General features: G+C 37.0%; 1 protein-coding gene across 4 annotated transcripts; it reads left to right on the top strand.

Annotated features, from left to right (window-relative positions):
• Positions 1-45,147: 45,147 nt before the first annotated feature.
• LEPR (leptin receptor) lies at positions 45,148-139,516 on the top strand. Of its 4 annotated transcripts, none has more exons than XM_082664576.1 (20): positions 45,148-45,280; positions 45,593-45,637; positions 71,779-71,838; positions 76,310-76,639; positions 79,011-79,134; positions 94,114-94,322; positions 98,502-98,647; positions 100,444-100,588; positions 104,863-105,153; positions 105,313-105,430; positions 107,966-108,165; positions 110,579-110,727; positions 111,754-111,913; positions 112,031-112,113; positions 115,170-115,386; positions 116,208-116,390; positions 117,814-117,909; positions 119,294-119,396; positions 120,336-120,411; positions 137,260-139,516. In XM_082664576.1, exons 3-20 carry the CDS (start codon positions 71,799-71,801, stop codon positions 137,275-137,277), a joined length of 2,688 nt encoding a protein of 895 aa, XP_082520702.1. In that variant the 5' UTR covers positions 45,148-45,280; positions 45,593-45,637; positions 71,779-71,798; the 3' UTR covers positions 137,278-139,516. The 4 variants fall into 4 exon arrangements, with proteins under 4 accessions (XP_082520702.1, XP_082520699.1, XP_082520700.1 ...); XM_082664573.1 differs by having other exon boundaries at positions 71,713-71,838; XM_082664574.1 differs by lacking the exons at positions 45,148-45,280; positions 45,593-45,637 and adding an exon at positions 45,847-45,875 and having other exon boundaries at positions 71,713-71,838.
• Positions 139,517-144,179: the final 4,663 nt, after the last annotated feature.

Here is a 144,179-nt window from a genome sequence, read left to right as displayed (position 1 = left end):
CCATCATGCACATTTTACAGGTGGGGAAACTGGTGCAAGGTCACCCAGCGAAGAGGGGTGGATCCAGTCTGGCTAACTCCAACACCTAGGCTCCTGCCTCAACACCGTGCATAATTCTGTTTCATATTTGTGTGTTTTAAGGCATCTCAAACTCTTTTTCTTCGTTTTCTCATTCATATCTTATATGCATGCTTTCCGACGCTCTCAGGATAAACTGTGACTGAATCTTTATAAAAGGTATATATAGATCAAAAAAGTTATTGATTCCCAGAAAAATGCGCTCAGTACTCCAATAGAAATGTGAGCATTGCAAAGAGACTTCTTCGAGTCTTTTATTAGTGGAATTTATTTTTCAACAATAACGGTAGCATATTAGTTAAGGCATGGATTTAGGTATGTTTAACTCCTGGTTTTGACACTGATAAGCTGTTGGACTCTGGAAATTGTATTTCCCAAATTATTAGTTTTCTCACCTATAACGTGGAGATTATGATAATGATGCTGTTGATGATAGAGCCCACTTTTTTCAGAATTATTGTGAGAATTGATATAATACATGTGAAGAACTTAGTATGATGCCAACTACTATGTTCAGTAAATATTAGTATTATTATTTCTTTATTTGCAGTAAACCAAAATCCCTATGACTGTTGTCAAGCCAGGCTTCCCCTGTACCATGATTGTAAATTTAAATCATAGATACACATATATAATTTTATAAATTCATGTTAACTTTCATCTAGCCAATAGTTCCACCTAGAATCTTATTCCTGTCATCTGACATGTTAGTAATACTTCCCATTTTGTGTCACCTGAAAATTGGCAAACATATTTTCAGTATTTCCTCCAAGTTGTTGCTAAGAGTCATTGCACAATGAAATCTATGTTTGTTTCCATTTAGTTAACTTAAGCTGTTCTATATTTGTTCCCATTTACTTATCAATACACTGGTCTCGGGATTTTGTGCTTGTTCTACATATGACATTTTCTCTGTGCTTTTCTGTCTGTACCGTACACTTACTTGTTCTATCCCTTAGTGATCCCTGAGTTTTAAGCTGCCTCTGACCTATGATGCTGTAGATCTCCTGATATTGACATAGCTGAATCTATTAACTAGAATGGAGACTGGGACACTTGGGGCCTAGCACTAGCCCCTTCCCATACATGTACTTCAAACTCTCTGTAGCTCCATTTGTATACTTGTCAAACTGAGAAAATATTTGCCCTTTCCTTCGTTTCAGTGCTATGACGAAGAAGAAATAAAAAATGATAAAAGAACATCGTGTCCTTTTAAAAAAATGGAAGCATACCATTTACAGAGAAATTCCTCATCTAGTTGCTATCAAATCAGCTAAACAAGTAAACATTAGCAAGATAAGTATCTGAGCAGCAATGTAGATGACGCCAAGTCTGTGTTTATCACCTGAATTTTACTCATAGACCTATACTCACTTATAGCCTCATTATACACATACATCTAATAAGCTTGTTTCTTTCATTTCCTAGTCCATAGCCAAGTAGAGGAGGAAAGTAAATTAAAAGTAGTGAAGGGCTTCCCTGGTGGCGCAGTGGTTGAGAGTCCACCTGCTGAGGCAGAGGACATAGGTTCGTGCCCTCGTCCGGGAAGATCCCACATGCCGCGGAGCGGCTGGGCCCATGAGCCATGGTCGCTGAGCCTGTGCATCCGGAACCTGTGCTCTGCAACGGGAGAGGCCACAACAGTGAGAGGCCCGCGTACCGCAAAAAAAAAAAAAAAAAAAAGTAGTGAAGTAGGTAAATTGAAAGTACCCAAAGGAGGCAAATTGAAAATAGTGAGAAAGAAATAATCATTTTAAAAGAAAAAGAGAGATAAAAGAATTATAAAAATTAGAACTCCCAGAAGTACAGAAGTCTGAGACCATTAAGTGAAGGGGAAAAGTAACCTTGAACAGATGACCAGGTTCCAAGAACATCACTGGATTATAAACTGGTGCTATAATTGATGTTCAAAATGATCACTAATTCTTGTGTTGGACCTCTGTGTTTTCAGGTGTCCAGCTTTCATTCTGCTCTCTTTTGGAAGCAGCACTGTGAGTTCCCTTTGGAAAACTACCCTTCCCAAGTTGTACTCAGTTCCAGTGGAACCATCACTTAAGGTGTCCTCTGTTCTCCTGGATAAGGTCGAGCATATCACCCAAGCCAGGTCAGCTGAGCTGTTTTCTTGCAGGAATATGGGTGTTGAGTAGAGTGACTCAAAGCTAGTGGAGCTGCTTTATCCTGGTGGTGGTACCCTGAAGAAATGCTTCATTCTTCCCTTGCACTTAGACCACAGCTTCCTGCATGGTCCCTGATCTCTTCCAGGTTGGTCGTCTAGTTTTCCTTTAACTTGGGGTACTACTCTAAAACATCCCAATAAAATACTTTGCTTGTTTAAGGTAGCCAAAGGTATTTTTTGGCTGTTCACAATTTGTGATCCGTGATCGACTCAGATTCATTAAAGGAAAGGCTCAATTTTGTTCTGTATGCCACAGTATTTGTAATAAAAATTTTAAATATTTCCATCCAACTTTGCTAAAATAAAATTTAAACATTTTACATTAAAGAGATATTTCCATTCTAAAGAATTTACTAATTTCCTAACCATGTCAGATAAATGAATTGTTATTGCATACAAATCCAACAAATGATTACATTTTATTTTATTATTATTATTATTTTTTGCAGTACACGGGCCTCTCACTGTTGTGGCCTCTCCCGTTGCGGAGCACAGGCTCCGGACGCGCAGGCTTAGCGGCCATGGCTCACGGGCCCAGCCGCTCAGCGGCATGTGGGATCTTCCTGGACCGGGGCGTGAACCCGCGTCCCCTGTATCGGCAGGCGGACTGTTAACCACTGCGCCACCAGGGAAGCCCTACATTTTATTTTTATAGCTTGAGGGTATCTTGGTTAACGCCTTTTCTTAGCATGGCTCTGGTTAGCACCTTATTTAAATGATGACTGATGTCATAGAATGACTTTAGGACACATCTAAAATGGACACATTTTTGTTGTGGTCAAAACACTTTGAGCACTCAAATAATATCTGTATCTCTTTTGTGTGCTGTGCTAAGTCCCGGGATAAAGCAGTGAACAAGGTGGATGCAGTCCCAGCACTTGTGGAAGCTTCTGGTCTAATAGCCCAGCAGTGTATACGGAATGAAAGGAAGAGTGTCTTTGCTCATGATCAGCTCATTGCCCATGTCTTTGGCCTTGCATTTCTCCTGCCTAGAAAATCCAATATCTGACCTTTAACCACATCTTTTACCCATCCTTATCCCATTCTTTTTTCAAGGTCTGGGTCAAATAGCTTATTCTCCATTAAGCCTCATACACTAATAACAACAGTGATGGTAGCTAAACATTTATTGAGCAGGATGCCAACCTCTTCACTTGAATTACATCATTTATTTGTCACAATGCACTATGAGGTATTTATGTATGACTCTTTAGAAAACTAATTGATGGGAATATTAGGAAGATTTAAATTATCTAACTCGATGTTTTGTGACAACCTAGAGGGATGGGGTAGGGAGAGTGGGAGGGAGACGCAAGAGGGAGGGGATACGGGGACATACGTATACATATAGCTGATTCACTTTGTTGTACAGTAGAAACTAACACAGCATTGTAAAGCATTTATACTCCAATAAAGATGTGGAAAAAGAATAAAATATTGAATTCAGTATGCTCAGAATTATTGAGATCTTTATTTAGAATTACCTAGAATCTAAAATATAGGGTGGGAAGGAAACAGTTTTATATCTGACTGTGCCATCAGAATTGCCTTGGGGGACCTTTCAAAAAATAGAGATGCCTGACATTCTCAAAAATTCCCGTTTATTAAAAACACACAAGCACACAGACATAGAATACAGCACACAAAAAATCACCACAAATCCCATCTTTTTAAGATAATCGCAAAGAGCACTTGGTATGTTTCCATTAGGTCTTTGTTTTTTGTAGCTATAAACTTTTAAACATAACTTTGGAGTAAATGTTACCTTATCCTTGAGATCTTCACTGAGCACCTTATTTAAAACTATAACCTACTTCCATTCCCTCCCCCATTATGCTTAAGTTTTTTTCATAGAATTTCTTACCTGTTACTTATTAAAGACATTTTAATTCATTTATTTTTCTCCCCCAGAGTATCTTATTTCCTCCTGCCCTTTCCACCCTTGCCACTAGAATGTGAGCTCCAAAAGGGCAGAGAGTTTTTGTCCGCTTTGTTCATTGCAGTATCTACAGCCTCTAGAAGAGTGCCTGGCATGGAAAGAGGGCTTAATACGTCTTTGTCGAATGATGGATAAATGGATGAATGAAATTGCCAAATTGTTCTTCAGAAACGCTGCACTATTTCCACTCCTACAAGAAGTGTAAGGCAGTGTCCACGTTAGAGAAATAGTTTTGCTCAGTAGGACTCTGAGGCCTTGCTTGAATGCTTCCTAGGATCTCTGTGGAGGACATCAGGAGTCAGGAACCCTGCAGTACTAAAGCAGCAGGCGGTGCCTGGGGCCGCTTGGCCGACAGCAGGGGCTACGCACGGGGCAATGCCATGCGGAAGATCACCCGCCCTCAAATGAGTTCAATAGGAATATTTTTAAAAACATGTTCAGCCAGTTATTGGTTTCAGCATTGGAGAACATAACTTGTCCACATTATAAATTTTGAGACTTGCTCAGGACTATGTCCTGATTCCTTTAGTTCACTTCTTTCTACCACCCAGATTGACTAATTTTTGAACTTTGGTGAGTAGAGTACTGCTTTCTGTGCTATTTAGTCATTTCCCACCACTCTCTGTCGCTTTAGAATAGCTTTTAAAGTCACTTGGGCCATTTCAGTAGAGTACATTGGATGACTATTTTTGTGCAACTAAATAAATGGGAGGCTTCTTGGTATTAGTAATGTTCAAAACATGCAACCCACACTCATATTATTCAACTGGAGGCTGTTTTGAGGGCATTCTTTAATTACAGAATTTCCAAATCAGGATCTATATCTGAAAATAGAAATTTGGAACTAATTACACAGAAAATCATGAAGGGCTTTTTATAAGAATTAAGAGGGGTAGCAGAGTTTAGTGGAAAATCAGCAGGGCTAGGACTCAGGAGATCTGAGTTCCACAGGCATCTCTGTCCATTATTAGCCCTGCAAGTCCCCCCATTTGGTTGGGAAATGGGGCTGCTTATCCTAACTCGTGAGCTTTGTTGTGGGGGACTTTATAGTTCCCCATCCACATATTTATATATGTGAAACACATGAAAACTGTAAAATTATGTTACATCTGAAAGGCTGCACAAATTTTCTTAAACACTGGAGAATGATGGTAGGATGGTAGAAAGAGGAATTTTGAAGGGTGTTAGAGTTCATTTTCTCAAACTGCTTTGCATGGCACACTACTTTAGGGAGACGTGTTCAGTCAGCTTTTGCTGACTGCCAGCCTCAATATCACAGTGGCTTATCCTCCATGCACATTTATTTTTATGCTTACGGTCGGCAGTTCAACAACAGTTAGGCTGATCTAGACCGGGCTCCAACAGGTGGCTCTACTTCAGAGTTCCAGTCACCAAGGCTTCATTCCAAGCTACTGACTGGTTGGGTTCTGATCTTCTCTGTGTATCTGTCATCATTCTGGACAAGTGTCTAACCAGGACAGGTTCTCAGAGCAAAGGGAGAAGTGCAAGAGGGAAACTGATCTATGCAAGAACCATCTAAGGTCTCTGTTCTAATCATATCCCTAACATTGCATTGACCAAAGCAAGTCACATTTCCAAGCCCAACATCAATGGGTTTGGAAAGTATACTTTAGCTACAGTAGATGCAGAGGGAGTGACTGTTTGCTAAATATTAATCCAAACTTTCACGGATGTCCTTTGGAAAAAATAATGGGAGCGTGTTTGGGAATTTCTTAAATATTCCCAGTATACAATGGCATATTAAGTTTCTGAGGACTCCTGATCTAAATAAACTTGTTTGCTTTTGCTTTGCATAGTGCTTCCCAAATTTATATGACCATAGTATCTTTCACCTGTACTTCACAAAGCCCATTTATATTTCATGGACTAGATGTTTGCTGAATCACTTTGGGAAATGCTTTTCCCAAGTATGCAATTAAACAATTATCGAGTAAGCTAGCTTTGGATCAACTAGACCTTCCTTTGACTCCTGGCTCTGAAATTATTTCAAGTATCTGGAATTCTTGCAGTAGACAGTAGGTTGTAGTAGAGTTGAAGGGTTTGTTTTTGTTTTTGTTTTGGAACAGAGAAAGGTTTATTGCAGGGTTATGCAAGGAGAATGGGTAGCTTGTGCTCAAAAATCCCCAAATGCTTTCAGCAAAGCAATTTTAAAGGCAAGGTGAGGGAGTAGAATTGAGTTTTGATTCTGGGAAGTGAAGATGGCTGTGTAACCTGTGCTAAAGCAATGAAAAAAAAAAAAAGAAGTTAGCTTTGGTAGTTTAGACCAGTGTTCTCATGATAGGTTCTGCACAACCCTAGTAAAAAATACTCTGCCATCATGGGGTTAGGTCCTAACTTAGGTAATATGGACGATAAAGCCTCATCTTGGTAGGAGAAATTATATATGTGTAACTTTTAAGATTATTTTGACCTCTTTCCATTCCCAAATTTCTTTCACACATATTTAATGATGCCTGAGATTCCTTTACCAGGAAGACAAAGCTCTAGATAGTCTAGTGAATAAGAAAAATTTGATTTCATAGTATGACTAAAGTATTCATACTATATACTAAAATATAATTAGTCAATGAATTAATTGGTACAGGAACTAGCTCAATTTTGAGAAGAAAGAGTAGTGAGATGATAAGGAAAAGGACCCAGGAATTTGAAATGGAAGGTGCTATGGAGTAAATGTTTATGTGCCCCTGAAATTCATAAGTTGAAACCCTATGCCTCCAGTGTGATGGTATTATGGGGGTGGGGCCTAGGTAGGTAATTCGGATTTGCTGAGATCACGAGGGTGGAAACCTCATGAATGGGTTCAGTGTCTTTATAAGAGTCAGGAGAGAGCTTGATTCCCCTCTCTGCTCTCCTCCATGTAAGGATACAAGGAGAAGTTGGCAGTCTGTCATCCAGAAGAGGGCACTTAACCAGAACCTGACTGTGCTGGCACCTGATCTCATACTTCCAGCCTCCAGAATTGTGAGAAATAAATTTCTGTTGTTTAAAAGCCACCCAGTTTATGCTATCTTGTTATAGTGCCCCAAGCTGACTAAGAGAGAGGGAAAGAACCTCAGAGAGGAGATAAGGAAGAAGTTGAAAAAGAAAGACGTACTGCAAAAGCATCATATGTTTGATCAGGGCCACTTGAAGACAAATAGGACTTTGTATTAAAGTACTTGTCCCAGGCCCAGTTCTGCTTCGTGGGATTTAAAGACAAGTTTGTTGAATACAGACTTCTTATAAAGGATCTCCGTTCCCAGAGGATGCATGAAACTAAGCGTTGCTATAGCTTCCACAGAATCTCAGTATGTCAGAGTAGGCAGGATTTTGAAGATTATGTATCCCAACACCATAATTTTACAAATGACAAAATTAAGGCACAGAGATGAAAATAAAGCTCAAAATAATAAGGTACAAACTTCCATTTATAAGATAAACAAGTACTAGGGATGTAATGTGCAACCTGACAAATGTAAGTATAATAACTTTAGACACATCCTTCAGGTATTTACTGCTACAAAAGAAAAACAAACAAACAGAAGGAAATAAACTAACAAGAAAAAGGGGAATGTAAGAATTATTAGGAAAGAGGGAAATTTTAATTATGAGGAATTTATAATTGGTACAGAATACAAATTCGTTACTAAAATTGACTACAAGTTTAGATAAGTTGTTGGATAAAAATTAATATACAAAAATCTGTTGTATTTCTGTACAATAGCAACAAAAACTTAGAAAAGGAGTTGAAATTAAAAGGTACGATTCTATGGGGCTTCCCTGGTGGCGCAGTGGTTGAGAGTCCGCCTGCCGATGCAGGGGACATGGGTTCGTGCCCCGGTCTGGGAAGATCCCACATGCCGTGGAGCGGCTGGGCCCGTGAGCCATGGCCGCTGAGCCTGCGCGTCGGAGCCTGTGCTCCGCAACGGGAGAGGCCACAACAGTGAGAGGCCCAGGTACCGCAAAAAAAAAAAAAAGGTACGATTCTATTTGCAATAGCAATTTTACGCACAAACATATCCCTGGGAACTTTATTTTAAACAACTAAATGCTTACAACATTTAATTCCTTTCATAATATGAAAGAATTGATACAAGATTATTTGTGTCATAAAAAGACCTGGGCTGCAAAAAATCACACTCACACACTGTTGTGGCAAATGTTGCATGTTTTATGTTATAGTAATGTGTAACTGCATGGTATGTATGTATATAGTTCATACACACATATATATATAGTTCATACATATATATGTTATGTTATGGTAATGTGTAACTGCGCTAGATATGTATGTATATAGTTCATACACAAACATATATATAGTTCATACATATATATGTTATGTTATGGTAATGTGTAACTGCACTATATATGTATGTATAGTTCACACACACATATATAGTTCATACATATATATGTTATGTTATAGTAATGTGTAACTGCGCTATATATGTATGTATGTAGTTCATACACACACATATATATAGTTCATACATATATATCACATGTATTTGTGTGTGTGTATCAGGCAATCAATTACATAATTAGCATTCTGTATTTCTACAGATCAATGAGAGAAAGACAAAACCATGAAAATGTACTCAAACTCATTAGTAATCTTGGGAATGCAAATTAAAACCACAATAAGATATTATTTCAAGCAGAAGCCTGGTGTTAAAGATGCCAGGCAGAGAGAATACGCTTGATGTGGAGCTGTATTCAGTAGTCAGAAACTAGTCAACTTTAAACTCCTGGTTTAAAACTTCTTGGGTTGAAATTCCAGTTCTGTCACTCCCCATATGACTTTGAACAATTTACTGAACACCTCTAAGTCTCAATTTTCTTATCTATAAAATAGAATAGAACAATAAGAAAATGTAGGCAAAGCTGTCAGCACATTGCCCTGCGCATAAAAAGAACACTCACTGCATGTTCACTATTATGTAAATTTTGTAACTAGAGTATGTTGAGTGCTTGCCATGGACCAGGCACTGCACTGGGCTAAGTGCCATAGATGTATTATTCTCTTTTAGTCATCTGTGATGTAATTATATCCATTCTACAGATGAGGAAACAGGCATAGAGTAGAGAAGAGGGAGCCAGAACTCAAACCCACATCTGGTGGCTCCGAAATCTGCGTGTAAAAATCTTGGCTTTTTGTGCCTTCCACTGTTGCCATAGAGAGCATTGCATCTTAGGGGTTACAGATGATCTCCAAGGTTGCTTACGTAAATCCTTTATTACCATCACATGCACGCTCGTGCACACACACACAGCCTATTTCCCTTTCTGGTTAGAAGTTGTGTCATTTTTCAGTATTGTTCTAAAAACAGATTACTGACAATAGATCCTATAGTGCTTCTATTACCAATTTGTACAGTCAGCCTACAACATTACTCATAAAAATGTTGTTTTGGAGCCACTGTGGGTCTCTTTGAGCATATCTGCAATGCCGTCTGTACAGAGAGTACATCTGAGAAGAATGAGGATGGGGAATAACATAATTAAGCCTGTTGGGAAGCCCTCTCTCTGAGGTAAACTGGAGGTTCAGATGTGGGTATTATGATTGTGAACTCCGTTCCCTGATGCTCCATTTTGGAATTTTAGAGTTATAAGGGACTTTAGCAAGTATCTTAGTGCAACTTTTCTCCTCTGCCAGAATCGCTTTGACAGTATTCCTGATAGTTATATCACCACTTGTGATAGCTGGGGAGGGAGGTGCAATCTCATGGGATTTTTCATTTCATTTCTGGATTCCTCTGATGGTTAGATAGTTCATTCTTCTATCTTCATTTCTATAACTCTCACTCTCTGATGAGTTTTGCCTTCTAAAGCAGCATAGAATAACTATGTATTTTATACATGACAAACCTTTAAAATTTGAAGAGAGCAATCAGGTTTTGATCGTGAGGCAGGTTTCCTACGTGAGAAAGTTGGGTCTCATTTTGTGCTCCATTATAACCACAGCAACTAGAACAGTGTGGGAAATAAAGTAGGTAGGTACTCGTGAAATTTCTTGATGAATGACTGAATGAGTTTTCTCTTTTCTACACTAACAGCCTCAGAGTCTTGAACAATTCTTCATGAGATATGGCTTCTAAATTTCTCATGGACTTAGTGATTCATTTATGAACATGGTCTACTTTCTTGACATCTATTTCTTTGAATGTGAAACATGAAATATGACCATTAACTCTTCTTAAATGTGAGCTCTATGTGGTGAGGGAAAAGGTGAATGAGTGGTTGAATGAATAAATGCTTATGGGCTCTAGGCAGTTATTGGGTAACTTTTAACCCTGCCATGCTTGGCCACAACTGGTTGAGATAATGGTAAATATCTAATTTTGTTTGGGCCAATTAGATTCCTTTCCTGGGAATTTGGAATAAAGACCTATCTCTAAGGAGAGGACCTGAAAGGTCTAGCATTGAGACTGAAGTAGAGACATGACTAGTTACAGCCTCATGGAGCAGAACCAAGAGCAACAGTGCAGTTCGACAGGGAGAAACACAGGAGAGACACAGCCCTATTGAGAAAAGACCACATAGCTGCCTACAGACCACGTGGCTCCCCAGTGCCTGGCTCCAGTTTCCATGAGGGTCAGCTCTCTCCACTTTGTGAGATCTCTGAATTCTTGCAGTAATCACTGTCCCACTCTGACAGAGGGATACACACACACACACACACACACACACACACACACACACACACACATGCATTTATTAAAGGTTGCTTAGGTTAATTCTATTCCTTCCAAACTAGCATGGAACAGTTTATTCAACCTAATATAACATGAATTCTTTTTTAAAAAATTTTTACTGGAGTATAGTTGATTTACAATGTTGTGTTAGTTTCAGGTGTACAGCAAAGAGAATCAGTTATACATATACATATGTCCACTCTTTTTTAGATTCTTTTCCCATATAGGCCACTGCAGAGTATTGAGTAGAGTTCCCTGTGCTATACTGTAGGTCCTTATTAGTTATCTGTTTTACATATAGTTGTGTGTACATGTCAATCCCAATCTCCCAATTTATCTCTCCCCTTCCTTTCCCCCCTGGTAAACATAAGTTTGTATAACACTAATTCTTGATTCACATTCTGAACACAGATAACTAAAAGGCCCAGGTTTTTTCACATGAATTGCTGCTAAAATAATTGTGTATTTGATTTTTTGGGAAAGTTTGCTCATTCATCCATTCTTTCAGCAGCAATATATTAAGCTATTTACTATATGCGAATGTACTCTTTATAGTTTAGCTATTTGCCTGTCAATTGTCACTTTTTGCCGCTGACAGGGACTGTTGCCTCTAATAATATTCCCTTTCTATTAACTTCTTATCGGCAGTGGAAAAACAAACAAACAGGTTACCAAATACCGAGGTCGTGAGCAGTAACGAGTAGGATAAGAGCTCTTAGTGTGGGCACATGCAGGGATGACACAGTGCTCAAAGCACCTGATGTTTACTCTATTTATTTTGGGTGCAAAGAGAACATTTTGCCTACTTCCTGTTTTCCTTTTAGATTTTGGATTGTTGAAAGTGTAGTAAATAAATAGTGGGTAACTGGAGTGTTATGTGAGATTTTATACATGCATATACATACACACATATTTCATATAAATGTCTACCTAAATGCATACACATAGTTAGGGAAAAACTGAGTAAGGTTTCTACCAGAATCCAACAGTGAGGAAGTTTCAATCACATTTAAATAAATTAAATTGGTTACATTTATGGACCAGCAGATGTACTTGGGACTTTTCCTCTTTTTTTTTTTTTTTTTGCGGTACGCGGGCCTCTCACTGTTGTGGCCTCTCCCGTTGCAGAGCACAGGCTCCGGACGCGCAGGCCCAACGGCCACGGCTCACGGGCCCAGCAGCTCCGCGGCACGTGGGATCTTCCCGGACCGGGGCACGAACACGCGTCCCCTGCATCGGCAGGCGGACTCTCAACCACTGCGCCACCAGGGAAGCCCACTTTTCCTCTTTGATTATGCATCTTGAATTAAACTGAAAATTAAACTTGGCCCTTCATACCATTCTTTACTTCAGTCGAATTAACCAACATTGAAACACCCATTTCCAAGCTGCTTTTCAGCAATTCCAATTTGTATGGGACCCTCCTGGCCCCCATCACTTGTAGGTTCAGTTTTAGGGGTGAGAGGGACATGAGGAAGAAGTCTTTTTTTTTTGTAGCCCAAATGGCAGTGCAGTAGTCAAGCTTGTACTTGGTCCATCCTTCATTTTCATAGCAATGAAAACAGTACCGTGCTGGGATAAGAGATGAATCCTAGCTCTGTTATCTCTTAGCCATACGGCATTTCTGCAGTTCTCTTAATTTCTTCGCACTTCAGTTTCTTTATATCTAAAATGGAGTTAACACTACCAACTTATAGGAATTGCTATGAGGGTTAAAAGACTTCATGTTTATAAAACACTTAACATACTACCTGGCACCAGCAAGTGTTCAATAGATGGTGAGAGTCTGCTGTCAGTGCCCCCAAAGATAAATATAGAAAACACCATGTGAGGTAGAGGACTAAGAGACACATTTTATAAGAGGATAGTACATTTTCTGATAGTCCTGATGTTAGTTTAGAAAATCTTAAAAATTTGTCAGTGGTAATACAATTTATTTAGAGGCCCGTCCTAGGGATAATGTGAATTCTCTTACGAGGACTGTCCCAGGCTTCTTCTTCTGTGAGAACAAATTCCCTTGTGCTTCTTAAATTTCTGTTTTTTGGTAGAGAGTCTGTTTTCCCTAATGCACCATGGGCTTTCTCAGTGTTTCTCTTTTCAATCTTAGTAGTTTCAGTCTGTGCTGTGGCAAGAATGATATTTAGAGGAAAGAGGAGAAATAGCAGCTCTTTACCATGAACACTGTCTTAAGACCCCACATCATTTTCTACTAATCTTTTATCCCTTCTTAGACATTTTGCAGGAAATGGCCTATCCTGTGTATTTTTAATCCTTGGATCTAAGAAAAAGTTCTTACCAGCTAATTGCTGTGCATTTCAAGGCTGAAGTGCTTGTATTTACGTTTGCACCCTCTTGGATGACTTGTGGAAGTATTTTCCAACCTCCTGACGGAGTGAGTTTCCTCAGACTTCAAATAAGAATCAGAAAGGACTGTGATGATGTAGTTGATTTCAGAAGTGTAAATAATTGATCAAGTTCTTGGAATATTGGACCAAACTTGTAGGGGAGGCTGAGGAATCTGGATGTCCCTCGACTTTTAATAATAGGATGGAACACTATTTGGAACGCAGGGCATTGGATAAGCCAGATGACTACAAAGTTACCACTACAAGATAAAAACTGTTGGTTGAGCAATATACAATCATATATATGGGTGTATCATGTGCTTCTGTTCCCTTACTCCAGACAAGTCCTTGCTGCTGGCAGGGAGATCAGCCTGGTCATCAAAATTTGCTGCTGCTAATTCAGATGTGAAGTGGTTAATATTTGTTATGCACTTAAAATCGCTTTATGGTAAATGGTACAGGGAATTAATTTCCTATATACACAGAATGTATCAAGGAGATCAAAGAACTTCAGAAGAGGTCCCATTTCCAGCTAACAGGTCTGTATCTGTTTGTGCTTAGATTGTAAAACTTCAGAGAAACCTCAAATTTCTCATGTTACTCTGAAGCAAGAAATGTGCTTTCTTCGTGAATATCTCACTAAGTAACTCACTTTTGCTAAATAACAGACTCTTAAGATAACCTTCACCTGCCCTTTAGTTTAAGACTTCAAAGAGAAGTGTCGTCAGATTTATCAATGTGATTCATTCTCTAACATTTTCTCTGCTAGGAGAGAGCCCCATTTTCCTCTGACTGACTGCCTAGGGGAATCTCTGGTATAAAGAGCAAACATCCTTTTTAGCAAATAGCCAGATATGACGGTAATGAGTATGTAGATCATCTTGCTTATTTTGTCATCCATCAGGGCAGAGATGGAAACATTGTGAGCTGGGAACGTTGCGTTTCAGTTTTTACCGGTATTCTTGCCTTTTAGAAGGTATCTGTTAGGAGTAGTTAAAGTAAAATGGATTGCTTCTAAAATTGTGAGATGAGCTATAGGGCAGCATTTCTATTTAATTAGCTTTTTTTCTTTTTGTATTTTCTGCTGAGAAAAATGGGGTGGGACCTAAGCTATCTATTCATTGAAGCATCCAGGTTGCTTAGAATCCTTTTAGGTTAAAAGGTTAGGTTCTTAAGTCAGCTAGGAACACTGTTTATGGGCACTCTAAAAAGTGTAGCTAGATAATTTGTAAATTCAATTTCATGTCAATTATAATCTACTTTTATGCTTCTTTCTGTGCTGTAGGTATTTACCAAGCTCAACCAGAGTTTCTACCTCTAATGAGAAAGATTAGAGGTAAAAAATCTTTTCTACCCACAGGTGGAGATGGAAGACAGCATCTTCTCCCTTCCTTCTCAAAGCATCCAAGCTCCTAATTTATTTATTTATTTATTTATTTATTTATGGCTGCCTTGGGTCTTCATTGCTGCGTGTGAGCTTTCTTTAGTTGTGGCGAGCAGGGGCTACTCTTTGTTGTAGTGCTCTGTCTTCTCATTGCGGTGCCTTCTCTTGTTGCGGAGCACGGACCCTAGGTGCACGGGCTTCAGTAGTTGTGGCACGTGGACTCAGTAGTTGTGGCTCGCGGGCTCTAGAGCACAGGCTCAGTAGTTGTGGCGCACGGGCTTAGTTGCTCTGCGGCATGTGGGATCTTCCTGGACCAGGGCTTGAACCCATGTCCCCTGCATTGGCAGGCAGATTCTTAACCACTGCACCACCTGGGAAGTCCCCAGGCTCCTAATTTCAAAATCATATATTCTTTCTCCACTTCTAATCTAATATTAAATTACATTGATTTTGTCAATATTTTTTCTATTTGTTCCCCCACTTTCCATTACTATTGTCATTATCTTAGCCCAAGCCCTCTTACTTCATCCATTAAATGTGTACTCTGCATTAATTTATTCATTCAACAAGTATTTATTATTTACATACTATGTACTAGGGATTAGAAACTGGAAATACCAGCAATAATCAAGATGAAACCTCATATCAGGTACAATCTTCTTAACTGAGTCACTGCAAAATCCTTCAGATAGGTCATTTATGTAGTCTCTCTCCCTACATTACATTAAAAATACTACTGCCAGTTTAATTTTGTGTAATGCTTCATTCTGGCTTGCAGGACCAAGAGTGTGTGGCCCTAGTGTTCTTTCCAGGGTAATCTGACATTATTCTCTTAATTTTCCTACATTTTGGGTAAATTCATCTGCTAGGTATGCCACCATGATCCGTGGCCTTTCCTGGTTTCAGCGGTTATGTTGTTCTTTTCATATGGATTTCCCCTCTCGCATCCCATACAACAAAATCCATCCACTTTTAAAGTTCACTTTAATGATCACTTTCTTCAGAAAGATTTTCCTGATCTCCTTCCTCCTTCCTCTTTGGCAGATCCTTGGGATTTGTTTTCCAGCATTGGTTTTTATTATCTAGCTACCTAAACTCTGTCCCGACACATTCTGAATTGCTTACGTAACAACCTAGAAAGGAAGCTAAACTTGCCCTAAGCAGTTGTCAGCGACTGCCCCAGCAGTTTTTCTCTTATTTCTGGAACACTCTTGTTCTCTGCCAGTTCTCCTCAGACTCTGCCAGTTCTTTGCCCATCTCTGTCCTCTTTTCTCTGCACCTCTGGTTTTTTTTCCTCTGGTTTTTAGGTATTTCTACTTGTTCTCTTGGCATTTGATAGTTGATTCCCCATACTGGATTTTGAACTAGTTTGTGTGTCATTTTTTTCTTAAAGTGGACACTCTTGGGTAAGATCCTCGTTGTATTCCAATCTCTTCAAATTCCAATCTTCCTTGGAGCCAAACCAATGCTAACCTTCCCCTCTGTATTCCCCCAAGGTGGGGAGGTGGTCAATCAATTATCTTTTTCTCACACTCTTTTCCCTCTTTTAAAATCAAAAAAATTAATTGTGGGAAAATGCATGTAACATAAAATTTACCATCTTTATCATTTTTAAGTGTACAGTTCAGCAGTGTTAAGTACACTAATATTGTTGTGCAACCAATGTTCAGAACTCTTTTCATCTTGCAAACTTACTTTGTATTTTTAAACAGCTATTTATTTGCTTGCTTTACCTCGCTTATTAGACTGGACATTTCTTGAGGACAAGGCTGTGTTACTGACTTTTGTATGCCTTATCAAACTGCCTGTTATAATCAATGAATAACTGCTTCATAAAGTTGAATTGACCCAAGCTTCCCCTGTGTTCTCATCTAATGTGCTCTCCACAGGAACGTTGCTTTGCTAACAGACCTAGATTCTGCCATCAGTGAAACAGAGTGCATCTTGAAAACATTTCCACTTATGTAAGAAAGGGAGATGAACGTCAACAGAGTTAGAAGTTGGCCTAAGCGGTATTGCCTCTGCTTAGGAGGTTTTGCTTTTTGGCTTAACTGTTACATGGCGCTGTTGTGTTTGTTCTGGAAGATGGGAAGGCTGTTTTATTTATTTTAAGAAGGCAGAAAGCCAGGAACACATAATTGAAAGGAAGTTTCTGTGCTGACATCTTATTATTGTAACTAAGATGGTTACAAATAAATTGAAACTTCCTTTTGTTTGAAGTGGTTGATGTGAACTGGAGTTTAATATTTTACACTCGTGAAGTTGCCAAGTGACAAATACTTTCATGATTCCTGTTTTTTAAAAAAGCCTCTAAATTTACACTCTACTAGTAATGTGTTTCTTTACATAACAGCCTCACAGAATTATACTGTACACGTCACCCCTGTTCTCCAGACTTAGGGGAAACCCGTTATCTCCCTGCTTCCTGTCCATATCTTTGAAGGTACTCAGAGGGCTTATGTCTCACATAGTCACCTCTAGTTCCGTATTACTGCTTCTGGAATTCTTTTTCTTTAAAAATAAATTTATTTATTTATTTTTGCTTGCATTGGGTCTTTGTTGTTGGGTCTTCATTGCTGCGTGAGGGCTTTCTCTAGTTGCGGTGAGTGGGGGCTACTCTTTGTTGCGGTGTGCGGGCTTCTCATTGCTTTGCCTTCTCTTGTTGCAGAGCCTGGGCTCTAGGCACACAGGTTTCAGTAGCTGTGGCACACAAGCTCAGTAGTTGTGGCTCGTGGGCTCTAGAGCGCAGGCTCAGTAGTTGTGGCACCCGGTCTTAGTTTCTCCACGGCATGTGGGATCTTCCCAGACCAGGGCTCGAACCCGTGTCCCCTGCATTGTCAGGTGGATTCTAAACCACTGTGCCACCAGGGAAGTCCCTGGAATTCTTTTTCTTGTCTGCATTTTGTCTCTTGTGGCTTTGTTCTCTTTCCTCTACCCAAAATGTGCCCCAAAGCATCCCATTTTCCTTGATTTCTCAAAAATACCAGGCAGCTGTCTAGAAGAGGTATTTAAATGGAGAAAGAGGTAGCACAGAGGTGGAGGTTACCTTACATAATGATGGTGCAAAACATTTTAAAATCAGATTTTAGGCACGATGTTCTTAAAATTCCTTAACCATTTTTACCACTGGAAATATTTTGGGGACTGACTTCACCCTTCAATTTGCAGGGTCTCTTGAAATATCACTGATTTCTGTCTACTTCCTTTTTTGCTCGCCTCTGGGCCCCTAATGTCCTTCTGCAAGTTGGTTCTTGGAATATCACTCCCTCCAAATTTTGTCCTCTGTTTATCTTGCCCAAATTTCTATCTATCATGCCCTGGGACTATCATTCCATAATTATAGTGGCAAATATTTTTTGTTTGTTTTTACTAAAAAGATAATTATCTTCCTGAAAGGAATTTACTTTTAAAAAACTTTTGTTTTAGAACAATTTTAGATCTAAAGAAAAATTGCAAAGATAGTACAGAGAGTTTCCGTGTACCTTGCACCCAGTTTCCCTTATTATTAAGATCTTACATTAATATGGTTCCTTTGTCACAATTGATGTGCTGCTATTGATACATGATCATAACTTAAGTCCATACTTTATTCAGATTTCCTTAATATTTTCCTAATGTCCCTTTCTGTTCCAGTATGCCATCCAGGATACCACATTACATTTAATTGTCACGTGTACTTAGACTCTTCATAGCTATGACAGTTTCTAAAACTTTATTTTTGATGACCTTGCCAGTTTTAAGAAGTACTGGTCAAGTATTTTGTAGAATGTCCCTCAGCTGAGATTGTGTGATGTTTTTCCTCATGATTACACTGGAGTTATGTGTTTTTTGGGGGAAGACCACAAAGGTAAAGCGTGATTTTCATCAATGTGACTTATCAGTGTGGATGTTGACCTTGATTACTTGGCTGAGGTAGTGTTTATTGGGTTTCTCCACAGTAAATGTACTCTTTTTTCCCCCTTTTCATATTGTACTCTTTGGAAGGAAGTCATTATGTGTAGCCTACACTTAAGAAGTGGGGAATTGTGCCCCACCTCTACAGAAATTATTTAGAGTCCTTCTGCATGGTAGATTTGTCTCTTCTCCCTCATTAATTTATTTATTCAATCATTTATTTATATCATTTGGACTCATGGATATTTATTTTATGCTCTGGGTTATAATCCAATGCTATTTTACTTATTTTATTTACAAAATTTTACTTATTTTGTTGCTTAAATTATTCCATTTTTAGCCATTGGGAGATTTTTCCATTGACTCCTGGGCTCCTGGTTCTCTTTGACATGCTCCTATCATTGTGGGGTTTTTGGTTTTTTATTTGTTTTAGGACTTCCTTACTTTCTGGTATTATAAGATGTTCTGCTACATCTTGTACATTTCCTGCTCCAGCTACAGAATCATTCATTTCTCCAAGGATTCTTGGTTCCTTTTATTGGATAATGGTATTAGAAACCCAGATCTAGGTGCTAGGTGAGTTCATTGCTACTGGGTTGTCATGGCTTCTAGGCCCTTTCAGCTGACAGAGCAAGGAAAAATATGTGTGTATACTAATACTTGTGTATACTTATATCTATAAATATTTATGTTTGTATCAACCTATATCTGTATTAAGCTAAACATGAGTTCATACTGATGTCTCCAGCTCTAATCCATTACCACATGGATCATTCTTGATCATAGATCATTCTTCTCCTCCCACTCTGATGGTGAGAAACCTGGCTCTTGCCATCTGCTGTACATTTACTTAATTGTTCATGTATAGTAGTTTCAGAATTGTTAATCTGTTCCCCCATGGAATGCAACTTTATTAGCTAGAGTGCAATGTTTATGTTCAATTTCTTTTGCCTTTAGTATTAAGCCTCCTCTCACTTCCAAAGATACTTAAGGCTGCACCTTTCTCCCTAACTCCCTTCAGTGAGGTAGTTTCATATATTTGTAATATAGTTAGATTGTTTTTTCACATTCTGAATTCCTTTCTGAGATCACCTAAATAATTTTCTAAAATTTGCACACATAGAAGTTCACTCATCATGCTTAAAGTTCCATGGATTTTGACAAATGCATAATCCAAATGATATCCATGAGTACTATCATAAAGGATAATTTTAATGTCCTAAAAAGGTCCTTGTGTTTCACCTATCCATTTCTTGTCGCCTGCCTCTGAACCCTAGAAACCACTGATTTTTTACCATTTTATACTTTTGCCTTTTCCAGATGTCATATAATTGGTATATAGTATATAAAATTTTCAGACTGACTTTTTTTACTGAGAAATATACATTTGACATTAGTCTATGTTTTTTTCATGACTTGATAGCTCATTTCTTTTTACTGTTGAGTAGTATTCCATTGAATGAGTGTATGTGTATCATTTCCCTTTCCCCCTGAAGAACTTGTTATAATATTTCTTGCATCTCTAGTTCTGCTGGAGATGAATTCATTCAGTTTTGTCCATTTGAAGTCTTTATTTCTCCTTCACTTTTGAAGTATAATTCCACTGGATATAGAATTCTAGGTTTTTGGTTTTTTTCTTTCAACACTGAAATATTTCATTCCACTTTTTTCTTGGTTGCATGATTTCTGATGAGAAGTCCTTTGTAATTCTTAACCTTGTTTCTCTGTACAGGTACATTGTTTTTTCTCTTTTGGCTTTTTAAAGATTTTGTCTTTGTCTTTGCTTGTCTGTAGTTTGAATATGATATGCTTATTTTTTAAAAAAATGTTTTCTGCTTGATACACTCTGAGCTTCCTATGTTTTGGTCTGGTGACCTTCATTAATTTTGGAAAATTTTTATCCTTTAGCAATTTCTTCTGTTCCATTATCTCTTTCTTCTCTCTCTGCCATTACAATTTCACAAATATTACCCTTTTGAAATTGTCTCACACGTCTCAAATGTTCTGCTCTGGTTTTTTATTCTTTTACCTCTTTGAATTTCAGTTTAGGGAGTTTCTATTGACCTGTATTCAAGCTCATTCTTTTCCTGGCTGTGTTAAGTCTGTTGATATGCCCTTGGAAGGCCTTCTTCATTTCTATTACAGTGTTTTTGATTTCTAGCCTTTAAAAAATTCTTTCTTAGATTTTCCATCTCCCTACTTATATTACCGACCTTTGCATGTTGTCTGCTTCTCTTTTTCCCATTATACCTCTTAATATATTGTTCATAGTTGTTTTAAATTTCTGGTCTGATAATTTTAACGTTTGTGTCATGTTTGAGTCTGTTCCTGATAATTGTTTTCTCTCTTTAGACTGTGTTTTTCTTGCTATTTGTCATGTCTTGTAATTTTTTGTTGAAAGCTGGACATGTTATATTGGGCAATAAGAACTGAAATAAATAGGCCTTCAGTGTGAGGATTTATATTAACCTGGCTAAGATTAGGACTGTTTTCAATATTTGCCATAGCAACATGTACCAGAAACTTCAAATTCCTCTAGTATTCTTGTTTTTGTCTCCACACTTGATTTAGGGCTTCCCTAACTGCTGCTTCTCATAAAGAGTGTGTTGTGCAGCCATGCCTCTGGAAGACCAATCAGAGACTTGAAGCAAGTTGATTATATTGTACTTCATTCATCCTGGAAGGAGAGCAATTACATATTTATTGTAATTGACACATAGTCCAGGTATTGTTCTGTCTTTCCTACCTATAGTGTGTCAGTCAGCACCACTCCATGAGGGCTTAGAGAATGTTTAATACACTGACATAACAGCTAATAAAATACTGCATTGGATTAATGGACGCACTTTACAGCAAAGAAGAGGTGGCAGTGGGCACATGACCATGGGACCATTGGCTCTTTCATATTCTGTACCATTCAGAAACTGCTGGCCTGATGGAGTGTTGCAATGACCTTTGAAGGGGCAGCTGTGGTGACAGCTTAGAGATGGTATCTTGCAACGATGGAGTGTTATCCTCCAGGATATCCTGGATATCCTCCAAAGTTCACTGATACACACCCTGCAGTAATTATTATTATATAGTGCTGTACTCTCAGTCAGTAGAATACGTGAGAAGCAAGGGGTAGAAGTAGGAATTTCCCTGTTTACCATCACTCCCAGTAATCCATTTGGTAAATTTATGCTTTTACAGGGCTAGAGTTCCTGGAGGTCACACAGGGAACAATTTCTCAGCAAGTCCCTTTAAATGTTATGCTTCAGTTTACTCTGGCCGCTTTAGGCTTCTCATACCAGGAGACAAGCAGCAAAAAAGAGACACCATCCTGGTAGGGATGATTAACTCCTGGAAGTGGTAGGACTGTTAATGGTGACGTTAGGGAAAAGTAAATTTAGCATCCAGATAAACCACTAGGTTTCCTCTTGATACTCTCCTGCCTAAGTTGATAGTAAATGTACAAGTGAAACAGCCATGGCCTGAGAAGGAGGTCACGGTAATCAGTGGCTCAGACATGTTAAGAATGCAAGTCTGGGTCACCCACGAGTTAAGTTACCTAGACTAACAGAGAGGCTAGCTGAGGAGAGGGAATTGAGAATGAGAAGTAGAGGAGGATAATGATAAGAATCAACTGTGGTCCAGAGACCACCTGCAGTAGTGGAAGCTAGAGTCTGTCTCACAACCCTTCATCTTGAAAGTTTTTCCAAGAGAAAAGACTAACCAGAATTCTGGAAGAGCTCTTCCCAGGTGACGTAAATTTATTACATGAAGCAAATGGATTCAAGCAGCACAAGATGTGGATTGTAGCAGATGCTGTGTTATGTTGTGCAGATTATACGCTGAGAAACGAGACTCTCATCTCTCCAGCTGCCAGGGGTGCTGACATCACACAGCTGAGTCCAACTCTAAGACTAGCCATTGGAGAGAGGAAGCCAACACATCCAAGATTACACCTCAGGAGCAACCGCATCCCATGGCTGATCAATGTGGACAGCATAAAGCCCTTTCCCCTCTCCTCTGTGAGGGACATCTCATATGGGTCACCCCAGCTTCAGAGTTCCTTTTTTTTTTTTTTTTGCGGTACGCGGGCCTCTCACTGTTGTGGCCTCTCCCGTTGCGGAGCACAGGCTCCGGACGTGCAGGCTCAGCGGCCATGGCTCACGGGCCCAGCCGCTCTGCGGCATGTGGTATCCTCCTGAACCAGGGCATGAACCCGTGTCCCCTGCATCGGCAGGCACTCTCAACCACTGCGCCACCAGGGAAGCCCCAGAGTTCCTTGTGAAGTTGTCTCAGGCATCTGTGGCAGCTGAGTTGCGCTTCTTTCCCAGCTGTCCAATCCTGTTTCCCTCATTCCCTTGCAGGCAGTGTTCTGTGGATCACTCCCCCGTAAATCACCTGCATATCAATCTCCATCTCTGGGTCTGTTTCCCAGGAAACCCAATCTTTGATACACAATGAGGGGACCTGAGAATATATAAAGATATTTCAGCTTATCTTAATCTTTTCTTTAATGAATGAGCTTAAATCTTATATGGTAGGAATGGTGGGTTGAAGGATAGAAAATAAAGATGATATAGGGAAATGACCAAAGTATTGGACCCTGTGGTAAGAATGAGACAAAATAAGAGGATATTAATCAAAAATGGGCCTAGTTGTACTGAGTCTAGAAACACAGATAAAATATGATGGAGATCATCCAGGGAATTATTGAAGGGATTGAAAAAGAATAATAGTGAGGTGCTGTACAGACCAGATTGTTGAAAAAAGAAATTTCTGGGTTAACTTTACACCAAAACTGAACACACAAGTGATATCAGCCTGCAGTGTCTTCCCCTGAGGTCTGTCTGCCTATTTTTGCTGTACGAAGGATTCTAAAGGGTCTAATGGGAAGTCTCTGTCCCATCTTACCAAGTGGGGGTGTGTGTGGAAAGGGTAGGTCAGCTGGTCAGGTAGTGAGTAGGTGGTGTTTTGAGAGTTTCTGTTTTGTTTGTAGACATTGGGGTGATTTAATCCTTGCTAATATCATACTTTCTTGGAGTGGGGTGAAAAGATAGCCTGTCAAAGTGTCAGGGTCATGCTGTCCATCCTAATAGAGCCAAAACTCCTTGGGAAATTCAGCAGTGCTCTTCTCTGTACTTGACACTTCAAATGATGGATAGTTTTCCCCACCTTCTCAATTTCACTGTCATTGTCATCAGTTTCTCCTGATCATAGAGTCTTTGTCTGATAACTCAATGGGCTAATAGAAAATGAGATTTATCACATGGGTGTGCTGTGTACTATTCAGCTCGACTGTAACCTTTGGAAAGCAGGAATCATGTCTGTTTTGTTCATTGCTGGTTGTCCAACCCTAGGCCAGACCTTGGTTATGAGTAAGTGCTCAATAAATTCATTGTAGGACAGTGAATTTTGGGCAAGTCATTTAATGTCTAAGATCTTCTGTTTCCACATCTATTGAAGTGGGAAGAAAAGACTCATTTTACTTTCTTCATTATCTATGTGCAGCATTTTAATATTTAAAAGAAACAACCACATGTAAATCAATTCTTTTATAAAAAGCCCTGAATCAAACCATTTAGATTTGAAAGGGAACATGTAGCCCACTCTCACATGTGGTGCAGAAATACTTTCTATTGTATTCCTGACAAATTGTTATTCAGCTTCTACTTAATAAATTGTTCCAGTAACTGGCAACCCAGTCTGTCCTAATGAGCTCCACTGTCAGAGAATTCTAGAGCAGTGATACATGAGATGTGGTCCTAGGACCAGCAACACCAGCACAACCTGGGATCTCATTAGAAATCAAGAATCTTGGGCCCTACCCCAGGGCTGAGTCAGAATCTGCATTTACCAGGATCACCTGGTGATTCATCTGCACATTAAAATTCGAAAAGTATTGCCCCAGAGTTTTTGTTTATAATATCGATCTGCAAGTTTATTCTTTGTAGTCTCCCCTCATTATCAGTCTCAATTTAGTTTCTCTTAACTTTATACAAATTGTCTATTCCTTATTCCACATGACAGCTGTTCAAATAATATTTGAAGGCAGAATTCAAATTGTTCTTGGGCTGGACTCTTCTCAGATTGTAAAGGCTGGAACCCTTCCTGTCCTGAGCTTTCCCATAGTACCTTTGTCCTGCAGGATTGTTTTAACAAGACTATCAGTCTGTAACTGAAGCATTTATGAAAGGAAAGGCAGGCTACCTCATCCCTTTGCCTTCAAGATTGGCGGAATGCAATGAACAAGAAAGAACATTTGAGCTGATTGTTTATACACTCAAGCTTCAGGGCATATAAACAGGATGAAACCACTTATCTCACCCTATCTCACCCGTACTGATTGTTTCCTACAGATTGTGGCATTTTCCTAAATTTACTATCTTTTCAGGGACAGTTGTTCGAGATCAGTCTTCTCTTTTCTAAACTAAAAACACCCTGTTTATTTAAGTACCTCTTGTATAGCAGGATTGGAATGGAAACTTTTTGAGAGAAGGGATAAAGTCTTACTCATATTTATATTTTAAATTTCAAGTTAGATCAGTGCACTTAGCACATAATATGCTATTAATAAATATTTTTTGAATACACAAATGAATTAATGAATAGGGGAATAAATGTAGTTGTAGGCCTTTGTTACCATCTTTCAAAAACATGTTAGTGTGTTATGGCCATGAAAAAATGTGGCATCATGAATTGGGCAGAATACTCCAATGTGTTGCATGATTATTTTAAAGTAGTGGTATTATTAATTCCCCTAATTTAGACTTTATGCTTTGATGAGCTCAGCCTAATAATGACGAAAGAGAATAACTGTGTTTAGAAAGCCCTAATAGACCGCTACAAAGTTGATTTAGCTTATCAACAAGGTGAAATTTGCTTTAAAGGGCATTTTTAGAGTTTTTTCCTTTCGGATCTGAGGGGGCTTTCCAAGATTAGGAATGCTTTTCTGGCTAAACAAACTGCTGAGATATTTCCCCTTACTTCCTTCTTTGCTTCCTGATTCCTCTGTCTGAAACCACTTCCTTCACCTGAGATCACTTCTTCACTAAGTATTAACTATGGAAAGAAACTGTGGGGAGAGTAGTAAGTGCAGAGCAGATGGGTAAATATAATGGTTCAAGAAAGGTGATGATGAAATATGACATTTTCTGGTGTTGGATATAATAAAGAGTAGAGACAGAGGAACGGGAAACAGACTGGCTCCTTTGCCATGGCAACAATAAGTGCATTTATTATATAAACAGAAGGAGGAAAGGCAATTATTTGGTCCCTATGTTTTTCTTTCCTAATCCTGTGTTTCTCTGGTTTTTGGTTTAGTTTAGATTCTCGAAAGATGGCAGCCAGTTACCTTGCAATGACATTGATCATTTCCTTAAATGCCCAAGATGTGCAGGTATACACTTGACTTTAATATTTTACTATTAAAAATAAATAAAGATTTCTTTAAAAGCTCATCAAAGAATAGCTTGTGTCCTTTGTTGTCAAGCACAGAAGAGTACCCTCTTTAAAAGTTTGTATCTTTATTTTGATACAATAAACTTACAAGCAGAAATCAAGGTACCTTTTTCTTTCCAATTCAACATCATTAGAAAATTGTCTGATTCATTCAAGTATGTCTCAAGGTTAAATGGTCATCAGTGAGTGTGCAACAGAGAAACACTAAGTGATTCTAGTTTAAAAGGAAAACCAATGTGCATTGAATAGCTGCACTTGATAGATAGTTCAAAAATGTACTTTCCTTTGCTATGTCAATATGCACCTGATGCTCTGTGGTACCAGTGGGAAAAGGAAAGCTATTAAATGTTTATGATAGTGAAACACTGTATTTTAGGAGATCGGATAAATGATGGGGACTGGGGGGTATACAGCAAACCAACTGCAATCCAAGAATACAGTACGTTTCCCAAAGAGAACTGGCATGTTTTCACAATATTCTTCCCTTCCTAGAAGGGGCTGTGCAAAATTGAAAAATGTAATAAGTTTTCTGAATAATTCAAAATTTGCAACATGAGCTGTAAGATAGATTGGGGTAAGTTTCTCACACAGCTAAATATAGTATTACCATATGATCCAGAAATTGTTTCCTAGGGATTTACCCAGCTAATTTGAAAATTTATGTCCACACAGAAACCTGCCTGTGAAAGTTTATAGCAGTTCTACTCATAATCATCAAAACTTGGAAATAACCAAGATGTCCTCCAATAGGTAAATGGATAAACAAACTGGTATGTACATACAATGAGGTACTATTTGGCAATAAAAAGGATGAGCTATCAAGTCACACAAGATATGGATGAATGGTAACTGTATATTTCTAGGTGAAAGAAGCCAGTCTGAAAGGGCTACATACTCCATGACTTTATATTCTGGAAAGGCAAAACTATATAGACAATAAATAGCTCAGTTATTACTGGAGTTTTGGGACGAGGGAAGGTTAAATAGGTGAAGTACAGAGAATAATGGTGGTGAAATCATTCTGTATGATACTGTAATTGCGGTACCTGACACAATGCATTTGTCAAAACTCATAGAACTCTACAGCACAAAGAGTGAGCCTTAATGTATGCAAATTTAAAAAAATATTTAGGAGGTCAAGGGATCTCAGGATGGAATTCAGACCATGACAAAATAATCTAACTATGTTATAAAAGTATGAATAAAACCTCAGTGTAAGGGGGTTAGGGGAAAAGTTGGCTGACCTAAAAAGCTTTGGAAAAGAGTGGAGTAGAAAAACCAATTGTGCATAAGCACTGTACTCCAGTTGATAAAGTCTTCCATGGGGGAATGGGTTGACAATTCTGAAACTACTATGATTGTATAATGGAATTAAAAAATTAAGTAAATGGATGTCAGCTAGTAGGGGCCAGGTTTCTTACTGTTGGAGTGAGAGTTTATGGGCAAGCAAGGGGAGGAGGAAGGAATGATCCCTGTGAATATGGCTTAGATTTGGAGACATAAGTATGAATTCATGGTTACCTTACCATTAACAGATATTTACATATACATGTGGGGATTTTATATATGTGGATTAGCTATATACACATATATTTTATTTTTTTGTTCTGTCAGCTGAAAGGGCCTAGAAGCAAGGTCACGTGTATCACCCATATATTTGATTCTAATACTATTCTCCAATAAAAGGAACCAGGAATTCTTGGAGAAATGGCTGATTATAAGGAAATATACAAGATGAGCCAGAAGCATCTTAGAGTGCCAGAATGTGTAGACATGCCAACAAAAAAAATACCAAGAGTAATGGGGCATATCAAGGGAGACAAGAGCCAATGGAAGCAATTCCTAATGGCCAAAGATGGAACAATTTGAGTAATAAAATAAAGTAGTATTGGATTATAATCCAGATTATTAAATAAATATCCATGAGTCCATGCTAATGTAAATAAATGATTGACTAAATAATTGTTAGAGAATAGATAAATCTCCCAGGCAGAATTCCAAATAATTTATATAGATCCTTTGTCCTTAAGGAGGTGGAACAAAGCTCCCTAGTTCTTAAGTGTGGGTTATGCATATTGACTTCCTCCCTAAGAATGCAGTATGGAAAGGGGGAAAAAGAGAAATTTTATAGTGGAGAAACCTGATCAACACTATGTCAACCAGGTGCTCAGGATGGTAATGTCATGTTGATAGTATGCACTCCTGATGTGATGTGATGAGAATAGCCCTTTACTTGTGATCTTCCCACATAACCTATAACCATGGTCTAAGCATGAGAAAAACATTAGACAGATCTAAGCATGAGAAAAACATTAAACAGAGGGATATTGTACAAAATAACTGACAAGTATTCCTCAGTATTGTCAAGGCCATCAAAAACAAGAAAATTTTGAGAATTTATCACAGCCAAGAGGAGCTTACAGAGATGTGGTGACTAATTGTAATGTCGTACCCTGGGTGGAATCCTGGAACAAAAGAAGAACATGAATTAAATACTAATGAAAGCTGAATGAAGTATGGACTTTAGTTAAAATTGTCTATCAATATTCATTCATTGATTGTGACAAATGCATTGTACTAATGTAAGATGTTAATAACAGGGAAGTCTGAGTATGAGGTATATGGGAACTCTACTATCTTTACAACTTTTCTTTAAAATCTAAAACAGAAATAGAACATTTATTTAAAAATTCCTATTCCAAGTTTCACCCCATAGTGTTAAATCAGAATGTCTGTGGTGTGAGCTAGGCATCAGTATTTTATTTTGTATGATCCCAAGTGATAACAGTGTGTAGCATAGTTTTGGAACCTCTGGGGTAGAAGTCTCTGAGGCATAGAGGCTGTATTTTGGCATTCCTTAATTTGCTCAAAATGTTCCAAACTAAATAAAAGTGTTGAGTGTTGCTTCTATTTTATACCTACATGAAATTGAATTTTTAATAATGAGTGTGGTAAAAATAAAGTACTGGAACAAGTTGCCCGTTTGAGCACCACTTGATGTCACACTATTGACTATGGAGCCACTAATAGACAAATGTATCAAGCATATAATTACAAACAATATTATATCTTAAAATAAAATTTCTCTTGTAATTTTCCTGCAATTGAAGTGAAAAAAGAAATTCACATGTATACCCTTTCCTCTGTCTGGCCCCAGTCCCCCTCACCAGAGTATTATCATTATGTTCTAGTGGACCCATTTCCCACCCTTTTTTGACTTGTTCTGTGCTCCCTGAGGCTGACTCTATCGGTTGCAATAGGCAGGGCCCCTTGCCCTCTGATTTCCAGTTGGGTTCATGCAGGATGGAGGAGACGGATAGGTTATTGTGAGCCCCACTCTTTCCCTTCCTCATCATGGTTCTGGCAGTGGCTGCGTTTGTCCTAAGTCCAGTTTCTGTCATCTCCAGCTCTCACTTGGCTCTGGGGACACTGTCTTCTTTCTTCAGCCCTTCAGGCCCCAAGGAAGTAATGGCTTCCTGCTGTGGCTAGTCTCTGGGTAACTCATCATCTTTTGCTGGCTTTTTAAAAATTTTTGCCTGCACCTCAGTAAATAGTCTCTTCACTGAAATATTTTTAGTTTAACCCTTAGAAGATGCCATCTGTTCCCTGTCAGAATTATGATGGAAACAGTGCACAGTTGTCTACTCTTTGTACTTGGAAATGATGACCACTGCCCCCTTTTTAAAAAAAAGTTGGTATAATGTCCTGCATACTACTTTGGCCTTAAAGTGTCCTTTATTTTGTGAAGGGATGTGAATAGGAGAGAACATTATTTTCCTTAAATCCTTACTTGGCAAAGAAAAAGTTGGCAAACCTATGCTGGTTCACCACACATTTTTGAAATTTCACTTTTGAAATCCAGAGTCTGGGAACCATTGATCTAAATGAGTATTTGACTTTGAAACATTCAGAGAATTCAGCTGTAACTCATCTTACCACAAGAATCTACAAATCTAGTGAAAGTTGCCAATGTGAAAGTTGTCATGGCAGGCACTCAAGTTACTGGGGTTCTGTTGTTTGCATATCTGATTGTCCCACTCCTGATAAAGAGGGAAACAGTATCAGGGGAAAATAGAAGGAACGATAAAAATTGAAGTGGTTATCTTCTGCATCTTTCAGTATCGCATGTCATTGGATATCTGATTGGGGAAGGGATAGAGGAAGAAGATATGGGTGCATCTGGAAGTTTTTGTGAGAAGTTGAAAATACTCTTCCATCAATTGTGGAGTTTTGGTGATAGTGACTTAGAACTTCTATCTTCACAGATCCAGAAATATTTGTATTTGTTTTATTATAAATAGTTACGGAAAAAACATGGCAGGTAATATATCAAACTATTCCTCCACAGAGGAATTTATAAACGACTCCATCACTAAGCAAAACGCATTGGACATTTGTGTTTATTGGTGTTTCAAATGGAGTATGTTTCATGATGTCAAGTACAGCCAGTATATAACTGAAACACGATCTTTGAAGTGCCCTGTGCTTGGGCTAAGTAGAGGAACATAGGGTATATATTTATCACAGTTCAGTCTCCTTGACTTTAAAATTATTCTATGTTGGGAGTGTGATATCCTTCTTTGTTGTATTTTATTACATTTAATTTGGACTGCGAAGGCATTAACATGTGATTGGGGTTTTGTTTGCTTGTTTGTTTTCATCCATTTAAAAACATTCTCTTGTTTTTATTCTCATTACTTTCTTTTTTCATTTAACATAAGAAAAGACACAAAGCAACTTTTAATATTCATTCTTTGCTTTATATACTTTTTAAAAATACATCTTTATTGGAGTATAATTGCTTCACAATGCTGTGTTAGTTTCTGTTGTACAACAAAGTGAATCAGCCATATGCATACATATATCCCCAAATCCCCTCCCTCTTGAGCCTGCCTCGCACCCTCCCTATCCCACCCCTCTAGGTCGTTGCAAAGCATCGAGCTGATCTCCCTGTGCTATGAGGCTGCTTCCCACTGCTTTATACACTTTTAAAAGGGAGCTTTAGAAGGGCTTTGTCATAGAGAAGAATTTTTTCTTCCCACACAGTTAAAATCCAAACACAAGCTATTGTTCACATAACATGAAAGAAGAATTGGTAAACTCAAGGATTTTCTTTCTCTTTACATTTCTACCACTGAAACAAATGAATAGAAACTTTAAACCTTGATATATTTCCTCCTTCATCTGGTGGCAAAGACCAATAGATGCAAAGCCTGGAAATGTCAGTAACTATATTTCCTACCTTGTAGAGAGATTTAGTCAGTAAGAGGGAGTGAAGCCCACACCTGTTGGGAAGCAGAGATAAGACATAGAGAAATTACTTGTGTTTTTAGGGTTCTTGAAGACCAGCCACGTGTCTGCTCTTTCTATTATTTGACTGTTCAATTCTACCTGATTCCATGAAATAAAAATTCCCCTTCTTGGCTAAGCTATTGTGTTGGATTAGCTGATTTAGATTGAATTCGTGTAAGTAAAAAGAGAGACTTAAGGAAAGATCCTGAGGAAGTTCACAGAATTAAAAGAAAAGTTGATCAGCGAGGCTTCAGGAAGACAGGAGCTGGCACTCATGGCGGGGACCCAGTGCCTAGGGCCAGGAGTTAGGTACCATCAAGACTCACTTTTCCCTCATGTGGCCTCTGTGGAGGAATAGTTTGATATATTACCTGCCATGTTTTTTCCCAGGTATTTACCCCTTAGCCCTCTTCCATTCATGGGCATTTTTGTGTCCATTGCCACAGAAGGAGATGTTATAGCAGGCTGTGTTTGAGTCTCAGAAACACCGACCAGGAGCCAATTCAAGCTCTGAACATTAAGAGAGCTTTCCCAAGTTAGGGGGAAAAGAAGAAGAGGGAAGCAGGGAGAGCTAAGTTGGAGTACCCCTGAGAAAGAGGCCCTGCACCCAGTAGATGACTCCATCACTAAGCAACACACAATGACAATTTGTGTTTATTGGTATTTTAAATCAAATATGTTTCATCCTATCAAGTACGGCCAATCTATAATTGAAACAAAAATTTTGAAGTACCCTATGAAGTTTATATCAGAGGATTGAACCCTAAGGAAGAGCAATAACAGACACTCCCAATGAATCTAGGGGGACTCCAAGAACGGAGGAATCACAGAGTAGGAAGAGCCATTGCCCTTTAACCTAGATAGAGCTGGGGGTGGAGAGAAGGCCATAGGGCTCTTGGCAACTTGGGGCAGCATGGGGTAGTACATAGGAATTGCTGTGTGATAAGGCAGTCAAATCTAAAGCAGCCTCGTAGAGTTCCAACTTGACTCACTTAAGGTATAGGAGCAGTAGAATAATTCCTGAGAGTAGCATAGATAATGGTTCTGGGCCTAGTAAAGCCTCATCTATAGCCCAGAGTGGTATTTGGTGAACACCTCTTAGTGTACTTCAGAAAGGCTTCAGGGGCAAAGCAAGGAGAGTCATTGATCCTGAAGTGACCTTTGGCATGGACCCACGTAGATCAACACCTGACAAACAGACAGGATGACGATTCAACAGATGCCAAATTCAACAGATGACAAAGATCAGGACCTTTGCTTATCCTGGGTCCAGTTTTCCTTCCCCTCTAATTGTCCCCTGCTTAGAAGTTAAGAAAAGGAAATAGGACCCGCAGTTTATTGGGGTTTAGCTTCTATTAGTTGGTAAAACAGGACTTCGTTGAAGAAATTAAGCTCACTGGCATAAAAAGAATGGACACACTTTCTCAACACCTGCTTATGTGGCTTCAAATTCAAATTCTGTCTTCTACTGTAGACTGTGTTCAGTCATGAGGCAGAGAACCTGGCTGCTGGCAGCCGCAGCTCACAACCACACAGATTCACCATCTGAGGCGAAAAAGCTCTCGAACACCCCTTTGACTCCCACCCCCTGGAACCCCCATCCCAGCTCCTGTTGCAAAGCCTTAGAGAACAACATTGACTGCCCTTTCTCTAGTCATGTTCCCACCCCACTGACCGATTACAGAGCCAGGAGTGTAAGAGTCTATGATAGATCCAGCTTGGATGACACGCTATGTAGCCTCTGAAGCCAGGATGCTATGACTGGCAGCCCCAACTAGATGCACGTGCCTGGAGTTGGGGAAGAGCAGTTCCTCTGCCAAAAGGAAATACTTTGACCAGAAGAAGAGAAGGGGAGCTTGCTGATAAAATAGTGTGTCCTCTATAATCTGTTTGTATTGGGTATCTCTCTGGTAGGACCAGGCTAATAAAGGTTTCCTTACTGTTACATTGATATAATCAAGGCAAGTAACTAAAATAATGAACAGGATACTATGTCTTTTACAACCTAGTAGCTCAGAACTAGAATCTGGGCTCTGAAAAAAACAAACAGAAAACCCCACAACACTTAGTCTTTTTCATTGTAAATCTGTAAACTTTGCAACAGCTTAACTATGAGACTTGGTTTATAGGCCAGCGAATACCCTGGTGCTGTTTGCTCTTAAATCCCATTATACTCCTGCAGAGGACAAAGTGCTTTGTGCTATGTGAAAATTGGCCTATAGAATGTGAGTACCAATCATCAGGATTACCACATATATTGATCATTTTCCTTTAAGGTCCATAGGGACTTAAACTGAAACGCAATTTTATGAAAACGTCATTTAGCTGCATGATTCTGAAATGATTCTAGTCAACTGTTCATTCATAGCAGCCTCCCTCAGGCAACTGTCGAGGAGTAATTTCTCCACGTTTATTCTCTTAACTTTACTTCTTATTGTATTCTTTCAGATGCAAGGAAATAATTACTTTGGCTTAAGCATAGAATTTGGAGAACTTTGTAATTTCTCTTACACCCTGATGCCCACTTCTGGTAAAGAGGTAAATAGATAATAAATATGAAGATATAGCATGAAACACTGAAAAAATGTAAAAGATAAATTCCTTGAGGAAAAGTCATATTTTAGTCCAGGTTCTGGTACTAATTTAAAGGTTGGCGTGAAATAAGTTTTATTCTTGGTAGTAAATTGTAAACAAATAATCCAATTGATTTGCCTTTCAACTCGTAATAGCTTTTAGGTCACAGTTTAAATAGCTGCTGTGAAACTATTGGGGTTTAGATAGGTGCAAGGATGTATTGTACAGCACAAGGAATATAGCCAATATTTTGTAATAACTGTAAATGTAAAGTAAATTTTAAAAACTGTATAAAAATTAAAAAAAATAAAAATAAATAGCTGCTGTGAGTTTCATTGGTGTTATATAGCTTTTTAGGTAGTTGGGGGTAATACAATTCTCCCTTATTTATGCTGGTAGCATTTTAAAGAGAAAAAAAAAATGTTCCAATAGATTAGGAGCCTAAAGGAGTTACAGATTGGGTCTGCTAGCCAGTGAACAGCACCTGACAGTAACTGGGCTACCCCAGGCCTTAAGGATCATCTGAATGGCTCTAGTTCTCAGGAATAGTTTTCAAAGAACACATGATCTTACATTTCCTCTGATCATATTATCCTTTTCAATAACTTGGAAAGGTACAAATAACTAAGAAAACAATCTCCTAAATTAGGTAATCTAAAGATAGCCACTGGAAACATTTCTGTGTATTTCTTGTCTTTTTTCCTATGCATATATAATTTAAAATCCATTGAGATTATGTTATATATATAATTCCTATAATATATATGCTTTGAAAATTTAGAATAAAAATCTCCCTCTGGTATGTGACTTTTAAACAGTGCAATAGGTCAATAATCATTGTAAAGTACTTATAAAAAATTTTTTTGTTTTTGTTCCTTTTAATTATGCAAATGAAAAACTACAAGATTTGCTTCTTATACTTCAGCCCAATGCATATTAATTGAGCAATTTCTACATCCAAGATAATGTGAAAAACACTTTGGGAGATTAAAAACAGAACAAAACGTTTATAAGACGCAACTTTTGCCCTCAAGGCATTTTATATAGATATATGCACAACTAACCATTAGATGAATCAGAGAGTGTTTCTTTATAAAATAGAGACTAAATACATTTCCAAATGATCATAGGCCATAGATAGAAGAGCTCCAGTTTGGGAGATTACAAAGATGGGTTAGTTGAGTTGGATCTTGGTATATGGCTAGGATTTCAACCCACAGATGGTATTGATGGGTAATGGTTGAAGGAAGGGTGATGTGGAATGAAGGAAACACGTTCAGGATGGGATAGCATGAACAAAAGCAAGAAGTGAAAAAAAATGAGTTGACCTCTGTAGTAGAAGAAAACACTGGTAAAGTAAATCTCAGATGATACACTAAAAACAAATTTGAATGCCAGACTGATTTTATATGTATGTTTTTCCTGTAGGCAGTGTAGAACCACAGATACTTTTGAAAAGGGGCATAAAATGATCAGGGCTATACCTTAAGAATATTATATGGGACATAAAATTCCTAGAAGGTATGATACGTCATTTGTGTGTAGGTTGGTGTTCATATAATGGTTTTCTAAATACCCTTTTAATTTTTTATTATAAATTGATATGTTTTTTTCTTTCTATACCCGAAAAAACCTTTTTAGAACTACTTAAAAGAGCATAAGAATTGCCTAAAATATTTTAATGTCTAAACTTCCTTGTCATTAGTATTTGTTTTTTATAATTTGCAACTTAACAATGAAGTGTTCATTTTTTCTGTATATATTTATTCCCATTGTCTCTCTTTCATGAAATGCTTCATTCACTCAAAAAGCATTTTTGGACAACTATATGAATAGAATATTGTGTTACATAATGAGTATTACAGGAGCTATGTGCCCTGGATAATTTGGGATAAATTCTGCCTGAAGATAGCATTTTAGTAAGGGGAATTTTGAATATCATTCATTTAAGGAAAATGCTAGCACTTGAGATAACCAAACCTTATTAGTTGATACTAATTATCCTGGTTATTAAATATTTGGAAATTTAGATTTCTCTTATTCTTTAATTTCCTTTCTAAATTTTTAAAATGTTTTCTTTCATTGCTTGTTAACCACTTATGATGCATACACATCATAAGTTGTCAAATTACTTAGTGGTTCTTTGAATGCTGGACTGAACTGGTTAAAGTCAAAGCCTGCATATGTATGTTTAAACAATCTGCATCAATTAATTTTCTTGTTTTAGGTTTACTGATTTACCCCAACTGGATTGAAAATAAGACAGATAGATAGATATATGGATAGACCTAGATACAATGAAGAACAGATGCTGGCAAAGTAAGTAAAGCAATCGTCACCTTTAGAGGGAAAAAATTGTTCATGCTTTGTGACTCAACTGTACTGTGGGTGGTAGGTAACACTTAAATTATGTAACATCATTTATACACAAAAACTTCTACATATAAGTACTCTGAAGTTGCAGCTCCAAATCATAGATCATCTGGTGTGCTGGGGGCCTTAATTACCATCACTCTAGTCTAACCTCTTTCCCACCCAGTGTTGTCTTATAATATTTCTGATGGACAGTCTTTTAGTCCCTATTTAAAAATATCTAGTGATGAAGGGCTTAATGTCCCACCAGGTTGAGGGGCCACTAGGAGTTGGTGCCCAAGCCTCTCCTATTTTCTCCCCAGGTGGCACTGGAACCTCTCCTTGCCCTCAGCCTGGGCCTTCCCCAGTGGTGTTAAAGATAAGCATGATTCCTTATCTTCAGCTCTTTTCAGAGGCATTCGGCCCACAGTGCCCAGTCCTCAAGGGGCTCCAGTCAGGTGGCCAAGATTATCACTCATGCAGTTCATGGGGAACCAAAAACTAGCACAAAATAAAGCTGAATGGTGGAAAAAAATTTTTTTTGAATGTTTGATGTTTTTATCATTCCTTTCATTACCATCCTGTTAAGCTCAGTTTACAACTGAAAAGAGAAAGATAAATATATATTATGCAGTTAACTTACTGAGCATTACCTACAGAATACGTATGTACCTGTATCTCACATAAGAAAAATGTGATTTCTCAGTATTCATATTGACAATTGTTCCATGTAGGAATAATAGTCAACATAAGTACAACTCTATTTTCAGGCCAATCATGCATATTTAGATCAGAGCACTCATGGGACATTGCCTCTTAATCTCTAAATTTGCAGTCAAAATGTTTTCAGAAATAAATACCATGAAATTGATAAGCTAAAATAAATTCTTAAGACAAATAGCTATGAAACCTGGACAGAAGTCTCCTTAGTTTCTCATCTTCTATAAACAGCTTCACAAATCACTAGGAAAATCAGCCTAGAGATAAACATAATAAACCACATTTCCCATCCCTTCTTGAAGTTGATCTTTCTTGAGATGTGATCAAACAGTACTGCTTGTTGAAAACAGCAAGGAGGCCGGACCCTGATACTCAAGCTCTGATTCTGGATCAGTTTGTTGGCCTGCACTCACCAGGAAGCCCCTTATCACTTCTAATGGCTGTGAGAGCTAGAAAGTTACTTCTTTGATTTGGTTTAAATCTAGCTACCTATGCTTTCTATTCACTGATTTTAGTTTGATTTACAGGAGCTATATACAGAAAAATCTACCACATCTTTTGATGATTGTCTTTCCAGTGTTTGAGGTAAACTGTAATTCTTGCTTGCTTCTAAAAGCAAATTTTCTCTAGTTTCATTTGGCGTGCCTATTAAAATACAGAGTTCTGGGGACTTCCATAGTGGTCCAGTGTTAAGATTTGCCTTCCAATTCAGGGAACGCGGGTCGATCCCTGGCTGGGGCGCTAAGATCCCACATGCTGCGGGGCAATTAAGCCCATGTGCCACAATTAGAGAGAGGCCTGGGCTGCAGTGACGATCCCACGTACTGCAACTAAGACCCAATGCAGCCAAAAATAAATAAATAGATATTAAAAAAAAAATACACAGTTCTGTTTCCCCATCTCCGGAGGCTTTTATTCATTAGGTCTGTGGTGGGCTCCAGGATTTTTGTAGGAGCCGTGTTTGCAACTGAGTAGTTTTATCAGCCTGTTTCCTGAATGTAGTAATTTGGAGGTCCAACAGCTTTCTTCCATTTTGTATGCTGTCTCTTTAATTCCAAGCTGGTAGCGTTTCTACTGGTATAAAATTGTCAAGAATCTATGAGGTCTCCTGCCTATGTTAAAGGAATTCACTCCAGAAGAACAGAGGCTTGTCTATAGATGTTCCCCAGATAATCCCATCTCTATATTGGAGCTTTGAGGGGAGCTATGAGTCAATTTCTCCAGAGAGATTTGTGGGACTGAATACTCTGATTTATTAATCTTTCTGAAGTATTAGCCAAAGGTTGACCAGCCACATTCTTGGCTTTTTCTCTGCAGAATGCTTTCCTGGTAGTGAATCTCTTAATTTTTGTGGTTTTTTTTGAAACTGGATAAGCTGAGAACTTCTCAAATCAAGTCTTGGTTCCATTTTTTTTTTTTTTTTGTGGTAGGTGGGCCTCTCACTGTTGTGGCCTCTCCCGTTGCGGAGCACAGGCTCCGGACGTGCAGGCTCAACAGCCATGGCTCACGGGCCCAGCCGCTCTGCGGCATGTGGGATCCTCCTGGACCGGGGCACAAACCCGTGTCCCCTGCATCGGCAGGTGGACTCTCAACCACTGCACCACGAGGGAAGTCCCCTGGTTCCTTTTTGTTTGAGTTCTTTCCTCAAGTTGGACAGCCACATGTAAATCAATGAAGTTAGAACACACCCTCACATCATACACAGAAATAAACTCAAGATGGCTTAAAGACTTAAACATAAGACATGACACCATAAAACTCCTAGAAGAGATCACAGGCAAAACATTCTCTGGCATAAATTGTACCAATGATTTCTTAGGTCAGTCTCCCAAGGCAATAGAAATAAAAACAAAAATAAACAAACGGGACCTAATCAAACTTAAAAGCTTTTGCACAGCAAAGGAAACCATAAACAAAATGAAAAGACAACCTACAGATTGGGAGAAAATATTTGTAAGCAATGTGACTGACAAGGGCCTAATTTCCAAAATATACAAACAGCTCATACGACTCAACAACAAAAAGGAAAACAAACAACCCAATCAAAAAATGGGAAAAAGGCCTAAATAGACATTTCTCAAAGAAGAAACACAAATGGCAAAGAGGCACATGAAAAGATCCTCCACATCACTAATTATTAGAGAAATGCAGATCAAAACTACAGTGAGGTATTACCTCACACCAGTCAGAATGGCTATCATTAAAAACTCTACAACTAGCAAATGCTGGAGAGGGTGTGGAGAAAAGGGGAACCTCCTACATTGTTGGTGGGAATGTAAGTTGGTGCAGCCATTATGGAAAACAGTAAGGAGGTTCCTCAGAAAACTAAAAATAGAATTATCATACGATCCAGCAATCCCACTCCTGGGCATATATCCAGACAAAACTGTAATCCGAAAAGATACATGCACCCCTATGTTCATAGCAACATTATTCACAATAGCCAAGACATGGAAACAATGTTAATGTCCATTAACAGATGAATGGATAAAGAAGATGTGGTACATATATACAACGGAATACTACCCAGCCATAAAAAAGAACAAAGTAATGCATTTGCAGCAACATGGATGCAGCTAGAGATTATCACACTAAGTGAAGTAAGTCAGAAAGAGAAAGACACATACCATGTGATATCCTTTATATGTGGAACCTAAAATATGACACAAATGAACCTACTTACGAAACAGAAACAGATTCACGGACATAGAGAACATTCTTGTGGTTACCAATGGGGAGGGGATTGGGGGAGGGTGGAGTGGGAGGTTGGCGTTAGTAGATGTAAGCTATTATATATGGAATGGATAAACAACAAGGTCCTACTTTATAGCATAGAGAACTATCTTCACTATCCTATGATAAACCATAATGGAAAAGAATGTTAAAAAAAGAAGGTATATAAATGTATAACTGAATCACTTTGCTGTACAGCAGAAATTAACACATTATAAATCAACTATACTTCAATAAAATAAAAAAAGAGTTCTTTTCTCAATTCAGCTCTTTCTTTCTGTAATTTACTATAGGCAGTAAGAAAAAGCCAGGATGCATATTCAACACTTTGCTTGGAAAGCTCCTCAGTTGTATGTCCAATTTCATTGTATACAAGTTCTATTTTCCACATAACTGCAGGACACAATTCTGCTAAGCTTTCAGCCACTGTGTAAAAAGGATCCCCCTTCTTCAAATTTCCAATTACAAATTCCTCACTTCCTTCTTAGTCTTTACCAGCAGTCACTTTAACGTCCATATTTCTACCAACAGTCTATAAGTGATGATTTAGCTACTCTCTAAGGTGATATATGTTTTTTTCTGTCATTTTCCTCACTTCCTTTTGAGTTATCGCTAGCAGAGTTGTTATCATTCATGTTTCTACTAACAGCTTTTTTAAGGCAAGATAGGTTTTTTCCATCATATTCCTTGAAATTCCTCCAGTTTCCGCCCACTGCCCAATTCCAAAGCCATGTCTACATTTTCAGTCTTTTTAATAGCAGCACACTGCTTCCAGTTACCAAAATTTGTTAGGGTTCAGCTAGAGAAGCAGAAACAGTAGAAGATACATAGTAAGATATTTATTGCAAAGCTCATGTGGTTGCAGGGCCTGGCTAGGCAAGTCCAAAATCCATAGAGCAGACTGCCAGGAACAGCAAGCTAGAACTCTTGGTCATGGTCTGAAGCTTCTGAAGCTTCTGTCCACAGGTGGAAGTTTTTCTTCAAAAGGGAAGCCTCAGCTCTGCTTTTATGGCCTTTCAACTGACTGAACCAGGACCATCTTGATTATTTAAGGTAACCTGTCTTACTTAAAGTCAACTGATTATGGACTTTAAACACATCTACAAAATATCTTCGTGGCAACACCTACATTAGAGTTTGATTGCGTAACTGGGGACTGTAGCCTTGCCAAGTTGACACATAAAGAAACCATTACAGTATACTGTATATACTGTATACACATACACCTAGTAATTTTCATTTGGATATTCATGCTTTAAAAGGATTTATTCTCAGAGATATTTTAAGGATAAAATAAAACAATTCTACCTTATTAGCTTGTTGTACGTAATAGTTCTTCAATTGGCAGTTGTATAAGCTGCCAATTATTTCTCTGTGAGGATTTAGAAGTTTGATGTCCATTACATATAAATTTCTTTTTGTTGGCAATGGCATTAGTGGTATTTAAGTAGTCTGTTGTCCTACTGGGGACTAGCAGTACTGACATCACCTGGATGCTTATTAGAAATATAGACTCCAGGGTCTCACCCCAGCACTCCTGCAGTAGAGTCTGTGTTTTAAATATCCCAGATTTGATTCGGTTGTACATTGAAGTTTGAGAAGCACTAGTCTACTGTGATGGCTTAGTTTCTTCACTGTCATTCCTGGCTCTAGGCTTATCTTCTACCTTTTCCGCCATACTTAACACACCCGGGATGTGCTTTCCTTCCTACAAAACTGAAAACATAATTCCTAAATCTAAAAGTTTCCAACATTTCATCATGCATAACAGTTAAAGTCCAGATGACCTTAAAAATCCACATGACCTTCAAAGTTCTTCCTATTAGACTTCTAAGTACTTTTCCAGGTATACTTTTCTGAACATACCCTGAGGTCTCACTATACTGCTTGAATTTCCCTAAGGTACCATGACTTTCCTCCTCTGTGCCTTTCTTTCCACACTCTGTTCCCCTGCCTGGAGTGCCCTATACCAACCTGGTTGAACTCTGGGAATCCTCACTTTACTCTTTTTGGGATTAAAGGACACATGCTCTTTATCTTGGTAATTGTACCTGATACACAATAGATATTGATTATCTATTAAGGGAAAAATAAATTATCAACGTACAACAATATACCAAAAAGTTTTCCCGAGATGTTTGAAGACTAAATGAGATGAATAACAAGCAAGCATAATAGAGTACTAGGTAATAAGTACCATTCTAAAGGCATAGTGGCTATCTCATTACTTCTGATGACATTTCAGAGAGGTGGTTATTATCATCTCCATTTTACAAAAAAGGAAGCTGAGACAGAAAGAGGGTAAGGAACTTATTCAATGTCTCATAATATGTGTGCATAGAAACTTAGGCAATCAGATTCCAGAGCCCACGTGCTTGACTCTATGGCCTCCAATGCATATAAAAGCATTTTTCAAAGTCCTTGTAAATGTAAAATTCTAAGATTTGTGTGGTAATCAGACACATAATCAATAGTCACAATTGTCATTTCTTTAAAAATAACTTTCTATGAAACATTTAGAACACCATAACAGTGGAGTGCCAACTGTTTCAATTAAAACTATGTTCAGTTCACAGCAAAACTTTTTGAGTGTGTACTCTAGTGGATACGTATCTGTGCTTCTTTGCCCACTGCTCCTTCAGTAAGATCACCCTAATTTTATTTTGAGGTACCACTTTTCCCCCACTGTAAGTTATTTGGTTAGAGTGAGATCAATTCTCTTCCCATTTCTTGTTTTCCAGGAGTGCACAGGTGACTCACACCTGTACGGTCATCATATTCGAAGTTACTGGCCACCATGACTGATTCAGAGATGGGCTCATGATCCAAGTAAGTCAATGAGTGGGACTCAGTTTAGTAGATATTAACATACTGGTTGATGGTTTATAATTGTAAGAGTAGAAGAGTAAGAAGGAAACTCAAAGAGGAAAGAGGTGAACCAGGAGAGAGTGGAGTCATTGAGATCATTGTTTGTAAAGAGTTTCAAGAAGTAATGCATCGATATAATGAAATTAATAGTTGAAACGATCAACCAAAATACTTGGACAAAATATTTTATTCACTTTCAGTAACCATAACTTCAGTTATGATTGATTGTTCCCAGCAGGATTTGTATCTGTGTAAATAGGCACATATTGATTTTTTTAAAAAAGAGAAGATAGGTGATCTCATTATTTTCTTTTTTAAATCAAAGGTTTCCTTTTAGGGATTTTTCCTTCACTCAGGAAAATACTGAATGAGTCACGGTGTTAATCTGTTTTGCTCTAATGAATCTTATCTTCTTATTATGGAGATGTTTTTCAGTGTGGTGATAATTGCCTAGTTGATTGATAGTGATTTATTTGTACTCATCTCTTCATTCAATAACTCTTTATCAAGTTTCAGGTATGCATCAGACACTGTGCCAGAGGAAATGAGTTTCAAATGTGTCCCATAACCTAGAATGTAAGCTGCATAGGAGCCCATGACTCAGAGCCTGGTGCCTAGCAGACATTCAGTATTAGATCATACTATCAGAAATCCATACATATGGATGTGGAGTGTATTTCTGTATTAATTTAACAATGGTAGCTTCTGGCAAGCTATGCTTGGCCTTCAAATATTTCCTATGACTCAGATATGAATTAAAGGCTTGAGCCGCTGTACTTCTTTTCCTTATTACAGTTACTCCTCATAAGCCCAGGTTTAATGACACATTTTTAGAAGTTCACAATAAAATCATTAATTATGCTTAGTATCAGTACAATTTTGAATAGTGGTCCTGGAATGGCACCCTGATTCCACAGTAGGCAATGATTTTGGCCCCTATTAGTTTACTAGCTTTAGTGGGTTGAATGGTGGCTTCTTCCCAAAATATGTCCACATCCTAAACTCTAGAATCTGTGAATGTGACCTTATTTGGAAAAGGGGTCTTTGCAGATTTAATTAGTAAGGATTTCGAGCTGAGATCATCCTGGATTGGATGGTTTCCAATTCCAATGACAAATGTCTTTAAAGGAGACAGAAGAGAAGAAGACACAGACACAGAGAGGAAGGCCATGTGAAGATGGAGGCAGAGGTTGGAGAGATTTAGCCATAAGCCGATGGAGTCCTGGAGCCGCCAGAAGCTGAATGAGGCAAGGAAGGATTGTCTCCTAGGCCTTGGGGAAGTCTATGGACCTGACGACATCTCGCCTTTGGACTTCTGGCCTCCAGAATAGTGAACAAATATATTTCTCTTGTATTAATTGTTGAGCCTGTGGTCATTTGTTAAGGCAACCCTAGAAAACTCATACGCTAGTTCATAGCAACTATCTAATTAAGGATTCTCTTGGGTTGTTTTATTTCACAATAATTTGAGGAAGTCAGTATTTCTACTCCAATTCTTATTTTCATCCAGTGAAGACATTTGTCTCCATTAAAGTGACACTGACCCTGGGACAATATTCCTCTGGGGGAAAAGTTCCGTTTACAAAGCTCCACAGGTTGGCCAAGTGTCTGGGTCAGGGAGCAGGGAGACATTGCTTCTGGCTCTACCCATCTCTGGGCTAAGTTCTTTCTGTGTCTCTGATGCTTCTTCCTATGAGAATGTTAGGCAAGTTCCGTTGAAAATTAACCATCCACCCAATCCAGAGTACTCTACTCCCCTTTATTCTTTCTTCCTCACTCTGTTGGTTTCTTTCATATCATCCATCACAACTGGTAATTATATGAATACTTGCTTGTCATAACTCCAAGTTCAAGGAACATAATAATTGCACCTAGCATATTGTGTGGCACTCAGTAGGGCCTCAACAAACATGTATTAATGAATAAATCAGTGAGTGAACATTGTGAGTGGAGAGCAAGAAAATGATTATTACTTTGGGGTCAGAATCAGACTATTCAAGGACGGATTTTTTTTTTTTTTTTAACTTACTACGTCAAACGCCATTGAATTTCAAGATTGAAAAGAATCATGACTTCCTGACAAATACGACCAAAATGCTTGGCTGAAACATTCTCGGTGACAGGAAACTCACTACCTCACTACTTCTGGTCTTTTCCACTTCGCTTTCCTTTCCTACTCCTCCCGATTTTTACAATCTTTATTGCAGCATTTTGCACACCTGATGCACAGAAGCCTGTTAGTCTGTAAGTGGGAGGGACAGAGGGAACCCCAGGGCCCAGTCCAGGGCCTGAGACCCCCGGGCTCAGAGTGGGCGCGCGGTAGCTGACAGTTGGGTAAGGTAGCGGCGCCACCTTTCTGCCGAGTTCGCCTCGAGTCTCGGCTTCCCTGCGGGCAGAGGGTCCTTCTCTCCGGACTCCTCGCTTTTCCTCCCCCAGGCCCGCCGCCACGCGCAGCCGCATCCCCGCCGCCGCCCCCGTCACCTGCGCGCCAGCCCTGACGGCTCGGGGGCCACTCCTGCTGCCCCGGGAGCGGTGGCGGAGGGCGCGGGGCGCGCGGGCGGCGACCCGACCTTTCCTCCCTTCTCTACCCCAACTCCCGCCTCTCCCTCCGCTCCCCCTCAGCCCCTCCTTCCACACTCCGCTGCCTCCTCTCTCTTGACAGCTGCCCGGCACCTTCGGCAGGGAGTTTGGAGCCGCCCCACCGCAGAGCCTACAGCCGGCCGAGCCCCCGCGCCGCCGCCATCTCTGCCTCCGCCTAGGTGGGACCTGGGCCTCGAGGTGGGACCCAACTCTCTCTCTCTCCTCTACCCGCTTCTGCCACCTCTTCCGTCTCCCGGCCACGCGAGGAGCCGGGCGCCGGGGCGCGCGTGGCTGGCCGGAGCCCGCTGGCCAAGTGGGGACCGGGAGGCCGGGGCGGGTCAGCCGGCGCCACCGGAGGGGCCCGCGCCATGGGGGAGGGGCGGCGGGGGCTCTCGTTCCCCCGGGGCAAGGCGCATCGGGGCGCGCGCCCGAGGGCAGCCAGCCCAGCCTGGGCGCGCACCTACCGGGCGCCCCAGAAAGGACGTGCCACCTGGCCAACTTCTTTTCCAGGTCTCCTTCCTACTTTGGAAACTGAAGGGACTGCGACGGAAACCAGTAAGCCCTGGGGCCCGGAGGAAGGATTTGTTGGTTTGGATGACAAAAGAAAAAAAAATGTGCTCTAGGGATGGTTTAGCCCGGAGCTTCTGTTTCCACCATCTCCGGCTTTCCCGAAGCAAATTAATAAAACAAAACAAAAACAACAAAACCCAATCCCAACCAAAGCACTTATTTAAAGGGACTTGTAGGGATGTGAAAAAGAGACCCAACCGAGGAATCATTTTGGAAACCCCAGGTAGGATGAGGCCATTTGAGAAAGTGGGAATTTGGGGGTGTTATTTCTAGGACTTGGGTTTGCAAGCAGAAGAGGAGACTGGCTCTTGTAAGCCTGAGGGAGTTCCTTATATTGAGGGACTGCCTGGAGTGCTCTCTGTTAACTTTCATTTCCTTAAGTATTAAAGTATGTTGAAACAAATAGCTCTTTCAGAGCTCTGGACTTGGAGTCAGAACATCTGGCTTTTGGTATGATTTGCCATTTATGGTGACAGCTGTGGTTAGTTTAATTTCTTTGGGCCTCAGTTTCCTCATCTGTCAAGTTCTGAGGGCCTTTTAATAATATCTAAGATGTTTCCCAACTTAAAAATTTATAATTCTTTAACTTTTTAACATGTTACAAACATTGCTAGATTCATAATTTCATGAAATTTTAAAAATCTATACTGATCTTGGGACTTTTGTTCATATGCATTTAAGACTTATGATTTTAGGGTTTTCCAACCAAAACGTAAAGAGAAAAACACTTATAAAAGAGCTCAGAAATATGTAGTTTATATGTAACTATTTAGATCATCTCTGAGTCTAGCTTGAAGAATCATGTTCAACTTGAAGTTAATATTTGCAACACTGCAACAAAAACATGTGGCTTTAGTATAAGTACTTATTCACTTTCAGTATTGTATATTTGGAGGAAATAAAAATTGTTTTGGAGGAAAACAAAAATTGCACCTTTCCTATCAATTTCTGCTCTTGAACAGTGTTACTTTTTAGCATGAAGTTGTGTGCAGGATATTAAAAAAATGGTTTCAGACCACTTTAGAGCCTCTCTGAAATTAAGTTCAGTAGCAGAGGTGCCAATTTTAGTAATGCATTTTAGTTGTCTTGGGATGAATCCTAGAAAAATAGCAGAGTTAACTAAACAGATAAACCAGAAATTAGGAATTGACACACAGACACAAACAAAGTTGTACAAGAAGTGTGTACTATAAAGTGTCAGCGAGATTTTTATTTCCTTTTGATAGAAAACAACAAACAAATGTTGACTTGTTTTAGCAGACAGAATGTTAGAATAGCTTTTGTTGTTCCTTGTAATTCAAAATTATTTGAGACTTAGTCATCAGTAGTTGGGATAGGTTTAGAAGTGTCTCTGGCTCTTTTTGGTGGCTTTGGTCTAAAATAAAACAATGTGTTCCCACCTAGCATGTGCTTTGTATTCCATTTGGAAGAGTGGTATAGATTTGAAGTACTCTTTTATGAACACATTTAAATTTATTTTCATTGCCTTTTCACCTTTGGACTGGAAGTGTCATCAGTTATTCAGGCATTTGTCTTCCATGATAGCCTCTGGTGACGTAGATGATCATCTCCTTTGAAAGGGATGCCCAGAATGTTAAAGAAATTGGTTGTTGAATGAACAGAGAGTAGTAGAACTCAAATATCCCGGCTTCTAGTCGCTTGTTGGAAAACAACTGAAAACAGTGGATGGATCTGCGCATGGTCCAACTCATTCATGGCTTGGGAGAGCCATCATGGTTGGCAGAAGCTCTATTCCTCTTTTGTAATGAACTTACCGAGAAAAAAAACAGTGTGTCTTCGCAGTTAGATCACTATTATATAACGAAAAGGTTTGTGTTTGTGAAGTGCAGTATCCCAAGGGGGTCTTAGAAATAAAACTTAAAAAATATCCAGAAAAAGAAAAGAATTGCCTTGGCAGATATTGCACTGCATTTTTCCTACTAAGAGCCAAACACATACTAAAAAACATGTCCTGTGGAGTTAAAAATGAAGAAAAGGGCTTACAGTCTGCCCTAATTCTTTTGAGATTTTTATGTGATTTACAAATTCCACTTTTAATTAAATCAGAAAGGCACAAGTGTTCGCCTCCTGGCCAGACCTAGTACATATAAACTTTTGGAGTTTCAGTTCAAATTTGGTCTGCTTATAATTTGGAATATTCCTCCTCAAATATTTTTTAAAACTTCTGTTAACTCCGTAGTGATATTACCTGTTGTCTTTTCATACACATGATCTTATTAATCTTTAAATTTTTTGAACTATGACATATACAGGGAGAAGAGTACATAAAACAAATGTACTGGTTGACAAATAATATAGCAAATCATTATAACAGATAATTACAAGGCAAATACCCATTATTTACCATACAAGTAAGAGAACATGCCAATACCCAGAAACCTCTTGCTTGTTCCTTCCTAATCACAATTTTCCTTTTACTTAAAAAAATTATACGAATATAAGAGGCACTCTTTCATAGATTCTTTTGCTTAACATTATGCTTATGAGACTAAGCCATATCCTCTCCATTTGAAAGCATAAACTTTTAAAAAGAGATGTCTATATTCCCTATCATTGATTCATTTCTTCACATTCTCTCTTAAACCTATTTCTATCACTCTTTTGTTTTCAGTACTCTGCCAAAACTATTCCTGTCACTGTCACTGGTGACATCACCTCTCCCAAATCCAGTAGTCAGTTGTCACCTTTGATCTTACTTCACCTGTTGGTAGCATTGTCACAGTTATCACTCTCTGCTCCTTGTAATATTTCTTTGTTGACCTCCAGGACACCATGTACTCTTTTTGATTTTTCCTCCTTCTTCACTAGCCATTGCTTTCTGTCCCCTTTGCTGATCTCTCTTCTGCTCTCAGAGGTTTTAACCTTAGAATATCTTAAGCTGTGATCCTTGGGAGCTCATTCCTTTCTACGCTCTTTGATGATTTCATGCAATCTCTACATTTGTACACTGATGCCTCCAAAATGATAGCTCAAGCTTTGAGTTATCTCCTTAAACTTCAGACCTCTATGTCCACCTGCCTGCTCAACATTTCCATTTGAATGTCCAGTAGACATCTCCAGTTCAGCATGCTCCAAATGGAATCTTCATCTTGCCCAAGCCCACTCTATCTGCAGCCTTCCCTACCTTCATCCTTCACGTTGCTCATGCCCCAAAACTTGGAGTCATCTTTGATATCTCCCATTCCCTCATACCTTAGATGTCATGTGTCAGGAAGTCCTCTTTGCTCTATCTTCAAAATAATTCCTGAATATAATTACTTTCATCACCTGCATAGCTGCCATCCTAGTCTGAGCTGACACCATCTCCCACGTGGATTATTGCAAGAACCTCCTAACTGGTCTCCCCATTTTCATTCTTTTCCCTCCATAATCCAGTCTCAAAATTGCAATTAGAGCTCTTTTCTTGCAACATATGTCAGATCATGTCACTGTTTTCCTCCAAAATCTCCAGTGCCTTTCCAGTTCATACAGAGTAAAGTCTTAAAGGACCCAAATCCTTAGAATTACCTAAAAGGTGCTACGTGTTTTTTTCTCTCCCATTTACCTATCTGATCTCATTTCTTGCTGTTTTTCTCATTCACTCAGTTCCAGCTACACTGGTCTCCTTGGTATTCTTTGAGTATATCGGGGACCATCTTTGCTCTGGCTGGAACGCTCTTCTCCCAGATACCACAGGACTTACTCTGTTACTTTCACTTCTTTTCAATCTTTGTTCAGTTGTCTCCTTTTCAATGAAGCCTACTCTGATTATCACATTTAAAATTGTACATCTTACCTTGCAAAACACTTTCCCCTTTCCTTTGCTTTTCCACATGTACTTACTACCTTTAAAAATACTGTATGACTTAATCATTTTTCCTGTCTCATTTCTATTAGAATGCAAACTCCATGAGGGTGGATTTTTTTTTTTTCCTGTTTTGCTCCAAAATAGAGCCTAGTACCTGAAATAGAGCCAAGCATATAAGGGGAGCTCAGTAATTTTTTTTGATGATTGAATGCTGTTGCTGACAGTGGATGTTGTTTGTTTGTTTTCATTACTGGATATATTTTATTATATGAATATAATACCTTTATTTTTTACTCATTCTGTTTAAGGATATTTGGGTCATTTCTGTCCTTCTCTTCTTCCCTCCCTCCCTTTTTCCTTTCTTCCTTCTTCTTCTCTCCCTCCCTTCCTTCCTCCCTCCCTCCTTCTGTCCCTTTCTTTCTTTCACTACCATAAATAAACCACCTATGATTCTTCTTCTACAAATGCCTTGGTGCTTAGATGCAGGAGTTTCTTTAGAGTATAAAACTGCTAGTCAAATTACTAGAACACAGGGCTTGCAGATATCAGCTTTATTAGATAATGCCACACTTTTCCAGCATGGTTCCACCAATTTATATTCCTACTTTCATTCCTCTACATCCCTGCCAAAATTTAGTATTATCATGACCTTTAATTTTTGCCCATCTGGTAGGTATGTATTATATCATTACTGTTTGTTTCCTCAATTACTAGTGAGATCGAGCCTAGTATCTGTAAAAATAGGCTAGGTTATGCTGCGGTAACAGATTATCCCCAAATCTCATTGACTTAATGCAATAAAGGTTTATTTTTCATTCAAGAAAAGTTTCCTCTGGATTAAGGCAACTTTCCAGGGCAACTATTGTCAGGTCTAAATTCAGGGAACCTCCGTCATTCTGTAGCTGTACAATCTGGAACACAGGACTTTCCCAGTTGGTATAGTATGGGAAAAGAAAGTGGGGGTAATCATGAACTAGCTTTAAATGCCTCCATCTGGAAGTGACATGAATGATTTACACTCATACTTTAGACGCAAAAGAAGTCATATGGTATGCCTAACTTCAAGGAGATGGGGAAGGTTAACCTCTGTTCTAAAAGAAAAAATAAATCTGAGAATACTGGTGAGCAGCAATGTATTAGTTACCCATTTCTGTGTAACAAGTTACCCCCAAATTTAGTGGCTTAAAACAACAAATACTTACTGTTTTCAAATATCAAGAGTTGATAATATGTTGGGTCTGTTTTTGGGCTCTGTATTTGTTCCTTTGACCTCTTTCTGTAATTACTACAGGTTTAAATTGTCTTGCTATCTGGTAGGTAGGGGAGTAAATCCTCCCACTTGGTGCAGTTTTTTCAGGAGTGCTATAGCATTCCTTGGCCCTTTACCTTTCCATATACATTTTTTCAATCAGTTTGTCAAGTTCTAAAAAATTGGTTAGGAATTTAATGGAGATTCTATTGAGATTGTTTTGAGTCTATAAACAATTAAAAGGAAATTGATACCTTGTAAATATTCAGTTCTAGAATCCATGACTGTCTCTCAATATATTTAGGTCTTCTCTAATATGATAAATGTAAACATAGTCTCATTTTTCCCTTAGGAGTCCTTGAACATCTTCTTGTTTGATTTATTCACAGGAACTGCATATTTTTGAAGTTATTTTAAATGAATCTTTTCAAAAAATTCATTGTGTTTCTGTTACTGCCATAGAGAGATAAACTTGACCTTTAAAAGTATTTTAAAAATAATAGCTTTATTGGACTATAATTCACATATCATAAAATTCATCCTTTTATAGTGTACAAATCACTGGTTTTCAGTACGTTAACAGAGTTATATAACCATCACCACTATCTAATTTTATAGCATTTTTGTCACTCCCAAAAGAAACCCCATACCCCTTAGCATTCACTCCCCATGCCCCCTCTTCCGATCCCTGGAAACCACTGATGTACTTTCTGTGTCTAAGGATTTGCCTATTCTGGACATTCTGGACGAATAAAATCATGGGGACTTTAGTGAACAGATTCTTTCACTTAGCATGTTTTTAAGGTTTATCCATGCTGTATCATGGATCAGTACTTCATTCTTTTTATGGCCAAATAATATTCCGTTATATGGATATATCACATTTTGTTCATTCATTCGTTAGTTGATGGACATTTGGGTAGTTTTCACTTTTTGGCTATTATGAATAGTGCTGCTACTAACATTTGCATACAAGTTTTTGTGTGAATGTATGTTTTCATCTCTTTGGGGTATATACCTGGCAGTAGAATTGTTCAGTCATATGTAACATTATGTTTAACATTTGAAAATCTGCCAAACTATTTTCCAAAGCAGTTTTCATCATTTTACATTCCCACCAGCAAGGTACAAGGGTTCCAATTTCTCCACCTCCTTGTCAACATTTGTTACAGTTCAGAACCTTGATTAAGCTATCATAGTGGATGTGAAGTGATACTCATTATGGTTTTGATTTGCATTTTCTGATGACTGATGATATTGAGCACCTTTTCATGTGCTTATTGACCATTTATATATCTTTTTTTTTGAGAAATGTTCTTTGCTTATTTTTAATTGGATTGTTTGTCTTTTTATTGTTGTGAGAGTTCTTCATATAGTGTACAATTGCTTTTAAGATATAGGATTTCAAATATTTTCTCCCATTCTGTGAGTTTTCTCACTTTTTTGATGGTATCCTTTGAAGCCCAAGGGTTTTAACTTTGTCTAGTTTATCTATTTTTATACTTAATTTCAGTCTAAGAAGCCATTACCTAATTCAAGGTTGCAGAGCTTCATTTCTATGTTTTACTTATAAGAATATTAGAGTTTTAGCTTTTATGTTTAGGTTTTTGATTACTTTGAATATATGGAATGAAGGAAAGGACCAATTTCATTCTTTCACATTTGGGTATCTACTTGTCCCACCACCATTTGTTGAAAAGACCATTCTTTCCCCATATCTAAGTGTCTTGTCAAAAATCATTTTGCCAAAAATGTAAGGGTTTACTTCTGGAATCTCAACTCTGTTCCAATGACCTATACTTCTATCTTTATACCAGGTACCACACTGTCTTGATTACTGTAGCTTTGAAGCAAGTTTTGAAATCAGAAGTGAATCCTCCAAATTTGTTCTTCTTCTTCAATATTGTTTTAGCTATTCCCTTGCATATATCAATACATATGAATTTTAGAATCAGCGTGTCAATATATATACAAAATGTAGCTATAAATTTGGAGGGATTGCATTGAATCAATTTGGGAAATATTACAATCTTAATAAAATTGTTTTTCAGTCTATGAACGTGGGATGTTTTTCCATTTATTTAGGTATTCTTTAAGTTCTTTCAGTGATGTTTTATAGCATTCAGTGTACAAATAATTGCATTTCTTTTGTTGAAAATATTCCTGAGTATTTTATTATTTCTGATGCTATAGGAAATGGAATTATGTTTTAATTGTATTTCAGATTGTTCATTGCTCATGCACAGAAATAGAAATGATTCGTGTACATTGATCTTGTATTCTGCAACCTTGCAGAACTTACTTATTAGGTGCAATATAGTTTTTGTGAATTCCTTATTATTTTCTACATACAAGATCATGTCGTCTGAGAATAGAGATAGTTTTACTTCTTTGTTTCTAATCTGGATGCCTTCTATTTCTTTTTCTTGCTCAATTGCCCTGGCTAAAACCTCTAGTTGAATAGAAAGTGCAGGTGAATAACTTTGTCTTGTTCCTGATCTTATCAGGGAAGCAGCCAGTCTTTCACCATTAAGTATGATGTTAGCTATGGGTTATTCATATGCAGCTTTATCAAGTTGGAGAAGTTCTCTTCTATTCCTAGTTGAATGTTTTTGCCATGAAATGGCATTGGAATTTGTCAAACCCTTTTTCTATGGACATGTCATGTCTTTTATTCTATTATTATGATTGATTGATTTTCACATTTTAAATCAAACTTGCATTCCTGAGGTAAATCATATTTGGTCATAGTGTATAATCCTTTTTATACATTGCTGGATTTGGTTTGCTAGTATTTTTGCATCTATATTCATAAAGGATTTTGGTCAGTAGTTTTCTTTTATTGTGATGTCTTTGTCTGGTTTTGGTATCAGAGTAATACTGGCTTCATATAATAAGTTGGGAAGGGTTTAAAATGCTTGGTTTTAGGTAGTTATATTTTCCACCAGCAATCTTGCTAAGTTTTGTAATTAAGTTAAACAGCTTACTTCGGGATTTTCCACTTTTCTTGTCATTCATGAATAATGACAGTTTTGTTTCTTCCTTTATATTCCTTAAACCTTTTCCACTTCTCTTTCTGCCTTGCCTAGGACCTCAGGTATAATGTTGATTTGAAGTGCTCACAGGTGAAGTCATGTCACATTAAGAATGATGTTTCTTTCTTTGAATTTCCTCTCAGTACTGCTTTATCTGCATGAAATAATTTAAGTTTTGAGATGCTTTTTTCACTATCATCAGTTTAAAATATATTATATCTTTTTTGCCCAGTGGCTTACTTTTTTTCTTAATGTCCTAGTATATGGCATTTGTGTAGTTATATTTTTGCTATTTTTTCTGTTTTAAAAACACCGTGGACAGAGAACATGGTCTGTATGATTTTAGTCCTTTGGATTTGTTTGTAACATACCTATGGCTTTGTACGTGGTCAGTTTTTGTAAATGCCCCATTGGTGATTAAAAATAATATGCAGTCTACAGTTTGGGGGAGGCAGAGTTCAATCTATGTCAAATTTGTTAATGTTTTTGTTCCAGTATCATTTGTTAGTATTATTTCAATCTCACATATCCTCATGTATTTGTGTCTGCTGTTCTATGCATTCTTTAGGAGAGTGTATTAAAATTTTCTACCATATATGTGGATATCTGTCTTTTTCCTTGTGGTACTCTGAATTTTCACCATATACATTTCAAAGCTACATTATAATAAATATATGTTATTTTGAGGTTATACTACATGTACACATTTAAAATTATTATGTATTCCTGCTGAATGGATGCTTTCATTAGTTTGTAGTGATTCTCGAGTTATATTTCTGTTTTTGTAGGGTTTTATTAAAGGGATACTACTTTAAAATATGTATTTATATGTTTAACAACCTTTTTCAGTAGTTCTGACTTATGATTATCCTCATGCTTCCTGTTGGCTTTAAAATGAAAACCAGAAATATCCACTCTTGTAACCCTTCAATCCACTTTGCTGATGTGCCAAGCTTCAAGATGTGATTAATGCCATTGTAATATTTTTAAGTGAGATTCAGTAGATGTTTATAAGAAATATCAGACACAGAAATACTGGTTAGGTAGTAAAACATCCCTGTCAAATTTAAGTGCCATCAACTTGGAAGTTTAAAATCTTTTTTTTAAAAAAAATATTTATTTATTTATTTGGCTGCATCAGGTCTTTGTGGCGGCATGCGGGATCTTCACTGCAGCATACGGGATCTTTCGTTGCGGTGCGTGGGCTTCTCTAGTTGCGGTGCGTGGGCTTCTCTCTAGTTGTGGTGCCCAGGCTCCAGAGCACTTGGACTCAGTAGTTGCAACGCACAGGCTTAGTTGCCCCGTGGCATGTGGGATCCTAGTTCCCCGACCAGGGATTGAACCTGCGTCCCCTGCACTGGAAGGCAGATCCTTAACCACTGGGCCACAAGGGAAGTCCCTAAAATCTTTTCCAGAATGTGAACACTGAATATGTCTAAGGTAGGCTATGTGAAATTTTTGTGGATATTGATTCTCACTGAATGAAAGTCAGCAAGTCTCTTATTCTTCCATAGAATTGATAGGCTAGATTCTTCCCACTTATACAATTTTATCGTACCAATAAAGTGTCCTCCAAAGTGAATACAGCCCACTTTCAATTTTGCCTGGCATCAGCATCTTTAAGTGGTCCAGTCGGCTGGGTTAAAGCTGTGGCTTTTGCTGAGCGTAGATGGAGACTCGCTGAGGAGAGAACAGAGCTGTGGGAACCATTGTCTGTGGATGGTCTTAAAGGAGAGAGTCACGCATATGAGAACTATTTTAATGAAATTTTCTGGTACCCTGTGGACCTACTTAAATCAGACTAGAGTACTATGGACTAGCAAATAAAAATGACCCAAATGGAGACACCCTAAAGGGGCATTGTGATGTTGATATTAATTTTTAAGTCTTTGCCAATTAGAGAGAAAATTCAGAAACAGTACAGACTTACAAATCTGTATATATATATATGTGTGTATAACAGTGAATGAGAAAGATAAAGAGAGAAGGAGGAAGGGAGGGAATGGGGGGAAGAGAGAGAGACAGACAGATTGACGGACTGACTGACCGACTCTACTCTTGGGCTAATAATTTCTGTAATGTTTATGGAAATGTATAAATGTTTTATCTAGTTGTACTAGATAATAGCTAAAGATGTGAGCCAAGTAAGGATTCTCAGCGGCATCTATAATGGTATTATAATAGGCTTTAAAATGTGAACTCATGTTTAAGAACAGCTGTTACCAAATAGCTGTTTAGTGAAGGCATAGGACAACTTAGTTTTTCTCAGAATTATATTTTCTCATTTTACTTTAACTAGCACGTGTTATTTGGGTGTCTAAACCTATGAGATAATCAAATAATTAGACTTCTGTATACACCAACAAAGTTTCTGAACCAAACTGGTCAGTGTGTAGGAGATGAAAGAGAAAATAAATTATACACACACATATATGTGTGTGTATATGTGTTTATGCATAAACAGAGAGAAAACATACTGGCACATACATAATAAGCACCTGATAATTGTAGTTGCTGTTATATTATGAAGATGTTATCTGTTAGGATCATGACCTACCCAGGAGGTAGCTGAGTATTTCTCTAGTGACCTGGGTGTCTTGCGGTAACACTGCTGGTTACAGGTCTGATCTGAGAGAAGAAAAAGTTCTATAAGAAAACCTTTTAAAATAATACTTACGATATGCTTCACATTCCTCCCCATTCTTCAAGAGGCAGTTAAATCCTCACTCCCCTCTGAAATCTATTATGATTTATCCAAATTAAAAGTAATATCTGATTCCTCCTAGTTACCGCTCTTTCTAGTTAGTTGTAATTCTTTAAGACATTGTGGATTTTTAAGATACACCACTGCTTTTGCACTGCTAAGAAAGAAGAAGCTCTGCCTGTTTATTTTACAATGCTTTCTCATTGTTTAGAATTTTTGTTTTATGTCTACTGAAAGGGCTCTTTTAGAATTACTTAGGTAAAGATTTTTGTTTAAATCATATCACTCTCATGAGGAAAGTAAAAGTCAAAGAAATCCATTAAGGAATTCGTTTTCTTATTCAGAATCCGGTTTTTCTGAATCATTTTTCAACTCAGTGTTGTTGATGTCAGTATTTTCCCAAATGGTATCATACTCTGGGTTATCAAGACTATTTGTTATATAGCACTTCAAAAAAGAATGCTTCACTATGGTTTCTGAGATTTTCTTTTTTTTTCTTTTCTATCTGTTCCCTTGGGAGAGGGGGACTGTGGCCCAGGGGAATGCTGTTTGTGGGCTCTTATTTTTTTTTTTGAATTTTGTTTTATTTATTTTTTTATACAGCAGGTTCTTATTAGTCATCCATTTTATACACATCAGTCTATACATGTCAATCCAAATCTCCCAATTCATCCCACCCCCACCCCCACCCCCCACCGCTTTCCCACCTTGGTGTCCATACATTTGTGCTGTACATCTGTGTCTCAATTTCTGCCCTATAAACCGGTTCATCTGTACCATTTTTCTAGGTTCCATATATATGCATTAATATATGATATTTGTTTTTCTCTTTCTGACTTACCTCACTCTGTGTGACAGTCTCTAGATCCATCCACGTCTCTACAAATGACCCAATTACGTTCCTTTTTATGGCTGAGTAATATTCCAGTGTATATATGTACCACATCTTCTTTATCCATTCATCTGTTGACAGACACTTAGGTTGCTTCCATGTCCTGGAGATTGTAAATAGTGCTGCAATGAACATTTTGGTACATGACTCTTTTTGAATTATGGTTTTCTCAGGGTATATGCCCAGTAGTGGGATTGCTGGGTCATATGGTAGTTCTATTTTTAGTTTTTTAAGGAAACGCCATACTGTTCTCCATAGTGGCTGTATCAATTTACATTCCCACCAACAGTGCAAAAGGATTCCCTTTTCTCCACACCCTCTCCAGCATTTCTTGTTTGTAGATTTTTTGATGATGGCCACTCTGACTGGTGTGAGGTGATACCTCATTGTAGTTTTGATTTGCATTTCTCTCATGATTAGTGATGCTGAGCATTCTTTCATGTGTTTTTTGGCTATCTGTATATCTTCTTTGGAGATGTCTATTTAGGTGTTCTGCCCATTTTTGGATTGGGTTGTTTGTTTTTTTGATATTGAGTTGCATGAGCTGCTTGTAAATTTTGGAGGTTAATCCTTTGTCCATTGATTCATTTGCAAATATTTTCTCCCATTCTGAGGGTTGTCTTTTCATCTTGTTTATGGTTTCCTTTGCTGTGCAAAAGCTTTTAAGTTTCATTAGGTCCCATTTGTTTATTTTTGTTTTTATTTCCATTACTGTAGGAGGTGGGACAAAAAAGATCTTGCTGTGATTTATGTCAAAGCTTGTTCTTCCTGTTTTCCACTAAAAGTTTTATAGTGTCTGGTCTTACATTTAGGTCTCTAATCCATTTTGAATTTATTTTTGTGTATGGTGTTAGGAGTGTTCTAAGTTCATTCTTTTTTTTTTTTTTTTTTTTTGTGGTACGTGGGCCTCTCACTGCTGTGGCCTCTCCCGTTGCAGAGCACAGGCTCCGGATGCGCAGGCCCAGCGGCCATGGCTCACAGGCCCAGCTGCTCTGTGGCACGTGGGATCCTCCCGGACTGAGGCACGAACCTGCGTCCCCTGCATCAGCAGGCGGACTCCCAACCACTGCGCCACCAGGGAAGCCCTCATTCTTTTACATGTAGCTGTCCAGTTTTCCCAACAGCACTTATTGAAGAGACTGTCTTTTCTCCATTGTGCATCCTTGCCTCCTTTGTCATTGACTAGTTGACTGTAGGTGTGTGGGTTTATCTCTGGGCTTTCTATCTTGTTCCATTGATCTATATTTTGTGCCAGTACCATATTGTCTTGGTGATTGTAGCTTTGTAGTATAGTCTGAAATCAGGGAGTCTGATTGCTCCAGCTCTGTTTTTTTCCCTCAAGTCTGCTTTGGCTATTTGGGGTCTTTTAGGTCTCCATACAAATTTTAAGATTTTTTGTTCTAGTTCTGTAAAAAATGCCATTGGTTATTTGATAGGGATTGCATTGAATCTGTAGATTGCTTTGGGTAGTATAGTCATTTTCACAACGTTGATTCTTCCAGTCCAAGAACTTGGTATATCTCTCCATCTGTTGGTATCATCTTTAATTTCTTTCATCAGTGTCTTGTAGTTTTCTGCATATAGGTCTTTTGTCTCCCTAGGTAGGTTTATTCCTAGGTATTTTATTCTTTTTGTGGCAGCGGTAAATGGGAGTGTTTCCTTAATTTCTCTTTCAGATTTTTCATCATTAGTATATAGGAATGCAAGAGATTTCTGTGCATTAATTTTGTATCCTGCAACTTTACCAAATTCATTGATTAGCTTTAGTAGTTTTCTGGTGGCATCTTTCGGATTCTCTATGTATAGTATCATGTCAAATGCCAACAGTGACAGTTTTACCTCTTCTTTTCCAATTTGTATTCCTTTTATTTCTTTTTCTTCTCTGATTGCCATGGCTAGAACCTCCAAAACTATGTTGAATAATAGTGGTGAGAGTGACATCCTTGTCTTGTTCCTGAACTTAGAGGAATTGCTTACAGTTTTTCACCATTGAGAATGATGTTTGCTGTGGGTTTGTCATATATGCCCTTTGTTATGTTGAGGTAGGTTCCCTCTATGCCTACTTTCTGGAGAGTTTTTATCACAAATGGGTGTTGAATTTTGTCAAAAGCTTTTTTGCATCTATTGAGAGGATCATATGGTTTTTCATCTTCAATTTGTTAATATGGTGTATCACATTGATTGATTTGTGTATATTGAAGAATACTTGCATCCCTGGGTTAAGTCCCACTTGATCATGGTGTATGATCCTTTTAATATGTTGTTGGATTCTGTTTGCTAGTATTTTGTTGAGGATTTTTGCATCTATATTCATCAGTGATATTGGTCTGTAATTTTTTTTTTTTTTTTGTAGTATCTTTGTTTGGTTTTGGTATCAGGGTGATGGTGGCCTCATACAATGAGTTTGGGAGTGTTCCTTCCTCTGCAATTTTTGGAAGAGTTTGAGAAGGATGGGTGTTAGCTCTTCTCTAAATGTTTGATAGAATTCACTTGCGAAGCCCTCTGTTCCAGGACTTTTGTTTGTTGGAATATTTTTAATCACAGTTTCAATTTCATTACTTGTGATTGGTCTGTTCATATTTTCTACTTCTTCCTGGTTCAGTCTTGGAAGGTTATACCTTTCTAAGAATTTGTCCATTTCTTCCAGGTTGTCCAGTTTATTGGCATAGAGTTGCTTGTAGTAGTCTCTTGAGATGCTTTGTATTTCTGTGGTGTCCGTTGTAATGTCTCCTTTTTTTTTTCACTTTATTTATTTTTTTTTTGTGGTACGCAGGCCTCTCACTGTCGTGGCCTCTCCCGTTGCAGAGCACAGGCTCTGGACGTGCAGGCTCAAGCGGCCATGGCTCACGGGCCCAGCCACTCCGCGGCATGTGGGATCTTCCCGGACCGGGGCACGAACCCGTGTCCCCTGCATCGGCAGGCAGACTCTCAACCACTGCGCCACCAGGGAAGCCCCGTAACTTCTCCTTTTTTATTTCTAATTTTATTGATTTGAGTCCTCTCCCTATTTTTCTTAATGAGTCTTGCTAATGGTTTTTCAATTTTGTTTATCTTCTCAAAGAACCAGTTTTTAGTTTTATTGATCTTTGCTATTGTTTTCTTTGTTTCTATTTCATTTATTTCTGCTCTGATCTTTATGATTTCTTCTGCTAACTTAGGGTTTTGTTTGTTCTTTCTCTAGTTCCTTTAGATGTAAGGTTAGATTGTTTATTTGAGAGATTTTTCTTGTTTCTTGAAGTAGGCTTGTGTAGCTATAAACTTCGCTCTTAGAACTTCTTTTGCTGCATTCCATAGGTTTTGGATCATCGTGTTTTCATTGTCATTTGTCTCTAGGTATTTTTTGATATCCTTTTTGATTTCTTCAGTGATCTCTTGGTTATTTAGTAATGTGTTGTTTAGCCTCCATGTGTTTGTGTTTTTTACATTTTTTTCCCTGTAATTCATTTCTAATCTCATAGCATTGTGGTCAGAAAAGATGCTTGATATGATTTCAATTTTCTTAAATTTACTGAGGCTTCTTTGTGACCCAAGATGTGATCTATCCTGGAGAATGTTCCGTGCGCACTTGAGAAGAAAGTGTAATCTGCTGTTTTTGGATGGAATGTCCTATAAATATCAATTATATCTCTCTGGTCTATTGTGTCATTTAAGGCTTGTGTTTCCTTATTAATTTTCTGTTTGGATGATCTGTCCGTTGGTGTAAGTGAGATGTTAAATTCCCCCACTATTATTGTGTTAGTGTCGATTTCCTCTTTTATAGCTGTTAGCGGTTGCCTTATGTATTGATGTGCTCCTATGTTGGGTGCATATATATTTATAATTGTTATATCTTCTTCTTGGATTGATCCCTTGATCATTATGTAGTGTCCTTCCTTGTCTCTTGTAATAGTCTTTGTTTTAAAGTCTATTTTGTCTGATATGAGAATTGCTACTCCAGCTTTATTTTGATTTCCATTTGCATGGAATATCTTTTTTATCCCTTCACTTTCAGTCTGTATGTTTCCCTAGGTCTGAAGTGGGTCTCTTGTAGACAGCATATATATGAGTCTTGTTTTTGTATCCATTCAGCAAGCCTGTGCCTTTTGGTTGGAGCATTTAATCCATTCACATTTAATTATCAAAATGTATGTTCCTATGACCATTTCGTTAATTGTTTTGGGTTTGTTTTTGTAGGTCCTTTTCTTCTCTTGTGTTTCCCATTTAGAGAAGTTCCTTTAGCATTTGTTGTAGAGCTGGTTTGGTGGTGCTGAATTCTCTTAGCTTTTGCTTGTCTGTAAAGCTTTTGATTTCTCCATGGAATTTGAATGAGATCCTTGCTGGGTAGAGTAATCTTGGTTGTAGTTTCTTCCCTTTCATCACTTTAAGTATATCATGCTACTCCCTTCTGGCTTGTAGAGTTTCTGCTGAGAAATCAGCTATTCACCTTATGGGAGTTCCCTTGTATGTTATTTGTCGTTTTTTCCTTGTTGCTTTCAATAATTTTTCTTTGGCTTTAATTTTTGCCAATTTGATTACTGTGTGTCTCGGCTTGCTTCTCCTTGGGCTTATCCTGTATGGGACTCCCTGCACTTCCTGGACCTGGGTGGCTATTTCCTTTCCCATGTTAGGGAAGTTTTCGACTATAATCTCTTTAAATATTTTCTCCGGTCCTTTCTCTCTCTCTTCTCCTTCTGGGACCCCTATAATGTGAATGTTGTTGCATTTAATGTTATCCCAGAGGTCTCTTAGGCTGTCTTCATTTCTTTTCATTCCTTTTTCTTTATTCTGTTCCGCAGCGGTGAATTCCACCATTCTGTCCTCCAGGTCACTTATCCATTCTTCTGCCTCAGTTTTTCTACTGTTGATTCCTTCTAGTGTAGTTTTCATTTCAGTTATTGTATTGTTCATCTCTGTTTGTTTGTTCTTTAATTCTTATAGTCTTTGTTAAACATTTCTTGCATCTTCTTGATCTTTGCCTCCATTCTGTTTCTGAGGTCCTGGATCATCTTCACTATCATTATTCTGAATTCTTTTTCTGGAAGGTTGCCTGTCTCCACTTCATTTAGTTGTTTTTCTGGGGTTTTATCTTGTTCCTCCATCTGTTACATAGCCCTCTGCCTTTCCATCTTGTCTGTCTTTCTGTGAATGTGGTTTTTGTTCCACGGGCTGCAGGATTGTAGTTCTTCTTGCTTCTGCTGTCTGCCCTCTGGTGGATGAGGCTATTTACGGGGCTTGTGCAAGTTTCCTGATGGGAGGGAGTGGTGCTGGGTAGAGCTGGCTGTTGCTCTGGTGAGCAGAGCTCAGTAAAACTTTAATCCACTTGACTGCTGATGGGTGGGGCTGGGTTCCCTCCCTGTTGGTTGTTTGGCCTGAGGCGACCCAACACTGTAGCCTACCCGGGCTCTTTGGTGGGGCTAATTGCTGACTCTGAGAGGGCTCCCACCAAGGAGTACTTCCCAGAACTTCTGCTGCCAGTGTCCTTGTCCTCACGGTGAGACAGAGCCACCCCCTGCCTCTGCAGGAGACCCTCCAACACTAGCAGGTAGGTCTGGTTTGGTCTCCTATGGGGTCACTGATCCTTCCCCTGGGTCCTGATGTGCACACTACTTTGTGTGTGCCCTCCGAGAGTGGAGTCTCTGTTTCCCTCAGTCCTGTTGAAGTCCTGCAATCAAATCCCGCTAGCCTTCAAAGTCTGATTCTCTTGGAATTCCCCCTCCGTTGCCGTACCCCCAGGTTCGGAGGCCTGACGTGAGGCTCAGACCCTTCACTCCAGTGGGTGGCCTTCTGTGGTATAAGTGTTCTCCAGTTTGTGAATCACCCACCCAGCAGTTATGAGATTTGATTTTATTGTGATTGTGCCCCTCCTACTGTCTCATTATGGCTTCTCCTGTGTCTTTGGATGTGGGGTATCTTTTTTGGTGAGTTCCAGTGTCTTCCTGTTGATGATTTTCAGCAGTTAGTTGTGATTCTGGTGTTCTCGCAGGAGGGAGTGAGAGCACATCCTTCTACTCCGCCGTCTTGAACCAATCTCTGAAATTTTCTTTTAAGTTGGTTCATTTTGCAAATTTTATGCTGGCTCTATATTGATCTTAGCAAAAGATGTCCACAGAAGGTTTTCAGATAGCACACAGGGCTCATATTCCTTCCTTCCTCAAATGGTCTTTCAATAGTTTGTTAACTGAAATATTGATGGATTAAAATTGTCCTGTCTGTCATTAGAAAAGCACCCCAGGTTTCTGTGTTGGCAATCAATGACAGCGAGATCACAGCTGCTACCAGGCCATCAGTGGTTGTAAGATGACATCGATTTTAACAAGGATCCTGGTGTCAGAGGTGTTAAAATATTGTGAATCTTAGAATAGAGGAAATACAATACTACTCTCTCCCTTTGGATTGTATTTCTTGGAGTTCAACTAATATGTCATTTCTGTGAACCTTTAATTAGCTCCTAGGACTTTGTTAGTAGCTACTTTCTTTGAAATCCATTAGCACTTAATTTAATTAAAAGGACAAAATAATAATTTTGCATGAAAAGAATCCATGCACATGGTTACAAAAACCTACTGTAATAAAACACAGTGGTCCCTTGCCCGACTCCCTTCACTTTTTTATTCCTGACTTTGAGAACAACTAACTTTAATCATTTCTGGGTTTGTTTCCTCCATTGGCTACCTCTGTAGGGCTAAATAATATGCTTATATTGACTTTTTTTCCTTTTATTTTCATTTATCAACTTTAAACAGGTACCGTAGTAGGAAAGAATTTAGCTTACTAATTTCACGTTCTTTCTCTGACCCTCTTCTACATATAATTATATTAATTTTCTGACCTCTTTTATTGGTTCCGTTTATAATTCCATGACCATTTCTTGTTCCATTCAGTACAGATGGTTTCTCTTGACTCCCTATTTTATAAAGTTGGGATATTTCACCCTTTGCCTTCTCACCATCTCTCCTTTTATAATTTTACTACTCCAATTTTGACAGCTGTACAGTGAGAATATTGATAATATTTTATGCTTAATATTTGCAATTAAATTTTTCATTTTTGTCTATTGGTTAGGCCAAAAAGTTGAAAAATAAATAAATAGCAACATTAATGTTATTGTGACTTTTTAAGTATTACTCATTGCAGAACTAGGAAGAGTTCTAGGATTATTTCATTCAATGTGACTTCTCAGCCACCCAAAGGAGAATGTTCCTAGAATCAAGGTTAAGGGGATTCTTTCTTCTTTCAAATGGATTTTTTAATTTCAGCATTTGCTCAAAATTGTGCCATATTTTATTTCAATTCATATTTAGATCAGGACTTTTTAATAAGGCTTTTTCCATTTAGCTGAATTTTTTTCTTATTGTGAGAAGATATGTGAGCCTTGTTCATTATGTCTTTAATTTTAAGTTTTTTCCTCATTCGCTTTATTTTTTGGAATCCATTTCATTCTTCTTTTTGAAGCTTATTGAATGCATATTCTTATTTGGACTAGTGGCTTCAATTTTGAACTAAGGCTTCCTTTTTTCCCTCATGTTATTCTGGTTTTTTGTTTGTTTTATTTTCAAATTTTTACAGCTTCAGAATCATATTATGCATTAAGTTGCCTTATGTCCTCACCTTTTTCTTGGCCATTTCCTTTCAGTGGTCATCTGTACCCCATCTACTATCTGGACAGTTCATTCTCAAGTCTGCAGAGTCATCAACTGAGTCGTAGTCAAGCTTTCCTGTATCCTGAGTCCCTGCATCCCTCTTTCTTGGTTTATTCCTCATTTTGCTGGAATATGTCATAAAATTACCTCTGAGAAAGAGATTCATGGGATATAAATTTTCTAAATCATTGCATTATTGAAAATATATTTGTTTTGCTCTGATACTTGCTTGATTGGCTAATAGAATTTTAAACTATAAATAATTTTCCATCAGCCATTACTGGATTGTTTTTTAGAATTCAGTGTTTTGAGATGAAACATTTGTTTTAATTCTGTTTACCATTCCTTTAGTGATTTTTTTCTCTCTGGAAACTCTTCCTATCTTCTCTTCTTCTTTGCTCTTCTGCAGTTTCTTAATGATATGCTTAGGAATGGATTTTTTTTCCATTCCTCTTTCTTGGAAGTTGGTAGAATTTTTTTTTTTTTTTTTTTTTTTTTTTGTCAGTTTGAAGACTTATGTCTCTTATCAGCCCTGGGAAATTTTCTTACATTATTTCGCCGATCATTTTCTCTTTATTCTTTTTTTCTGTAAATGCTATTGGTTGGATATGAATCACTTGACTTTATTCCCCTCCCCCCACCTTGGGGAGGAATTAATTATGCCAATATGTTTTCTAACCTTTCCATTGGAAAAACTTTTTCGCAACTCTTCCTTTTTTTTTCCCCAAAGCTCTTTCTTCCTTTGATATTCCTTTGTCAGAACAATCTTTGAGTTTATGGGTGCAAAGTCTTTTGACACGTCCTCTTTAGCATTTGTTAAAGCTACTTTTTTTCCTCTGATTTATCTCTGTGTCCCCTGTGGTAGGTTTTCTTTTTTCTATCTTTCTTTATACAAAATTTTTCCATTATACTGAAGACTTTCTTCATGTCTTAGCTCATGTCTCCATTCAGGGTGGCTTTATGTGAAGAAATAAGAATGTGAATTCTGTGTGTATGGGCATTGTTTGCCATTGGACAGGCTTCATTTTTAGGCCCTTGAGTAAGGAGCTGCCATTTATGCTGAAGGCTTATCCCCTTAAGTATCAGGATGTGTAAGGTCTTTATCATGTTGGTGCCAAGCCTATACTAGAAGCCCAAGTTCTCCTCAGATAACTTGTATTTCCCCCCCTTTATCATATAGGAGTATAAAGGACAATTCTTTATTTTCTTTGGCCATTTGACACCTTTGAATACTTTGCTTGTCTTTGGGAATTCCCCACATTATAGATCCATATTTTACCAAGTTTTCTGGCTGTCTGAAGGTAGATTGTGAATTAGGTTTTACCACTTAGAGGCATTCATGCCAGATTTTAGTTGAGAAGTGTGGGACATGAAGGGGCACATGAGCTCAGAAGAACTCAGAGGTAGTAGGCACTATGGTTTCAGTCATAACATACAGTGTCCTGTTGTGGTGTCAGGGCTGTCTTTTCTAGAGCAATTCTACATTAGATGTTGGGTATGGTTCTTGACTGTGTGCTTTACTGGCTGGGTTCTCTGGTCCTCGCTGAGGTTCTGTGAGGTACCCAGTAATCTTTAGTAAGTTCCTTTTCTACTGTTGACTAAAAAAAATGCACAATGTGAGAGTTGTAAGTTAAGTTTTATTTGGGGCAAAATGAGGACTATAGCCCGGGAGAGAGCCTCTCAGACAGCTCTAAGAAACTGCTCTGAAGAGGTGTGGGGGGCAGTATATATGTGATTTTGGTGAAGGGGGTACATGCAATCAAGCACACATTTTGGCAGAGGGTAGCTGCTAGTCAAGAGGATCAGATGTCTCTGTTAGTGACTGTGCTTTTCTAGATGTGAGAAGATGCAAGAAATTGGGCTCATAAAGTCTTCTGAAAATATCTAACTATCTGAAGGCCTGTTCTGCCAGGTTTTCCCAGAGCACAGAGTGCCTCATTCCTGATCTCCACCCTGAACTCACTTCAGGGTGTGTTGAAGGTCAGCGACTACAGTGGCTAATGACTTCATTCCAGATGGCAAGTGACAATTTTCAGTTGGCACTACTTAAACTAGGCAGAGTTGATTTTGGTTATTTGTAAACCACTCCACTGACAGTTACAGAGAGCTACATTTTGCTGTTTTTGAGGGGATAAAAAAGTCAAACATTACATATAGAGACCAAACGATCCAACATCCAGGGTTCTCCCAAGCAAGTTTGTTTCCTCATTGATGACAGAGCCTTACCCAAATGTCCTAGGTAGTTCCTTCCTTCATTCTACTTTGTTAGTCTTTGTTTCATCTTCCAGAAGTTTAAATCTCTTTTTTGCTGCTGGTCCCGTCATTCTCTTGTTCTAAGTGGATTGACTTTACTATAATTCTAAAAGCATCTCAGGAGGAAAAGAAGATCAATTTGTTTAGTTTGCCATCTTGAATCTGAAGTCCCATGGCACTTTATTCATACTGGAATTATAGTACTTTGACATGTAAAATAATAAAATAATGTCAGTATAAAATAAAAATTAAAAAATAATATTATTCTTAAAGTAAATGATGATTTCTTCTTAATTTCTGTATACGTAGTACCCCACGTAATAACTTACATTTTACCAAGTATTCAACTAATATTTAAATGAGTTGATTTATGTACAGATTTTAAGTTACTTCGTATATTGGTAAGATGCCTATTTTGACTCAGCTGTGTTGACTTTGGTACCTAGGTTAATAAATCATAGCTTATTAGTCTAATTTCAAGGAATCAATTTGCAACAAGAACACACAGTTAGAGTCATATCAGGAATTAAACTCGAAATTATGTTTTCAAAGGGACAAATGCTTATACCAGGATGAAGGAAGAAATTTATTGTTTAATAAAAAAACTAATTTAAGTCTATAACAGCTACTTAATGGGAATAACATGACCAATTTCCTTCCTAAGTGAAGAAATAAAAGTAAACATACTTAAAATAATGAGGTTAATAGAAATAGACCAGAGTATATTTGCTAAATTTTGACACTCTAAGAGTGTTTTTCATTTATATTTAAATAAAATGCTTAAATGTTGTTATTTAGGTGAAAGATACATGGCTGCTTCTCTAGCAGAAAGTAAAAGCAAAAATTAGTGGCAGATGGAGCTCATTGAGTTTGTTCATCAAAACAACAGTATTGCCAGAATTGCTTTTCTTACTTGTAAAATTTTCTACAAATCTAGAGACTTTTTGAGATCATTGGAGAAAGTTGTAGTTAATTTCTTTTCTGCCCAGAGATTCATTCAAACACTAATTGAGACTATTCTGTTTATATATGAGTAGAATTTGATACATAAAAATAACACAAAAATTCTCTACAATAGATATTAAAGTCTGATAAAATAATTTATGTAGAGTACAGATTTTAATTTTTCCTTTTGTTTTAAGTTTAGTAATAACTGAAGAGTTAGTGATATGTTTAATATGCTTTACTATGTTTGGTATATTATGCAAATTGAATTAGTGCCTGTACATCCAGATATAATGGATGTGTCGTTTAGATCAGACTATGGGTGAATCTTTGTATAGTTTACTAAAGATTTCTTCAGATATTTCAGATAAGACACATTACTCCTTTTAACTATCAACGTAGAATGATTACATTCCAGGAGAAATGCTAGGCCGTATCATCTCAAGCTCCTCATAACCTGATGTCTATCAATGACTCAATTCATGGAGCTATAATTATAGAGGGATGTGCACTTCATTTACCTACATTAGGAATTCTTAATCTGGGAGCTTTGGATAAATTTCAGAGAGTTTATTAACCCCTTGAAATTATAGCCCTAATTTTAGGTATATGTGCCTCCTCCTGCCAGTTGGTACATTGCTCTCACCAAATTCTCAACAAGGTCAATGATCCAGAAGTAGTTAGGAATCACCATTCTGAAATTCTCTCTTATATTACGACAGTTTCTCAAAGAGCTGTATCTGGATGATTTAGAATGCCTCTTTTAAAGATTGCTTTTATTCAATTTTGTCTTGGTGTGATACCACCAGCCTGTTTCGAAGGCTATTTCAAGAAAGAGTCTTATCTTGACACTCATTTATTTATTTCTTCACTCATTCATTCAGTTACTACATATGGAGCACCTTCTGTATGAGAGGCAGGCTTCTATGTGGGAAGGATATCATGAAAAGGACACAGTCAAAAAACCCCTTGGTCTAGAGGAGTTTACATTCTAGCAGGAAGAGTTAGAAAATAAGCAAGAAAAATAATGAACCATATTCATGTTAGATAGTGTTAAGTAATAAGGAGAAAAAAAGTAAACAGAACAGCAGATATGACATGATGGGGTGGGGAAGGTGTTGGAATTTTAGGTAGGCTGTTCAGGGAAGGCTCCTCTGAGAAGGTGACTTGAGCGAAGGGGAGAGCAGCAGTTGATGAGATCAGAGGGGCACTAGAGATCCAGGACCTTGTAGTGTTGCACAGGACTGGGACTTTTACTCTGAGTGAAAAGGTGAGCACTGCAGTGTTTTGTAAAAGAGACATGGGCTGACCCATATGTTACCAAGACCATTCTGGCTGCTGCATTGGAAACAGACTTAATTGGGGAGCAAGGGCTGCAGCCAGCAGACCAGTTAGGAGGCCCTTCTCAAGAGACAATCGTGGCCTGGAGCAGGGTTTTGGCAGTGGAGGGAGTGAGAAATGATTGAATTTTGAACTTCCCGTGAAACTAGGTGCTGTTAGGATACCTATGAGGATGTTACTTGTTATCTTATGAAGTTACTCAGGCAAAATTTCTTTCTGTTCTTAGTGTTAGACTATTTTCCTAGATTATTCGTACTTTCCCCCTAAACTGTTGGTTTCACTTTTTCTCTGAATTTAAAAAAAAACTTAAAACAAATTAAAAGCTCATCTGTAGGAAGTGAATTTCAATTAATGGCGTTTTGTATATTATACTCATTTTGGTCACCTTACCATTAATTTTTCCCTTTGCTTGATTTTTTTCCTCACAGTTTTGAGATATGTCATTTTTTCCCTATTATTTACGTTTTTATAAACCTCCTCGTATATTCCTTTCTGGTACAATTTAGGGTGGATATAAATATTTCTTTCTTTGTGTCTATGTAAATATCACCTTTCACAGTCTCTTCAATGTTACGGCTATGCCCTCTTGACGCTTGTGATTGTTACTCTGTTATAGAAGAGTGAAACCTGATTGCAGGAATTCAAACCTAAGAGTAGTTTGTGTTTCGCCTGGAACATTAAATAAAAGAATGGTTGTCTTATGTAAGGAAGAACAATATGATGTATTGTTGATCCACTTGACTCAGTAGAACAGTTGAGTTAACAGTGAGTCAAATCAGTTGTTGGACTGAATTACTTAGTCATTAGTCACTTCAGGCGAAACACTTAGTCTAGTGATATGTTGCATTTATGACACATCCTGATTATGCAATTGACCTTGGGTTTGTTTATGAGACAATGTTGTATCAGAAACAGATAGCATAAAAAACCTGGGAGGACTTTGCACACATTTAATACCATTAGATAATTAAGATTGCACACTGAACTGATTTCTAGAAACCGTAAAGATACATTCTGATGTCAAGTGTGTAAAGAATCAAAATCCTGGTGAAAAACTCAGTCTGACAAACAAATTTACGAGACTACAAAATGGTCATACTCATCCATCTTTTTCCTAAGAGTCATGTAAGTTGTGAACTAAACAAACACGTTTTTCTGTTTGCTCATCACATGCTACCAGTTCTCAAATATGACTTATGAGACATGTTTCTCACTCAATACTTTATAATATTCTTTGTGCTCAAGCTGTAATTACTGTTTTAAACCAAAGTCTCCCCAGAATCATAGGCAGCTCTGAAAGGGATTGTAGAGATCGTCCTTCAGTCTGATTTGTAGATGAGGAACCTGAGGTCTAGAGTGGTGACGTCCCAAGTCCTATAGCTGATTAGTCAAAGAGCCTTGATTGACACCCAACATTCCTGACGCTTAATTCAGGGTGTTTTACCTCAGATTAATTTTCATATAGTGAACTGAATTCCAAATATGAGATAATGAAAAAGACTCGGACATCAAAAGCCTTTAGTGTTTCCTTACAAATCTAAGTCCAATATGTTAACATAGTAGTACAAATAATCTTATTCATAATATATTCAAATTGAATAGAACTCATGGGAAAGTTTGTCTCTGAAGTCGTCCCTATCATCTGCATATATGAAGCCATCAGACTTTCCTTCAACTACTGATAACTCGCCAATGTGAATGAATATTACCTCATTTACAAATGAACGGGGGTTTCTAAAAGCATATGGGAAAATGTCCTCATCTTTATTGGAAATAAATGTGCAGTGCATTACCTATGCTATAATCATTTGGCTTTGTAGTATCATAGTGAAGATAAAGGCTTTAGGAAATAAGAGAAATTTAAGAACTGAGCACACACACAAAATGAAGAGTGTGATACTTATAATGTTAGATCAGCTGTACATATTTAATTAACATTGTGAGCACTTTTCTTTAGTTAAAAATTCAATCTCATCTGTGATACCTGTCCTGGTTTGTCATGTCATAAAGGAACATTGCCATTTTTTTTATTAAGCCATGTGTGAATGTATCGCTTATATTTTAACTATGTAAAATAGCATGTGCGTAGGAATGAATCTATAACTTACAGTTTTACGTTAATGTTAAACACTGATACTGATCCAGAGTATTGTAGAGGATTACAATTTAAAGAATTCTTAATTATAATCCTTTTCCTTTTATATTTTTCCACAGACGGCTTGTGTATATGTCAGTTTTTTTATGTGCGTGTGTATTTGTTTTAGATTTACTGTTTTTCAGGCGCACTTCTCTGAAGTAAGATGAGTTGTCAAAAATTCTGTGTGGCTTTTTTACATTGGGGTAAGTTATTTGCTTTTTAAATATCCATATATGAGGTAGAGATTTTGCCCTTAGAGATGCTGTTTCCTTTAATGGCTAATCAAATTTCCCGTTTCCAGTTAGGAATTCTCTTGCTCATGGTTAAAAATGCAAACCAAACAAACGTATAAGTGTGAAAATGAGAACTCTTCCCAACCTCCTGGAAACAATGTGATGTGTATCCTCCCAGGAACATAACACACACACACACACACACACACACACACACACATTCATATCTCTAGTTGCAAAAATAGAACTGGTCTATACATTCTGCATTTTTCTTTCTTCCACTTAACAGCTTTTCAATTTATCATGACAACTATTTTGCCAGTGTTTACTGATTTACTTATTTGTTTAATGGTTGCATGACAATGAACTGTATGAATGTACCTTAAATTATAAATTTATTTGAACAACTCCCATTGATAGACAATTCTTTTTCCATAACAGATAATGCTACATTGAAATTCGTATACATATATCTTTGTGTATTTAGAAGAGTATTTCTATAGATTAATTCCTAACGAGGAATTTCTGTGTTGAGTAGTAAGCACATGTTTGAATTTGATAGATACTGTGAAATCTTCTCCACAAAGCTCTGTGCCTTTTGCAGTCCCAACATGAGTATATGAGTGGTATTCCATTGTATTCCTGCCAAAGATGTATGTTATCATTCTTTTACCTTTTTGCCCTGTCAAAGCAAAATACAACATCTCACTTTAATTTTATTTATTTGGTTATTTGTGAGATTGAGTACTGTTTAGTGACCATTTCTATTTTTTTATGTGATTTTCTAACTCACATACTTTGACTATTTTGTTGTTGGATTTTATTTGTCTCAATTGATTTTTAGAAATTTCTAAAATGTAGATATTTAGCTCTGTATTAGTCAAGGTTCTCCAGAGAAGCAGGACCAATAGGATTTATATATATCTAGGATGAGGTTTATTATAAGGAATTGGCTCGCATGATTATGGAGGCTGAGAAGTCCCAAGATTTGCAGTTGACAAGCTGGAGACCCAGGAGAGCTGATGGTGTAAATTCCTGTCCAAACAATGGCAGGTTTGGGACCCAGGAAGAGTAAAGCTTCAGTTTGAGTCCAAAGGAAGAAAAAGACTGACGTCCCAGTTCACCTGTCAAACAGGAGGAGTTCCCTCTTACCCAGTCATTTTTGTTCTATTTAGGTCTTCAATTGATTGGATGAGGCCCACCCACATCAGGGATGGCATCTGCTTTACTCAGTCTACTGGTTCATCCAGGAACAGCCTCACAGACACACTCAGATTAACGTTTGACCAAATGTCTGAGCACCCCATGGGCCTAGTGAAGTTGACACATAGCATTAAACATCACAAGCCCTAAGAATTTATTATGTTTTGCAAATTTTTTTTCCTTGCCCATCATTTATTTTCTAACTTGGTTTTGTTTTACAGTTCAGAATATTTATACATACACATTAACAGCCTTATACATACTTGGAAACAAGATATCATGACATTTAAATATTTTAATTTTATTTAGCAAATGCAGCATTATTAAATTATTAATACATATATCAGATGATAGTCAAAACTTTAATTGTCTGTATCCAGGAGCAGTTTACTTGGTGATAATATTTAAAATAAATGGCTACCATACAGAATAACAGATTTGTTCTAAAATGGAAAGGAAATGTCATTTTAAATGGTATTCCCCATTATGACTAGTAAACAATGACAAGATAATGTTATAAGGGAATATTATCAAGGGATGGTGTATACCTTGGGAATTCCCACCTTGACTATCACCAGAAGAATGCTTTCAAAAATTAAATGTATACTAGTCTTCCTCCTACCTATTCCTATCTCTCGAATATCCTCGAGAGAAAGCTTAATAGACATTTTTTTAGAATCTTGTGTTTTAAATTTCTGTGAAGCATAGCAGGCTTCTGTTGGAAAGTAGTCACACAATGCCAGTGACTTTTGAGTATATAGTTGACCCTCGAAGAGCATGGGTTTTCGCAGGTCCACTTATACTCAGATTGTTTTCAATAGTAAATACTGCAGTACTGCACGATCCAAGGTTAGTTGAATCTGCAGATGCAGAAGAACTGTGTATACAGAGGAACCGTGTATAGGGAGGGCCAACTATAAGTTATATGCAAATTTTCCACTGCTCAGAGGGTCAGTGCCCTTAACCTCCGCATTGTACTATTCTCAGTTGTTTCTTACAGCATTCTAGAGATATTTTGATTTTTTTTAACTCAACTCATTTATTTAGACTGTGTTCCAAGTTTTTGAAATTAAAGTCAAGCCATCTTTAACAAAACCTGTTTTCTCTGGCAACGATTACCTGTGTGTCAGCTAGTTCTGGGCATCTTTTTGGCTACTCTAATCTTTTTTTTTTTTAATTTTTATTTTATATTGGAGTATAGTTTATTAACAATGATGTGTTAGTTTCAGGTGTACAGCAAAGAGATTCAGTTATACATATACATGTATCTATTCTTTTTCAAATTCTTTTTCCATTTAGATTATTTCAGAGTATTGAGCAGAGTTCCCTGTGCTGTACAGTAGGTCCTTGTTGGTTATCTGTTTTAAATATAGCAGTGTGTACATGTCAATCCCAAACTTCCAATCTTTAAAAGTGCTCTTGGAGCTTTCCTTGTTATATATACTGTTCTTTGTCATTTTAGCCGTATATATATTTACTGAAAATATCCAGGATAATTCCACTGTTACAAATTTCAGAAAAACTAGACCACAGGGGGCTATCAAAGAGTGGTAACATTCTCTCTTACATTCTCTATCTAATTTTTATTAGGCTCCATGCTAATGTTTCACATTGGCTTTCCAAAAGGTTTGTGGTTTTGTCAAGCTTTGTGAATTGGAAGAGGTCTGGGGCCTTGTATAACACATGATAGGATGATAACAGGTGTCATATGATAACATGATAACATAAGCCTCCAGGTGAATATATATTTCCCTCTTTGGAGGGAAAGAAATATCATTTGCAAAGGAAGCATGTAAACAAAATAGAATCATCTTTTAATTAAACTGATTCAGTAGTTACTATGTCTAAGACATTCATTATTACATTTTAAGTTTTAAATAGTTCTTTGAGGATTTTAGGCTAATTTCAATTCAGCCAACCAAATCTTCCATGTGCAGCTATAAAATATAATGCTTTTAATTAGTACCAATACATATTCTTGGTTTTGTAAAATGGAAGAAATACCCAGTTCTCTTTTTAGTGAGTTCTAATTTCAGAAATAAATGTTAGAAGGATTGAAGTCCAAAGGAACATAGTTGCAGTGAGGATTCACTTTTGGTGATGTTATAATACCTAATTGTTATCAGTGTGGGAAAAATAATGCTAGTCGTGTTAATCATTTTTGCCTTAAATTTTGCATCTGATACATGTTTATATTAATTAACATTAATAGAAAGTTCTAGAAACCAAATTGTTAACAGTCATTGTGTATTTGAATATTTTTACATGTATTACTTTTGTAATTTAGAACAATACTTTTGTGAATTTTAAAAAAAATTTCTATTTTCTTACATTTTTATGTTTACCATAATCCTTCAAAAGTCTCATTCTATACAAAACCATGAAAAATTCTTAGAATTTTCATTCTTCATTACTTTGTATATGAGGAAACACAGCTGTTGGATCGTTAGGGTAACTTATAAAAGAAAGAATTATGGAGAATTCATTATTTTATTATCAAACAACTACTCATTAAAATACAAGTATCACTTCTGAGGATTTTTGCGGGGGGTACAGGATTATAAAATTGTTCTTAATTTTATGTGTCTAAAAAGTGATAAATTGTCTTTAATCAGCAGTGGACGTTTCCTGTAAGAAGTCTGTCATTGTGCATCAATTATTGGAGAATGCATTAAGGACATGTCTTATATGATGTCATATATCTGGAGAACCATGGGCAGATTCAGGAAATCATCCAGCTGTCCTGATGTTGAAGACAAACCCTTTCTAAAAGCACTCAGTGAAAGTAGTGTTAACATTTTGGTGTTATTCTCATTAAGAAATATTAAAACAGCACGTTAATGTTTGCTTATATAATTGCACATCCAGATACTTACCATTTATGCTGGAAGTTCATTAGAATAATTTATTTTTTACAAAAGGAAATTGGAATATTTAGCTATAATTTCCTATCATTAAAATATAATTATGAGATGTTAGATTAATGAGGAAAATGAATTGTGAATTTCCAAAAAAGGGGTGCTAAGGAGTGAAGTTACCTCTATAAATAAATGCACCCTCTTAAGTGTAACACTTTGTTCAGTGGAAGCACAGAGCTATGCATTAGGCACTGACTGAGCACTTAGAAAGTTAAGTAATTACTATTGAGCACTACATGGCTTAATCTTAGATACTTCCTGTTTATGTCTAGTCAAAATGATTAATTGCTTTTCTGTGTGTCTTTTAAATGTCCTAACAGAATTTATTTATGTGATAACTGCATTTAACTTGGCATATCCAATTACTCCCTGGAAATTTAAGTTGTCTTGCATGCCACGAAATACAACATATGACTTCCTCTTGCCTGCTGGAATCTCAAAGAACACTTCAAATTTGAGTGGACATTATGAGGCACTTGTTGAAACTAAACTTAATTCAAGTGGTACCTACTTATCTAACTTATCATCCAGAACAACTTTCCACTGTTGCTTTTGGAGCGAGGAAGATAAAAACTGCTCTGTACATGCAGACAACATTGAAGGGAAGGCATTTGTTTCAACAGTAAATTCTTTAGTTTTTCAACAAACAGGTAAGTATTTTAATGTTCCAAACATTACCTCTTACTTAACTGTATTGAACAAAATGGTTCTGTTCTCTGAAACCTGTGTGAAATAGATGTATTATGGATGTGATTCTGAGCACACATTATTATTTTATATTAGTAATAAAATTAGGACCAAACTAATAAGTCCCCAATTATTTTCTATCCCCTAAAAATAAAATAAAAATGTAATGAGGGAACTTTTTAACCTTAACATACATTTCTTGTAGTCTTCTAAACTGGCTTTAAAATAGAAAAAGTACAACTTATTTTTGTTAAGTAGATAAAATATCAAATGGCAGATAATACTGTTGAGCTAGTTAAAGCAAGCAAGGAATCTCTCCGTAACCAAGGAGAGATCAAAAAAACCAAATCAAGGTTTTTTTTGTTGTTTAAGTATAATGCATACTAAGTGTAGCTCATGTTGTTAATAATTCTGCATGTGGAAATCTAAACAACAAAATTATCTCCAAGCCTCTGGAAAATCTAAATAGAGCAGAGACAATTGACTTAACATTGTAGAGACCTACAGTATGAAAATAAAGACGTACATAATATAACACTCCTATGTAGGGTTAGTCAGAATTTCTCAACCTCAAAATTATTGACGTTGTGGGCCAGATAATTCTTGGTTATGGGGGACTGTTCTGTGCATCGTGGGATGTTCGAAGCATCCCCGCCTTCTGCCCACTTAATGTCTGTTAACACTCACTCCCCAGTTGTGACAATCAAAACATATCTCTAGACTTTGCCAGATGTCCCTTGGAGGGCCAAAGCACCACTGATTAGATGGAAGAAACACTCAGTTTGTTGAAATCAGGTTAGGAGTAAGGATAAAGCATAATTGTGCAATAAAATCAGAGTTTTTTTTTGTTTGTTTTGTTTTTTGCGGTATGCGGGCCTCTCACTGTTGTGGCCCCTCCTGCTGCGGAGCACAGGCTCTGGATGCGCAGGCCCAGCGGCCATGGCTCATGGGCCCAGCCGCTCCGCGGCATGTGGGATCCTCCCGGATCGGGACACGAACACGTGTCCCCTGCATCGGTAGGCGGACTGTCAACCACTGCGCCACCAGGGAAGCCCCTAAAATCAGAGTTTTAAAACAAGTTAGAAATAATAACTCCCAGTGTCTCCAACTGACTCTATAAGCATTTAAGTTAATTTTAAATGACACAGTTCTTTAATTTGTAAGGGAACTTAACTTAGCCATTCCAATGATTATTAAATATATTAAGAATGAACTTAAAATGTTAGGGTCCCTGTGATGAGCTGTAAAATGATCAAAAAATGTTAGCACTTTTTTCGATTATCAAGTGAAATGATTTTGATGCAGATTTTAATTTTACGTATATATATAAAGGCTAATAATTCATTATTTTTAAATGAGTTTAAGTTTTTGTAACTAAAATTACTAGGTTAAGTGGTGGTTATTCAGGATTTCCATTTAATATTCTGCCATATGGGCTGTTTACTTCATAGGGCTCAACCTATGCAAAGTCCCTACTAGCTAGAAATCCTTCAAATGGGGAAATATGTTAGTGGTGCTTAAAGATAAGTATTAGTGTTGTCTTAAGTTAGTCATGATTTTCAACTATTGCTATTCTTGCTCTCTAAATTACAAATCACTAATAGTTTATCATTGTCAGGTGAGTTTTTCAGTGTACAGTGAAATATACTCATATATTACATGAGTACATGGGTACTATAATATTACAATAACAAGAATTTGAGGGCTTCCCTGGTGGCGCAGTGGTTGAGAGTCCGCCTGCCGATGCAGGGGACACGGGTTCGTGCCCCGGTCCGGGAAGATCCCACATGCCATGGAGCGGCTGGGCCCGTGAGCCATGGCTGCTGAGCCTGCGCGTCTGGAGCCTGTGCTCCGCAACGGGAGAGGCCACAACAGTGAGAGGCCCGGGTACCGAAAAAAAAAAAAAAAAAATTTAAGATGTGCATCTTAGTTCCAATGTGAATCACCATGCTTTATTGCTAAAGCAGACACTTAAATACTGCCCCAAATGTGCTTGTACCTTGATATTTCATGTTCTCTCGTCTCTTGGAAAGTGAGGATGAACTGAGCTAGGTGAGTTTTGGGGTCTTCTGTCCTACTTAAGTGGTTCAGGATTTTAAAAATGTTTGAGAAACAATAATTGAATTTAATTATCTTACTTTCTGAAAAAGGAAACTGAAGGCCAAAGGGACTAAATGGGCAAACACACACGATCAGTTAGAGCCTGTTCTTTTTCTTTCAGAATGGGCAGTGAAAGTTGTATTGGAACACTGGTAAATTTAATTTAGCTCTTCTCTTTCACTGAGTTGTTCAGAATGTTTTTCTCGGGTTTCATTTAGTTTATTTTTAATTCAGGTGCAAACTGGAACATACAGTGCTGGATGAAAGAGGACTTGAAATTATTCATCTGTTATATGGAGTCATTATTTAAGAGTCCTTTCAAGAATTATGACCTTAAGGTCCATCTTTTATATCTTCTGTAAGTACCAAATAAATAAATTTGGACATTTCCATGACACAAGTTTTTTTGAAATGCAAGAGTTTCCATATACAGAAGTAGATTATGAAAGCTCTTCTATCTCTGCATTTCCTTTTATATCAATGTACATTTCTGTACTTTTTATACAACCTTCTTCTCCATTAGGTTTCCTCTTTTCTCCTCATGTTGGTTCAGGTAGCAAAGCATTGCAGATGTGGATGGGCATATATTCTCAAAGAAGCGTGAACTCAATTCAGTAGTGTTAGATATTTGAGTGGAGAAGGGGAAATAGTTTATATTTATTTTTCTGGTGGATTTTTCTCTCATATTTGATCTTTTTATTATCTTAAAATGTAAGTGCTTTTTATTTATTTGTGCTAGGTAGAGAGCCATGATGGTGGTTTCAAACAGCCATACACTTATGATTCTAACAGCTAATATGTCATTCAAGTTTTCTAATAATTCCAGTGATAATACATACCATTTCTATTTGAATTTTAACTCTTTAAAATTCATTCTCATTTGTTCTTTTATTTGATGCTTAAGAAGAATGTCACTCACCTCCCTCAGTTCTGCAGTTATTGAGGTCATATAATTAAGGGGCAGTGTGCTAGAAACTGTCCATATAAAGATGAATAGAGACAGAAAGTAGAATGATGGCTACCAGGGACTAGGGGAGGGGTAATGAAGAGTTCTTGTTTAAATGGGTTCAGAGTTTCAGTTTGGGGAGATGAAAAAAGTTCTGAAGTTGAATGGTAGGGATTGTTACCCAACAATGTGAATGTACTTAATATCATGAACTGTACACTTAAAATGGTAAATGTTATGTTATGTATATTTTACCACAGTAAAAAAATTTTAAAGAAACAAAGATGTCAAGAAAAAGATGTATTCATAGACTTTACTAAATGTGTATTTTTTTAATCTATTTATTTATTTATTTTTGGCTGTGTTGGGTCTTCGTTTCTGTGCGAGGACTTTCTCTAGTTGTGGCGAGCAGGGGCCACTCTTCATCGCGGTGCGCGGACCTCTCACTGTCGCTGCCTCTCTTGTTGCGGAGCATAGGCTCCAGAGGTGCAGGCTCAGTAATTGTGGCTCACAGGCCCAGTTGCTCCGCAGTATGTGGAATCCTCCCAGACCAGGGCTCGAACCCGTGTCCCCTGCATTGGCAGGCAGATTCTCAACCACTGCGTCACCAGGGAAGCCCCACTAGATGTGTATTTTACATCAACTTTTTAAAATAACTGCAATGGTTGCAGTTACATCAACTTTTTAAAGTAACTGCAAACTTCACTGTTTTGCCGTATGTTGTTCTATGTATTTTTAGACTATGTTGTTGGGTGGATCTATGTTCTTAGTTGTTACATCTTCTTGATGTATTTTCCCATTAACCTTTATACAACATTCTTCTTTGTTTTGTATCTTGCCTTTAGTTTTAAAAATATATTTTGTCTTATATATATATATTTTATTATTTTTGTTTATATATTTATTTATTTTTCGGTACACGGGCCTCTCACTGTTGTGGCCTCTCCCATTGCAGAGCAACAGGCTCCGGACGCACAGGCTCAGCGGCCATGGCCCACGGGCCCAGCCGCTCTGTGGCATGTGGGATCTTCCCGGACCGGGGCACGAACCCATGTCCCCTGCATCGGCAGGCGGACTCTCAACTGCTGCGCCACCAGGGAAGCCCGTCTTATATTTTTTTAAAAAAAGAATAGTTATGATCTCTGCTCTTGAGCCACTCACAGGCTAGTGGTTGGGACAGATATGTACAAATATGTATCAAAATAGGGCTTCAGTTTTAGTGGTTACTGATGTGCACTTGGTAGGCACATGAAGGTGTGGGAGCACAAGAATGGTGTGAGAGCCTTACGTGGGGATGTCTAGAGCACTGGTGGCAAGAGGAGTGAAGGTTTCCCAAGGAAGGAGATAGCTAAGTTGAAACTTCAGGAATGAATAAGAGCTAATAACAAAAATATGTGGGCAGGTAGCATTGAGAAGCATATCAACATCACCTGGAAATATTTTAGAAATTTAAATTTGATAACTCTGTCCCAGAACTAGAATCAGAAATTTTGGGGGTGAGGCCCATCAATCTGTATTTTATCAAGCCCTTTAGATGAATCTGATGGAACTAAAATTTGAAAATTTCTGGTGTGAAGGTAAATAAGACAAATTTTAGAAGAAAATTTGCATAGCTGCTACCATCCTCATTATGTACTGATTATCAGACTGTAGTTAATATTTATAACTTACGTTAGACTGCTGGACTAATTTTTTTTTTGGCCTTGCTGCAAGGCTTGTGGAATCTTAGTTCCCCACCAAGGGATTGAACCCGGGCCTCCAGCAGTGAAAGTGCTGAGTTCTAACCATTGGACCTCCAGGAAATTCCCTGGACTAATTCTTAAAGTCACCCTACAGGAGTAGCCCAGATAGGGTGCCCCTGCTGTCACATCTGGTCATTGAGTGTCTCTGTGATGATTTCCACCTCTAATGCTGGTCACTAGATGAATCTAGAAGCCCCTGCTAGCTCCTGCTGCTTTAATGAGTGCAGTTCTCATTAGCGCCAGTGTCTTGAATGGGAGTATCCGATTGGTGAGAATGTGCCGTAGCTGCTAGTGTTTCAGCCTAACAGAAGAGTAGATTTCCCAGGCAGATGCTGGGCAGCCAGGTGGATAAATGTTCACAACAGAATGACTGGGCTATAAATCTCTAGAGGCCCAAGAAGCCTGCTGAAGTAGTAAAGTGAGAAGGTAGAGGAGTAATGGGCAAATGCACAGCCAAAGGTGAACATGTAAAGGATGGGAAAGAATGAGCTCATTTCTAGTCTATAGAAAATGACCCAGCAGGGAGAGAAAAATTGAAGATGTGGTAGAAGGGGACCCATTGAAGATACATGACAGAGAGTGAATGGTTCAATAGGCAAGTTCCAGAAAAAGAGCACAGATGAAGGGTTGGTCTTAAAACGTATTGAGAGAAGAAAGGAAGCACTGTGGTGGATGAGGATATATTTGACGTCTGGGCAGAAAGTTTCCTGCTTTATTAACCAAGACAGATTTTCGCTCAGAGAAAAGAATTCCTTTGCGATGTAGTACATTTTTGTGATGACCTGAATACTTTGGGTGATGATTAAAATCTCACTAGGTGCCTATTCAAGAGAATTTCAAATATTATCAGTGGGCTAGGGTAATGTGCTCAGTTTTAAAGCTCTGTGACTATGTGTAAGGATTTATATTTTATAATTTTTATAATGTATAGGCCATAGTTATGTCTGAGGTCTGCATTTTCTGAAAAAGATATTATATATGAATATGTCAGAACATTACAAAATTGCATAGTAAGTTAGCTACAGCTGCGAATTTGAACTTCAGTCAGCTAAGTAGCCATTGGTCTGTTCATCTAAATGGTAAGACCCAGAAAAATGAGAAAATTATGATAAACTAAATAGATTTTTCAACTTGCTCATATGATGAATTTAGTAGATTCTTTTAACCTGCTTTTATTTGAACTCAGGTTTCTGAAAAATATTAATACAGGAAAACCTAATTGCATGCAATTTGAGAAGCATTTTCTTTTCTTTTCTTTTTTTCTTGCCACTTTAATTGTTCTCTCCATTGTATGATTTGGTTAGTTTTACCAATTGTCACATACTATTTCCACCTTGAATTCTATTTGTGTGTGCATCTTTGGGCAATATATCTCCAAAAATTTAAATAAGACTCTTCAGATCAGGAGGAAGAGCTGGCCCATATAACAAATGAAACCTCTGTGGAAGAGGAAATCCATAAGGATGGTTACTATAGAAAAGTTTTCATCAAAATCACCTCCTCAAGACATTAGAGAATTCATGAGAGAAGTCTTTCAAATGCTTCCATGTGTAAATAAGTATGTATTTAAAAGGAACTAAAACCTAATGTTTATAAGGGACTTAAAGCCCTATAAATATGTCCCTTAAGGGAAAGCATTGTTTAAGGTCAGATATTAATGTTTGTCCGAGAAACTGAAGGAGAGATACCGTACAAATGTGTTATTTTTGAATTTTCTCTTAGACCTAGGAAGGAAATCCTCTTCTTCCTTTGTGAGGTGCCTATGTGTATATCAGACACTGAGCTGAGTGTAGGGAACAGTGTTAAACAGCTCAGACTCAACCCTTGCCTTCTTGGAGCTGACAGTAAAGACAAAGAACATAATAAAGTTTGAAAATGCTGTGATGTAATAAATATGGGGACTTTGAGAAACATATGCTAGAAGTATCTGCCTAGGGGGGATATAAGGGGGCAGAGAAGAATGAGCTAGAGAGAGTGAAGAGCATTTGCAAAGGAACACAGTCACATATAGACATTTGAGGACTTGAAAAGTTCTGTGGTTGGGAAGCTGGGGAATGATGAGAAATCAAGGTGGATGAATAAGCAAGGGTTGTCCAGGGAGTTTGGACTTTTGTAACTGCTAATACCTAGTTTACTTTGTCTCTTCACTGTAACTCTTGTCAGCATTCTTGGTGATTTCAGCATCAATCTGGATGATCTTCAATTTCTTGAAAGCTTTACTTTTACTCTTCTATTCTTCATCCAACCTAGCTTACCCATTCTCATGGATCTTGTCATTAGCTGATAAGCTTGCTCTTTCTCTAATCTCAGTTTCAAGGATCCCACTCTTTGATCATCTCTCCCCCTACCCGTCATGTCAGGCCTAGTCCCTCTGTCACCTCAGCCTCAGGAGTAAATCTCCATGCCCCTTGGCTCTGCTCTCTGGGCCCTTGGTTCTGCCCTCTGATTCGCCTTCCATTTTTTTAATGAAAAGTTACACATCTCTGCAGCTGAGTAGTTTTCTCAGCATGCTTCCGGTTGGCACAATTTTGGGAATCCAGTGGCTTTGTTTCATTTTGTACTCCTTCAGTCTAAGCTAGCAGTGTTTCTGTTACTGTAATTCTCTCACAAGATGGCACAGCCTCCTGGGAATCTTACTGGGGTTCACTCCATTAGATAAAAGCCCGCAGGTCTCTTAGAAATAAGCTCTTCTCTTTGCTTAGAAGCCATTTCAAACATCCTTAGCCATCTGGAGAGGCTGGGAATTTTACAACTTTCAAGTCCTACTTCCTTTGTTTAACAGCCCTTTTGTCAATGAATATCTCTCCTCTTGAAACAGTAAGGAACCAAGAGGCATTTTCAGCACTTGTTTGGAAGTCTCCTGAAATAGATCACCAGATCAGTAGGCACATTCTACACTGTCCACAGAACTGCCGATGTGTTACTTAGCTTTCGACCACTATGTAAGAAAGATTCTCTTTCCTCCAGTTTCCAATATCATGTTCCTCACTTCTTTTTGTGTCCTCACTGGCAGTGTCCTCAAACTGTAGACTTCTACTAACAGTCTGTTCAAGGTGTTTTAGGCTTTCTCCATCATGCCTCTTCAAATACTTCCAGCCTGTGTCCATCACCTAGCTCCAAAGCCACACCCACATTTTTAGGTATTTGTTATGGCAGCATCCCACTTCCAGGTACCAATATCTTCCTTGGCTATCTATGCCATATGATAAATTACCCAAAATTTAGTGGCTTAAAACAACAGTTATTCATCATTTCACAGTTTCTGTGGGTCAGGAATCTAGGTGCAGCTTAGCTGGGACATCTTAAGGTCTTTCACAAGGTTGCATTGCAGATGTCAGGTAGGAGTGCAGTTATTTCAAGGTTCAACTTCAGGAGGATCTGTTTCCAAGCTCACTCCCTAGGCTTCCAAATTCCTCATGGGCCACTAGACAGAAAGCCTTAGTTCCTCCCAGGCTGTGACTGGAGGCCTTCTTCAGTTCTTTGTCCTGTGTATTCTCCATAGAGCATCTTACAACATGGCAGCTGGCTTCCCTTAGAGAGAGCCAGAGAGACCTGCTGATGACCTTGTTTTTGATTTTCACTGGGAAAGCAGGAGGTGGAGGGGGCGGGTTCAAGTTTTTGCTTTTCTCACCAAAATCTACCAGCCTGCTCATGTCAGTGCCTATGCAGTTTCCTTGTTTTCTTTAGTTGCTGATGAATTCTCTGGGTTCCAATATAAAATGAACCCTTTCTTCTGTGTTTTGAGTCCCATCCCCTGTTGTCACTCAAGGACTTTGTTCTGGCAATTATCCCCTCTCTCTCCTGCATCATCAAGTTTTCCTCTCAGCCGATACACATGCTGCAGTAACTCCCACTTAAAACATAGATTTCCTTGATCACACATTTCCATCAAGTCATCACCCCATTTCACTACTCCCTTTAAAGAAAACCAAGTTTTGAACTATGTGAATACATATCTTCAGAAATTAATATAAAAAGTCAGCAAAAGTGACTTCTGGCCATGAGGGAATAATAAGTTCTAGGATTACTCTTCTGTCATAAACAACTAGAAAAGTCGATAAAAGTAGAAAACATCTATTTTCAGATATTGGACAAAGGCAGAACAGAACGTGATTCCTGAGAGGAGGAAACAAAGTAAGTTCTATTTTACTCAGGTTTTCCGGGCTGGAGGCAATTTCCAGGACATGGCACAAGGCTGGGGAACTCAAGCAGAGCCCAGCAATATTGCTGAATTGAGGAGACAGAGAGAAGAGTTCAGAGGGTAAAAGGGGGCTTGATTCATAGGGCAGGGTACCTGAAGCAGGGAGGTACACAGGAGTTAGCACTGGGGTCCCCTTGATTCTTTGGCTGAATACCCGTCTGTCTATGATCTTGGGCAAGAAAACTTCTAGGAAGAGAACAACTACCAGGAGCTGTAATCTAAGCAATTCCCAGAGGTCACACAGGGCCAGGAATAATGAAAGTTTCCAACAGGGAGACTTGGAGAGACCTTGTTGAATATCACTGACATTCAGTAGAAACCCCATAATAGCCACACTTTAAAAGTGGGGCCAGATTAGCCCTACAGTCAAGGCTATTCTATACGCCCCCCCAAAAAGCTTAAAAGAAGCTTAAAAGGTTCACACTTAAGTCACCCAAGTAACTTAGCTGATTGCCAGAACAAAATCCAACATTCTTTAAGGCAAAACAACATAATCCAACACTCAATTGTAATATTCACAATGTCTGGCATCCAGTAAAAAATGGTACATATATGAAGGAAGAGGAAAATATAACCCCAAAAGAAAAAATAGACAATAGAAGCAGACCCAGAAATGGCAGAGATAATAGAATTAGCAGACAGTTAGTTTTAGCATGCTCCACATGCTCAAGGATATAAAGGAAAACATGAACATAATGAGGAGAGAAATTGACAATATAAAAAAGAACAACTGAAATTTTTAGAGAAGAAAGATGCATTATTTATAAACAAACGTGCTCAATGTTAATTGGGACATTTTAGGCATAGTGTTATTTAATTAAGAAACAGTGTGTGCAGGCCACAGTGCTAGTCTCTGTGAGAAGTACACTTTCCATTCTTTCTCTCTTACCTTTTTTCTTTCCTTCCCCCTCCTTTTTTCCTCCTCCCTCGCTCCCTCCCTTCCTTCCTTCCTATCAAGATGGACTCATGGATTATTATTTTATTTTGTGAGCTATATTTAGTTACTATCATTATTTATTTTATTGCTCACACTGTCCCATATTTGGCAGTGGGTGCTTATGTAAACTGGCCTCTGTGTCCTTTTGATGTGTTAGATCTTTTTTTTTTTTTTTTTAAATAGGACTCCTTACTTTCTAGCACTACAAGATGTTTCAGGTTGATTTTATACTTTTCCTGCTCTGACACTGGTATCAGCCATTTTTCCAAGGAGCCCTGATTCCTTTCTGTTGGAGAATGATGTTTACAAAGTGGTATCGGGGGGCTAGATGCTCACTGTTACTTGGGTGGTATTGTTTCTAGGCCCACTCAGCTACATAGTTATATGTATACATACACACAGTACACACATAATGTGTATATATAATACTCACAAGTCTATATTTTTATATCTCTCTGTATATACACATATTAAAAGCATATTAAAACCCAAAGAATGTTGGATTTTGTTCTGGCAATACTAATGTCTCTTGTTCTAGTTCAAAACCACAGGATCTATCCTAGCCTTTCTTTTCTTTCTTTTTTTTTTGTAACTCCTTTTTCTAGCAGTGAGAAATCTTGCTTCCCTTTCCAACAATATATTACCTAGTTGCTCAGTCCTAGAATACACACAAAGTAGTTTTGGAATAGCTAAGCCATACCACCATAGAAAACAAATAGGGTAACTAGAGTGCAATGTTTGTTTAGACTCATTTTGCCTTTGCTAAAATTCTGTGTTCTGAAGTTAATTAGGATATCCCCTCCCCTTCTGCCTCAGGTGGTTGTATTGTTAACTTGATGTACATTTAGGTCTATTTGTTTTCGTTTGCATTCCTTTTTTATTTTCTTTCTTTTTTCTTCCTCCCTCTCATCCTTGTTGATTTTCCATTTGTTTGGTGATGTTGTACATCTGATGAGTACTTTGTGTTTTACAGAATGCTTCTTAAATTTGTCTCCTTGATGAAATACATCTAAGTCAACTTCTTACCTGGGCCTAATTCATGAGGTCTGGACAGGATTTGCATTTCTATCAATTTCCAGATGATGCTGATGTTACTGGCTTGGGGACCATACTTTGAGAACCGCTGGTCTATGACACTTATTAAAAACAGATTCCTTGGCCCCAGACCTACTGAATTCTCCATGGAGGGTCCAGGAATCTATTATGATGAGACTAGTCTGGGACACTAACCTGTTCTTTGAAATTACTTGGGATTGGTAAACTAGATTTTGGGGAGTAACATTTGTATAGGTTACCAGTCTGAGATTTAAAATGTGACTTGATTAAATTATACACAAAGCTAATGCTAAATTTTCCAATTCATGTTTATTGGTTTGCCCACTATGTTTTGCTCTCAGTTTATGTCACAATCAAGAACACTCATTTGGTGTTATTCCTATAATAATTTAGTATAGATCTTTGCTTAGAGAAACATTAATATATTCATAGAAAAATTTGAGGGGAACAAGTAATTTGATCAAAGGTCAGATGATAGAATGTGCTTTCTATAAACCATTTGTGGCTAAAAGATGAAATTTCAGTACTAATTATATATCTAATTTTTGAGTAGAAATATTGCCAAAATTGTGAAATTTGCAAAGAAGCCAAATTTAAAATTTATTTGACCATTTTTTTCACTATTTTCACTTGCAAGTAAAGTTTACTCACATATAGAGAAATTAAATAAATAGTGACACTGAATTTGTGTGTGTGTGTGTTGGCAACACATAAAATATTTTGCTGCATAAACATTTTTCAAGAATTTCAGAAATTCTTAAGTTTTGGTTATTTTAAGCCAGTGTATCTCTTTCTTATTTTAAAAATTTGATCACCATTTTAACTTATACTACTTTAAAATTTTGATGGTTTAAAAATAGCATTATCAAAATTTTAAAGTATCATTTGATGTTCATGAATACTTAAAACTTTTTTTTTTTTTTTGCGGTACATGGGCCTCTCACTGTTGTGGCCTCTCCCGTTGCGGAGCACAGGCTCTGGATGCGCAGGCTCAGCGGCCATGGCTCACGGGGCCCAGCCGCTCCACGGCATGTGGGATCTTACCGGACCGGGGCATGAACCCGTGTCCCCTGCATTGGCAGGTGGACTCTCAACCACTGCACCACCAGGGAAGCCCCTGATGTTCATAAATACTTAAAACTTTAAAAAATCTTTTGGAAGGTAATAGAAGTTCTTATGCTGACTTTGGCAAGTAACAAGGCTGGTGTATTACAGGTTTCACACAAACTTGGAAAAACTTCTGCTGTCATGAGAAATATCTAATGTTTTCCTCAAGGAAAAAATAATTTGAAATAATTCTGTAATTCTCTAATATTCTGATTTATAGAAATATTAACATAATTCAGATTATAATTATTCTTTAGTTGTGGCCATTAAAGTTTTTATCAATCCCCTAAATAAAATGACAATGGTAAAAGTGAAAGTTATCTTGTAATGATAAGACAGCTTGTAATGATAAGACAGCTTGGGTGTGATGAAACAAGCACTGAACGTGGAAGTATGAGACTTAAGATGAATTCCAGGTCTACGTTCTCTTTGAGCTCAGTTTTTTACTTGTAAAGTAGGTGTTATTAGTTCCCTCATAAGGGAACTAATAAGGTGGCTTGAAAAATTGAATTAGTGATCCTCAAGGTGTTTCGTGTACATTGCAAATATGTTATATAATGAAATTTGATGATATATTTAATGTGGTTTCCTTATTTTTGTGTCTTTTGCCCATCAAATACCCACCTGTAGGGAGTACAAAATGTTTTTGGCCTATAGCTGGGATTAAAAATTTTTTTCTTAAAAGTCTAGAGAGTAAATATTTTAGACTTTGCCCACCATACTGTCTCTATCACAACCTTGTAGTCACAATTAATATGTAAATGAATGAGCACGACTGTGTTTATGGATGCTGAAATTTGAATTTCATATAATTTACGTGAATCATGGAATATTCTTCCTCTTTTCTTTATATTGTTTTAAACCATTGGTTAATGTAAGAAGTCCTTCTAAAAATGGGTGTTATTTGGGCTGCAGGTTTCTCACCCCTGTTTAGAGCATTTGAAAACTAGGTTTAGGTTCATTCTTAGACTTTCATGATGGGGTTATCTGTTGGAGTGGTTTGGGAAATTACTGAATGGAGTTTGTTTTTTTTTAAAAAAACACAAATTATGAAATACTACAATATATGTTGTATATATACATACTATATAATATATAATCATTGTATATGGTCATTATTATGAATATATATATTTGCATATATTTAAATTGTAAAGAAAATGAAAATAGATTGATTAAATAGAACACAACAGTGAAGTGGTAGAGAAACCACAGAGTTAATTTCATTGGTAATCAGCCGTATTCTACAAATGTCCACTGTATTTAGAAAAAGATGGCATTGGTGAGACCGTGTAAAGTAAGACAGTGTGATTCTAACTTTTCTTTTTGTTCTAAAAAAGAAAAATATCACCAGAATTTCCTATCCTTTAAAAAATATTACTGAAGTGTATGTGTCTTGTTTTCTGTTCAGTTCTATTTGTGGCTTAAAATTTGGGAGTTCTTCAGTCAAAGCATAATACAAGCTGCAAGCATATTTCTGACATAAATAACCACAATTTATTTAATTTGTTCCATACTCTTCTGATAAAAGCTTTTATTTTAATATTTGAAAAACACATAAAAGCCATGGTGTGATATTTTTAAAAATAACATTTCATTGGATTTGTTTAAAGATTTAGATAAAGTTGAAAGTGCTAAGTCATTCCACCTCCAATTCAAAATGGAATTTCATGGGTGTATAGCCCTTTAAAGTTTTTAAAAATACTTCTATGGGGCTTCCCTGGTGGTGCAGTGGTTTAGAGTCCGCCTGCCGATGCGGGGGAAGCAGGTTCATGCCCGGGTCTGGGAGGATCCCACGTGCCGCCGAGAGGCTGGGCCCGTGGGCCATGGCCGCTGAGCCTCGCGTCCGGAACCTGTGCTCCGCAAAGGGAGAGGCCACAACAGTGAGAGGCCCGCGTACTGCAAAAAAAAAAAAAAACTTTTATGTAATTGTCTTTTATATTCACAAAAACTTAATAAAGACAGATGGTTCAGGCATTTTCTCTGTTTTACTGTTTAAGGAGACCAAGGCTCACAAAGATGAACTTACTTGTCTGTGGTCTTATGGTTCATAAGCAAACAGAAAAACCTGATTTAGGTCTCAATGTTAATTTAGTGTGCTTCTTACAATAACAGTATCCCTTCCACAGTGCCCAGGATATTGCTTTGTACATTAAAATGTCTTGTAAATGTTGTTTCCTGATTGATGGTTTTTTTTTAGGACTAAAGGAATACTAAAGTCTAGCTCAGGAAACTTGAAAACATCTATCATAATTCAAAACACTTAATAATTCGTGGGGTGTGTTTGGAAAGGTTAGGGTCCGTTTCTCTCATGTGTTTATATCTGAATCCTCATGTATAGGCTAGTTAGCACAGTTTCTAAAGCAACACTTTCTCCACGTTGAATTTTTAGTTAGTATATTTATCTCTTACAGCTTTTTTCTTCCAAAAGGACTGAGGTCTTTTCTGAAGGCAGTGATCATGCCTAAATATTAATACTCTCTCCCTGTCCCCAGGTTCTTTAAAAAGCGTGCAGTGGCTTGGATACGAGGCAGCAGGTGTTTATGGACAGAATGGGGGTAGCTCAAGCAAGACAGGGAATATGAGGCATGGATACTCCCCGCCCCTGCCATGAACTTCCACCCTAAAGACTTCTCGTTTATACCAAGGCTTAGACTCTCCATGGGATGAGGCAGATTAAAAAAACAAACACGAAAAAATCAGAAATAACAACTGTCTGTGTCTTGGTTGCAGGCTGTTATTCTCTATGCCTTGAGTTGGGTAACCCTATAAGATAATTACAGTTATTTTTTAAAGTTAACCCATTCATTTGTAGGTTTACAGTGATAGGCAAAGTATTGCTTAAAAACTTTTCCCTAGATTTCCTTTTTTTTGTAAACAGCTTTTTTGCCATATAAGAATATAAAATAAACTGTACATATTTAGTGTAGACTTATAAGTTTTGATATATGAAACCACTCATAAAGTCTTCACCATAATAAAGAAAATGAATCTATTGTCAATCACAAAATTTCTTCTTGCCCCTTTGTAATCCCACCCTCTACTCCTACCTGTGGTACCCTACCACCAGCCCCACCTCCCATCCTCCACTGTCCCCAGGCAATGACTGATCTGACCCTTTCTGTAACCAAAGATTTCTTTGCATTTTCTAGAATTTTATATAAATGCATTCCTACAGAACTTTTGTCTTGCTTTCACATGGCATGATTATTTTGAGATTCATTAATGCTGTGTGAATCTACTGGCAGTCCATTCCTTTTCAGTGCTGAGTAGCATTCCATTATATGAATATACCACAGTTTGTTTGTTTACTCACCTATTGATTGATAAATGAGTTGTTTACAGGTTTTGGCTCTTACAAAGAAAGCTGCTACAATTCTCTGTACTTGTTTGTGTACATATCTCTGTAAGGATATATGCTTTTACTTCTCCTGGATGAATACCTGGGAATGGAATATGTAAATTATATAGTAGGTGTATGTTTAACAACTTAAGAAATTGCAAAACTGTTTTCCAAAGTTGTATCATTTTACGTTCCTACCAGCAGTGTATTAGAGTTCCAGTTCCTGCATACCTCTTCAATATGTGATATGATGAATCTTTTCAATTTTGACCATTCTAATATGTGGATAGTAGTATTGGGGTTTTAATTTGCATTTTCTGAATAACTAGTGATTTGGGGCTTCTTTTCACATGTTTCTTTTCATTCTATGTATTCTGTGGAGAAGTGACTATTGACATTTTGGCCTATTTTTAATTGGATTTTTTAATATTATTATTGAGTTATGAAAGTTCTTTATATCTTCTGGATTCAAGTCCTTTATTAGAGAGATGACTGGCAAATGTATTCTCTCAGTCTGTGACTTGTCTTTTGTTATTTTTAATCTTTCACAGTGTCTTTTGAAGAACAGAAGTTTTCAATCTTGATAGAAGTCCAATTATCATTTTGTTCTTTTTCTTTTTTAACATCTTTATTGGAGTATAATTGCTTTACAGTGGTGTGTTAGTTTCTACTTTGTAACAATATCAATTTGTTCTTTTATGGATCATGCTTTTGTGTTTCATCTAAGAAATTCTTATCTAAACCAAGGCCACAAAAATTTTTTCCCATATTTTCTTCTAAAAGATTCATAGCTTTAGACTTGACATTTGGATTGATGATCCATTTTGAATTAATTTTTAGGTCTGGTGGGGGGTATGGATTAAAGTTGCTTTTTGGGGTGAGGAGCATGTAGATATCCCACTGTTCCAGCACAATTTATTGAAAAGATTACTTTTTCTCCACAGAACTGCTTGTACCTTTGTAGAAAATTGATTGTACATATAGGTGCTGGTCCCTCTTCTGTTCCATTAATCTATTTTCCTATCTTTACACTCATACTCCAATGGCTGATTATCGTAGCTTATTAGCTGTAACTTCTTGTTTTATGACTTTAGTGGTGGCTTTAGGATTTAGAATATAGGTCTTTGACTTATTATAGTCGAACTGATATTATACCTCTAGCTGCTATGACACCACTTTGTGTATAGTAGAAGAACATTACAACTGTGTACTTACAGATCTCCCCCTTCCCCAAGTTTGGTACTAATGTCATACAGTTTACTTCTACCTATGTTATAAACCCAACACTACACGGTTATTATTTTTGCTTTAATCAGTCAATAAATATCTACCCTTTTAGTTAAATTTCATTTCTTTGTGTGGAACCAGACTTCTATCTACTATCATTTTCTTTTTGCCTGAAGGACTTCCTTTAGCATTTTTTATAATGCTGGTCTGATGATAATGAGTTATTTCCATTTTGGCATGTCTGAAAAAGCCTTTATTGCATGTTTATTTTGAAAGATATTTTTACTGCATATAGGGTTTAGGATCACAATTTTTCTTTCCTTTCAGTACTTCACTGTCTTCTTGTTTATATTATTTCTTTTTTTTTTCTTTTTTTTTTTTTTTGTGGTACGTGGGCCTCTCACTGTTGTGGCCTCTCCCGCTGCGGAGCACAGGCTCCGGACGTGCAGGCCCAGAGGCCATGGCTCACGGGCCCAGCCGCTCTGCGGGATGTGGGATCCTCCCGGACCGGGGCACAAACCCGTGTCCCCTGCATCGGCAGGCGGACTCTCAACCACTGCGCCACCAGGGAAGCCCATTGTTTATATTATTTCTGATAGCTAACCTGCTTTAACCCTTGTCTTTGTATCCTTGTTATAATGTATCTTTTTTCCCCAGAGGCTCTTTAAGCTGAGTGTGCAGAATAGCTGCCCTCAATTTGGATATTGTGTCCTACATTTTAAATATATCCAGTGCTTTCACATCTGTGTTAATATTTAGCTCTTCTTTTTCCATATAGGCTTGAAGTATTAGAAGAGTCACCTCTGCTCCCCCAGAAAAACAGTTTTCAGATTGTTCAGTGCAACTGCAGTGTTCATGAATGTTGTGAATGTCATGTGCCTGTGCCAACAGTCAAAATCAATTACACCCTTCTTATGTATTTGAAAATCACATCTGGTGGAGTAATTTTTCACTCACCTCCAATGTCAGTTCAGCCCATTAATGTTGGTAAGTTGTGCATAAAAAAGATAATAGATATCAACATCAGTCATACAAACAGGTTGAAGATTGCTTACAAAATTTTTCACTAGCTTATCTTGCTTTGACCAACACTCTAAAGATGGTAAGTGTAGTTCTAGGGAGTATTAAAAGCAGCTTCTGGAATGATTTAACAGCAGTATAGATATCTCTGCAATTGTAACTTAAATTCTTTTTGAAAACAGTTTGATTTCTTTAAATCCTGGATCCAGCTAATGGATATTTATTGCTTGGTTATTACTTTTTCACATCTTGGATAACTATTTCTGAAAATAATTGAAAGCTTGTTATTATCTGAATTTATGCCTTCAGTAAGCATTTCTTAGAGGTTCATGCGTGTCAGCTACTGACCTAGGAGCTGGGGAAACAATGGTGAATGCCTCACAGAACAGGGGCAGACAGTGGTGGGCAGAGAGAAACAGTAAAAACATAAATAATTTGCTGTACAAATCTGACCTTAAGAAAAACTCAAATAATAGGCAAAGGCCCATATTTTCAGTGCAAAGATTCTCCAAATTTATTTGATCAACTGGAATGTATAATTACATATATTCAGTGTATTCAGTTATTCAGTGTGAATAATATAGGCAAATGTTAACAAACTATTTAATTTATTAACTCAGTTTTGTATGTGTATGTTAAATTATATATTACATATGATACATAATTTAATGGTGTTACTATTTTACATTTACATTTCCTGAAACGATTGTATACAAACTCTTTTTTTTTTTTTTTTTTTGCGATACACGGGCCTCTCACTGTTGTGGCCTCTCCCGTTGCGGAGCACAGGCTCCAGACACGCTGGCTCAGCGGCCATGGCTCACGGGCCCAGCCGCTCCGTGGCACATGGGATCCTCCCGGACCAGGGCACGAACCCGTGTCCCCTGCATCGGCAGGTGGACTCTCGACCACTGCGCCACCAGCGAAGCCCTTAAATTCTTGTTATTGTAATATTATAGACCTGTATACAAACTCTTTATATGCATCTCTGCATCATTGATTTTGACATCACTAGAGCCACTTTTCCAAGTATCTGACACACTTTCCCACACAGCTTTACCTTCACTTCTAAGTTACTGAGGAAATAGCACTTTTTGAATCTGCATATGACATCATATTTAACATTAGGACTTTAAAATAACTTGTCCTCTAGGGATATATTTGTGATCTCCACAATGTAATTACAATGATATCCAAGGAATTCAGTCATGACGTTATACCACAGGGAAAAATACAAAATCTATAAAGTATCATCATTTTCTCTTTTTAAAACCGGTTCTATCAGGTGATTTTTAGAAATATTTAGAGCCAGCATTGAATTAAATTGTTTTTAAAAGTAAAGTAGTTAAGAGAAGTTGCTGCGATAGACTTTATAAGAACCTTAAAAATGATTTTGTCTTATTTCGGATAATTTTGGGGAAAAAAATCTTTCCTCGTATTGGGATATATTTGATAATATTTTTAAAAGTGCTATGAAAGAAATAAGAGAAGTTGTGTGATGGAGAAAGTCAGGTGTAGGGGCTATTATTTCAGTTATAGATGTCCTCTTTTAGAAGATAGCATTTAAGCTGAAAGAAAAGAGATAGCCATGCGAAAACAAAAGGTGCTCCAAGCAGGAAGAATAGCACTCATAAAATTCCTGGGATGGAATGAGCTTGGAAGTTGGAAGAACCAAATACAAGACTCTTTTGCATGGAATGAATGAAGTAGGAGAATATTTAGAGATGTGATTAGAGAGTCATCTGGGTCCAGGTCATACCATAAACCAGGGTTACAACTTTTGGATTTTATTCTAATTGCAGTGGAGGCATTTGAACCAGGAGAATGATATGATCAAGGGTGTGTGTGTGTGTGTGTGTGTGCATGTGTGCGTGTGTAAGCATGCATATGTTTAAAATTTATGCTGCATGTGAAGAAGGAAATTGATGAGGAAGGAAGGAAGGATAGTTGCAAGAGTAGAAGCAGAGGAATCAGATAGGAAGCTGTTGGAATTGTCCCATTGGCTTAGGGTTGTTGCAGTGGAGAAGTAAAGAAACGATCAGGCTTGGGATCTATTTAGGAGATGATGCTGACTGAACGTTCTAGTGGATTGGGTATGGAGTGTGAAGGACAGAGAGGAATCAAGGATAATAGTTAGGCTTGGACCTGGGTGGTACCAGAATAGTGGTACCAGATGCTGAGATGGGGATATTAGAGAGGATTAGGTGTGTGTGACATATTATGGTTGAGATGCTTATTAGAAACCGAAGAGATGTTGAGTATGTAGTTGGATATATGAGCCTGGAGTTCAGGGGAGATATATATTTGGGAGTCTGTAGCATACAGATGTTTATGGGATTGTATGAGATCACATATTTAGAGTTCAGTGAGAGAAAGACTGAGGGATGATCAGAGAGAAAAGAGGAGTAAAGGAGTGTGGTGGCCTGGAAGCCAAGTGAAAAAAGTATTTCAGCTACTCACGGAACAAGCAGTAGGAATACTGCTGAGAGATGGAGTAAAATGGATCAGACAGTTGACATTGGATTTGGCAAAGTGTAGTGACCTTGGTAAGAGTAGTTTCAGTGGACTAGTGAGAAGAAAGACCTGATCAGAATAGGTTGCTCAGGAAAATGGGATGCAAAGTGGAGAAAGTGAGTATGCCAGCTCTTTGGAGGAATTTTCCTCTGAAAGAAGCAGGTAGATGAGGTCTGGGACTGAGTACATAGGGGGTCCAGGGAAAGATTTATTTTTAGATTTCTAATATGAAGACATATATGTTTGCAAATAGGAAATGTAAAATCGTTTATAATTTTGTGATTTCACTTCTGTTTGGTGTCTTTGTTTTCTATCTTATTGGTCACGAGAACTCAGTGAATTTCACCTGTTGTTTCTGGACTTTACGGTTTAGATATACCTGCTTTAAAGTAACTAAAATTTGTAATATGTCACAGAAAGTAAAAACTTCATTAATTTTGACTCAAGGAAAGAAAAAAAACTATGACTAAATTCATGAAAATATGGAATGTGTAAAGAATGTGCCATTTTTTTTCTTGAAAATAAAAGTCAGTAAATATTCCAATGTAATGGTGATTTCTGTGTTCATGAATAATTCCTGTTAATCACAAAAATCTTGAAAGCATAGAGATGCACAAAGAAGAAAAATTATTTTATTCATTTATTATCTACTATTTTGGCATTTATTTCTATTTTAATATGTATTTACAAATATCCTTTAATTTGTAAATTTTAATAAATCAGGAATCCAACTATAGATGTTGTTTAATAAACTTTTAAAACTAACAGTATTAAACATTTTCAATATTATTCTCTAATATGATTTTTAAAGGCTGTATAGATTTCCCTTAAAGGGATGAATCATTATTTATTCAATCAATCCTTTATTGTAAGATGTTTGCGTTGTTTCTACAAATGATTTAAAGGTTATATTCTATGTTTAAAACCACACACACACAAATCTCCATGTATGAATATACACAAATGCATAGGTGTACATGAAAACACATATACACATGAACTCAGAAATTATAAACTGAGTTAAATACCCCATTAGGATAAGAAACTCCATCCCCATTTCTGGTGACAAGCCAGGGCCTGCTAATGCTGTGTTTACTGCGTGTAAACTGTGCATGGTTTGGGCTATTTGAATGGGTATATCTGGATGTGTTGTATTTTAAAAGTAATAAATATACTGAATGTGCATGCATATTTACATGAATTTGCATGAATATGTGCATTGATTTTTGCATGCAAAATTTATATGCATTTTCCAAATAGTGCTCTGTAATATACTTTTTCCACTTGTCATTTGCTAAAACAGTGGGTTTTGTCAGGGGAGGATTCAAATAAGCATAGCAAAAGCTAGGTTAAATAAAGTAAGGCAGGCTTTTTTACAGCAGGAATTCACATTTATCAAAATAACATCATTTACTGATTTATAGTTTTTACCATGTAGGGAAAAGGAAATGAAGATACATGGATTGCTATAGTAAGGTACAGGAGTAGAACCAATATTTTGGATCTGTAAGTAGCCTTTGAATAAAGACACTTTAGTTGAAAGAATAGGATATGCTAAAAACTCATTTTGACTTCACTTTATGATTATCATGAAAATGACATGACTTAAAAGTGTTCTTTTTTTTTCTTAAGTGAAGCCTGATCCACCATTAGGTTTGTGTATGAAAATCACAGATACTGGTAATTTAAAGATTTCTTGGTCCAGCCCAACCTTGGTACCATTTCAACTTCAATATCAAGTGAAATATTCAGAGAATTCTACAAAAAACATGAGAAAAGTAAGTATATTTTAGTAAATAAAATGAAAAGTTGAGAAGCAATTAAGGAAAGGTGAGATCCCCTGCAAATCCCATACAGAACACCTCTGCATACCAAATGTGCATACTGCTTCTGGAGCAGAGTCAGTCATAATTTAATGTCATACCATTGGCTTTCATTCAGGAGCAGCATAAGAAATGAGCATATATACAGCATTTCTGCATCTTCCATAAAATGATTTTAGAAAAATTGTTTGATGTTACTCAATATGTCTTACATGTAGATCCATGTTATATTTTGAGGAGCATGACAAATTCCTCCCAGAATTTACTGCGAGGAAAAGTTTCTTTTCCAAAAGTTTATGTATATTAGATTAATTCTCTGTCTCTCTCTCTCTCTCTCTTCTTCTCACCCTCCCTCTCACTCTCCTTCTCCCTCTCCCTCTCATTAACACCACACACACACACACACACACACACACACGCACAACTAATGGCTACAAGAAGTCCAGATACAGAATTATTGAATTCATAACTATAATATTTTCACCTAAAGACCTTCTCTGGTTTCTGATTTTACATGTCATCCTTATTTTTTCTTATTGCTCAATGTATTTGTTTACATGCAGTACAAACATGTATAGTGTGTCAAATCCTTTTTTCGTTCTTTCAGTAAGTATTGAGCGCCTCCTAGGTGCCAAGAACTCAGGATCCATTGTGTAGTAGAACAGGATGAGGGGAGCTTGGGAATGCTTGCAGGAGAGGGTGGGTTGAAATATTAAATGGAGGTAGGGGAAGGTCTCCTTCAGAAGGTGATATTTGAGCAGGGATTTGAAGGAAGTGGTGATGTAGATATCTGGGAGAATTGGAGTCTAAATAGGGAAAATAGCAATTCAGAGGCCTTAAGCTGGATGAGAAGCTGGAGGCCAGGGTGGTGAGTGAGGGCAATAGTATTAGTGGATGATCAAAGAGGGGGAGGGGAGGAGGAGGTCATAAAGAGCGTTATGGGCCATGCAAAGACTTTGGCACTTTAATTTGTGAAACTAATTGTTATCTAATTTAGAGGTAAAAATCTGTCTTTTTAGATCTGGGCTAATTTTTTAAGACTTTATATTCATAAAGAACAGAATGAGAATCCAGTGTCATGTATGGAAAAAGCAGTTGAGGCTTCTCTGGGCTTTAGCTTTCTCATCTGTAAAATGGAGATAATAGGATTTTAACTACAGGTGATCTGAAATTGTTTAATGCATTTCTGATGCTTTTCACCATTTTTAGTCTGCGGTGCTCCACAGTCTGATGAGCCAGGGAGTTCAATATCTTTGGAGTACATCATTGGTTGTCTCATGCAGTTGGGTCTCTTAGATATTTTGATTCACTATAGCTGATCATCAGCCTTGGGTCCTTAAAATTATTCATGCCCTCCTTCTGGGACACTTTGCTCTAGGAATGCTTATAGTTCTCTGTCCACCCCTGTGCATCATCTTCTACCATGTGTGTTATAGATGTCAGCAGAGGCTTGAAGCTTCCCACTGACTTTAGCTGTATCTCTCAAATTCTGAGAGGTCAACATTCAGTTAAATGCTGATTATCATTGTGATTTGTTTCCTTGGACTTACAGGCTATTTAAAATTTTATTGACTATTGTCAGTCAAACATTTGTTATTGGGTTATTGATCTCTTTTAAATTCCACTGTGGCCAGCTAACTACTCTGTAAGATTTTAATTCTGTGAGATTAGTTGAGACCTGCTTGTGATCAATTTTGGTGAAGGTTTCACACCGACCTGATGCTCTGATGTTTTCAAATAATATTTAACAGGCTGATGAGATTGTCTCAGCTACATCTCTGCTAGTAGACAGTGTGCTTCCTGGGTCTTCATATGAGGTTCAGGTGAGGAGCAAGAGACTGGATGGCCCAGGAATCTGGAGTGACTGGAGCACCCCCCTTACCTTTACCACACAAGGTAGGTTTTATAAGAGTCACTTCTACTGACAGGGGAATATGGTTCTTGAATTTGCCTTTGGCATATTATATGCATCTTAAATTTTGTGGCAGTAAACCTAAAGGAGGAACACCATATTAACTTTTAATTTAAATTTTGAACAATTTAAATTTTTAACCTGTTAATGAAAACTTGTGTGAGAGCTCCCACATTTATGTGCACCCATAGCAGTATCTTGCTGAATTACTCTTTCTTACCCAAAAGATAGAGTTAATATAATAGTTCCAAATTTACAAATTCAGAACACTACTTGTATTGACAGCTCCTGAATTTACACTTGAAAATCAGATATATTTATTTGGCAGAGATTTTTAAGTATTAAAATTTTATTTGAGTATTACATATATAATTAAGCAATTCTTTTCACTCCAGATGCTTGCTTTTCAGAGTTTTTACTTTCAATTTTCTTTTCTTTTTTTTTTTTTGTGGTACGCGGGCCTGTCACTGTTGTGGCCTCTCCCGTTGCGGAGCACAGGCTCCGGACTCGCAGGCTCAGCGGCCATGGCTCACGGGCCCAGCTGCTCCGCGGCTTGTGGGATCTTCCCGGACCGGGGCATAAACCCGTGTCCCCTGCATCGGCAGGCGGACTCTCACCACTGCGCCACCAAGAAAGCCCCAGTTTTCATATTTTTAAAGGTATCTTTAACATCAGAAAAACTGCAATTTATTCACAGCTCCCTCGTGGAGTTGAGGTGCAATATTTTACATAGAGGTCCAGGAGTCTAATGGTGCTAGCCCTGGCACAAACCAGGTTATGACTATAGGAAGACAGTTCATGGTCCTTTGACTAGTTGTCTGATGTGTCAAATGTGCAAAAATTATTCCTACTCAAACTCACTCAGGTTGATTATGGATATATGGAGATAGCAAGTACCGTGTGAAACACTCAGCAGATGTTCAACACATTTAACTTGTGCAATATCCAACAATATTACCATTAACAGCTAGCCTTTTACTTATTCAACACAGGTGTGTCCCTCTAGTGACTGTAGACATCCCAAACAGAAAAACCGGAAAATAAGTGAGAAATAAATCCAGACAGTGAGCAAACGGCTGCTCCAAAGGGCAGAATTTGTTGATTTAGCAGTGAGCGTAAAGTTAAGCTTACTAATTTAACAAACTTGGATAGCTCCTATGCCACTAAGTGGTACCATGCGATTATTAAGGGAAAGACAGAAACTTGCCAAATAGAAAGTAGACTAGGACACCAAGAGTGGGGAGAAAATCTTATACATTTTAGTATCTCCCAAGCACATTTCTCTATCACAGTATTGTCTACTGTAATGATGTGATGCGTATTGAATCACAAATAAAAGGTAGAAGTAGATTGATAATTCCTTATTGATTAATAACAATAATATTGACAATTATAGGGTGCCTCCTGTGTTTAGGCACTGTTCTAAGTGCTTTGCACGTACTAGCATTTTATCCTTTCAACAACCCTGTGAGATAGGTACTGTTATTCCTGTTTCATAGACAAAGAAATTGAAAGTTAGATAGGGTTAAATAACTTGTAAAAGTTAATGCAGTTAGAAAGTAGCCTAATTCCAAAGTTCATGTTTGTAACCACTAGTAAAACAATGAAATGCATAAATGTATAATTATGCAAGATTTCTGGTGGCACTAAAAATTGATTCTTAGGGCTTCCCTGGTGGCGCAGTGGTTGAGAGTACGCCTGCCGATGCAGGGGACGCGGGTTCGTGCCCCGGTCCGGGAGGATCCCACATGCCACGGAGCAGCTGGGCCTGTGAGCCATGGTCGCTGAGCCTGTGCGTCCGGAGCCTGTGCTCCGCAACGGGAGAGTCCACAACAGTGAGAGGCCCGCGTACCGCAAAAAAAAATAAATAATAAATAAATAATAAAATTGATTCTTAAAGCTAGTAAGCAGTAAGCTTAATTACATAGAGCATTTTAGTGGAACACCTCATTTCCTTCATGATTCCTGGTAAATGAGGTTTTAGTGCTGCTTAGGTTTTTTAGGTTTAGGTTTGCTGAGTTACGTTGGCTGCAATGTCTGCACTTCACAGTGCTGACCACACTTGAGGTTTATTCCCTGAAAGGTGTGCAACAGCAAAGTATGTCTCCAAACTCACAGACTTCCTGTTCTTGTGTAAAGGGATTTGAATTCTTGTCCCTTAAGTCTAGTTACCTAATATTATTAGATTCACCTCCATTGTTCACTAATAGGTGCTGTAACGGCATCCACCAAACAGAAATATTCTGTAAGACTGAGGTGTTAATTTGTTTAGAATGAATTAGCACACCCACCTTATCATTTTCAAACAGTTTGGGTTTGTTTTTTTTAAAAAAAACAGAGGTTACTTGATGTATTACTGCAGACAGAATGCTAATTCTCAGTACCTTTGTAACTACTACTTTTTATTCATTAATATATGAAAAGTGAACCTACCAAGTTCACAGTTAATGAAGCATTGACTATTCCTAGTCAAGGAATTATTATTTTATTTATTTTTAAATGGGGTATGAATCCCTTTATTTTCTAATTTTGTAGGTCTTATGTCTTTTTTTAAAAAAATTAGTTTGTTTTTTTGGTCACCCGCCATGTGGGACCTTAGTTCCCCAACCAGGGATGGAACCCGCGCCCCCTGCATTGGAAGTGTGGAGTCTTAACCACTGGACCGCCAGGGAAGTTGCATCTTATGGATTCTTTTAAAATGAATTGGATAGGTTCTTTCTCTATAGCTGTTGGGAGATCTTGGGCTTTTAGAGGAAAACCCAGGACCTTCCCAGAACTTATAAAGTACAAGAATATTGCAATTTACATAACTAAAAACAACTTTAGAATTGCTGAATTCTTGCAGTACCTTTATTAACTGCATTCTTGTTGCTGTGAAAGAAGAGGAGAAACAGATATTAGATAATTTCTACACTTCCTGTGCAGCTCTTATACCAGGTTAAAGAAAATATTTTGTCCTTAAAGAAAGATAGGTAATCTTCTCCAAGAATTTAAAAAAAAAGCTATTTTCTGGAGCTATGATAACACATTTTAAAATAACTTATCTAAAATGTTTTGATCCATGATTTATGTTCTTTTGAGTAATTCACTAATATTTATCAATAGAATTTCCTTTTTTAATAAAATTTATTAATTTAGATCCTGTAAAGGTATTGATACTTGGTCATGAGAAGAAAATCATTATTTTTTCCTTATTTTACAATAAAGAAATAAATTTTTCCCTGTTTATGCTTGACTGTAGACATACAAGATGCAAATATCTTATATGGATTATAAATATAAAGGCATTGGAGTTTAGCATGCTATTACTGGAAAGAGAAAAATAATAAAAACTAGTCAAGGTCTTTTTGGACTTGTTTTGAGGGTAATCCAAATATGTATGAAAACAGATATTCATATTCTATCAGCAGAAAATAGCTTACCTTAAATTGTACAACTGAAATAACCTGTCTTTGTAATACACTATGGCAGAAATAATTCCGTCCTATGTAAACATTCATTTATTTTTATTGTTTCTAATAAAACATAGAGACAAACTATGTTTCCAACAATAGGAGACTGAAAGAGTAGTATGGAATAGTGTATAGGCATTAAAAATGATATTTTAGAAAAATACGGATTCCCCTTGTCCTCAACCACAGGGTACTGGCACTAAATAACTTAAAATGATACTACAGAACAGTATTTACAGTTTTGCCTGCTTTGTTTACTGGTGCATCATTGATTTTACATTTCCTAACAAGTTTTCTTATTTAAAGCTTATTTCTCTACCTGCTTACTTGAAATTTTCATGTGTCCAAACGAGACAGTGGCTATCACCATTTATTCTTCAGGATTTTGTTTTGTAGGGATTTGACTTAAGAACTTGCGCTAAGGTTCACTGATTCTGAAAGCAGAGTCTGATGGAAGACATACCATTGTGGAATTAGACTACATTTCATTTTCATTAATTTCCTGCCTATCAGTTAGCAAGTGACAATTACTGTCTAAAACATATTTTATAATGCATAAGTCTCTGTGTTTAGAAAATACTGAGGACATTTATGGAGGCTCAAGTCACTTGGGAATGGGAATGCTTGGGACACTTACTAACTGTACATGAACAGGCAGCTACAGTTCTGCAGTCTCTCAGCGCACTCATTTTATTTTGGGCAGTATAATCCTGAGTGCCTTGTGAATCTTTTTTACATGGTATCAATTGCTTACGTGATGTTTTCTGTCTTCATCTAACATCCTACCTTTTTTTTCCCCATTACAGATGTCATATACTTTCCACCTAAAATTCTGACAACCGTTGGGTCTAATGTTTCTTTTCACTGCATCTATAAAAATGAAAACAAGATAGTTTCTTCAAAAAAGATTGTTTGGTGGATGAATTTAGCTGAGAAAATTCCCCAAAGCCAGTATGATGTTGTGGGTGACCATGTTAGCAAAGTTACTTTTCCTAATTTGAATGCAACCAAACCCCGAGGAAAGTTCACCTATGACGCAGTGTACTGCTGCAATGAGCATGAGTGCCACCATCGCTATGCTGAGTTATATGTGATTGGTAAGAATCCCGGGATTTTCTTCATTTTATTCCATGAGATACATTTTTATCATGGACTCTATCTTAGAGTCCCATTGAAGATGTTAAGGAAATTTTATTTTCATTAAAAATGTTTTGGTGCTTTTGCTTTATAGTAATATTTTAATGTGTTTTAAATAGATGTCAATATCAATATATCATGTGAAACTGATGGGTACTTAACTAAAATGACTTGCAGATGGTCACCCAGTGCAATCCAATCACTTGTGGGAAGCACTTTGCAGTTGAGGTATCAGAGGTATGTATATTTTTGCTGTTTTATTTTTCTGTGGATATGGTGAGATAAACATCTCCTGTAGAATATCACCATAGCAGTAGTCTTGTAGATTTATTCCCAAAAGAGGAAGGTAGAATATTCTTAATTAGGAAATTTTTAGAGGGTTAAATAAATTGGTGATTCTTGAAAAAATTCACACACAAAAAGATTGTAATTTGTTTTTGCTTCAGATTATTTTTTTCTGATGATCAGTTAATTCTCCACAGTTGCATTTTAGTTAGTAAATGAAATCCAAAAAATTAATGTCTATACATTTTAATTTGACTTGGAGAATTGGCTAGAGGAGAATATCAAGGATTATAGAAGCCTCGTATCATTTGCTGAAGATTAATGTTTTAGAAAAAGGTTGGAGGTAGTGGTACAGATATTGTAAGAGATAATATGAATGGTCTTTAGAAATAGGTAAGATTATTATTTTTTTTTAATTGAAATATAGTTGATTTACAATGTTCAGGTGTACAGCAAAGTGATTCAGTTATTTATATATATATATGTATCTATTCTTTTTCAAATTCTTTTCATTATAGGTTATTATAAGATACTGAATATAATTCTCTGTGCTATATAGTAAATCCTTGTTGTTTATCTATTATATATATAATACTGGGTATCTGTTAATCCCAAACTCCTAAATTATCCCTCCCTCCCCGCCCTTTCCCCTTTGGTAACTATAACTTTGTTTACTTAATAAGGATTAAACAATTCTAGTAAAGAGTAATTTGCGTGGCTTTTTTTTTTTTTTTACCATTCTCTGATTTGAAAAGAATTAAAGTCATCGTCTTCCTATAGTATTCTTCTCTCTACAGAGACCTTTATCTAAAATAATAACTCTTGATTAGGACAATTTTTATAATATTCTTTAGTAGTTTTCAAGTGTGTGTACTACTCTTAAACACCCTGTCTCAGTTTGTACTGGGACTTTCAATTTGTATAGCTTGTGCTCATTTATTCTTAAAATCTAAAATTTCTGCTTGAAAAACAAATCCATTTCCTCAAATACTGTGTTCTGATTCCTATTCCTAATGCTCCCAGTCTATTCTTAAGTAATATTAGAAAAAAATGAGGCAATTTCTTTGTTTCTCACGTGGGAATCATAGCTGTCTTCATCTTACCTGATATGAGAACTTTAAAATCAATAGAATATTCATGGCATACCATGATTACTTTTGTAATCATGTTACTTTTGTAATCTGTCTTTACTTTCTTTCCATGGCATTTTCACATTAAAAATGGTGTTTGTGGACAACTGTTCCATAAGCATTTGGACTCATTTATCTTCCTAATATTTATAGAAGAACCATGAAACTAGCTGAATATATGTGTTCAAGTTTTTTTAACCTCTCTAAGGCCTCAATTTCCTTGTCTGTAAAATGGAATGAATAATAGGACTTGCAGGGTTTCTGTGAGAATTAATGACATTTTATTTAATTATAGTTAAGTGATATGATTTCTGCTGGTAAACATTCAATAAATGGTTATATCTGTCGTGACGATAATGATGCTAACCTTTGGATTCCAAGTGGACTATTAGTGTGCTTCTGTACAAGGTCATGGTTCTTATTTTTTATGCACAGATGACTCTTCATCCCTCTTTCTCATTTAACCCCACCCACCACACTGATTCACACACACACACACACACACACACACACACACACACACACATACACACAAACAGTTGTAATTTTGAGGAAATAGGAAGAAAAAGGAATCACAAAAAATGGAAAATGAAAGACAGAAAAATATAGATTTTTCATTTTCTTGTAACCTCCTTACTCCCATTCTTATGGAAACAGTAACTGCTACTTTAGGCACTTAAATACCATATTTAAAGCAAATAATGGCAGAAGGGCTATTGCAAAGAAGAGGAGAAATGCTTTGTATTCTCTGAGGTGGAGTGTTGATTGGGATGTAGTGATAAAAAAATATTTTCTTAATTTCCTTCTCTGAGAAAATAAGTGATATACCTGACTATATGATCCATAAAGAAGTCAATAATTGATATTATTTTAATTATATTGCTTTGAGCTAGAAAAGATTAGGACAATGTCAAGTAAGCTACAATCTACTATCATTATGTTTTCAATTTGTTTTGTGGAATTTAAAGTGCAAGGAATTTATCTTCCTTTCCATATCAGGAATTCCCTATTACCACTTGTGATCTTTATTTTAAAAATTCGATCACTTAGGTATATTAGCGTAGCTTCCAAAGTGTTGTAAGTTCTATCTCCAATTGGATCCCTACCTCCCTGTTAGAACATTGCCATTTATTTCATTTGCATACCCACTTACTGTCTAGTGAAATATTTAAGAAGAGTTATTTTCTCTTTTCATGGAAAGATTGTGTTATAGCTGAGAATTCAAAAATGCCTTTCTAATAAGAACAACTACTTTTAGATGGAGCAAAAACTGTCTATTTTAAACAATAAAGCAGAATTCTCAAATATTGCTTTCATCAGTGTTGTATATTTATTGATTGTTTTTGTATCTTTTAAGGAGCAGCCTTTACTGTTCTGATATTCCATCTATTCATCCCATATCTGAACCGAAAGATTGCCACTTGCAGAGAGATGGTTTTTATGAATGCCTGTTTCAGCCAATCTTTCTATTATCCGGCTATACAATGTGGATTAGAATTAATCACTCCTTGGGTTCACTGGACTCTCCACCAACATGTGTCATTCCTGACTCCGTGGGTATGTCAAAAACTATATGTATGTCTTCATTTTTATTAGCATATTTGGATTCAGGTTGGTTCAGTGTAACTGTTGAATTTTCTGATCACACTAGATTAAAAAATTTTTTTTCCTACTTACAGTGGAATTGAAAAGACAGTTAGCCTTAGAAAGTTTTATACTTTTGGCTTTATTTTAAATCAATAATAGGAAGATTTTCAGCATATAATTTGATGAATTATATTGATCACTGGGTATAAATTTAGTAGTAATATTATTCTAAATAATGCACTATTTTATGTTTTTTTCCCAATGTACTTATGAAAATATTTGATGCTTTTAATCTAAAAGTTTAATTTGGATATTCTGACGGTTTTTGTAATCTGAGTAGTCATAGCTCAAGGCTTTAATTTGTAAGGCTGGGTAGGAAGCAGAAGGATTCACAATAACTCAAGTGAAATAAAGAGAAAATAGACAAGGATGATGACATCCATTATAACATTTTAAACATTCTTTTAAAAGGATATTTTGATTTCAAAGGAATAAGAGACCCCTTGGAGATTTTGATATGTTACTCTAAGTATCACTGTGAAATCCTTTTTTTTTTTTTTTTTCGGTACGCGGGCCTCTCACTGTTGTGGCCTCTCCCGTTGCGGAGCACAGGCTCCGGATGCGCAGGCTCAGCGGCCATGGCTCACTGGGCTCAGCTGCTCTGCAGCATGTGGGATCTTCCCGGACCGGGGCACGAACCCGTGTCCCCTGCATCGGCAGGCGGACTCTCAACCACTGCGCCACCAGGGAAGCCCCACTGTGAAATCTTTGGGAAATGATCCATTTATGATTTTGCAGCAAATGTAGAAGAGTATCTTTTGATGCTATATAATATTTTGTTGGCGAATTGTACCAGAAATTAACATTTGATCCATTGTATTTTCAAATAATTAGTACACATCTGAATTCAAATCTATATTTTGTTAAATATAGCATAAAGTTGTCATAATTAAAAAAAGTTTTTCAATATGAAGTCCCAGTTAATTGATCTGCCCTCTCACTGCCCCTTCCTGTTTAGTTTGGTTCCATTTTAAATGAGTTTACTGTAAGCAATACTTCTCTGGTACTAAATATCCTAAGATAGCAAGGAACTGTCCTACTTCCCTACCCTACAGACATGCACAGATATACCCTCACATGTATTATACGACAACTGCAACATGGATTCAGTTCGATATCTGAACAATTTTTGATGTTATTCTTTTCAGTACTAACATAAGGCATTTAAATTGCACTTATATTGCCTACCGAGTACTAGAAAACAATGTGAAAATTCAACTTTGGAATCCAAATGCCAGCTCCACTTATTACTAGCTTTGTAAACGTGGGCTGGTCACTTAAGTGCTCCGTGACTATTTTGTCACCTATAGAATGTGGAAAGCTCCTTTTACCTCCCTAATGTGGGTATTGTGGGGATCACATAAACCATTGTACTTCAAAGCATTCTTTCTATAAACTAGATATTCATGGAATATATACATATGATAGCCATATGATTCCGTCAAGTGCAATCACAGCTTTAATGTGTTTGGGTCTCTTGAATGCTCATACTTCCTTTCCTGAAGAGGAATTATCTTTTCAAGAGATGAAATATATGTCATCTTACTGGTTGGTGAAGAACGTCTTCTTGGCATATGAGGAATTGAATAAGCATGAGATACTGTATAGTAATTAAAAAGTTGAGGTGTTTTGGCCATCAGTAGTCTAAGGAAGTATTGTTGATGAAGTCTGTAGCTTCAGAGGTTCACACTGTTGTGCTTGAGCTGTGAGATGTTAGTTCCCAAATACGTTGAGTTTGTATGTTGCCTTTTATTATTTTTTAAAGCCGTTGCTGTTCTGTTCATCTTTGCCTCTATTTCTACCCTTTAAAAAGCTTATTTTCCTCAGATTGTAGAGAACCAAGGCTTTACTCTGGAAGACTTCCTCTGACCTTGACCTAGAAATACCTAACAGACAGTAGAAGATTTTGAAAATCACACATGTGGAAATGAATGTGGTGTATAGTTTTTTGCTTTTAATGAAAGCTCTATATAGAACAGAGTTTGCTACTGATATTCCTCATATGATCAGTATGATATCTTTTGCATGCAGAGCCAATGGTTCCATTTCTAATCGGGTCTTACAGTTAACGTGCAGAGTGACGTGGACGATGCATTGATCTTTTTTCAATCAACCTCTCTATTTTCAAAATAGAGATAATCCCTTTCTTATGTATCACATAAAGTTGTAGGGGATCAAATGAGATAATGAAGGAGAAGGTTTTGAGAAAGAGATGTTACTTTACAAATAGAAGATATGGAATATTATAACATCATAATAACATTTTAAAAGTATTGTTACTGTTTAAATTACTGTTATATAATACTTTAAAAAAATTTTCTAGTGAAACCACTGCCTCCATCTAGTGTGAAAGCAGAAATTACTGTAAAAATTGGATTATTGAAAATATCTTGGGAGAAGCCAGTCTTTCCAGAGAATAATCTTCAGTTCCAGATTCGCTATGGTTTAAGTGGAAAAAAAGTACAATGGAAGGTACCTTTTACCTGGAAATTTCTTCAGCTTGCCTCACTAAATATTATTTCTTATAACTGTTTAAGAATTTTATTGCATAAGGTTTATTTTATTGGCATAAAAGTACATCCTCCTGTATTCCATAGCTCTTTTTATTAAATAGATTGATCTAATTCTAACCCTTTTAAGAAATGAACTTTCCTGCTATTTATCATTTCCCAAAATGTGTTTTATAGTACATTGGTCCCATACAATGTTTCTTGAAGAAAGATCACATGGCTTAATAAAGTTTAAGAAACCCTGAATCACCATATGTCCCTAGTGTAGAATCATGGTATATTACATATTAAAGGTTTAGAGAAGTCCTGAATTTAAGAAACATTTGTAACTTTATTTCATCCTATGTTTCTCAAACTCATTTTACCAAGGAATCTTTTTCCCTTTAACAATGTTCTTTAGTACACGCATGTTCAGTGGGACACATTTTGGAAGAAGCTGCTTTTATCAAACAACCAGAATCACACCCATAGTGGCAAGTGTGCATATGATGCCTTCCTGTGTCAGTTTTCTGATGGCAGCCTGCAAAGACCTAGAAATAGCAGGAACCCTAGAATAGAATTAGATCACAGTAAGTTCAGCTGTAATAAATGTGACAGTTTACTTGCTTATTGAGGAGACTGGATATCAAAGATTCTCTGCAGCAGGCCCTTTCTAACCACTAGGTTAAAATTCTTAAAAGTCTTTGTGTATAGAGGATTAGTGGACAGAGATTAGTAATAGGGTAAAAGAGTGATTGGGAAGTGAGGTTGCAAGTGGGCCAGTCCAGATCTTGTCACGAGATGGAAATAACAAGATGACTGAGGCAATCCTTAACTTGAAGGAGCTCATGATTCAAGCCAAATAAGAGTATTTATAAAGCCAGAAAACACAGTCAGTTCTCTCTTAATTTTGGAATAGTGTTAGGGTTTAAAATAAAATGCACTTCAGGGCCCTTTAGCTACATATGTGTTAGTAATGATCAGTCTAATAGTTTGACTTATTTTATAGGTATTTGAGGTGTATGATGCAAAATTAAAATCTGCCAGTTTCCCGGTGCCAGACCTGTGTGCAGTCTATGCTGTCCAGGTGCGCTGTAAGAGGCTAGATGGACTGGGATATTGGAGTAATTGGAGTACTCCAGCCTACACAATTGTCACGGATATAAAAGGTTTGCAAAGATTTTGTGAACGTGTCTTAAAAATGCACAAGTATGTGCTTCCAATGTGACTGAAAAGTAATCCTTCCAAGAACACATATACAACTTGGGCTCCTTGTTATTTTGCAGTTCCTATCAGAGGACCTGAATTTTGGAGAATAATTAATGAAGACAACACTAAAAAAGAGAGAAATGTCACTTTGCTTTGGAAGGTATTCCTGATTTTTATGTTATTCTTAAATTTTACTTCTATACTCTTGAAAGATTTGTTTCATTGTAAAAAAGCCTTCATTGTAAAAAAGACTTACTTAATAATTCTATCATTTTTGGTCTCTGCAATCCCAAGTTTATTTCAATTTGGAGAAGTGATTACAGAGAGCCAAGGTGTAGAATGGAGGGAGCACTGGCCTGGAGTTTGGAGACTTTAATTCTATTCTTGACATAGTATAGTTAATCAGTGCTATTTTGACAAGGTCACTTAGACCCTTCAACCTCAGTTTCCTCATCTGTGTCAACATAAGATTGGACTGGATGATATCTAGCGTTCCTTCAAGTCCAAAAATTCCATTTGTATTTAATTCTAAACAGAGTAAACGTGGCCTTCCCTACATATCTCAAGGGCATTTAGATTATTCTTTTTTTTTTTTTTTTTTTTGTGGTACACGGGCCTCTCACTGTCGTGGACTTTCCTGTTGCGGAGCACAGGCTCCGGACGCGCAGGCTCAGTGGCCACGGCTTACGGGCCCAGCTGCTCCGCGGCATGTGGGATCCTCCCGGACCGGGGCACGAACCCGTGTCCCCTGCATCGGCAGGCAGACTCTCAACCACTGCGCCACCAGGGAAGCCCGATTATTCTTTTTGTATGATGGCAAATACACAATGGATATTTCCAAAAACAATGAGTATACAGCTTAGAAATTTTCAAAGCGTTCTCTCCCCCAAATGAATTGATTTCTATCCCAAGTGAATGTATTTTTTTTTGGTCCGAATTTTAGGGAGACACAAACATTCAATCCATAGCAAACATCATTTGTCATTAGGGAAATACATATTAGAACAACAATGAGATACCACTACACACTTATTAGAATGGTTAAAATCCAAAAAAACTGACAAATTGCTGGCTAGCATGCAAAGCAACAGGAACTTTTATTCTCTGCTGGTGGGAATGGAAAATGGTATAGCCACTTTTGAATATAGTTTGGTAGCTTCTTACAAAAAACTTTGGTACTTTCATACAATGGAATATTATTCAGCGATAAAAAGAAACTGCTCTAAAGCCACAAAAAGATATGGATGACTGTTAAATGAATGTTGTTAAGAGCTAGAAGGCTGCCTAAAGGGCTACATTATGATTCCATTTACAGGACATTCAAGAAAAGGCATAACTGTAGAGATGGCAAAAAGATCAGTGGTTTCCAGGGGTTTGGTTGATGGGGAAAGGTTTGAATGGGTGAAGAACAGGGGATTTTTTATGATGGTGAAACTATTCTGTATAATATTGTCCTGGTGAGTACATAGCATTATGCATTTGCCAAAACTCATAAAACCTTATACCACAAAGAAAACACCTTAGTGTATACAAATTAAAGATAAATCGTTAAGAGGTTGGAGAATCCCAGGATGGAATCCAGACTGCAGTAAGAGAAACTAACTGTATTACAAGTGTATGGAACAGTCTTACTGAAGGAGTTGGGAGAAAAAGGTTCAGGCCTAGGTAACCTTGTTAATGAGTAGATTCTTAAGACTAAAGGCAAAAGAAACTGTACATAACCACTGTGTCCTAGCTGATAAAGTCATTTCTCTCACAAGGTATGGGTTAACTGTTCTTGTATCATTAGATATGCAAACTGGAATTGAACAATTAAGCATAGGATGATGGATGGTAGGAAGGACCCAGGTTTCTCACTGTCGAATTGGTTACAGACAAGCAAGGAGAAGACCGGAATGATCCATGTGGTAATGGATTAGGGTTGGAGACATCAGTATGAACTCATGTTTAGCTTAATATGGATACAGATGGATTCACTTAGAAAATTTCATAGATATGTGTGTATACAGATGTAGTATACACAGACGTATTTCCTTGATCTGTAAGCTGAGAAATCCATATTCTGGTAGTAAGGAGTATTCCCAGATTTGTTTCTAATACTATTCTCCAATGAAAGGAACTAGGGCTCTGTGAAAAAATGCTCGGTTATAGGGCTGGGGCAGGAAATAACACAAGATGAGCCTAGAGCAGCTTGTAGGACTAGAAAGTAAGGACTTTATCATCAATTTTACTTGATGGTTATGAAAGTAAATATTTGTATATGAAAACTGACATAGATTTTTTAAAATAACAAAATGCAAAATTTGCATGAGTTTTCAGACATTTATTTGTTGCAGAGGCTGCTAAAATCTTACCACCTACCCAGGTTCTTCCACGCCCTGCAGGGACATATTTATGTTTGTTTGTATTTATGTTTCTCAATTTCTGACTTAGAAGAATCTCAATGACAAAAATTGGGAAGCACTGTTCTAGTCTGTTGTATAGAGTTAAGCTTTCTAAGGGTTTACAAGGGATTGGTAGCACTTAAATCTTACCTGAAACAGGTGAAGGTGATGGGGGAAGTGGGACATATTGTTATATTCTGTAGAACGGATGAATACAATTGGACTAATTATATATTTTACACTGAATCATCAGTGACCTGGTATGATATTTTTTTAACTAAAGACACAAATTCTGGGGTTCCATGTACACTGTCCTGATAGCCTCTGTTACTGGAAGGGGCAGCATATCAAGGGAAGAAAAAAAATGAGTGACCAGTCTCACCAGGATTAATAGAAGTGATGATTAATATCTTTTCAACTCTCTCTAGTTGTTGCTTTATGAAAACAGAGGGTTATTCCTTTTTTGCTTTTTAGATGAAGAAACTCTCAACTCTCTTTCAGTCTTTCTTTTCTCTAGAATTAGAGTGAGACTTCCAGGTGGAAAAGTGTCCTATTTGTATCCATACTTCATTATCTTCAAATGATTTAGTCTTTGAGTCCTAAAAGAAAAAAACCAAAAGGGGGGAGATAAGTTTCCCATGCTCCATAGCCACCCAGACGGCTTCAGGGAGACTGTGGTCAGAGCCCCATACCTCAGCCTTGAATTCAGCAGTGCTCGCTCTGGCCTGACCCCTGCTTACCAATGGGAAATGTTTAGTAGGAGTTCCGTGAGCTCAGTCAGTATAAAAAGCACTGTAGCCCTTGAGCTAATCAATTTTTATGTTTACCGCAGCCCCTGATGAAAAATGACTCATTGTGCAGTGTGAGAAGATATGTGGTGAAACATCATACTTCCCGCAATGGAACATGGTCAGAAGATGTAGGAAATCACACTAAATTCACTTTCCTTTGGACAGAGCAAGCACACTCTGTTACCGTTCTGGCCGTCAATTCAATTGGTGCTTCTTCTGCAAATTTGAATTTAACATTCTCATGGCCCATGAGCAAAGGTAAGAAAAGGTACACCTCACTTTGCATTCACAGAGTCCAGTAGATGAGACAAACATGAATCAAATAATCATGCAAGTTAATGCCTATTTACAAACTGAGAAGAGTGTTCCCAGGAAAAGAGTATAATTTTATAAAAGAAAAGAAAATAAGAGCCTAACCTGGTATTGAGTGTCAGAGAAGCTTTCTTGAGGATACAGTAGAGGAATTAAACTTCCCCAGAAGGTCGGGGGAAGTGCTCCCGCGAGAGGAAAAATCTGACCAGAAGTCCTGTATTCCAGGAGAGGATATGAAGGAAGACCTGGTTGGCGCTGGTGCAAAAAAAGTCCAGAAAGGCCGACAGAGGCTCTGAGGCATGGCCCTCAGGGAATTGTAGGCATGATAGGAATTTTGTTCTCACGTGCGGAAGTCTGGAGGCTTTTAAGTGGGACTCTGAGGAGAGTGTGTTAAAATGATCAGATTTGTGCTTTGAAAGCACTGACTCCATCAGCGGGAGAGAAGATTTGGAGGGAATTAGAATGATTAATAGGCTTGTACAGTATTACAGTAGAGAACACCTTTTGACCATATCCAAAAATCTCTTTTTTGGATTTTAGGTAGAATCTTATTTCTCCTCATAGCATATATTCCCACACCTCTCTGCTTATATGACTCTTGTGATACAAAAATAATTGCCATGTATAAATGTCTGCTTTATTTATTTGTATAAATGTCTGCTTTCTCTTCCTTCTCCCCTTTTCAGTAGGTTATATGTTCCTAAAGGCAATTAGGAGATCTTCATTAATTTTGAATTTAAAAATAAATTTCCTTGTTTTCCCCACAGTAAATATCGTGCAGTCACTCAGTGCATATCCTTTAAACAGCAGTTGTGTAATTCTTTCCTGGATGCTATCACCCAGTGATTACAATCTGATGTATTTTATTCTTGAGTGGAAAATTCTTCATGAAGACAATGAAATTAAATGGCTTAGAATCCCTTCCTCTGTTAAGAAGTATTATGTCCACGGTAAGCTTACTGTACTTTAATTAAGTTTCTCCTATGGATTAGTATGACACTACAGATTATTAATTCAAATAAGATAGTTGATGAAAACTTCAAAAATATAGATGATATATCTTGCTGCCTAAATTGTCATCCTATTACAAACATTTAATGCTATTTCATTTGATCTTTTTCCATTTAAATATTTTATGTAGTTGTAATCATATCATCTACCACTTTTCTTATGGTTTGTTCTTTTGATATATCACAAGCATGTTTCTATTTTGTTCACAATCCTTATAACTATTTTTTAAATGATTGTATAGCATTTTATTCCAGAATCTACATAAACCATTTATTTATTTGAGAACATTTATGTTGCTTCCAGCTTAACCTTTTTTTAAAACCATTTTAATGGCTTTGGATAGCTACTGACAAATTGTTTTCCCAAATTGTGTACCAACTTACGATGCCACTAGCAGTGAGTGGGAGGGCCAGGCTGAAGGTCTGAGGATCATAAGCCAGCATAATATTCCCAAAGTAGACCAGTTACCCCACAAGGTGATTAAAATACAAAATATTAGTGCACAATACAGAGTCTCCAAGTCTGAGTAAGGTTTAAGCAGGGAAGCTAAGGATTGCCATGTTCTTATTTACAACATCATCCCAAAGGCACATACTTCTATTTCATTGCAAAGACCCTAGAATTTAGCATCAAGGTAGATAGAAACAAATTATTGATAGAGAACTAAATCCAGTTCATTACTATACTGTTGTCTAGGTGGTTGCTCTCTGTGCTTCAAAGAGATTTATCTCTTGTGGAATAATATTTATATCTTACTAGCATTTGTAAAAATGATAGATCACTGATAGATCCATTTTGAGCTTTGCTATGAAGGTGATCATCCTCCGTAGATCTAGACGTCTGGATATATAAGGTAATTCCTGGTCCCCACTCCCATCTTCTCTGCATGGGATTTCATGAGACTTTAGTCTCCCAGCTGCCTTGAATGGGGAGGCTAAGTAAACTAAATTCTTATGAAAAGGGAATATTGCTGGCTTTGGTCTTAGGAGGTAGAGTGTATTGTCCTGGAAAGGGAAACAAAACAACTCCTACACCCTGAACTTGAACAAACTGGCTATCACTGGAACATGCCTTTGAAAAATTGCAATCTTCTATCTTTGGGTAAGATTTTAAAACATTATTTGTGAAATTATTGTCATTACAGTAGAATTGGTAGTGCTTAGATTGTCTTTGAAACTCCCTAATTATCAGTTTCAATCCATAGGTAACAATCATCAGTTTTTAATCCATCAGTTTCAACCCATAAGTCATCAATTTTACATCCATGGAAATATAAGAGTCACTTAACATTTTTGTACATAGATTTCACTCATTTATATTAATTCAGTGGGAATGACTCTTTAAAATATTTTTTCTCCTCAGATCATTTTATCCCCATTGAGAAGTATCAGTTCAGTCTTTACCCGATATTTATGGAGGGAGTGGGGAAACCGAAGATAATTGATAGTTTCACCCAAGGTAAAAATGTTTACTTTTAGTTTCTTTTTACACAGATTTGTGGTTTCCTCCTTAGCTAGCAGTAATGCTGCCATCTGATTCTTTTCTTTCTGATGGAATCATGGAATAGCCCAGAGTCTTATGTAGATGCCTCATGGGTGACTGCAGTAAGGGTACATGGTTCCATGGTGGTGGTAAGAAGAATAATCAGGCGTGGTATTGTATTCTTGTATTGGTAAGTAAAAATTTCAGTCTAAAAGTTGATGGAAACAAAATAAAGGGAAGTATCCAGCTATACAATAAAATACATCATCATAAAGATTAATTGGAAAAATATTAATTTTCTGTACAATTAATATAAATACACCTACCCCAAACAATATGTTTTGACTCATATTTATGAGTCTTTAAATTTTAATCATCTTCTAAAGGAAATCTTTTTCTAAAAATAAAACTATAGCAATAATTATAGAAAAAAGTTCACAGGGTGTCTTATATTTCTGATTCACCTTACTGTACTTGAAGTGGGAACATTTTGATTCTGCTGTTACTTTTCAGATTGTCTTCAAATCCAAGCAACCCAATAATGAAGTTTCAAGAGAGAAACATTTCACCTGGTTTTAGAATTAAAATAATTATAAAGCTTCATTCATGTATTGTTCAACAAATATACACTGAACACTGTTCTAAGCACTAGGGATTGAACAGTGAACATAAGTCTGTGCCCTAAATGGAGCTTAAACTCCAGTACTCTAATAAGAATGACAGACAATAAACAAATCATGTATAATATAATGTCAGATAGAAATAAGTGCATGAAGCAAAATAAAATGAAGGGATGGAGTTAAAATGTGGTGCTTTAGTAAGGATGGCCCAAAACGGTCTTTTTCTCTGTGAAGGTGATATTTGGGTAAAGCCCTGCAAGAACAAAGGGGAAGAGCATTTCAGCAAGGGGATAGTAAGTGCAAAGGCCCTGAAGAGTGAGCGTGCTTTGTGGTTCAAGAAACAGTAAGGAGGTCAATGTGTCTGGAGTGAGCAAGATAGAGGTTGGTGGGTGTTGTAGGTTGCCTTCTCTAAAAGCAGATGCTGAAACAAAGAGTCATCATAACAACTTTTATTGACACTTGGACTCATATAATCTAAAAGTGACCAGATGGAGAGAGCTGGCAAATAAATAATTTTGAAAACATGTTTTGCTAAATTACAAGAAGCATAATTCTGACCAAAATAATAATTTTATTAATGTGATCAAAGCTATACTTTTATCTTCCTCTTTCTGATTTTTATATCTTTAAAGGTCATTCAGATTTATGTTGAAATCAGAAAAAAAGTCTATTATAATTTCTGATTCAGAAAGATGTTATTTCCTCAAGCTTCAGAGTTGTGTGAATTTTTTCTTTTTCAGATGATGAAAAACACCAGCATGATGCAGGTCTATATGTAATTGTGCCAATAATTATTTCCTCTTCCATCTTATTGCTTGGAACATTGTTAATATCACACCAAAGGTATTGTACTTGGTGTTAAAATCTTGAACATATTTAAACCTTGATTTTAGATCCAAATCAGAAACACTGAAGTGTTCTAAATATTTTTATATGTATTTGATGGCAATGAGATGGCGTAAAAAGAAAAAACCTGATTTCAGGAAACCACACTTGGTTTTGCTAGTACACATAAGCCTCAGGAAAGAAATTAGAAATTGTTTTTTTTTTACTGTATATACATTCATGAAATAACAAGCTTATAATAGGAAATCCTAGACAGTATGTTCTTAGAGGTGAGAAGAATGGCTTTCAAAGTTGTACAATCTAGGTTGAGAACCTTTAGTGGTGAAGATTTATCTGAAGCCGTCAGTTCACTTATGGTCAGTAGGCATTCTGCTTTTTAAACGTCAGCGCTGAGTGGCTCCATTCTGTTTGGTTTGGCAAATGGCCTTGAATTTCTTGGATGGTTCTTTGGGTGCCCCATTACTCTGTGCTGAGAGGTCCGGACCATTGAGGTTATTTCACACATGCCAAATCTCTACAGAAAATTTTGTCTTCTAGCAGTGAAGAGGGAAAAGTAATTTTACAATCTGAATTTACCTTTCAGTCAAGTGAGCTGATCGGGCCGTATCCAGTAGAATTGTTTCTGAAACTCAATTGATGGCCATATTTAATATTTAATTTTCTCTGAGAAAAACCTGTGCAAAGCATTTATTAGCACAGTGCCTGGCAAACAGTTTTTAATAAGAGTTGGCTATGTTTATTATAGTGATCATTAACTTTGGTCTAGACAGAAAGTTGGTGGAGATCTTCATGGTAGAGCATGTGAAAGTGAATCTGATCCTACTGAGGCATAACCAGTCTGGTAGATAAATTTCTAGTTTGTACATATTATTAACTGTTAACATTTTCAATGTGAATGTTTTTCGTTACTTCTAATGCCTTGTTTATCTTTTGTAGGATGAAAAAGCTGTTTTGGGAAGATGTTCCAAACCCCAAGAATTGTTCCTGGGCACAAGGACTTAATTTTCAGAAGGTCCCTTTTTCAGTTTTTTTAAACCCCAGACTATATAAGATCACATTTTAGATGCTATATGCCTTCTAGAGCTTCAAACATTTTTAAGGTTTAAAACATTTTAAGGATAAGGTTTAAATCTTATTTTATTCAATTAATCTTAATATGAGTCTATTTAATCTGTTATTTGTTTTCAAGAATAGCAAGATGCAGGGATTTGAAACCAGGACAAAAAAAATTCAATAGGTAGTTTATCATCTGAGTTAACAAATACATATCTTTCTTCTGTGTCACAGTATATAATGAAATAAATATTAGAATATTAGAGTCAAATCTGGTGGAGAACAAATATTTGTATATACTTTTTTGGTATAAATTGATTGTCCTTAGGAAAAGGCTGGAATCAATATTTTTTAACCCTTGTAATTATCTCCATAATTACTTAAATCAGTTAAAAACTATATAAATAATCCTTTCCTCAAATACTGCAATCTGAAAAATGCAATTATCATAATAAAACTTATATTTATGAAGATAGTTCCTTTCAAGCTACTTTATGAAACAATTAGTCAACTCTAATAAAATAATTTGCACTTTATAATAGAATTTCTCAGAAAACTCTAGAGTTTAACAAATGTATCATTAATTCTCATAATTTCCCTTGAAGCAAGGTTGGTTTTCCACCCATAAAATTGGGAAAATAGAATTCAATTTTCATGGCAAAGTATCTTCACGCTGTTTTGAACAATAATCATATGGAGGTTATGATGCAGTCTCAGTAATTGTGTCATCATTAGTCACTGTTACAAGTCTTCAGTGGTTTTCTTTCAGTTACAAGAGCAAGTACTCAATGACTTCTCTCTACAATCTGTTATCAACCTACAGATTCATTTTTTCTGTCCGTGGGCCTTAGTCATGCCTATGCTGTTCTCCTCATCTCTACAGACCCTTCCACGTCAATGAAGACCTTGCTCTAAGCTCTTCTTTCCCCAAGCCTTTTGTGAACAAATGTAGTTCAGAAGAATTTCTGCCCCCTTTAAGTTCCTGGAGCATTTTATTTTTTCTTGTGAAGAGTGTTCCGAGTTCAAGGGCTGTGTTTTACCAATCACAACTATTGTTGAGCTTCTCCTGCTAAAGGCAAAGTACTAGGGTCAGGATTTATTAATGACTTGCTGCTATCTTATAATAATGTCCATTTATTTATGTGCAAATGACTGAGATACATATTCTTACGCTCATTAAGATTTTTACTTCAATTCTCAGTATCTCTGTTTCCTCTCCTGTAAAATGAGGTTTAATAGAACTTACCTCATTGGGTTGTTTGGGGGACTAAAGAAGATAGTACTTCTAACATAGTATTGTCTCAACAAATATTAGTTATCATTATTTTACATATTTACATGTTTTATGTTATTCTTTCAGTTACCCTGTGGGATAAGTATTATAATCTCCATTTTATAGAAGAAAAAACCTAAAGCTTATAATGGTTAGGTAACTTGTTTTAGAGTCTGGCTTAGTTTTCTAATTTGTCTGACTTTGGAGCCTGTTCTATTAGTAAGTGTTCTCTCTGGCTTTCGATTTTTTTTTTTTTTTTTGACCATGACCCACAGTGAGAAAAATGCTTTACCTTGCAACCTAGTAAATGAGTAGATGTAGATAATATGCAAAACTGAAACAAAAGATGCTCAAAACAGTTTTACTATTTGCAACACCCTCTGTTTTCAAAATTCTGTTTCATTTCAAAAATACTGGTTACAACCCTCTACATTCATTCACATACTAACAGATATGATTTGCGGTTAGAAAACACTGCTCTACAGTTTACCGATGAATGAATTAGTGAACAGATATGTAATAATGTGGGCAAAATAATGCAGACATTTAAATTGTAATCTTTCAGTGGAAGAGACAGTGCCATATCTTCAGACATGGTAGCAGTGTAGTTTTACATATGGTCATTCTCGTTATAGAAACTTCACTTAGCCTGAACCTAATAATAGCCCCACACCCATACACTTCTCAGCTATGCCCTTACTCACTGTAAGACACGGAGTCTCCTTTCATTAAAGCAGAGCTGATGGTTTTTTCAATTAGTAAAGTATTTATTCCTCTTCTTTCTCTTCCGTTATGAATTCTTACAGTGACGTTTATTGTAGTGATAGTGATATTTCAGCCATATGTATTTGTTTGTCATTCATTCAGCAAGCACAAAATGAGAATAAGTATTTACATATAAGTCTAGGATGTTGCTAGGCTCTGGGAAAACAATTTGTAAGAGATTTTCCTTACCATCTAGGCAGTAAGACAGTGAGGTCATAAAGGAGTGACTTGGTTAAAAGCAGAATAGAAAGAACTTTTCTTTTCTCTCTCTAAAATGTTTTGTTTTAAAATTCATTAATTCATTCCATCCATTCATTCAAGGGGTATTTATTGAATAGTTATCCTATGCCAGTCACTATGCTAGGCCTTAGGGTTAAAATGGTCAGAAAACAGGAACTCTTGGAGTGTGCAGTCTATGGGGAAGATAAGCATTAATCAATTTATAACTGAAATAACAAATAATATACATTATATATGTTATATGTAATATATAGTATGATAATATTACAGACACTAATAATGATAAACTACGTGTTGTGAAAGAAAGGGCCCAGTGTGCTGAGTGTCGTGTGTGGGATGGGGGTGAGCTGAGATCTGGAAAATGAGCAGTCATTAACTAAGATTTGTGGTGGAGGGTAGAGCCCAGCAAGTCCGCTGGTGAATACAAAGCCCTGCGGTAGGAAGTACCTTAGCACATTTGCAAGCTGAAAGCAGGGAGATTAAAAGACAAAGAGTAAGGAGATTATTTTTCTTAAATATTGGGGTTTTTTCATCTTTTAATGTGAGAGGAGTTTTGTCTAAAAAATCTAAATACCTATCTAAATAAAAAATTAAAAGCTTCACCATGTCAGTACATATAAATGTAGGGAATAACCATCTTACTGTCTCTTTCAGAGAAGCTCAAACACTCTGTCTTCAATATGTTAAGCTCTGAAATCTCCTCTATGAACCACCGGGAAAATGGTTTCTAAGTGTTTACCAGGGCAGGGAAATGATTAGGCCCACCTAAGCAAAATGCAGTTTGAACCTGCACCAAATGGCTTTTCCCTTTTCCAGAAAATGCCCGACACAAAGGAACCACTTGGTGGATGTAGGTTCAGTCAGTGACCGTTTTTTAGCCTATGCGCTACCCCGCTGAGCTCCCTGAGGAGGAGTGTAATGCCACAGCAGATCATCTGGCAGACATATACAATAGACGGAAATATCATCACATTTCCCCAGGTTCTGGTAAACTGAGGAAGTGTGAAGAATTTTTTAAGTACAGTAGGTGTGAATGTCCTTATTTGTAAGACTGATTTTTTTTTTTTTTTTTTACTTTTGCCAGTGTTAGACTTCATAATCTTGTTAAGATATTCTTTAAGCATAACTAGCCCTCAAGATGCTTAGTTTATTACTAGGGTTTAACAGGTACACAATTAGGAATAAATCAGTTTTGGGGATATTTGAAGAGTAAAGAAGAATATAATTTCAAAGGTTTTACTAATGATAAAAATCTAATCTTCTAAAATTAAATAACTTCTTAAAATTTCATCTTCTACTTTAATCTCCTAAATAACTAAAATATATTTTTTTAGGGAAAAATAATATAATATAATTCACATTATATTTCTAAAGAGGACAAGACAAATTTACTATCTGCTCCGTACTTTCATATTCATATTATTTTATTTAATTATCTCATAGACCTAATAGCCTTATATTTTCTGATGACAAAACTGAGGCACAGAGTGGTTCTGTAGCTTGTCTTGATCATCCAGCCTGTAGGTGTGAAAATCTTGGTTAACCTCAGGTCCATTGGACTCACATTGATACCCTAGCCATCGATTCCATATTAACAATGTATTGCTTAATGTACTAATGCCCCTAAATTGTACACTTAAAAATAGTTGAAATGGTAAATTTTATGTTACGCATATCAACACGCAAAAAAATTGGCAAAGGAGCTGAATAGACATTTCTGCAAAGAAGATGTACCAATAGCCATAAGCACAAATGAATATATATGTGCTCAACATCATTAGCGATTAGGGGAATGCAAACCAAAAACACAAGGTAGCACTTTACACTAGCTAGGATGGCTATAATTAAAATGACAGATAATAAGTGTTGGTGAGAATGTGGAGAAATTGTAACTCTCCTACACTGCTGCTGGGAATGTGAAAATGGTGCAGCGCTTTTGGAAAATAGTCTGACAGTTCTCCAACAGTTAAACATAGAATTACCATATGACCCAACAATCCACTGCTAGGTATATATCCAATGGAAATGAAGTCATATATCTACACAGAAGCTTGTATATGAATGTTCATAGCAACAGTGTTCATAATGGTCAAAACATGGAAACAACCCAAATAGCCATCAAATGATGAAATGGATAAGCAAAATTTGAGATTTCCAATTCTAAAACAAAAGGAAACACAAAAAACCCACAACGCATTGCAAAGCAAACAGACTATGGGAGCCCATTGTTTTTAAAAACAATTCAAATACAGTATTGTTTAAAAGGAGGTAATAATTTTTGTATAAACTATTTCCCTTAATTTGTTCTTCAAATTCGGATCTTTTTGAACATTGATTTTTATCTATACCTGTAATTTCTAGACAATAAACCCTGATTTCTAAAATGTCCCCTAAAATTAATTAATTAATTTCTTCCACTTTTTAAGCTATCATTCTCCTTCCCTTTATAGTAAATCAAAATCCATACTAAACGTGTAAGTATTCAAATCAAAGATGAAAAAAACCAGTATTCTGAGGTATTTCCCAAAAAACCCACATTTGTTTAAAACAACGTCAGTATAGGATGATACCATATGTGATGAAAATTCTCTCACATAATTTCCCCTTGATTTTCTTTCTTTTGTATGTTCCGTTTCCTTTTACCCTTTAAAATTATTTTAAGACAATATAAGTACATAAAATGGAGTAATATAAAAACGTCAGTGTACTAACACAATATCTTAAAATTTTCTCATATTTGCCTCATATATTTTTATTAATAAAAATTATAGATAAAGTTTGTCCTGCTTGTTGCCCTTACTAGTTTTAGTCTCTCCTTCCCTTCCTAGGGCACCCACTTTCAAGAATATAGTATGTATTTGTCTAGTTCATGCTTTTATACAACACCTTTTTTCTTACATCTGCATGTATGTATCCATGACCAATGAACAATAATACATTTGGTTATTGTTAATATTAATCTCCCATATCATTCAAAAATTATTATTTTCTCAGCATTCTTTTTTTTTCAGCATTCTTTTTGAGATATCTTCATGTTGATATATTTCATTTCGTTTAATAATTTGATCCATAATATTTCATCCTATGAATATATACCACAATTCATATATCCATTCCCCTGCTGATGGATAGAAAACTATTTTCTATTTATTATAAACAATGCTACAGGACACATGGTTGTATATGTCTCTTTGTTCTCTGGGAGTATACGCCTTGATATGTCCCATTATTTTAAAAAATCATTTTGCATTACGGTATGCCTAGTGTGCATGGTTTAATAGTGAAATAGTATGGAAAAACATTTATTGGACAGTATAGTCTCTTCTGCACCCTTCTCTACCTTTAGTCTTGCTTCCCAAGTGCCATTACTTTAAACTGGTTTGCTTTTAATTTTTCTGGCACGTCACCTTTATATTTCTAAAAATAATATGCTTATGGCATTATGAAATGTAGACATTATTTACTGATCTCTGGCTATAATGAGGATTTACTTATACATATAGTTTTTCTCCCCTTCTTTCCCCATGCTCCTACCATATATAGTTTGTCACTTTTTTCAGTTCCTTCAGTAATCACTCTGCAACCTCAGAAGAATCTTCTTAAACTCCATTTCTTGTTCAACGAAATAAAGACTGTTTCTTGGAGCTCCCCTTCCCCCATTTTTTCTTTTTAATAAAATAAAGACATTAGCACTCTTACCCTTCCCTCCATTTCTCCCTCCACTTCCCAATCTCTGTCAACTGTAACTTTACACTTTTACTTAAGTCAGGGTTGATATGTTCTGTGCTATAATTTGTCTATGGGTTCATTTTAAAAAATAAAAAACCCAGTAAACTGCATTTGCATTTTTATGAGTATGTAAGTATTGTTCCTTGCAGAAGCAAGTAATATGTGATTATATTACCACACTTTTTGGTGGTTCCAGTGTCACAGGAGAATGTTTTTCAAAAAAATTTTAGAAACATTCCACCCTGTTGATTTAAATTGTGCCAAATTTTACTTGGCTTCATTTTTAGTTTTTATGTTTTGTTTTGTGTTTGTTTTGCTTTTTCTGGAGTTTCTAATTGCTTCTTTTAAAAAAAAATTTTTTTAACCTTCTGTGTGCTGCTATTATATAAGCTTCTTCACTGAGACCTGTTCCCAGGGCACCCTGTCCAGGAAACCCTTTATCCTCCTGCTGCAATCTGGATTAGGCCTTTTCTAAAATTGCTGCAAACCATCACTCTGAATTTTCCCTTAACTGGTTTCTAACGGATACTGTTTTCTAGATATTTTTCCCTTCCTCCTTATTGATTAACTAATTCCTTATATGACCTGCCAGGAAATATTGTGTAAGTCGGAATCTGTGCATGCCTGAAATTCTTTTTATTGTGCCTTCCTCGCTTGATAGTTTGGTGGACTATCAATTTCCAGGTCGACGAGCCTTTCCAATAAAACTTTGAGACAATTCCTGCCTTATCATTTAGCATCAGTATCACTTCTGAGAAGTCAGATGCCATTCTGATTTTTACTCCTCACTGGTTACTTACAGATTTCTGACTTTTAAAATATCCTCCCCATTATTGATGTTCTAAAATTTTAGAGATAGGTCTAAATCTATTTAGGGGGGTTCTTTTTCATGTAACCTTGTCCTCATTTGAAGACACTTTTGATTCCATGTCTCCTGTCAACTCTAAGCAATTATATTATTTCTTTGATAACTTCCTCTCCTCTTATTTTTTTGGATCTCTTTCTAGAATCCGTATTAGATGGATGTTGAACCCTCTGCATAGATCTTCTATATTTCTTATCACTTCACTAATATGTTTGTTTTACGTTTGAGACCTTGCCGTACCCTGTTTTTACAGTGCTTCTATTAAACATTTATTTGCTATTTATATTTGTAAATTTCCCAATATTCATTTTCATTGTATTCTGTTCTGGTTTTATGCATGCAATATTTTCTTAAGTCTTACTAGAAATACAAATTTAGAGGATCATTGTTTGTTTTAGAAATTCTCTTTTCTTTTATTCCCTGAATTCTCTGTTTCTGCTAGGATCATGTTCTCCTCCTATTTATCTTGGCTTTATTTTTTTTAATCTCACAATTTCCCCATATATCTAGAAACCCTTTGTTTTTCTTTCATGTTTAAGAATAAAATAATAGACAGGCTGACTGGGAAAGCATGATGCACATAAGCAGGGATTGTTGGCCTAAATGGGTGGACAGGGCTCTGGCTAGATGAGGAGAGATATGGTCATAGACACCAGTACCTCACAGCTGCTAGATTCCTCCCCAGATAATGTCCTTTTTTTTTTTTTTGTATTTATTTATTTAACATCTTTATTGGAGTATAATTGCTTTAAAATGGTGTTCTAGTTTCTGCCTTACAGCAAAGTGAATCAGCTATACATACACACACATCCCCATATCTCCCCCTTCCTGTGTCTCCCCCCAATGCTCCCTATCCACCCCTCCAGGCAGTCACAAAGCACCAAGCTGATCTCGCTGTGCCATGCGGCCGCCTCCCACTCGCTGTCTATTTTACATTTCGTAGTGTATATATGTCCATGCCAATCTCTGACTTTGTCCCAGCTTATCCTTCCCCCTCCCTGTGTCCTCAAGTCCATTCTCTACATCTGGGTCGTTATGCTTGTCCTGCCCCTAGGTTCTTCAGAACCTTATTTATTTTTTATTTAATTCCATATATATTGTTAGCATACGGTATTTGTTTATCTCTTTCTGACTTACTTCACTGTATATGACAGACTATAGGTCCATCCACTTCACTACAAATAAATTAATTTTGTTTCTTTTTATGGATGAGTAATATTCCATTGTATATATGTGCCACATCTTCTTTATCCATTCATCTGTCAATGGACACTTAGGTTGCTTCCATGTCCTGGCTATTGTGAATAGAGCTGCAATGAACATTGTGGTACATGACTCTTTTTGAATTATGGTTTTCGCAGGGTATATGTCCAGCAGTGGGATTGCTGGGTCATATGGTAGTTCTATTTATAGTTTTTTAAGGAACCTCCATACTGTTCTCCATAGTGGCTGTACCAATTCACATTCCCACCAGCAGTGCAGGAGTGTTCCCTTTTCTCCACACCCTCTCCAGCATTTATTGTTTCCAGATTTTTTGATGATAGCCATTCTGACTGGTGTGAGATGATATCTCATTGTAGTTTTGATTTGCATTTCCCTAATGATTAGTGATGTTGAGCATTCTTTCATGTGTTTGTTGGCAGTCTGTATATCTTCTTTGGAGAAATGTCTATTTAGGTCTTCTGCCTATTTTTGGATTGGGTTGTTTGTTTTTTTGATATTGAGCTGCATGAGCTGCTTGTAAATTTCGGAAATTAATCCTTTGTCAGTTGCTTCGTTTGCAAATATTTTCTCCCATTCTGAGGGTTGTCTTTTGGTCTTATTTATGGTTTCCTTTGCTGTGCAAAAGATTTGAAGTTTCATTAGGTCCCATTTGTTTTTGTTTTTATTTCCATTTCTCTAGGAGGTGGGTCAAAAAGGATCTTGCTGTGATTTGTCATAGAGTGTTCTGCCTATGTTTTCCTCTAAGAGTTTGATAGTTTCTGGCCTTACATTTAGGTCTTTAATCCATTTTGAGCTTATTTTTGTGTATGGTGTTAGGGAGTGATCTAATCTCATACTTTTACATGTACCTGTCCAGTTTTCCAGGCACCAGTTATTGAAGAGGCTGTCCTTTCTCCACTGTACATTCCTGCCTCCTTTATCAAAGATAAGGTGACCATATGTGCATGGGTTTATCTCTGGAATTTCTATCCTGTTCCATTGATCTACATTTCTGTTTTTGTGCCAGTACCATATTGTCTTGATTACTGGAGCTTTGTAGTATAGTCTGAAGTCAGGGAGCCTGATTCCTCCAACTCCGTTTTTCTTTCTCAAGATTGCTTTGGCTATTCGGGGTCTTTTGTGCTTCCATACAAATTGTGAAATTTTTTGTTCTAGTTCATTGAAAAATGCCAGTGGTAGTTTGATAGGGATTGCATTGAATCTGTAGATTGCTTTGGGTACTAGAGTCATTTTCACAATGTTGATTCTTCCAATCCAAGAACATGGTACATCTCTCCATCTGTTTGTATCATCTTTAATTTCTTTCATCAGTGTCTTATAATTTTCTGCATACAAGTCTTTTGTCTCCTTAGGTAGGTTTATTCCTAGATATTTTATTCTTTTTGTTGCAGTGGTAAATGGGAGTCTTTTCTTGTTTTCACTTTCAGATTTTTCATCATTAGTATATAGGAATGCAAGAGATTTCTGAGCATTAATTTTGTATCCTGCAACTTTACCAGATTCGTTGATTAGCTCTAGTAATTTTCTGGTAGCATCTTTAGGATTCTCTATGTATAGTATCATGTTATCTGCAAACAGTGACAGCTTTACTTCTTCTTTTCCAATTTGGATTCCTTTTATTTCCTTTTCTTCTCTGATTGCTGTGGCTAAAACTTCCAAAACTATATTGAATAAGAGTGGTGAAAGTGGGCAACCTTGTCTTGTTACTGATCTTAGTGGAAATGCTTTCAGTTTTTCACCATTGAGGATGATGTTGGCTGTGGGTTTGTCATATATGGCGTTTATTATGTTGAGGAAAGTTCCCTCTATGCCTACTTTCTGGAGGGTTTTTATCATAAATGGGTGTTGAATTTTGTCAAAAGCTTTCTCTGGTCTATTGAGATGATCATATGGTTTCTCTCCTTCAATTTGTTAATATGGTTTATCACATTGATTGATTTGTGTATATTGAAGAATCCTTGCATTCCTGGCATAAACCCCACTTGATCATGGTGTATGATCCTTTTAATGTGCTGTTGGATTCTGTTTGCTGATATTTTGTTGAGGATTTTTGCATCTATGTTCATCAGTGATATTGGCCTGTAGTTTTCTTTCTTTGTGACATCCTTGTCTGGTTTTGGTATCAAGCTGATGGTGGCCTCGTAGAATGAATTTGGGAGTGTTACTCTCTCTGCTATATTTTGGAAGAGTTTGAGAAGGATAGGTGTTAGCTCTTCTCTAAATGTTTGATAGAATTCGCCTGTGAAGCCATCTGGTCCTGGGCTTTTGTTTGTTGGAAGATTTTTAATCACAGTTTCAATTTCAGTGCTTGTGATTTGTCTGTTCATATTTTCTATTTCTTCCTGATTCAGTCTTGGCAGGTTGTGCATTTCTAAGAATTTGTCCATTTCTTCCCGGTTGTCCATTTTATTGGCATATAGTTGCTTGTAGTAATCTCTCATGATCTTTTGTATTTCTGCAGTGTCAGTTGTTACTTCTCCTTTTCCATTTCTAATTCTATTGATTTGAGTCTTCTCCCTTTTTTTCTTGATGAGTCTGGCTAATGGTTTATCTATTTTGTTTATCTTCTCAAAGAACCAGCTTTTAGTTTTATTGATCTTTGCTATTGTTTCCTTCATTTATTTTTCATTTATTTCTGATCTGATTTTTTTGATTTCTTTCCTTCTGCTAACTTTGGGGTTTTTTTGTTCTTTCCCTAATTGCTTTAGGTGCAAGGTTAGGTTGTTTATTCGAGATGTTTCCTGTTTCTTAAGGTGGGCTTGTATTGCTATAAACTTCCCTCTTAGGACTGCTTTTGCTGCATCCCATAGGTTTTGGATCGTTGTGTCTCCATTGTCATTTGTTTCTAGGTATTTTTTTTATTTCCTCTTTGATTTCTGCAGTGATCACTTCGTTATTAAGTAGTGTATTGTTTAACCTCCATGTGTTTGTATTTTTTACACATCTTTTCCTGTAATTGATATCTAGTCTTATGGTGTTGTGGTCAGAAAAGATACTTGATACAATTTCAGTTTTCTTAAATTTGCCAAGGCTTGATTTGTGACCCAAGGTATCATCTATCCTGGAGAATGTTCCATGAGCACTTGAGAAGAAAGTGTATTCTGTTGTTTTGGGATAGAATGTCCTATAAATATCAATTAAGTCCATCTTGTTTAATGTATCATTTAAAGCTCATGTTTCCTTATTTATTTTCATTTTGGATGATCTGTCCATTGGTGAAAGTGGGGTGTTAATGTCCCCTACTATGAATGTGTTACTGTCAATTTCTCCTTTTATGGCTGTTAGTATTTGCCTTATGTATTGAGGTGCTCCTATGTGGGTGCATAAATATTTACAATTGTTATATCTTCTTCTTGGATCGATCCCTTGATCATTATATAGTGTCCTTCTTTGTCTCTTCTAATAGTGTTTATTTTAAAGTCTGTTTCGTCTGATATGAGAATTGCTACTCCAGCTTTCTTTTGGTTTCCATTTGCATGGAATATCTTTTTCCATCCCCTCACTTTCAGTCTGTATGTGTCCTTAGTTCTGAAGTGGGTCTCTTATAGACAGCATATATATGGGTCTTGTTTTTGTATCCATTCAGCCAATCTGTGTCTTTTGGTGGGAGCATTTAGTCCATTTACATTTAAGGTAATTATCGATATGTATGTTCCTATTCCCATTTTCTAAATTGTTTTGAGTTTGTTACTGTAGGTCTTTTCCTTCTCTTGTGTTTCTTGCCCAGAGTAGTTCCTTTAGCATTTGTTGTAAAGCTGGTTTGGTGGTGCTGAACTCTCTCAGCTTTTGCTTGTCTGTAAAGTTTTTAATTTCTCTATCTAATCTGAATGAGATCCTTGCTGGGTAGAGTAATCTTGGTTGCAGGTTTTTCTCCTTCATCACTTTCAGTATGTCCTGCCACTCCCTTCTGGCTTGCAGAGTTTCTGCTGAGAGATCAGCTGTTAACCTTATGGGGATTCCCTTGTGTGTTATTTGTTGTTTTCCCTTGCTGCTTTTAATATGCTTTCTTTGTATTTAATTTTTGATAGTTTGATTAATAAGTGTCTTGGTGTTTTTCTCCTTGCATTTATCCTGTATGGGACTCTCTGTGCTTCCTGTACTGGATTAACTATTTCTTTTCCCATATTAGGGAAATTTTCAACTATAATCTCTTCAAATATTTTCTCAGTCCCTTTCTTTTTCTCTTCTTCTTCTGGCACCCCTATAATTTGAATATTGGTGCATTTAATGTTGTCCCAGAGGTCTCTAAGACTGTCCTCAATTTTTTTCATTCTGTTTTCTTTATTCTGCTCTGCAGTAGCAATTTCCACTATTTTATCTTCCAGGTCACTTATCCGTTCTTTTGCCTCAGTTATTCTGCTATTGATTCCTTCTAGAGAATTTTATTTTCATTTATTGTGTTGTTCATCATTGTTTGTTTGCTCTTTAGTTCTTCTAGGTCCTCGTTAATTGTTTCTTGTATTTTCTCTATTCTATTTCCAAGATTTTGGTTCATCTTTACTATCATTACTCTGAATTATTTTTCAGGTAGACTACCTATTTCCTCTACATTTGTTTGGTCTGGTGGGTTTTTACCTTGCTCCTTCATCTGCTGTGTATTTCTCTGTCTTCTCATTTTGCTTAACTTACTGTGTTTGGCATCTCCTTTTCACAGGCTGCAGGTTCGTAGTTCCCGTTGTTTTTGGTGTCTGCCCCCAGTGGCTAAGGCTGGTTCAGTGGGTTGTGTAGGCTTCCTGGTGGAGGGGACTAGTGCCTGTGTTCTGGTGGATGAGGCTGTATCTTGTCTTTCTGGTGGGCAGTTCCGTGTCTAGTGGTGTGTTTTGGGGTGTCTGTGACCTTATTATGATTTTAGGCAGCCTCTCTGATAATGGGTGGGATTGTGTTCCTGTCTTGCTAGTTGTTTGGTATATGGTGTCCAGCACTGTAGCTTGCTGGTCGTTGAGTGGGGCTGGGTCTTAACGTTTAGATAGAGATCTCTGGGAGAGCTTTCGCCGTTTGATATTACGTGGAGCCAGGAGGTCTCTGGTGGACCAATGTCCTGAACTCGTCTCTCCCACCTCAGAGGCACAGGCCTGTCACCCGGCCAGAGCACCAAGACCCTGTCAGCCTCATGGCTCAGAAGAAAAGGGAGAAAAAAAGAAAGAAAATAAAGTTATTAAAATAAAAAATAATTATTAAAATAAAAAACTTAAAAAGTAATTTAAAAAAGAGAAAAAAAAAAGAGAAGAGAGCAACCAAACCAAAAAACCAATCCACCAATTATAACAAGTGCTAAAATCTATACTTAAAAAAAAAAAAAAAACCAAAAACGGGCCGAACCCTAGGACAAATGGTAAAAGCAAAGATATACAGACAAAATCACACAAAGAAGCATACACATACACAGTCACAAACAGAGAAAAAGGAAAAAATATATATAAACTATATAAAAAAAAAGGAGGGAGAGAGCAACCAAATCAATAAAGAAATCTACCAATGATAATAAATTCGAAATACTACACCAAGTTAAATATAAAACCAGAAACAGATTAGATGCAGAAAGCAAACCCCAAATCTACAGTTGCTCCCAAAGTCCACTGCCTCAATTTGGGATGATTCATTGTCTATTCAGGTATTCCACAGATGCAGGTACATCAAGTTGATTGTGGAGATTTAATCCACTACTCCTGAGGCTGGGGAGAGATTTCCCTTTCTGTTTTTTGTTCGCACAGCTCCCATGGGCTCAGCTTTAGATTTGACCTCACCTCTGCATGTAGGTCGCCTGAGGGCGTGTGTTCTTCGCTCAGACAGGACGGGGTTAAAGGAGCAGCTGATTCGGGGGCTCTGGCTCACTCAGGATTAGGGGAGGGAGAGGTACGGAATGCGGGGCAAGCCTGCGGCCGCAGACACTGGCATAACATTGCCCTAGCCTGAGGCGTGCCGTGTGTTCTGCCGGGGAAGTTGTGACTGGATCACGGGACCCCGGCAGTAGCGGGCTGCACAGGCTCCCCGGAAGGGAGGTGTGGATAGTGACCTGTGCTTGCACACAGGCTTCTTGGTGGCTGCAGCAGCAGCCTTATCGTCTCATGCCCGTCTCTGGGGTCTGCGCTGATGGCCGCAGCTCGAGCCCGTCTCTGGAGCTCGTTTAGGCGGTCCTCTGAATCCCCTCTCCTCGTGCACCCTGAAACTATTGTCTCTTGCCTCTTCGGCAGGTCCAGACCTTTTCCTGTACTTCCTCCCAGCTAGCTGTGGTGCACTAGCCCCCTTCAGGCTGTGTTCACGCCACCAACCCCAGTCCTTTCCCTGGGATCCGACCTCCGAAGCCCGAGCCTAACCTTCCAGCCCCCATCCGCCCCGGCGGGTGAGCAGACAAGCCTCTCGGGCTGGTGAGTGCTGGTCGGCACCGATCCTCTGTGCGGGAATCTCTCCGCTTTACCCTCCGCATCCCTGTTGCTGCGCTCTCCTCCATGGCTCTGAAGCTTCCCCCCCCACCCCCCCACCCCCCCGACCCCCCCGTCTCTGCCAGTGAAGGGCCTTCTAGTGTGTGGAAAACTTTCCCCCTTCACAGCTCCCTCCCACTGGTGCAGGTCCCATCCCTATCCTTTTGTCTGCTTTTTTCTTTTTTGTTTTGCCCTATCCCGGTACGTGGGGAGTTTCTTGCCTTTTGGGAAGTCTGAGGTCTTCTGCCAGCGTTCAATAGGTGTTCTGTAGGAGTTGTTCCACATGTAGATGTATTTCTGATGTATTTGTGGGGAGGAAGGTGATCTCCACATCTTACTTTTCTGCTATCTTGAAGGTCTCCTCCCCAGATAATTTCTTAATTACTTTTGAGAATAAAATCTCAATTTGGGTGTGGAGAGTATGAAGGCTCTTCCATGTGCAGCAGAGTTAGAAGAGCCCCATTCATATGCAGAGTTTCCAGTTTTCAGCCAAAGGTCTCATTTCTTCCTGTGTTTTTACCTTCCATTTTTTCACACACCCCCCCACTGCCCTCCCTCCCATCTCCACTGTATTCAACAGGGCAAACTGTTTTTTTTCAGCTATAGCCCACTCTGGAGATATTCTGCTCTGCAGCTTCCTTTGTTCATCTCCTTCGGTTTTCCATCTTTTAGAAATTCAAAATCTCATAACCTCTTAACCTTCTCAGACTATCTTCTTTGTTGTGGGTATACATTTGATTTATTCATGTACTTTCATCCTAACAGAGTCTCTACAGAGATAAGAGAGAAATATATATGCTCAAACTGCCAGCTTGAGCCAGAATACTTCTCTACACCATTTCTCATGATACTTTAGAAATCAGAATCTTTAACAACATTGTAAATCAATTATACTTCAATAAAATAAATGAAAAAATCAGAATCTCTTAAAAAGTTTTTAAAGAGGATAAAAATAAAAATTTTAAACAAAGGTTGAATTCTTGTGGTAGGAAAATGTATTGCAGTGAGTCAATAACCTTGCTTTTCTTCTAATTCATATTTCACAGTGTTTAAAAGACTGTAGCCAATTTGTTTTTGTTTTACCTTTTTCTTTAGCATTTTTGCCTAAAATATTACTTTCTTCCTCTAAATCCAAGCCATCTATATTTGAGGTGGGGGGAGTCTATCCCTGCTCCTTTGTTGTCTACATTTATGACTATTTCCATAAGAGTGTACTCCACTTAACACCCTACTTTAGAGTGTTAAATCTAAAAACAAATGGATTTTTTTCTTGTGGTTCAAAGACCATCCTAGATTCCTCAGCCTGTTCTAGCTCTCCAAATAAGAAGCTCAGCAATCCACAAGCTCCCAGAACACCATTCTCATGGATCTGAGGCAGAGCATCCCTGAAATTGCTAGAATGGCTTTACAGAAGTGTAGAAGAGCTGGTGCAGCTTTGAGTAAGAAGTTCTTTCTAGAAGGGCACATGACTGGGCTTAGAAGTATACATTTCACTTCCCTAAAATATGACTTCAGTTTTCTCTATTTTCTTGTTCTTCTTAATATCTATATATATGCCCTTGGGTTTTAAGGAACCAGAAGAGAGGATGAATTTAATCAGCTCAAATCTATGACAACAAATAGAAAAAGCAAAACAACATGTTCTCCTCCCTACTTGTGTTTGGAATATCTTTTCATCTTCCATTGTATTATAGAAAGCTTGTTGGAGTAGAAAAAAAGTCAGGGGCCTCACTCTGCTATAATTAGCTGTGCAACTTTAAGCCTTGATTGCTTTGTCTATAAAAAGGGAGAAATGTGGACCAGATGATTTCTTAGAACATTTCTCTAGATTTAAAAAATCATGATAATGATTCTGTCATTCTATTCTTCTTCACTATTTCAACTCTTCTTTCTTTTAATGTTTAAATATTTGTTTTCAGAGATACACTCTTTTACTCTTTCTTCTTCCAAACTCTTTAATAGTGCTGTTCCTCTACTTCCTTTTTATTTTTCCAGCTCTTTGTTTTTCCTCATTCTACTTATTCTGTTATTCCTCTATAGTTTTTCCTTTTCTGGGATCATTAAGGCTGTCCTTAGAGTGTGATATTAGGGCATGCATTAAGAAAACGCAAGAGGCCACCTTAATTCAGAATTTTATCTTTTCCTAAAAACATGCATTACTGTAGTATAACACAAGAATTTATAATCCAGAACTCATGCTTGACAGAACATCTTTTTGAAATCTTTTATCTTTTGCTTTCTGAGTGATTTTTTTATTTTTCTTTCTTATTTTGTTTTATTTTATCTGAACAGAGAATGGACATTCTTTGAAGTCTAATCATGATCACTACAGATGAACCCAATCTACCAACTTCCCAACATTCTATAGAGTATTAGAAGATTTTTACATTTTGAAGAAGGGGAGACAATCTAAAAAATTTTGGTGGAACTATTGAGAACTAAAATATGGTGGATTATGTTGATTTAGAACTTAAAATAGATGGGTAAATTTGGGGTCAAGGTATACGTCTGAGTCTAATTCAGTTTGGATGTATGATTACTTTTCAAGTCATCTAAAGTTTAACAAGTAATATTTATGATATCTAGCTTTTGATTTGTCATTTGGTCATAAAACATTAAAGAATTATGACTGTTGCTCTTACCACAGATTTATTAGACATCATCAAATATATAGTAGACTATGCTGTGACTAGGTGAAAACTGCAACTTCTGACACATAGCTTTGCAAATACAATGGCTCTAAATATAGAATGCAGTCAAAATATTTAGTTCATATTTTATGTCCAAAATTTTCCATTTTATATTCTTTTAGACACTTCAGCCTATAAACTGACCCATTTGGGTATTCTTTTGAATGTCTTATATTGATAGCTTTTATGTATATCTAACTTTGATCAATATGGGAATTTTCATTTTCAATAGCCTTAAAAATGGCTTAAGTGCTAACTTCCATTTCAGTTCAAAGAAAGACAGTTTGTTCTGGTCAAAGGCCAGTAGAAGTTACAGTTTGTACCAGGATGACCTGACATATCCAGGTCAGACTGACCAGATCAGAAAACACATCAGCCTCCAATTCAACCTCCTCATGAAATTCTTTACTAAATTTAATTTATTTGCACTGAACCACCCAAAGCTTCTGGCAGTCAGGTAAGTGGGCAGTGATGCAAAAAAGGAGACTCTCTGGAGTTTTTAGAACTAGTCCAAGGCAAACATAGGACTTTTCTACCTGAAAAAAAGACCACCTGCTATTTCTATGAATTTAACTTGTGTGGTATATTGCTCACATTCAGAATAAACCAAAGCCTCTGTTTGATGAACCCAAATAACTCAGATTTAGGCTACATATATATTACTTACATTTAGATTTCATTCATAGTTTGATTTGAATCTAAAAAAAAAACCCCAAAAATCAGGAAGAATGTGTCCTTTCCCCCTTCACTGACTTTTAATAGACATCATTGTAATGTAAAATTGAAGTGTGAAAATATGAAAGGATATTCTTTAATTCTTACCAGCTGAATACATATTCAATATGCTTCCAGACTGTTCTAAAATCTTGAAAAGTTAGATGCATATGGTGATTGAAATGATTTTTTAATAAGCATACTTTTAATAAATGTTTGTGACCCATTTATAAAATATACTTTAATAATATATGGATATGTGATTTCTTAATTATTAGTGAAATCTTTCATCAAATGCATTTGAAGACATGTAAATTATTTGACATAATAATTAGTTACCAATTATGAAGTTTTAGAGGGCATGAAATATGCCAAACACGTCATTTGAAGAACAGCTGTGAGTTTGACTGTATGCTATGTGCTATTTGTATTTTTTGTTTTCATGTTGATAGCATGACATTCCTTTATTTGGAGATCTTAATTTCTAGGTTACTTTAAATTTTAAGAAATTCTATACATATGTAGTCATAACCTTAAGAAACACAAAATAAGCAAGAAAATATTTGAAGGAAATTATAAATCTAATAGATTTCTGTCAGAAAGAAAATAGGCACAGGAACAGTTTTCTTTTCACATACTATGTTCATAGAATAAGAGAAAAGGTTGTGTTAATATAGTATTTGTTATTATGCAGTATTTTAATATCTGTATAAGTCTATTCCATTATATTTGGTGTTTCATATATTTATTCCTTTATGGCTATAATCACCAATATATTTCATTTAAGAGTTCAAAACTATGTTAAATGAGTTGTGTTTTTATATGGAATATATTTGCCATTATGAAGAATAGTTGGTTATATTATTTCAAGCAATAAATCTGAATTCATTCTATTAGTTTAAAAATTGTAAAATTCAAAAGTTTAATTATATGTGTAACAAAACTTGAGCACATTTTCTATAGCACTTCATTTAGTTGTGTTAATTTTTTAATGTGATGTGTCTACAGTATTTTTTATTTTGCATTTATTTTTTCAACGTGTTTACATTGTATGAGTTGAGCTTTTTTTATGCACAGATTCTCGCTTGTAGCTGCTTGGCAGAATTTTTTGTTGTGATGTAACCACTGTTCTTATAAAAAATATGATGTGCATTTGTTTTGCATCTTTGTCTTCATTCCACATGTCCTATAGTTTGTATTTTTATATGAAGTTATTTATAAGGAATGGTAATTTAAAAGGCTATGATCATCTCTTTCACCTTCATTGTTTTCACAAACAGATATTCTTAGTTCTTACTTTCTGATAGTCATAAACAGATTTTTAGTATGATGTAAGGCAGATAAGGCCACATATAGTTTACCTTCATATCATATCTTATGTCATGGAGTACTTATTTTAGCTATCTTTAGACAAGTTGTTTTGCTCATTCAATTTTATATCAATTTACTTTTTAAACTTGGGTTAAATTTTCTAGTTCATGGAAGTGTAATTTGCTATAAAATATTAGGAATTCTTCTGAAGATAGCACTTTCTAATTACAGTAACCAATCTTTATTGAGAGCTAAGCACTTTCAGACACTATCTAATTTATTCCTTGCACAACACCATGAAGTAAATATTGAACACAATTTTACAGATGAGGAAACTGAAAGGCAGAGAGGTTGATGTACTTGTCCGTGGTCATAGAAACAGAATGACTCACATCTGTCTCATCCCACTTTTAAACACTATCTTATACTGCCTCTCCCTTATGATTTTTGATCTGTTTATTTCAGACCAAAACCAGTTAATTTGTGCTTGACTTATATCCTTTAGTATTAACCTTTCACACTTCTATTTCTTCCATGATATCACAGTGAAGCAAAAAGAAAAAAAATGAACACAATTGAGTATTAAAATATGTCTTTTCTTTTAGCCAGAAACATTTGAGCATCTTTTTATCAAGCATACAGAATCAGTGACATTTGGTCCTCTTCTTTTGGAGCCTGAAACCATTTCAGAAGATATCAGTGTTGATACATCATGGAAAAATAAAGATGAGATGGTACCACCAACTACAGTCTCTCTACTTTTGATGACTCGGGATCTTGAAAAGGGTTCTATTTGTATTAGTGACCAATGCAACAGTGCTCACTTCTCTGAGGTTGAGAGCACAGAGATAACCTGTGAGGAGGAAAGTAGGAGACAACCCTCTGTTAAATATGCCACCCTGCTCAGCAACTCTAAATCAGGTGAAACTGAGGAAGAGCAAAGGCTTGTAAATAGCGCAGTCAGCAAATGCTTCTCTAGCAACAATTCTCTACCTAAGGATTCTTTCTCTAATAACTCATGGGAGATAGAAACCCAGGCATTTTTTATATTATCAGATCAGCATCCCAATATAATTTCACCACACCTTCCATTCTCAGGAGGATTGGATGAACTTTTGAAACTCGAGGGAAATTTCCCTGAAGAAAATCATGACGAAAGGTCTGTCTATTATTTAGGAGTCACTTCAATCAAAAAGAGAGAGAGTGATGTGCTTTTGACTGATGAGTCAAGAGTGTTGTCCCCATTCCCATCCCACTGTTTATTCACCGACATCAGAATCCTCCAGGACAGTTGCTCACACCTTGTAGAAAATAACTTCAATTTAGGAACTTCTGATCAGAAGACTTTTGTATCTTACATACCTCAATTTCAGACTTGTTCTACTCGGACTCAGAAAATAGTGGAAAACAAGATGTGTGACCTAACTGTCTAATTTCATTCCAGACACATCTCAGATTTATGATGTAATGAGTCATATGAAGGGTAATATATTCCACTATAGTGTTGGTTAGGGGAGAGAAAAGAAAACTGTCAGAGGCAAATTTGAAAATGATTGTTTCAAAACTAATGGTATCTGTTTGTCCTCACTCAGTAATATAGACAAAAAATGTGAGAAAGCCTTCAAGAGCCTAGCAGTGTAGACCGACTCTTATAATGATTAATCAGCACCTTGGGAAGGTCTCCAGTGGCTTGTGTCTAGCTAGCCGTAAACCCAACAGTACTATTTTCTTTGAACATTGAACCCATGTGGAAACAGCTAGTCATCTGAATTACACTCACATCTGAAAGAACACTTCACACTAACACTTGTGAAATGTAACTGTATTTTCAAGGGTGTGGTTATTTTACCTTGAGTTGTCTTTTCTGTGCACTAATTTACACATACACACAATTATACCTAATAGGCATCCTTGTGCATTTTAAAAGTGTGCAATGTATTTGTATTTTGTGCTACTAGACTGTGTGATTTGAAGATGTTTTGATTTAACATACTTTCCCTGAGTACTTACTCTGTGGTAGGCACTCAACTGAATGTTGCAGATAGATGATTTAGCCCTGGTCTAGGGGATATACTTGTGAAGATATACAAGAAACAAATGTTTATGTATCAAATCTAAGATCTGTACCATAGAATGAAACTACCTGTTAGAATGGTGATACCCACAACAAGTATTTTGATGAGAACACAAGCCCTTGTGAAAACATAATGTCTGCTTCACCTCTTCTCTATAAAAGATGTTGAAATGCTCACTTTCTGCTACAGTTAGACTGCTAAATGTTACTGTGTATCACTCTGGAATCATCTTCCCCATTCCCACTTGCATGTACATTGTTTTTTTCCTCACTGAGCATTCTTCCTGTATATAAATCAACCACTGTGCTAATATTTTCCATACTTTAGCTCAATTAATTATTGAAATAATTGTATGAGACATGTACTACTATTACATTCCTTTTAAAGATTAGAAGATTAAGTAATTTGCCCAAGGTCACAGAGTTAGTGGAATCCATATATAAACCCGGATCTTTTGAATGCTAGTGATTATGTTTTTAACCCATACCTTACATTATCATCCATTAAAAAAAACTGACTTGTAATCAAATAAAATTTATTAAGTAGAAATATAACACTGGATGAAAATTAAGTGAGAATTACACAGATGTTGTCTTTGCCTTTAGAGACTTTATTGTTTATTTCAGTTCTTGGTACGGCAAGAAAACCCAGACAGCATATTGAACAACAAACTAAATTAAGAAACCTGCAGAGATAGTTGCTCAATGGCAATAAGAATTTCAAGATTATCGGTATCGTCAAAATAAATACTTCAGTCCTCAAAAATATTCCTATGAGTTGTTAAACATCACTAGTTTCATACTTAGACTGAGAGAGGATTCCACTGATTTACTATTACCATAAACAAAATCCTCCCCCTTTCTCTATTCCAGTTGTGACCATATGAAATGAGCTGTTCAGACCCCAACTGATAGATATTTTTTCACACCTTTCATGATCATTTGCCAACTAGAAATCAATAAAGCTGTTTCATGACACAAGTATTGTTGAGGTATCTCAGGATCTCACACACTCAACCAGTGACTCTCTTACAAGAGAAAGGTAGAGGACCCATATCAACTCACTGAATAATTCTATACAAAGAGAAAAAACATTTTTCAATGATTTTTCAGTGATTTATAGTTTCAGAAACAGAATTATTACATGTATTGAAATTTTAGTAAAATTGACCATTATTTTTAATACTGCTCACAGAATATACATAGATAGAAAATTACATTTTGCCCCATTCTGCATATAATTAGAGATTAAACACTCAGCAAGTCCTCTGAGATATGACATCCTCCCATTCTCCTGTGGTGTGGGACCCAGAACAACAGGGAAGAGAAACTGATAAATGTTCCAGTCAGCCCAAGGTTTTGCCATGCTCTGTGTACTCTGTAGTGAATTCAGACATCCCAGGACCACCGTAGTGCTGCAGGTCTGAGTTAAAGGAATTTTGTGACAGCACCTTAAACCTGAGATCACTGATACCATTCTGGTGCAGCTTCAGTTACCAAAACAAACAAAAACATTTCAGAAACTGAAATTCCAAGGGACTTTCTTTTCATAGAGCAGGTTGAAGTGGTGCAGTCTGGCCTACTGGTATATATAAATTTAGATCATATTTACTGTCAGTGTGCTAGGGCTCTGATTTTCACTTTCAAAAGTTCATTTCACTGTATGTATTACTGTATATTATTGGGTCTTTATGAAAATTACCATTTAGATGAAAATTTAGAATATTTTGTACTTCAGTTTGGTTAGATATTCTCCATTTCTTTGCAGAGATTCTGTAAAAAAAAAATTTTAAGGGAGAGAGGAGCTGAAATATAGGTTTGGACTTTTAAACTTAGGATAAATCTGGAATTTTGAGTATTTCATTTAAAGGCCTAAAATTGCAACACAAGCTGTGAATCAGTCTCTCTAAATCTGAGCTTCATGAAAATCAACTCAGAAATTAATAATTTGAGCTATGGCTTCAAGTTTAAACAGATTGTTTGAAGATAAATCATTTGTCAGGGTTAATGAGATTATAGATGTCCTAGGTTAAAGCCCCCAAGAACAAAGAAGAAGAAAGACGACGAGATACACATCAGTATGAATAGGGGCCTCCTATTGGAGCCCTGTGTTCCCATTTAGAGATGAGCTACATAGTGACAAGAGGAATAGGAACAGATAGTCTTTTATTTTTAAACCTAGTCTCGAGTAGTAAAAAGACCTGGATGAAAGTCCCAAACCAGTGGGTGATCCTGGACCTATAATAAGGTTTTATGACCCTAAGCATGACATTCTTCTACCTCCTCTCATCCATTTCCAATGAAACCAACTCCCTCTTTCCATATATCAAACATATGGTCATATTCTCTTAGGAATATCCATTTTAACTACTCATAAGTTGACAGAAGATAAACTTCCTCCACAAATTGATACCAGATTCCAA

Source organism: Grampus griseus, assembly GCF_964374135.1.
Source record: "Grampus griseus genome assembly, chromosome: 1".
NCBI lineage: Eukaryota > Metazoa > Chordata > Mammalia > Artiodactyla > Delphinidae > Grampus > Grampus griseus.
This window is presented reverse-complemented; position numbering and strand designations above follow the sequence as displayed.

Bases quoted from the DNA above. Each gene is read 5' to 3' on its own strand.
- LEPR (XM_082664576.1), top strand. From the start codon at position 71,799: ATGAGTTGTCAAAAATTCTGTGTGGCTTTTTTACATTGGG. The intron at 110,728-111,753 runs GTACCTTTTACC...CTTATTTTATAG, and splicing joins GAAAAAAAGTACAATGGAAG to GTATTTGAGGTGTATGATGC. The intron at 116,391-117,813 runs GTAAGCTTACTG...TTTTCTCCTCAG, and splicing joins TAAGAAGTATTATGTCCACG to ATCATTTTATCCCCATTGAG.